We start from the raw sequence: 143,156 nt of genomic DNA, 5'->3' as shown, positions 1-143,156 counted from the left end.
GGCAAGAATAGCAAACTTCATGTCTCTGATAAAATCTAAAGACCAGACAGATAAAGTAAAGAGCCAATGGGCAAAATCGGACTCTGTCATTGAGAATTTGGAGTATAATCAACCTTGGCAGATCGTGATCGAGGCCAAAGTATATTTTACTCCCTCATCCTCAGTATTTTAACTTACTTTTTTAAGTATATAGAAAAGTACAGAATAATATAAAACATACTTAATGTATATATCAGACAGATTCAACACATCTAACTTGTGCCATATTTGCTTCAGATCTTTTTTTTTTTTTTAATTTAATAAAATATCACCGATGCCTCTCAAGTTTACTTTGGACTCGTCTCCAATCCTGTCTCTTTTTTCTATCCCTGGAAGTAACAACTACCCTGAAATAGCAACCACAGCCATGCATGTTTTTTGCTGTTTTTATTATATATGTGTGTATCCGTAAGCAATGCATGTGTATTAGTTACCCGTTTCTGTGTATGAAATCGCCCTAAAACAAAGTGGCTTGAAATGACAACAATCATTTATTTTCTCAAAATAAATGCCATGAGTTGAGACTTCAAGGTAGCTTGATTGGACCATTCTGGTTTGTACTCTCTTAAGGTTTTAATAAGATGTTGCCTGGGGCTGCAATCATTTGAAGGCTTGAATGAGGTGAGAGGATTCACTTCCCAGGTGGCTCCCTCACAGAATTACAACATTGTGAGCTATTGGCAGAAAGCCTCAGTTCCTCCTTATAGGATCTCTTCACAGGGCCACTTGAGTGTCCTTATGGCAGGGGAACTGGCTTCCCCAGAGCAAGTGGTGAGAGAGAGAAGGGGGAGGGGAGAGATTATACCCCTTTTTTACTTAGCCTTCAAGTCTCCTAACTTATTTCCATTATACTCCATTGGCCAGGGTATCTCCATGTCCCCATCCAGATTCAAGGGAGGGCACAGATCCCAGCTTTTGGCGGGATAAGTTCTGTTGCAATGTGGATAGATAGGAATATTGGACTGGATTTATCATGTGAAATTTGCATTCCCCCACTCACCACCAACTACTTTCTACAAGAAGGGCCAGGAGACCCTCTCAACTGAAACATTGAGAAATAAATGAGGGGAGAAGCTGGACCCTTAAAAAGTGTGTGGTTGCTCTCCTGTGGAAAAGGTATGGTATTACTGAGATGGGCTCCATGATTTAAAGGGGGAAACAGGAACCCTAGAAGAACAACAAACAAGTGACTGCATTTATTTTATTTTATTTTATTTTATTTTTTAAGATTTTATTTATTTATTCATGAGAGACATACAGAGAGAGGCAGAGATATAGGCAGAGGGAGAAGCAGGCTCCCTGTGCAGGAGAGATGCCGGACTCAATCCTGTGACTCTGGGATCACAACCTGAGCTAAAGGCAGATGTTCAATCACTGAGCCACCCAGGTGCCCCAAGTCGCTGCATTTAAATACCAAAGTCAATGTGGGCCCACCTACTGTAAAGGGCAGCACAGATGTACCAGTAATAAGAATGCCTTGAGCTTCAAAGATCTTTAATGGTGATGAATTGATTTTGGTGTCCCTAGGAAGACAAAAGATAGCCTACTAGAGTACTGCTCACTTATCGAACAAGAAAACTCTAGTCTGGTAGCCTAAAACCTAACATGAGTAACCACAGTCATGACCACTCATTGAATCTCCAGATAGAAATCAACTATGAGATCTAAAGTCCTTAATTGCAGGGAACCTGGGTCTTCTTGAGGAAATACACATGTATAAATGTGCATATGTAAAATGTACATAAAATTACATATTATAAACATAAAAATAATTGATGTACATGTTCTAAATCCTCCTCAAAACTTTCTCCAAAAGGACTTGAAACCATTTGTCAGAGAGACAGTGCATTGGGGAGATGGAAATATCTAGACCTTTGGGGACTTACTAGATGCTGGCTCTGAATTGATTTTAATTCCTAGAGACCTCAGTGTGACCGTTCTCACATGTCAAGTTGAGGGCTTATGGTGGTCAAGTGCCTGAGTCATGGTGGGATTGATTGGTCTACAGACCCAACCAGTTATGTCCCAGTTTTTAGATGTATATTAGGAATAGATGTACTTGGCCCCTTCAGAATCTCCAAATTCATTCTGACCTGTAGAGTAAGGGTCATTATGGCAGAAAGGACTAAATGGAGGCCTGTAACATGTCCCCTCCCTGCCAAGATAGGGGAAGTATAGAGATGGAGCTCATCATCAAAAGATTAAAAGATACAGGGGGTGGTGATATTCATCACCATTCAACTCACCTGTCTGGCCTATGCAGAAAATGGGTAGATCCTGGAGAATGTCTGTAGACTCTTCTAAGTTTAAGCAGGTGGTGATTCCAATTATAGCCACTATCCCAGATGTAGGATCTTTACTTGGACAAATCGACAGAGCCCCTGGCACTTGGTACACATCTGTTGACCTAGATAAAGCCTTTTTCTCCATACCAATGTACAAGGACCATCACAAGCAATTTGCTGCTACCTGGCAAAGCCAACAGCACACCCTGACATTCTTGCCTCAGGCCTTTGCCCATTCTCCTGCTCTCTGCCATAATATGGCCCAGACAGAGCTTGGTCACTTTGACAGTTCACACGACGTCAGCTGACATGCTGATTGAATCTGATGAGCAAGAAGGAGGAAGTTCCTCTAGATGCCCTTACTAAAGGCACGTGTACTTGAGAGGGGTGAGAATAAATCTCATATAATTCAGGTGTCCACCACTTAATTGATGATCCTGGGGGTTCAGTGGTCTGGGGCCCATCAAGCTTTTCCCCCTATGGTGAAAGATAAATCACTGCTCCTTGCACCATCTACTAGGAAAAAGGAAGCACCGTGTTTGATTGGCCTCTTTGGATTTCGGAGGCAACATATACCGCATGCGAGTGTGCCACTTTGACCAACCCACACAGTCTCCAAGTAGGTTGCTAGTTTTGAGTGGAGACCAGAGAAAACGAACATATTACAGCATATTTGACTGTAGTGCAAGCTCCCCTACCATATATATTATGTGTTGATCTATCATAATCAAAGAATTCTCAAACAGCCAATTGAAGCCTAATACAGTTTTACAAATTCCAAGGGACAAAGTTAACTGAGTTTCGAGCAGGCTTCAAATATGATTTCATAATCTGCAATTTATTGCTATACTTTGGCCTCCAATACTTTTTATTAATGTTCCATTTTTCTCCCGGTCCAGCAGTCTCAGTGTCATTCTTAATATTTCTGCTTTAGTTGGGGCTGTCAGTATTTATTTCCTTGTGATTAGAGATGCAAATCCCCTCAGCCTTCCTTGGCAGGTGACTGAGGCCCTGTCTAATTCTTCTTCTGGGGACAGACTTCCAGAAGAGACTGAGAACTCACAGCTAAGAAAGCCAGTGTTTGGGGAAAAAAAATGGCGTCAGAGAAACCCCCTTAGTGGTAGCTATCATGGAGATAGCTGTGCAACAGGGGGCCCCTGCTTAATATTTCCTGTTCAATGGCACCTCTGTGTCCTGATGCCAGTGCTGTGGAGATATGGAGGGGAAGATTCATGCAATTTACTTTATTCACATTCACTCAACAAATGTATTTATTGAGTACCCACTCTCAGCTCAAGACTTTTATGTACCTTGCTTCCTACCATCTCCCCTGGAGTGCAAAGAAAACAGTATAGGACCAGGCCCTTGGGGGGGAAGGACAGGTCATAATAAGTGATTGCGGTACTAGCAGGTCAATGTGAGCACAGGTGGTAGCCTTACCCGGGCAGCCAGAGAGGGCACAGACAGGGGAGGGACTATCCTCCCTTGCTGCTGTGAGCTCATGGTTGGTTTTCTGTGGGTAAGCCTCACGGCTCAGCTATCTGGCTACGAGAGGACACACCTTCTCACCAGGGCTCTAGTCTCAGTGTAGCATCAAGACTGTGGCCTTGGGACGCCTGGGTGGCTCAGCAGTTCAGCGTAATCCCAGGGTCCTGGGATCAAGTCCCGCTTCTACCCTCACCTAGGAAGCAACATAACACAAGGGATCCAAATTTAAACCCCAAACATTTCTAAGGAGGGAGTGGAAGGAAGTAGCATTCTATGGTCTTGCTCTTCCAAGTGGGCCCACTGACCGGCACCAGCAGTAGCACCTGGAAATGTGTTAGGAATGCAGAATCTCAGGCCCCACCCCAGGCCTCCAGAGTCAGAATCCACATTCTGACAAGACCTCCAGGCGATTTCTATGCACAATCAAGGTTTGAGAGCGCTGACTTGGGGCCACCTATGTGGGTAGGGAGCAAAGTGCCAACCGATGTCCCCTCCCTAATTTCTTCGTATACACCCCCTGCCCCCTTCTTAGATATTGTACTGCTGTGGGAGAGAGGGACTTGGTCATAGCACCTAAGCAGGAGGTGAGAGAAGCAGCAGCTCTCCAGGAAATGCATTTGGCCCATGGTAAAGGCCAGGTGGGTAGATCCGGTTCCAGAAATCCTGAGAGGGTTGGGGTGCAGGGCTCTGTTGCCCTGGAACTATCCTCTGGAAGAGGAATTTCTGACCTGCTTAGCAGACACCCTTGTCCCACACAGAGGTGAGAAAGCTGCTCTCAAGTCCATGAGCAGCAGCCCTGGCCGCCCATCACAGTCACCTGGGCGCATTACTGAATGCAACACTTGGTCCCACCTACAAAGACCCTCTTTCAAATGTGTGGGTGGGAGCCCAGAAACTCAGATTGTTCAAAGTGCCCAGGAAATTCTCAGGACTGGAAACCCCTGATGATGAGAAATTTAGAACGTGAAATATAGAAATTTAAGTTAGAAAACCCCTAGGCCTACCCCAGCTGCTCCCTTCCCACCACTGGGCTCTCCCCTCCCCCTCTCCCTAATGCCCTCCCCACTTGGCAAAAGCTAGAAATGGCAAGAGACAAGGGAGAAAAGTGCTCCCCAGCACAATGGAGGCCCCATGGACTTGGGTCCGGGAAGCATGAGGCCGTGCTGAAAGTTGCCCAGTGAGAGGCATTTCTAACAGGAAAACCCATCAGAGCCCTGGGGAAGGGAGGACAGGGTGGCTCTCCCTGCCATGTCCCCGGGGAGGCCCAGTCTGGAGCTGGGAAGAATTACAGGTGGCTGTCTGGAGCTCCACTCCTGCACAGTTTCTTATCTTTTTTTTTTTTTTATCTGAGACTGTTTGTTTTTCAAATTTCCGCTTAAATCCCTTAATCTCCATTTTACATCTTACCTGTCAGAGTCCCCACTGGGATTCTCATTTTGTGAGTTCCTAGCAGTTGCTGGAATGATACAAATTTGTTATTTCTTTCACCAATTTGGATCACAACTTTAAACTTGGCCAATCCATCAAAAACTACTTCAAGTGCATTCGTAGAGTGTGTGTGGAGGGGGTGGCTGCAGCCAGGGAGGCTACACCCACCGAAGGAGAAATTGTGGGTAGAAACTTGGTAAAGAGCACCGCATAGCAATCCCCGTTGTTGAATCCAAGCGAATGTGATTCGATAGGCCTAGGGAAGGCCCTCTTGTCTAAATTTTCCACCTCTGGGCTCTCATCTGGGAGGAAGTGTAGACATGTCTAAGAGAGACCGTCCTCACGAGAAGGATATGGTCAGACTGGTCATCTATGAAGCAATAGATTGAAGAGATTCTTTGAAAATAGAATCCAAAACCGCAGTTTATTCCACTTCATTTCTGAATAGCCAGGACTACTTACGATGACCTTTAAGGTAGCAGCCAACCTTACTCTTGATGGGCCAAAGGCAAGCCACAAGCAAATGCTTGGAAAACACCAACTTTCTACATACATGGAAGGAAGCTCTTTTACGGGTCTTTGCTTGGCTTTAAAATGCTTCACAGTTGTTCATTCACTTTCTATCAGTAGTTGGAAAGTAGGGGCCCTGGGTGGCTCAGTTGGTTGAGCCTCTGACTTTGACTCTGGTCGAGATCCCGGGGTTTTGGGATGCAGCCCCACGTTGGGTTCCCTGCTCAGCAGGGAATCTGCTTCTCCCTCTGCCTCTGCCTGCTGCTCTCCCTGCTTTTTCTCCCTCTGTCTCTCTTTATTTCCCTCTGACAAATAAATACATAAAATCTTTAAAAACAAAATTGCAAAGTAGAGGGGCGCCTTGGTGGCGCAGTCAGCTAAGCTCTTAGTTTTAGTTCAGGTCATGATCTCAAAGTTGTGAGATCGAGCCCTGCATCAGGCTCTGTGCTGAGGGTGGAGCCTACTTAGGATTCTCTCCCCCCCTCTCTTTCTGTCTTTGCCTCTCCCCGACTCAAAAAAAAAAAAAAAAAAAAAGGAAAGTAGAAAATATAACATTGCAAGCATAAAAACATGAAAAATGGTCTTTTAGTGCTATTTTCCATTTTTGGTTTCCATGTTGACTTGAAAAGGCATCTGACCTATGTACAATGCATGAAGTAGGACCATGAAGCTTAGCTTTGCACTCACAGGGATGAGATTATCCCATTTGAAGGATGATTTATTAACTTTGAGAGTGAATCACCAGGCTCCCTTTGGGTCTCTCATCCACTCTTGAGCTCCAGTCGAATGCTCCCAGTGCTACCAGGTAGGAGCTCCAAATGGCAGCCTGATTCTGTTATGATGCGTTTTTTCCTTAGTGAGAAGCCAGAGTCAATCTATCTGCCTTTAAATCCACTGATCTAATCAAGAGCTCTTGAAATTGATAACCAAAAGGGAGGGGGAATATATACATAGCCACAGCAGATAAACCAGATGCTGTGGAGGATATTAGACATGTCACAGCAAAGCAGAAAAATAACAAAGGAAGCTCCCAGTGACTCTCAGGGGAAGAAGAGGTTTGGATATTTCTACACCAATGCATGAATCAGGGATGGTAGATAAATATCAACTTGAGATCTTAAAGAGGACAGGAATTCTTCATAGTAGTGTCTGAGGAATGGAACTTACAAAGGAATACAGCATTGGAAGACTGTGTGAAGTTTTTCTTCCAAATAAAAATACCTAGGAGAAATCCTGCAGTATGGACATTGACAAATTGATTCTAAACTTTATAGGGAGAGGCAAAAAAAAGACCCAGAATGCCCACTCGGTATTGAAGAAGAACAAAGTTGGAGAATGGACACTGTCTGACTTCAAGACTTATTATAAAACTAGAGTAATTAGGACAGTGTGGCATTAGTGAAAGAATGGACAAAGGGATCAATGGAACAGGGTAGAGAGCCCAGAAATAGACCATCTAAATACAGTCAATTGATCCTTGACAAATGAGCAAAAACAATACGATGGAGCAAATGGAGTTTTTTCAAAACAAATGGTGCTGGAATGACTAGACGTCCACATGGAAACAGATGAATCTAGACACAGACCTCACATCCTCTATAAAAATTAATCAAAATGGCTCATAGACCTAAATGTAAAATATAAAACTGTTAGATACCTAGAGGATAACAGGAGAAAAATCTAACTGATTTGGGGTATGGCAATGTCTTTTTTAGATACAACACCAAAGCCATCATCTATGAAACACATACTTGACAAGCTGGAGTGCATTAAAATAAAAAAACTTCTGCTCAGCAAAAGACAATGTCAAGAGAAGACAAGCCACAGACTGGGTAAAAATGTTTGCAAAAGGCACACGTGATAAAGGACTGTTACCCAAAAGATACAGAGAACTCTTAAAATTCAACAAGGAAAAACCCAAACAACCTGATTTAAAAATGGACCAAAACCTTTACAGACTCCTCACTAGAGAAGATAGATGGGAAATAAGCATAGGAAAGGTGTCCCATGTCACATGTCATCAGGGGAATGCAAAGCAAAGCAACAATGAGATATGACTACACACTCATTAGAATGGCCCAAATCTGGAACACTGACAATATGAAATCTTAGTGAGGATGTGAACAATGGGAACGTTCATACATTGCTGGTGAGAATGCACCAGCTACTTTGCAAGACAGTTCAGCAGTTTCTTCCAAAATTCAACATACTTTTTTTAAAAGGATTTTTATTTATTTATTCATGAGAGACACACGGAGAAAGAGGCAGAGACACAGGCAGAGGGAGAAGCAGGCTCCATGCAGGGAGCCCGATGCGGGACTCGATCCCGGGTCTCCAGGATCACGTCCTGGGCTGAAGGAGGCGCTAAACTGCTGAGCCCCCCCAGGCTGCCCTCCACATACTCTTATTGTAAGATCCAGCAGTCATGCTCCTTGGTATTTACCCAGACCTGAAAACTTAGATCCACACAAAACCTCTATGTGGATGTTTATGACAACTTGACTCATTGCCACAACTTGGAGGCAACCAAGCTATCCTTTGGTAGGTGAAGGGATAAATACACTGTGTGGCACATCCATACAATGAAATAATATTATTCTGTGATAAAAATAAAAACAGACATAAAACGATATGAAGGACACTTAAAAGCAAATAATTAAGTGAAAGAAACCAATCCGGAAAGGCCACGTGTACTGTGTGAGTCCAACCACATGACATCCTGGAAATGGCAAAATTATGGAAGCAATAAAAAGGTTAGTGGTTGCCAGGGGTTGGAGGAGGGAAAGATGAAGATGCAGAGCGCAGGGGATTCATGGCAGTAAACTATTCTGTGTGACATCATAGCGATGGGTACCTGCCATCACACACTTGTCAAAGCTCGTGGAATGTACACGGCCAAGAGCAGACCCTGATGTGGATGGACCGTGACTTCAGGTGGTAATGACGTCTTAACAGGTTCACCCAACCTAAAAAAATACACTAACTACTACTGTGCTGCAGATGTGGATGGCGGGGAGGTTCTGTGTTTGGGTGAACGGGGAATATATGGGAACGCTCTGTACTTTCCACTCGATTTTGCTGTGAACCTAGAACTGCTCTAAAAAATAAAGTGCATTCAAAGAAATTCCTGCCATTTGGTGAAAGCTAAACACTGTTGGAAAAGCATGGAACCTGACAAGAGGCTTATGGTGGGTGGCCCTGGGTGATGACGGAGGGAAGCCCAGAGGAACCCCAAGCAAGGCTGCGCCCCAGAGAGCATGGGAGGAAGCGTCTCAGGCCCACACTGGTGCAGAACCACATGGAATGGGTGCAGAGGCAAGATCAAGCATACAGGGGCTTTCTGCTCCCCTCATATCATCCTGAAGCTTCATGTGGCTAAAAGCTGAGCCCCTGAGGGCTGATGTCCCTGTTGTAGGATATGTTTGCAACAACCTAGGGATGCAAATGGGAAATTCAGTGAAAATAGAGAATCCATGCCCAAAGATGACAGCAAAGAAGGTTCAAGATGATTGAGAGGCAATCGGTCAATTCTCAGTATTTAAACTCCAGTGATCTTGAGAAAGAAAGGGTAAAGTTCTATTTGATCGAAATGAGCATCTAATAAACTCTGGCCCCACCTTGGCATTAGTTCTGGAAATAAAGAAACTGAGGCTGAGTTAGTTTCAGACTACAGATCTCATAAGTGGCAGCAGGGCTTCAACCTCTGTGTGAACTGCAAATCCCTCCCGTCACTGTGCCCCGCCTCACCCCAACCCACACCTCTTACTGGAAACAGAGGGAATTTGCTGAACCTAGAGTGCGGTGGTTGGATCTCTGCCTAGAATTTCGGGATCAGACTCTCCTGACTGTCCACTGCCCCAGGGCCAGAGGTTGCTTCCTAAGAAGAGCTGCTGGAGTGGAAACCAAGGACCCCTGATGGGGGCGTTAGCATCACTGGAAAATGGTGGTGGGAAGGCAGCCCATGGATACGCTGTGCTTCTGGGCTTTTCCTATCCTGCCATCTGAAGATGTCTTCATGAAGGGAGATGTGAACGATCAAGCACCCTCATCGCATTTTCTCCCAACTAACTTGGGCAGATGTTTATCAGTGGTTCTCAGCCCCAAGGGTGGACCTGTCGCCTAGGGGGTTTTTAGAGTGTGGGTGCCCAGCTTGCTCCCCCTCACCTGGAGATCCTTGTACCTGGCTCACTTAAAATGGTCAGGCTTCCCCCATGTCACAGCAATGCCTTGCTGGGGACACTGGTGGGCCCGACACATCCACAGAGCAGTTTGAAGCCGACGAGCTGGTTGCTGCAGTGTGAGCGTGTGTGTGTGTGTGTGTGTAAGACATTCACTGTCAAAGGAGAAAGAGCTCAACTAGGGCCCATGTGCTGGGAAGCCAGTGATTCTACTGCTAACTTAAAAAAAATTGAAGTTTACTCCCATACTGGAAACTTCCCCATTTTTGATGGAAACTTGTATTGATTTAAACACAGTAGAGCAAACACCACTTAACTTTGTAAGTCCTCTTGGAACACCGTGAGGCCTCGGTGAGCTGAAACGTGGGCTGTCTGTCTCTACACCGGGGGGGCACCCTGACGTCCTTGCTTCTTATGCGTCGTCTTCTCGTTTGGCCAGCATCCACCAGCCACTTTCCAATGTTGAGGCTTCTAAGTTGTGGTTAAGTGGAAAAACAGTTGCCCAACTCCTCAGAAATGTGTGTCACGGAGCACCCAAAAGCTCCCAGCAAGAGGTGCTTCCTAAAGATGCCAGCATAAGCTGTTGGGATGTTGCCGGGCCCACGCGTCTACTTGGATGCGGGCCCGGTGCTTGTGGATGCGTTCCCGACAGTGAGGCTGCAGCCGAGACCCCCAGAAGAAGGAGCTTCCATCTAGCATCAACTCACATCGCTTCCACCGCATAAGCATCAACAGCATCGAACAGGCCCAAAGAGCTCGAGCTTGCTAAGTAGCCACCATCAGATGGCTGAGCCGTGCGAGGTTTATTTCAGGATGGCAGGCACGCAGAAAGAATTAAGCTCAGCCCCATTAAGACTTCTTTAAAGTTTCTATTAACCAACCACAGGACCCCAGGAAGATGATAAAATAATAAAGCTTTGACCCAACATTTTTATATTCCATTTTTAGTGAAGGGAATAAAAAGCTTCTTTTTCTTAAGAAAGGAGTTTATTAAAGGGCACAAGAGAATAATGTTTTTTAAAAGTGTCTAGATTTTTTTTCCCTTTCCCTTTGCTGATTTCGACCGGAGGAGGGCCATTGTTGCAGCCACAACCTATTTCGGCAGAGACAAAGGTTTACAGGGCAAGCTGCCCCCACCCGTGGATCACGCCTGCTGCTCCCTCCCCGACCAGGAGCTGTGCAGGTGTGCAGCGAGGCACAGATTCACACTGAAAAGGGAAACTTCCCTAACAATGGGTAATGGTGACTGAGCACGTACAGCACACACGTCAAGTACCCACGCTAAGAGCACTCAGAGAGTTCGCTACCTGTTCCTGGGGACGGCCAGGGAGGTATGTGCAGGTGTCATCCTCCATCTGATGTGAGAGAACTGAGCTTGCTCAAGGCCGAGAGGTGGGTAAGTGGCTTTTAGGGATCCTAAGCTCTTCCACCAGATTTGGACAGACTGCAAAGAATGATGGAGATTCATACATTCTCACCAAAAGGATGTCAACATCACATTGTTGGGTGAAAAGAGAACATTTCTATAAAACTGAAGAGTGCATTTGAAAACATCATCGGCCTCCTTTCTACTCCTCTAACGCTGCTACACAGCGTGGCCCAGGCTCCACCCAGCAGCATGGCCATTCCCGGGAGGTAGTTGGGAACACAGAGGCTCCGGCCCCAGCCCAGCCCTCCTGAGTCCGAATCTGTCCTTACTTAGCCAGGTGCTCTGCGTGCTCACTACAGCTTGAGAACATCATTCCCTTCTCTGGGCACTATCTCCCCCCTTTCACCCCCCACACTTGCCTGGAATGCTCTCCCCCACGATTTACCTGCCTTATTTCTTAACTCTGCTCAGCGTCCTCTGAGAGGTCTTCCCTGGCCTCTATGTGAAAAGCAGTAATTCTCTTCTGCCCTCTTATCAGCTTACCCTGTCTAATCTTACTTCAAGAGCAACTGTCACTCCTGAAAACAGTGTGTACCTCCCCGACACTGCAAACTCCATCCACGCTAGGGCTTCACAGCCTCAGCACCTAAGGCAGTGGCTGGCATAGAAGCACGTCCCATAGTTTCATGAGAACTACTTTCTGTGCAGGACTATACATCCTACATGTCACACACACACAGTGGGGGCCCCTGAAAAACTACAGAAAGCCCCTTTCACCCTTCCATACTTTTTGTAAGTTTTCAAAGGACGATGCACACTATTTTCCTAATTTACGAAGCATTTTTCAAATAATTTATCCAACCATCTCAAGGTAGATCCCACCCCTAACACAAAGCAGATTACATCTTCCCTTTTATTTTTTTATTTTTAAAGATTTTATTTATTTCTTCATAAGAGACACAGAGAGGCAGAGACACAGGCAGAGGGAGAAGGAGGCTCTCCGTAGGGAGCCTGATGCAGCATTCGATCCTAGGACCCCAGGATCATGCCCTGAGCCCCGAAAGCAGACACTCAAGATGCTGAGCTACCCAGGTGTCCCTACATCTTTCCTTTTAAAAGGGTTTTAGGCTTTATTAACTTATCAGATTATACTGTAATAAATAAGAAATCATTTCCTTTTAAGGGCCTGTTCATTTCCTCCCAGAAATGCTACTATGCTATGCAAAGAATTTTATTTTTGAAATTCAGACATTACAACTACATCGTGGGGGACCATGCATCTTCCCCACTGGCAGGTCCAGAAGTGACCTGCCTGATTCTGGAAGTGGCCCAGACCCCTGTGCTTGGTTTGGAATGACAACCATGAGCGGCACACAGATTGCGCAGGTTCTAATGGAGCCCACAAAAGAAAACAATCTTTCCTGATGAATCATTTATTTGGACAAGACAAAAATGTCTCCACATTGTTTCCTTTTATACAGAAAGTGGAACATTTCAAATATATTAGGTTTCTTCTTTTTCAACAGAATTCATTTCAATCTGGTCCCAGGAACTTCTTCTCTTTTTAGGATTCACGTTTTAGTAACACATATGCACCCATTACAGCCAAAAGAGCATACTGTAAAGAAAACACAGTGGGAAATTACTGTGAGCTCTACAAATAAGTTTGGTCTATAAATGTATTCAGATGAAGTCTGCTCAGTACTAGACTGAGGCAGAATCAAAAGATGCCCTCTTCCCCCATGCCTGCCTGGTTCTCCAAACTAGCTATTCAATGCCCCCCAGATATAATGACTAAGGATCAAGCACCCAACAAACACAGCTAATTCATTGCTCCTTCTTGCGTAGGTTTTCTATTGTTTTTCAAGTGGTTTTTCAAATATATAAATACCATTTTTATTAAGGTTCAGAGATCCTCATTACTGGGTTTATTGTACTATTTTTTTTTTTTGGATGTGTAAAGGTTTCCATGATAAAAAGTAATAAAGAGGTGCCATTTTAGAATACATTATGAACACAAAAGATGGAAGTAGCTCTTTTATATAACTAACTTAGTTGTCAATAATTTAGTTATGTTAATTTGTGGTTAAATACAAATACTCTCCAGAAAAAAAAAAAAACCCACATTTTAAACAGACTGCATCTTTACAATTGCATGTGCAAAAGCTCCAAGATATATCTATCTATCTATCTATCCACACATATGTATACACCACACACACACACACACACACATATATTTTTAATTCAGACATACACATATATTCCTACCTTGAATTTTGGATAGTCGTTCATTATTATGGTAACCATACCAACATATGGTAAAAACCTAAATTTTGGGATGAAAAGCCAGAAATATAAAAATTGTTTATAGTATGATGATAGTAACATTTAAAAATACTCTCTATCAGCCTGGTGACACAAATCTTCCTTGGGAGTAGCAATGATTGGGGCTATACAGCTGACATTCACCCCTGTCTCAAAAGGCTTTATTAATCAAAAGCATCACAACTAACAGCAGGACGATTTTTAAGCAGGCACATGATTTCAACTAGTGATGCTGCTCATCTTCCCTTGCTGTATTCACCATAACAGAATTAAAATAATTAGTTGAGCCACTTGTACAAATGGAATTGACAACTGTCATCAAGCTAGTTTTTAATTCTTTTAGTGGAGAAGTCCCATCCAGACAGCCTCTATAAAGACGGCTGTTAGAGCTTTCAAAGTACATGGAGAATTAGTTTGTAACTGGAAGAACCATCATCATTTACATTTCACAGGGCTTTTCAGATGTAACAAACACACTTTTGGGGCAGTGAAAACAGATGTGAATCCCACATTTATACCTGCACATGATTATGATCATAGACATTGGGGGCTAAGCGAGCCAATGATTCTGCTGACAAAATTCACGTCAAGGTGCAATCAGTGGACCCAAGTGTCACCTCGCTAACGGGAAACTGGGTAGGGCACCCCGTACCCTCCAGTCCTATGTAAATCAGCAGCTCCAACCTCTCCTTTATACAAAGCCTGTCCCCAGGACGTCTAAAAATAGACCAGCTGGAAGTCTCTCTCATCTCCCCACAGATAACCAAGTGGAGATGCGATAGTGTAGAGTCTGAAGGTGAGCAGATGGAGAAAAGGAGCAAAGAGAGGGCTCAAAACCACAATCTGATTGATGAAGTTAAGTCTTAGAAAGTGGTAACCAGGTTCCCCAGCCTTAAACAGCTCGTGGGATTTAGAGAAGATAAAGACACTTCTAACAAGGGTTAAACATAAGAAAGGGTCACCAAGAAAGGGGAAGAATTGCCCTTTTTGTTTTTTTAATAAGAGGATATACACTCTGCTGTGTCAATCAGAAGCAGAACTCATTGCTGGAACAATTATGCAAAGATGAATATTAAAAGATTTATCACAGGGACAGCTGGGTGGCTCAATGGTTGAGCATACACCTTTGGCTCAGGTGATGATCCCTGGGCCCTGGGATCGAGCCCCACATCGGGCTCCCTGCAGGGAGCCTGTTTCTCCCTCTGCCTGTGTCTCCGCCTCTAAAATCTTAAAAAAAAAAAAGATTTATCACATAACTGTTTCTGGTGGTAAAAAAAAAACAGGAAATAACACCAAAAGAGGACTGGCTAAGTTATAATTTTAAGGTCCTCAGTGCAACAGTACATAACTGTTTAAAAATATATGGATGTACATTTGACACAGGAATTGATTTCCAACTTCTTACTGGGTGAAAAAGTAAAATAAAACTCTACTATGTAAAGTTATATATGCACGTACATCTGTATAGGCACAGGGAATGTCTTGAATATTCACTTAAGTTTTAAACAGTGGTTATCTCTAGGAGGATTTCTTGCAACTGCTATTTAAAACCACAATGACTAATCTCTAGGTAATGATTTCTTTCAAATATAGAATTAAGCCAATGATATAGATAATATACTTGCATTCAGTTTTAGATTTTAGGTCTCAGAAGAGTGGTATTTACACAGTAAATGTAGTACACAGTACAAATGGGACTGTTTACAACTCTCCTGACACATGAAATTTGTAATCAATGACTCTATTATCTTATACATTGAGTTTCTTTCTTTCTTTCTTTTTTGAGGGAGGAAGAGAGAGATTGAGAGAGACAGAGAGGGAGGAAAGGGCAGAGAGAGAACCCCAGGCAGGCTCCACACTCAGCACAGGACCCCACACAGGGACCCACACAGGGCTAAATCTCGTGACCCTGAGGTCATGACCAGAGCTGAAACAAAGAGCCGGGCTCCTAACCAACTGAGCCACCCAGGTGCCCCTAGTTTCTTTGTTTCTATTTTTCTGGTTTCTGACTCTTTTATATAACTTCAGAGTTAATGCTCACCCTCTGGCTCTTCCCACCACATCCTTCTTCTCAAGCCAGTTCTGGCCTTCTTTGTACAAGCCTCTGTCGTCAACTTCATTATTGTCTCCTTTAGTCAGAAATTTGATGTCTCCATTATCTCTAGAAAGCAAAATAATGTCCTTTCAAAAATGATTTTCTGCACAGCATCATTAGAAAACAATTAGTTTACCCACCATGTCACAGTCAGATACGTGCATTTAGATGAGTATTCGACAAGGACTTGATCTTTCTTGGTAGATAACCATCCAAACTAACACTAGTCTAACCCACTGGTGATTTTGCAGACTCAAATTCTAAAATGCTCAAGTTACCCTGACAACCAAAAAGCATGGCAAAGCGTGAGGGCACCAGCAAGGCAATGATTAGCTTCCAGCAACTGTTTTCACTCTCTTAGTCCTCAAAGACCAACTTGTGAACACGGATTATATTCTCCTTCACTCTAGACATGAACTTGGTCCCAGATCACACAGATTTGAGCTCAAGCTAATTCAAATGCAGATGGGCCCTTTCCCCTCCTCAAACTTACTTTTCCTTGCCAAATGTAGAATGTTAATGCATTATTTCCTTCAGCACTGAGCAAAGTGGTATAAAATCTGGTTTGCAAAGAAACAGGAATCACAAATGGCATAAAACCAGTGTGTTAAAGAGACACATGGGATTAATTTTAAACATTCTAAGCCGGTGCTTGTATAGCCTTGACACTAGAAACACAACATTATAGCATTATGGAGCTATAAAGAGGGTCTTCTTTCAATAAGACAAATGAAAAAAATGCACTACTGTAATTAGATAAAATATTAAAAGCCCACAAAGATTTGAAAGTACGCCAATAGGAGCAGGCTGATTTGCAGCTGCGGTTATAAAGGAAATCACGAAGCTAAAACCCCAACCAGTCACTCCCACAACTCATGCAAATTACAGAAAATCACTATTTCTTTAACTTTGAATAATTTCTCATCTGTAGAATTTTTAAGTCAGCTGTCACATTATGATCATGCCTATTTCTTTATCAGTAAGTCAACAAGTGGACATCACATCCCATGGTGCAGTACCACAAGCTGGACACAAACTGAAACAGGGTCATTCCAATGTTTACGCCAAAACAAAGTGAAATGAGAATTGTTTTTATTTTTATTTTTTAAAGATTTTATTTATTCATGAGAGATACAGTGAGAGAGAGAGGCAGAGACACAGGCAGAGGGAAAAGCAGGCTCCATGCAGGGAGCCCAACATAGGACTCAATCCTGGGTCTCCAGGATCGTGCCCTGGGCTGAAGGCGGCACTAAACCGCTGCCCTATTTTAAAAATACAAATATACACACATCTCAGTTGAATTCCATAAGTCAAGCATGTTAAAAGCTGCAAGAGGTAAATGAATAACCGAGTATAGAGCATGTACCATTTTCATTAACCGTGTGACTATACTCTCTCCTGGGAACTTAATACACTTCAGACAGAAGTAATTGGTTCTAGTTCCCAAAAAGTGTCTTCAGAAGCCACCACTGGCATTTAAAGGAAAGGAAGACCATCTGTGGTGGGGGGTGGGAGGGTGGGGAACAAAAGCAGGACATGGCTAAACCATGGGATGGGCCAGGCAAAGGGACATGCTCAGGGATAAGGCTACTGCTGTGAGTGCCACTGGGTACAAAGTGACACAGAGAAACAGGAGCTGCTTCCTACATTTCAGAAAACAGTCCTCATATCATCATGACCCTCAGCTGCCACGGGACTGGATTTTCTCTGAGACGCCTTCAAATAACCATCACGCTCTCATATATTCCACCTTATGGTACACACAACTCAAGTTACCGAGTGCCTCACAAAACACCTGTCTGCTCAGTTCTCATAATCGCTCCGTGAGTCACAGTGGGAAATGATAATGTTATCATCCCTGTCTTGCAGACTGGGTAAAGTAGCAGGTCCAAAGTCACCTAGTTAGTAAATGGCAAGACTAGGAGCATAATCTGGAGTGTCTGCTACTTTCTAATTGACCATGAAAACTGGCCACTCAAATTGAATCACTACGTTCCACACCTGAAACTAATATTATGCTGTATGGTAAGTAGACGGAATTTAAATAAAAACTTGAGGGAAAAAAATGGAAAAAAAAAAAAAAGTTAGATAACAATCAGTGCTAATGAAATGAATGAATGAATGAATGAATGAATGAATAAAACTGGCTACCAAAATTTACAAAAAGAAGTAAAGCCACCTTACTTTTCATGAACTTTGATCACTCTGTGAACTATTGGAATGTCTCGTCCTTCGACTTTAAAGACCACGATTTCGCCAGCTCTAATAGGGTCTTCCCGGAAGTTTGTCAGGAACAAAAGGTCGCCTCTGTGAAAGGCGGGCTCCATACTGCCACTGGGAAGAAACACAAAATCACATCCAATTAGCCTGGGTTCACAGGGGAACTTCACAACTCATGAAGAATAATAAACATATCAGTGAAAATCTCAACTGCCATCAATCGTCAGGTAGGTCAGGCAGCTATCAGACAAGCCACAGTGGTTCCCTTCTGACTGCTCATGATGATGACATTAAGTGAGAAAGGAAATGATTTCTTTTTAGATTAAGTATGAAAAGGATAGTAGCAGGCTCCTCTGTACCTTCTATTAGGTAGAAAGAGAACTGAGTATAATGTGAACTCTTTGAAGTAAAAGCTGCCAATTTTTAGCCTCAAAAAAAGATCCTACATCTACAAATACATTACTGTCTTCATTCAGAAGTGCAGACTCTGAAGGCTGGTTGATACTCTAGGGCAATTCTTGCGTTTCATGGCTCGCCCTCAGCACCTAGGATGTGGGCATTCCCGCTTGAAGAGAAGCAAACAAATGAATGCTTTAAGAGAGTGATCTTTGGGACAAAATTTGAACCCAAATATTGGGATCCCTGGGTGGCGCAGCGGTTTGGCGCCTGCCTTTGGCCCAGGGCGCGATCCTGGAGACCCGGGATCGAATCCCACATCGGGCTCCTGGTGCATGGAGCCTGCTTCTCCCTCTGCCTGTGTCTCTGCCTCTCTCTCTCTCTCTCTCTGTGTGTGACTGTCATAAATTAAAAAAAAAAAAAATTTGAACCCAAATCTTTGGACTACCGCAGCATCATCCTTTAAACCATATTTTACAGAAAGCCCAATTTTAACAATTGTTGACTGCCTCTGATTTGGAGGTCAATAAATAATCCTACGTGGTACTGGTTTAAACCCAAGCCAAAAACCTTCAGTGGATTCAAAGTAAATTGCAATCTAGTAGAAGTTGAAATTATCAAATCAGAATGCATTTTCCATATGCTCATGCTTTGTCTTACTGCATGACAAAATGAATAAGACCGAAGAAGACTGCAATATAGGGGCCATACGATCAAAAAACGGGCGAGTTTGTTGAGGGCAGGATGTGGGGAGGAAGAACCAGACTGGTGAAATGCAGTGCTTCAAAGGAAAATGTGGGTTTCTCACAGGAGCAGCTCAAGAATTTGGCCTTCGTGTCCCTCTTGGCTGGGAACACCTTAAACTCATCGCACATGCAGACCAGCAAGGAGAATCACTGGCTGGTTGCTAAGTACCTGCTGATGCGTTTATTAAAAGTGAAACCAGTGACACTGGGTATTATAATAGATCTAGCATTCAAAATTAGTTAATTTGAATAAGAAACATAGAGAAGGCTAGAAATATAAATGACTACAAGGGAAAGGAAGAGCAAACAATTAAGAACTATGGCCAGAAAAACATCCTGGGCAAGTCTCAGAGGCAGAAGAGTAGTTTATCATCGAGTCACTATTGTGGGGTGCCTGGGAGGCTCAGTGGTTGAGCGTCTGCCTTTGGCTCAGGTCGTGATCCCGGGGTCCTGGGATCGAGTCCTGCATCGGGCTCCCCAAAGGGAGCCTGCTTCTCCCTCTGCCTATGTCTCTGTCTCTTTGTCTGTGTCTCTCACAAATAAATTTTTTTTTTTAAAAAGGGTCACTATTGTGTCCCATGAGGAGAGCACTTCTTTAAATTTTTCACTACTATCAACTCACTTGCTTTCCTCATGGGCCAGGGGTTCCCCAAAGGTCAGTGTTCCCCAAGGCCACGCATCTCTTATGATGTCAACAGTTTATGCTGACAAGCCAAACTGCTTTAGAACTATAAAGGATCTTTGAAAAAAAAAAAAAAAAAGTCCTACAGACTGGAATGTTACAACAATTTCTGTGTACAAGTGTGTTGGTGTGATTTAAGGAAAATCAGAATGTCTGGGATCTAGTTTTGGCTCTGCCAAAAGTAACTGTAAGACATGTAAGTGGCTTGGCCTTCGTGGGCCTCAGGTTCTTTATCTGTTAGTGAGAGGGCCCACCTAAATTACAGGTCTTAATCTTTTTTTTTTTTAAGATTTTATTTATTTATTTATTTATTTATTTATTTATTTATTTATCTATTTATCTATTTATTTATTTGAGAGAAAGAGAGAGCACAAGCAGTGTGAGGGACAGAGGGGGAGGAAGAAGCAAACTCCCCGCTGAGCAGGGAGCCCAGTGCAGGGCTCCATCCCAAGACCCTGAGATCATGACCTGAGCTGAAGGCAGATGCTTAACCAACTGAGCCACTCAGGTGCCCCAGAAATTTTTAAATTTCTAATGAAAAAAAAAAAAAAAAAAGCCTTAAAATCCTTCCTTCGAATGACATCTATCAGAATGCATATCCATATACAATACATAAAAATGGAGCTGTTATAACTGAAACAAGGCTGAGGTGTCTAGAATCCACACACTTGATCCCCTTCTCCCTCCTAACCTAGCCACTGGACCCCAGAGCATTCCTAAAGCATAGTGTGAATAGCAGTGAATCAGAAGCCCATATGCTATCCTAAGGCTCCTAAATTTATGAAAGCAGTGTCCCTCTAGAATAGGCCCCTTGGCCAGCCACACAAGGGCCACCTGGTGAAGTCAGGCCAAGGCTGAAGCCCTATGATGTGATAGCAGGGCCCAGTGGAGGGAAAGGGTGCTGGTTTGTGAGCCACCGACCCTGCGTGCTGGTCTTGGCCACAGTCAGTGCTATAGCCTACCGCTCCCCCCCTATAAAACACATGGGGTCCATTCCCACCCACCGTAAGGCTGGTGTAGGACATACTGGACAGAGATCAGCTTGAGGCACCAAAGGGCTCCCAGACATGGTGCTTGATTTTCAAATTGATTACATTTCCTGCCTTGTATGACTTGACGGCTATGTGAAGTCAAAGTATTAACTTTTCAAGAATTAACAGCCTGTGCTTTATAAGAATAATAGCCTCAAGAAGAGAATAGCCACCAACAGCAGTGTTGCAGAAGCAGCTTGAAAAACTACAGCACACTCTGCAAAGCATAAGGGAGAAACACTCTCCTGTGTCTGGTACAAAGAAAACCAAGTAACAGTTTTGTTTTTGTTTTGTTTTGTTTTTTAAAAGATTTTATTGGGCAGCCCACATGGCTCAGTGGTTTAGCACTGCCTTCAGGCCAGGGCCTGATCCTGGAGTCCTGGGATCAAGTCCCACATCAGTCTCCCTGCATGGAGCCTGCTTCTCCCTCTGCCTGTGCCTGCCTCTCTCTCTCTCTCTCTCTCTCTCTCTCTCTCTCTCTCTCTCATGAATGGATAAATAAAATCTTTTTTTTCTAATTTATTTATTCATGAGAACATAGAGAGAAAGGCAGAGACACAGGCAGAGGGAGAAGCAGGCTCCATGCAGGGAGTCCAAGGAGGGACTCGATTCCGGGACTCCAGGATCACGCCCTGTGCTGAAGGCGGATCTAAACCACTGAGTCACCCGGGCTGCCCCCAAGTAACAGTTTTAAAATTACTTATGTTTAAAAATCAACTTATACACAAGTAATCACATAGGACTGTTATTTTAGGTGGATTAAAGCATTAAAATACAAAAGCAAATATATTACCCTGGAGCATTAACATCAACGTGATAAAAGCTCTAAAATGTGTGTTGAAAAAGATAAGATTTTTCAACAAAGCCCAGAAAGAAAGGAAAAATGGTATACAAAGACAATTCTAACGCTCTATCCAATGAAAATACTGAGTCTTGGTTGTTACGCAGGCTTTCAATGAGGCCAACACTGCTCCTCTGTGTTGGAGCAGCAGCGTGACAGCCTGTGGACCTACCTGAGTACCACCACGATCGGGCTCTCGCTGCCAGTGAGGACGATCAAGCCTTTCCAGATCATAAGCGCAGAAGACACGATCATGGCAAAGTTTAAAACTTGGTAATAGAGCTGGAACGAAAAAGGCCAGAACCAAAGTGAAAACCAGTAGAAGAATATTCACTAACCCTAAGCTGGAGATAAGCTTGTTTAAAAAAAGAAAAAAGTAAAGTTGTGATTTTAGAACATTAAACTAATTCACACAGACTACAAACTCAGGTAGTATTTCAACTTTTGCCGATGGAATGCGCCTTCCATATACTGTCTCTCTTTCGGTGAGCAATGAGAGAAAAACCCCAGAGCAATCCATGGGACCTACCCGATGAGACTGTACTTACCTCTCTGGGATTTCCCAGAACCCTCAACCCTGAAGAGCCCTGTTATTCAAGTTCTACCCTGAGGACCTCCCGCTCTAGTGTAGGGAGCACACATCTGACCTGAGAGCCTAGGGTGGGCAGTATGGTTTAGAACTGCTCCTTAGCCCCCTGGCCAAAGAGGCCCCAAATGAGGCTTCCGAGCCCTACAGTTCTTAGCAATGAGGCTGTTGTACATCTGAAATTACATTTCAGAGTGAACAAAAACTGTAAACACCTGGATGTTTAAATTTTCAATAAATGTCTTTAAAAAGTAAACAACGTCTGATTAAGAACATAGGCAGAGGGCAGCCCGGGTGGCTCAGCCTTCAGCTCAGGGCCTGATCCTGGAGACCCAGGATCGAGTCCCACGTCAGGCTCCCTGCATGGAGCCTGATTCTCCCTCTGCCTCTCTCTCCCTCTCTCTCTGTGTCTCTCATGAATAAATAAGTAAAATCTTAAAAAAAAAAACAAAAACAAAAACGAACAAACGAACGAACATAGGCAGAAAGCCACACAAGACAGTACCTAGTGCTAAGCTGACCTCACCCCACCTCACACCAGAGTTAAGATTCCCAGAGCTTGTCCTGCTGACACACCCAACCCCTGGTGACTACATGGGAGAGAGCAACACCTGCCCACCCTGTCGGGCTTCACTGGATTGTCGGGCCAGACATCTACCGTTTTCCAAGGGGCTTTAGGGATGAAAGTCACTGTGCCTACTACTTGGAATGTAAGTTCCTTGGCCTCCGCCCTTAGTGTCTTCCAGGAGAGCTCTTCACTCTAGTACCTGCCTCAACCTTCCTCCTCACAACTTCTGTCCTAGGTGATCCGAAGAGCCACGTGGAAATCCTGTCCAGCGCTCTGGTGTCTTAATTCCCAGACATCCTCCTCTCCAAAGTCCTTCTCCCTCCACCCGAACCAACCACTCTCAAACATACCTGGAATTGAAACTGCCCAACCCCCACGTCTCTAATTCAATGATTCCCCTCTACCTGCCTGTTCTTCGCCATATGTGCTCACCTAATGCCAGGGCTCTTGTCCTACCCACTCCCCCCATTCATTATATACATTATACCTTCTAAACATTTCTGGAATGTTTCTCTCCCCACTGGCACCATTCTCACCCAAGTCACCAACAGAACCCATTGGGCAACTGCAAGAGCCTGCTAACCAGTCTCCTGATGACCGTATACATCTCTTCCAATGCATCTCTCCGCGTTACACTCTTACACTCGTTTGCAAATGCACCTCTAGCCACCTGATCATCTCTATGCCCTGCTTCCACTGCCCTTCGACTGCATCCCTTCAGTTGCATCCCACTACTCCGAGGGTGAATATGGTCTCTAAGGCTCTGTCTGGTCCACCCCCTACTCCCTAGCTTCAGCAGGTGAAGCTCACTGCACTCCAGGTCCACTCGTATCTGTCAATGCTTCAGAGAGTACATGCTCCTATCCCCTCCAGGAGCTGCGCTTGGCTCGTTCCTCTGCCCTGAGCCTCTCTCCCTAGACTCCTTAACATACTAACACTCATCTTAAATCCTGCTTTTAACATGAGTTCCCCAGGGAAGCCCTCCCTGACCCACTAGACTAGGCATCAGCAAACTTCTTCTGTAAAGGGCCAGATAATAACTATTTTACAAGCCATATATAGTCTCTGTTGAAATCACTCAACATTGCTAGTGTAACAAGAAAGCAACTAAAGATAACATAGAAAGGAATGAATATGGCTGTTTCGCTAAAACTTTATGAAAATAGATGGTGGGGGGGCACCAGAGTGGCTTGGTCAGTTAAGCACCTGACTCTTGATTTCGGCTCAGGTCACGATCTCGGATGAGAATGAGTCCCACATTGGGTTCAAAGCTGGGCATGGAACTTGCTTAAGACTCTCCCTCCCTTCTCCTCCACTTAACCCCACTCCACCAGCCCCCTCTGTCTCTAAACACAGATAGAGGGCTGGAGTTTGCTACTTTCTGCTGTAGACCAGCCCACAGCCTCTTGTTACACATTCTCACAGCACCCTGTACTTCTTTATACCACCCATCACTATCATAATTATACATATCATTTTTAATGTATCTTTTACCTTAGACTGTAAGTTCCACAAAGGCAAAGGCCATTTTGGCCTTGTTCACAGCTGTACCTCCAATGTCCAACACAAGTCTGACAAAAAGTAAGTTCTCAATTTGTTGAATAAATCATGAGAAAATAAACATCTTTAATACATGGTGAGCACAAATAAACTAATAGTAAGAAAAGCACTAAAATCCCAACAACGACGACAACAACAAAAGAGGTAAAAGCTTAAAACTATTAATTTTCCAAAGAAGAAATACAAGCAGTGAATAAACAGAGTGTTCAAACCAAATCCTGCCTCCCTCTCTCCCCTCTCCTTTTTTATGCCTAGCAAATTTCAAGTTTGGGTTTGTTTTTTTTTTTAATGCTAATACTCAGCGCTGGTCCAGGGTACATTGTGGTGAGAAGGCAAGCAGACACAGTCATTCTGAGAGCAATCTGGCACTAGTATCACGAGGTTACTTTCTGCCCAGTAATCCTACTTTAGCAATTCAGTCTACAATAAAGGCAGATAGGGAATTAGGGCCCAAAGATATGCCTCATGGTCCTATTTCTAGTAATGGAGAAAAGGAAATAAGGGAGCAACAACAGAGAAATTATTGAGTAAAATAATGGCAAGTCATTGCACTATTTAAAACAAAAGTGTAGGCTGCAGCAGAATCTCTGCAAACTGCAAAACAGTCTGTAAAACAAACACAAGGAATTGCCCTCAAAGGCAAACAGAGGCCATCTCGGGAGGGTGGAAATACGAATAACTGGATCTTCTATAAACTATTCCCTACTCTTTAAAATTTCTGTCATGAGCATGGAATAATTCCAAAGTCTGGGGAAAGTAAATGTTTAAAGGAATTTGACAGAATATTATATGGCCATTAAGATAATTACTTTGAAGAGGGTGACAAAACTGGAACACATGGTCTGACGTGGCAGTAAGGTAGAAAAAGCAGAGCTCAGATTGCTCCTACTACATGTCTGTGAAATTATGTAATTCCAATTCCTGGTAGTTTTGGAGGAAACAACTGAAAATACAGACGTAAAAATGAATTAAAACAACCGTGAAGATACTCTGATGTAATAATTGAGAAGGAAAAGTTAAATATAATTCAAAATTAAGTTATACACCATTTTTTTTAAAAAAACTCTTTGCTGTGTCAATAGCAAATTATGAAACTATCACTAAATCCCTAAATCCCCGGAAGAGCAAAGAAGGAAACTGGAATGCCAGGCAGATCACTGTTAAAAGTGCTGGACTGTAACAAGTTAAACTTTTGCTTCCAAATTAAAATCCGCCTTGCAAGGCGCATCAGCATAAAGCAGAAGTTGTTCACCGTAGCTCACTTCCGAAAACTTCTCCAGCTGCTGCTCTGCCCGACTTGAAGGCCTTGATAGGCAAATGTTGTTTCATCATGAATTACAGATCTGACTGGGAAAGCCCCAAACCACATTTTTAAACAGAAAGTGTCATTTTTAGACAGGTTTTCAAACCATCGGACTCCACCCTGATAAAAGCAGAGTATAAAACCTTGCCATTTATGCAACAAAGACCTAGTATGGACAATATCTTTTCCAGCATGACTTTCTATGCTCGAAAAATTCATCAAGGGGAAGTAAGATCAATTCCTAAAAAAAAAGAAAAAAAAAAGTTCCTCTGAGCAAGACATCTATTTGCTAAAGAAATGACCTATTATACAAAAACCTAACAGTTGAGCTAACTGCAAAACCGCAGATCAACTGCAACGCCCTACCTTTACAGAACCTACTAATCCAAGTCTAGTATTAAACACCTAGAATCTAGAAACACAATTTTGGTTGAACAATTGACAAACTGACTGGAATGTTAAAAAAAAAAAAAATACACCGCCACATTTCACTGGTGCCTTTTGTTTGTTCATCTTCACCTACCAACTATCTACACTCCGCCATTCATAGCCCCAGCAAAGTTCAAAAGGAAACCCACACTCGGGTCTTTGTCAACCAAAGCTGAAACAGCCAATGTCTGAGAGTTTCAAGCAAACATTTCAGACCAGATATTCTGGCCGACAAAGCAGCAGAAACGCCAGTAGCTGCATTTCTTCCTTCCTCTCTTCCTCGCTGCAGAAACAAAGAGTCCTTGTTTTGCGTGTGCTCTCGTGCCTTACTTCATAGCAAGCTGGGACAGCAGAGAAAGGAGGTCCCACTCCCAAGATTGGTGGAGCATGCATGCCTGACAAGGTGTCAGAGGATGCTATTTTGGAGGGAAAAAGAAAAAGAAACAACAGGACAACACTTAGAAGAAAAAAAAAAAAAGGACCAGGAGGCAGCAGAATCGAGCTTTTGCATTTTAATTAGAATACTAGCAAAACATAGACAATGCAACAGCTACTGAAGGCCTTATCACTGAGAGTGGGAATACACAGATCTTCCAAACTAGTTTAGGAATTGATATATTCACCAGAAGGCCTTCCCTGATAGTCTGCAATTACAACCACCAATAATCAGTACCCATTTTAGAGACATTTAAAACACCCGGCCAATTAAGCCTAGGGTTTTAAATAAAAGCTCTAATTTCTGGAGGATTTTCTTGGGAGCAGTATCAGTGCTCAGGGAATTCGCTGTCGGTTCTTCAAGCTGGTAATAATCACTGCCACAACTCCTCTTAATCACAGAAGCTCCTGAGAGTTTCTCATCCGCTACGTGTACCTGGAAACCACCAGATCCTAAACCACAGCTTAGACGTGGGGGCCTGAAATCCAAGTCACCAGACTCTCCCACACGACAGCACGAAGATGAAATCCCATTTGGAAAACTGAACCCAACCAAACCCCTATGTCTACAGGAATAAGTAGCGCTATGCCATGGGCATCATCCCACCCCACGGTGTCGTGGCAACCATGACGGTATGTGTCAAAATCATGAGAATCTATACCACTTCCTTTTTAAGTGCTTTTCTTTGTTTTGGAGGGAGAAGCAGAGGAAGAGGGAGAGCGAGAATCTCAGGCAGGCTCCACGTCCAGCGGGGATCCCCGTGCAGGGCTCCATCTGGGGGCTCCACCCTGAGCCGACACTCAACCCACTGAACCATCCGGAGCCCCCACAGCATTTTCAAAGACAATCAAAATCACTAATAGGATGCTTCCATTCTTCTTAGCGTGTTTTACTCTTTGCATCAATAAAAGAAAAGTATTAGGACCCATTAGGATCTACTGTGCCCTCCAGGCCCCCTAAATTCTCTTTCTAGAAGCTTAAGCAACCGCTCTTTTCCTGGCTGAGAGGCCTTTCTTTCCAGTCCCTACTCGCTCCTCCCTTGCACCGAAGAAAGTCCGCGAGGCTGGCCAAGGAGCCCACCCAGGGCAGCGCGGGCGGAGTCTTCCTCTGAGGTCACAGAAGCGCAAGAAATCAACCCCAGGTGCGCACACCTGCGCGCTCGCCGCTTCCTAGGGTCAAGGTGCAGCCCGAAGCCAGAACCCAAGGGGTCCCCTCTGGAACGCCAAACCGGTCTACACCGTCCAGGGCACGGAGTCCGTTCTGCTCGCCGGCGCTCCGGCCGCGCATCCGCGGGGGGGCAGGCCTCGGGAGCCCCGGGAGCTCGCCTGCCTCCTGCGGGGCCGGCCCGCAGCCTCGCGTGCACGGACAGCGGCCACTCACGGCCGAGGGCTCCCCCCGGCCTCGCTCCCTCCAGCACACCTGTCGTCGGGGCCTGGATCCCGGTCCCCGCCCCTCCCGCGCTCCAGCCAGCGCACACACCTGCCCACAGGTGGGCGTGCGTGCATTGGAGCCCCGGGCCTCGGACAGCGCGGCGGGGAGCCTGCGGGCGCCGGTGTCCAGGCGCTGTCCTTGCGGGAGCCCCGACTCCCCGCGGGCACGCCGGGGTCGCGCCCCCCACCCCCCCCGCCCCGGGGCGCGCGGGCCTCCCTCACCTGCCGCTTGTTCATCTTCCTCAGGTCCCCGAAGATGTCCAAGCCGGACGCCGGGAGGTGCGTCCCCACGGCGCCCGCGCGCACCATGGCGGGCTCTCCAGGGGCCCAGGCGGCCCGCCCGCTCCCGGGTGTCACAGGCAGCTGCGGAGCCCCGGCCCGGCCCCCGGCTTCCAGCCCCGTGTCCTTGCTGGTCACGTGGCCGGCACCTCGCGCGGGCGTCTGGGAATGGTAGTCCTCCGCGGCCGCGGCCACGCCGGTCGACCTGGAAGGAACCGAGCGGAAGAAAACTACCACTCCCAGAATGCCGCGGGGCGAGAGGCTCGTCCAGTGAAGACCCAGGGCTCCTAGGACGGGCAGCGACGGGACTCGGGAGTCTCGGCCGACCCTTCCGAGCGAACCTGGGGGAGAGCGTCACCGCGCATATCGCAGGGGCAACTCGGGGAAGTGACTGTTCAAGAGGAACCGAATTCCTCAGGACTCTGGTCAGGCGCCAAGAGGGCACCTAAAGCTCCGCGGCTTTCACCCCGTGTATCGCGGCCATTGGACGACTGCGGCGAGAGGGGGCGGGGCCTCTGCCCGGGCCGCCGGCGGCGCCGAATCGGGGAGGAGCCGAGCGAGCGGGTGGGCGGGGCTTGCGAGAGGAGGGAGATTTGAACCCCGCAGCTCCAGGCCCTGCAACAAGTCACAGGGTTTGGATGCAAGAGAGCATCTTTGCATACTCTTGACCAGAGTTGTGTCGCAATAAACATTACTTGAGTGAATAAGTCACCACCTCATTTTATACCCGAGAAAACAGAGGCCCAGAAAATCCAAAGGACCTGGCCAAGGTTAAGGGTCAGAGTCTGAAATAGAACACAGATTTCACAATTGCCAAATCCCGGATTACTGCAGTCTTGATCCTAGATTAGCTAGACCATTCATTCCATTCATTTATTCACAAATATCCACTAAGCACCTGGCCCTTTTCTAGGCACTTGAGAAGCATCAGTGAACAAAACAAGATCCCTGCCCTCGTGAGGCTTACATTCTAACAGGAATAGATATAATAAAGGAGTAAATGTTACAGCACCTAGAGGGTAGTGGTGCTATGGAAAAAAGTGGTGCTATGGAAAGGGGTAAGAGGAATGAGGTGCTCTGGGGGAAAGGAGCAGGTTGCAATTTTTTTTTTTTTTTTTGAGAGGTTGCAATTATAACAATCCCAGGGGCACCTGGGTGGCTCAGACAGTTGAGCGTTAGACTCTTGATTTTGGCTCAGGTCATAATCTTATAATCTCATAATCTCAGGGTTCTGAGATCCAGCCTCGGAGTAGGGCTCTGCACTCAGTCAGTGTGGAGCTACTTGAGATTCTCACTCTCCCTCTTCCTCTGCCCCTCCCTCTGCCTGTGTCTCTGCCCCTCTGTGTGTCTCTCATGAATAAATAAAATATTTAAAAAAAAAAAAAAAAAAAAAAAAGGGATCCCTGGGTGGCGCAGCGGTTTGGCGCCTGCCTTTGGCCCGGGGCGCGATCCTGGAGACCCGGTATCGAGTCCCACGTCAGGCTCCCGGTGCATGGAGCCCGCTTCTCCCTCTGTCTGTGTCTCTGCCTCTCTCTCTCTCTCTCTGCAACTATCATGAATAAATAAAAATTAAAAAAATAATAAATAAAATAAAATAAAATAGGTATAAAATGGGTACACAGGGCGCCTGGGGGCCTCAGTGATTGAGCGTCTGCCTTCCAGTCGGTAGTTATTTATAAATAAATAAAATTATTAATAAAAAATAAATAATAAATTAAAATCAACAAATAAAATATCCCAGAAACTAATTCACTATAAAGCTGATGGAAGGTAAACATTGGGACCCTTCACGTACAAAGGCCCCTTCCAGGGACCTGGAGAAAAACATGGCCATACAGTTTTCTAAAATTTTCAAGAGCAAGATATTAGAATTGCTATTGGTTGAGTCTTGTTTCTTTGCATTCCGGCCTCCCCTCCATCATACTTCATGTTGGAGGAACAAGTTGGATTTTGAAGATCCACCTGAGAAGAAATTGAGTTGAAGATACATTTAGTTTGGGTTTAATGGATATATTTATGTGGTTCATGGTCGTTCCCTGACAGCCTGGTGTAGGAATCGTCTTAACACTAGGCTCTTAAAAACAGGGAAAGAAAGAAAGAAAAAAAAAAAAAACAGGGAAAGAGACTCTTTGAAGAAGGAGACAACACAGAAGCTGTGACACCCACCTAGCCATCCTTCTAACCTACCCCTGGCTAAGGGCAAGGTCCACACTCAACATCTACATGTTCCCTCCATGCAATGTGGTTGTGACAGGTATGATCTTGGAGAATCAACTCTTGATGCTACTGGGGCCCCAGTCTTGTCTGCTTATCTTATTCTTACAAAGGAAGTCATTAAAGTCAACTGAGGTCTCAAAATACCACCAAGCAACCCGAAAGTTTCCAACCCCACCCTTTGACTGGGGCTCAGCCTCAGTCTTTTTCTGTCTGTTCTCTCTCCTCTTTCACCACCTCCAACAGTGCTGAGATACCAAATATAGAATCTTAGCTCCTGGTGGCTGATTTCCTCCAAAGACCTAGGAAAAGGAGCAAAATATAATTACTGTAAATCCTGCTGCCAGTATCTGGGGGGATCTAGTTTAGTGCCAGAAATCAACCATTCCTCTGCCTAGGTGCTGAATCTGGAGTTGTCTTTGATAAATTACATATCTTAAACCAAAACATAGCATTGCTTTATTTATCCTTTCCCACGGAGAAATAATCATGCTAATTTTCTGATTGAAGTCCCTCGAACACAGGCTGATGCCACAGACCCTCTTCACATGCTAGAATCAGAAATGAAACTTTAAGAAATGCTCTGCATCACTTGCCATCAGGGAAATACAAATCAAAATCACAATGAGATACCACCTCACACCAGTGAGAATGGGGAAAATTAACAAGGCAGGAAACAACAAATGTTGGAGAGGATGTGGAGAAAAGGGAACCCTCTTACACTGTTGGTGGGAATGTGAACTGGTGCAGCCACTCTGGAAAACTGTGTGGAGGTTCCTCAAAGAGTTAAAAATAGACCTGCCCTACGACCCAGCAATTGCACTGTTGGGGATTTACCCCAAAGATTCAGATGCATTGAAACGCCGGGACACCTGCACCCCGATGTTTCTAGCATCAATGTCCACAATAGCCAAACTGTGGAAGGAGCCTCGGTGTCCATCGAAAGATGATGGATAAAGAAGATGTGGTTTATGTATACAATGGAATATTACTCAGCCATTAGAAATGACAAATACCCACCATTTGCTTCAACGTGGATGGAACTGGAGGGTATTATGCTGAGTGAAGTAAGTCAATCGGAGAAGGACAAACAGTGTATGTTCTCATTCATCTGGGGAATATAAATAATAGTGAAAGGGAATATAAAGGAAGGGAGAAGAAATGTTGGGAAATATCAGGAAGGGACACAGAACATAAAGACTCCTAACTCTGGGAAACGAACTAAGGGTGGTGGAAGGGGAGGAGGGCAGGGGGTGGGGGGGAATGGGTGACGGGCACTGAGGGGGACACTTGATGGGATGAGCACCGGGTGTTTTTCTGTATGTTGGTAAATTGAACACCAATAAAAATTAATTTATAAATTAAAAAAATTAAAAAAAAATTAAAAAATAAAAAAATAAATCTCTTATACCGCAGTCGGTTCACTCTCTTATTGATTTGTCTGCTCCACTGAGCACTAGGAATCCAGAGGTGGGAATAAGACATAGTTCTTAAATCCAGTTAAAGCTGTAAATGTGCAGGCATGATTATCATATGGTGTAACAGGTGAACGGGGCAGGGCATAACGAAAAGCGTGCACTTTAGTTTAGACCCCTCTTAGCACATCTGGGTATGCCTTGTGAGTGGAGTGAGGAATTGCTACAGAGGCAGCACCAGCTAACATTCTTTTCCATAGTTACTTTGCATCACATAAATACTTCTTTATCCTTACTCTCAGTTGCAGAAACTGTATTTTACAGAAACTGGAAGGGAAGTCTCAGAGATGATAAGCAGCTTGCCCAATGTCACAGGGCTAAGAAAAGACAGAGCCAGAACTTGAATCCAGGTCTGCCAAATCCAAACTTACTTTCTCGTTCCCTACACCACACCGTCTCTCCTCTGTTCTCTTCTGCCCATGGAAGCTCCTGGGACTGCATGAGCAGACACAGTTCCAGAGGGGGAACTTCAACTTCCAGTTTCTGAGTTCAAGCTACTGCCTACAGACTGATGGTACTAGAAACCATCATCATGAACACAGCAGAATCTCGGGGACCCTGGTCTACTGAGCTGGATGGAGAGAGCTAGGACTCGTTCTTAAATGGAGCACAAATGGGAAGACATCTGATGGATGACTTGGAATTCGGTCAGTCCCAGCGGGAGCACCAGAGCTCCTCTGGCTGGGCACGAATGAGTGTCCTCGTGTCAGATGTGAATCAGCAGCCCCTGGGTAATGGTGCCAGACACCGACATTCTGAGTCGCTCTGTGCCTTTGCCATCTTCTGCATCCGTGGAAGGATACGCCTCAGAAGAGCTGCGCTGTTCCTCAGGGATGTCATCATCAGAGCGTGGAAATCTGGCTGCCTCTCCCTCCTCCTCAATCCCTCTCCCACCTGCTGCCTAAGTGCTCTTGTCAAAATAAGCCATTTCTCCAGCTGCCACTTCTATGGCACCCAGCTCTTCGGATCACTTCCCTGTGCCTTACAGTTGTTACAAGCACCCAGGAGGGATTTGATAAGTGTCAGGAATGGGAAGGGGAGGGGGGAGGGAGATGACATTCACTAACCAAAGATGCTCATCTCGATTTGTGTCCCATGCTACTTGGCTGTCATGTGAGAGTCCAGGCTTTTATTATTATTTTTATTTATTTATGATAGTCACAGAGAGAGAGAGAGAGAGGCAGAGACATAGGCAGAGGGAGAAGCAGGCTCCATGCACCGGGAGCCCGATGTGGGATTCGATTCCGGGTCTCCAGGATCGCGCCCTGGGCCAAAGGCAGGCGCCAAACCGCTGCGCCACCCAGGGATCCCGAGTCCAGGCTTTTAAAACTTGGCTTATCAGTTTAACTCTAGTTAAAAAAAAAAAAGTTAGGGAGACATTTTCTTACATTTGTTCCATCCATGAGACTCCGGACTTTCTGCAAGACTCAGATAGATCCAGGAAGGTAGTGCCCCGTGGTGCTGGGCACCCCGGAACAAGATTCAGGAGATCTCTGCTGTTCTTGCTGTGCCCAGGCACAGCAGTATCACCTCGAACCACCCATCTCTCTCCCTGGGCCTCAGTTTCCTCGTCTGTAGAAATGAAAGTGTGAGGGGCACCTGGGTGGCTCAGTTGATTAAGTACTTGCCTTCAGCTCAGGCCATGATCAGGGTCCTAGGATCGAGTCCCCACATCGTGGCTGGGGGTGAGGTCTGCTTCTCCCTCTGTCTCTGCCTGCCACTCTTCCCACCTGTATGCTCTCTCTCTGTGTCAAATAAATGAATAAAATATATTAAAAAAAGAAAGAAAGAAACAAAATTGTGACTTCTAATGTTCTGTGGCAGGTATAAATTTCACAGTCATGGCCTCAGGGGAGCAAAACGTAACTATCTTTTCCTATAGAAAAGTCATATTAGGGACTCCTGGGTGGCTCAGCAGTTGAGTGTCTGCCTTCGGCTCAGGGCTTGATCCCGGGGTCCCAGGATCAAATCCCGCATGGGCTCCCTTCATAGGGCCTGCTTCTCCCTCTGCCTGTGTCTCTGCCTTTCTCTCTCTCTCTGTGTCTCTCAGGAATGGATAAATAAAATCTTTAAAAAAGAAAAGTGATATCAAACGGGCACCTGGGTGGCTCAGTCGGTTGAGCATCTGCCTCTTGGTTTGGGCTCAGGTCGTGATCTCATGGGTCAAGGGATTGAGCCCCACAACAGACTCTGTGTTCACTGTTTAAAGATTCTCTCCCTCCATCCCCCCCCCACCCGTCTCTCTCAAATAAATGAATAAATCTGAAAGAAAAGTTATACTAAAGCCCCGTCTGTCTGATTTGCAGCAACTTAATATAGTCACTTTCAGTTTTAAAACTGGGTCAATTTAAGTGTAGCTAAATACTCTCTCCTACCCTTCCCTTTACACCCCAGATGGCAACTGAGTTAGGGGAGGCAAATCCTGATGTTCAGGGGCTGTTGTTTGCATCTGCTTCTCCCTCTTGATCTGTCTCACTTTCGTTCTAGCACCGTTGAGAAGGTAGTTTGTTGTATTTGGTCCTTGGAGGTGAGCCCTCCCACCGCTGGGTCACTGGCTTCTGTCCTCAGTGTCCCTTCAATGAAGTGCCTGGAGGTCCTATCATGGCCATAGTCTTCAGATGCACACACATCACCTCAAGGCTCAGAGTTTGGGGGTCTAACAGCCCTGCTCTTTGGGTCTTTTCTTGGCCAACTTCCTGAGTCTTTCTGACTCCCAAGTGAGTTTTGATACATCACGAAGCATCATTTGGCCTTGAAATCCTCCATCCAGTTTTGTTCTCTTGCACCCTTGTGGCTCAGGGGACACTGGCAAGGTGCTCAGAGGTCCAGATGATGCATTCTGAGATTATCGATCTTGGGGGGAAAAGCGTGTATCTTTATACCCTGCTTCACCTTCAGGACTCAGCTGGAAGGGGGAAGAGCTAAGTGAGCTCTTGTAATCTGTACCAGGTCCCCTCCATGCCCAGGCTTAGAGTTTTCAAAGGGATTCTAAACTAAAAATAGATAATGTCCCCATTCATATCTTTTTGTTTTTACATCTGAATGGTACCTTTGATCTTAGAAGTCAAGAATTCACCATCTTAGTCTCCAATTCGAAAGTGACCCCTTATGCCCCAATGGGGCTAACTCATCTTTGGCTGTCTATGTTATGTTGGGGCAAAGACAGAACCCTGGGGTACAAAAGAAGAGATCGAGAAGTAAGACATCAATAGAATGGCTATCCATTCTACAACTCGGGAAGCCACAGAGGTTGGCAAGGATGCGAAGAAAGGGGAACCCTCTTACACTGGTGGTGGGAATGCAAGTTGGTACAGTCACTCTGGAAATCAGTGTGGAGGGTCCTCAAGAAGTTAAAAATAGAGCTCCCCTACGTCCCAGTGATTGCACTACTGGGGATTTACCCTAAGGATACAAAAATACAGATTTGAAGGGGCACATGACAGAGATCTTGCTTCATGGCATTTCACTGTAGTAGGGAGACAGAGACAATAAACAAGTAAAATAAATATAAATAATTAGGATGATTTTAGACATCTATAATGCTCTGAATGATGAGGAGGCAGCCATGCCATCTAAATCTCAGGAAGACTGAGAATCTGTTTTTATGTCTACCCTCTGGGGCAGGACAGCTTCAGGGCATAGCAGCTCCTGGGCGATAGTTCAGGGCAGCATAGGCACAGACCAGTGTCCACGCAAGCACTCAGCTTCTAGAACAGGGTATGGAGACAGGCAGAGGGCCAGGAGCAGCCCCTATGTTCCAACAGGATCCTGATGTGGCCACAGGTCCTGGCACAGATCCCTGGCCACCAGGGGCTGACTTTAGTGCATGTCCCGCTGGGGTTTAGTGGTCCTGTCCACATGTGGGCACTATATGCATTTGCACAGAAAGTCTTTCCCTCAGTATCTAGGTCTACATGCAGTCATGTTTCCTCAGGAACCACACAAGATGAGACAACGTGCTTACAGAGAGGAGAGGAGGACCCAGTAGAAGGCACAGGGCAGAACAGGATGAGAGACGGAAAGCACCGGCCACGTTTGCGGTCCACGTTCCAGAAATCCCCTCACCCCCTCCTGGGCTCCGTGATACCACTGGCATTTTTATAATAGAGTCCCCTTTTGGTTTAACCAGGGTGAAACTAGGTTTCTGTCACTGGTTACCAACAGAGTCTTAACCAATGCAGAACATTCTTACAATTGCATGGGGGGTAGACTCGCTTGGAAATGGGGAGAATGGGAAGGAAGTGCTGGCCTCAATAACAGAAGGAAATGATGGGCTGTAAACACTCCTCCCTGACTCCTCCCCACGGAGGCTGTCTGCAGCCAGAACTAAGAAGCATCCTAGGCTGTGCCTGAGGATAGGCTCAAGTGCCAATTCACTCAGAAGCCGGTAAATTGGTCACAGAACAGATGCTGCGTGGAATGTTAGTTAATTTCATTAGCAATTTTGCATTTGCCAAAATATGTTTTTGCCAGGAGGGCCAGCACATCAGGGCTGTGAGTTTGTTAAAACTGAACATGATTCCAGGGAGCCCTGGAGAGGGTCACAGGCCACCTGGCAGATTGTCACCCCACTGCCCACAGCAGGGAGGGAACATAGTGGGCCCCACCGGGTGGAGGCTTCCTGGGAGGCTGCAAACCCCTCCCTGTCTCACACTGAGCTGGGTCTGCCACAGTGATGGCTTGTCACGGATGGATGACAGCCCAGCAGGCTCAGTAATGCTCTACGGGGTCCCAATCTAGCAGCCAGCAGCTGGGGGAAGAGGGAAAGCATTACTTGCCCAGCTTCATGGGTAGAAAGAATGGGAATCACTTAATCCCCAGGGGCGGGGCGGGGGGGGGGGCAGGAGCAGAATTATAGAGGATGCTAACTGGTTGGAGATATATGCCACCCCTCCCCCGAGGCCAGGAGTAAGGGGAACTACAGCTGTAGCGCCCTGTGGAACCCCATGATTGGGAGGCGGAGTGGGAGAGGGGCTGTTCTCCAAATGGGCATATTGTCCCCATTAGGCAGGGGAGGCTCCAGAGAGAACCAGAGGACACACAGTTACCCTGTAGGCATCTCTGTGCAGAAGGGGAAGCAGAGGCTGAGAGACTAGGTGACTTGTCGGTGCTTATTTAACCCGTAAATAGCAGATTTCAGGCTAGAAAGAGCCCACATCATCTGGATGCATCACAGTCTCCAGTCCAGACAGGGAGACAAAGTTCTGACAACGAGTTTGACATGAAGGCAGAGTATTTGAAAGCAGGGCCATTGTGGAAATCTAGACCTTTCCCTTTGGAGCCGATTACTCTCAAAACAGTGCTTCCCGTAGGGTGGATGCTCAGGCGCAGTGCACCTCACAAGCTGGCAATGTTTCATTACCTTCCCTTCCTTCTTAATCCCTCTTCGCCTCCTTGCTAGAGTTGGCAGTGCCGTGCATGGGGCCAGCTCGGGCCTCCTGGCCTCCGAGGAGTGCAAGCAGGAAGGCAAGCCCGCTCCTACGGCTCCTAGGGCTCTCGGTGTCCTGGCACATTCGGCTCCCCTCGTTCCGAGGATCGAGCAGGACGCGCCCGTGCAAACCCCGCTTCGGTGGTTAGACCCCTGGGGACAGGGTCTGCAGCCAGTGACAGGTGCAGTCTCCATCTCCCAGGAGGTGTTTGCTGCAGCTGCTGCTGTTGGGCAGGAGGCTCCTCCCTCACCTTGGGTCGCTCCAGTCCCTGCGCAGTGCCCAGTCTCCCTGCGGGGAAGCCACGGCCCAGGGACGATGACCTTGCCTGCCAATGGTCTGCCCTCCTTCCTTTGTCTCTTCCCTCATTCCTGTGCCTTAGATGCACGCAGCCTCCAGGCCGCCCTGGGTGGTTTGGGTGGCTACCCAAACCCTCCCTCTGTACCAGGCCCAGGCTCTGAACGAACCCACCCTGACCTTTCCAACCTGGGCCTTTCTCCCATCGCTCCAGGGGCCTGAGTAAACTGGAAGTACAGATGATGGAAAACCCAGGAAGCAGAGAGGCATTCTCCTTGTCCAGGAAGGCCTCGGTTAGCAAAGTATAATGAACATCAAACTGCTAAAATACCAGTTGGAGAGGTGCCTGGGTGGCTCAGTCAGTTAAGCATCTGACTCTTGGTTTTGGCTCAGATCCTGATCTTGAGGTTGTGGGATCGAGCCCCATGTCAGGCTCCACTCTCAGTGCAGAGTCTGCTTCAGATTCTCTCTCTCTCTCTCTCTCTCTCTCTCTCAAACAAATAAATAAATAAAATCTTTTAAAAAATCAGTTGGAAGCAATTCCATTTTGATCAATATGGCAGATTAGATATTCATCACACAGATCCCTCTCAATACAGCACACTGGATTTGTTGTGTTTTGGTTTTTTTTTTTTTAAGATTTTATTTATTTATGTGAGAACGAGAGCACAAGCAGGAGGGGCAGAGGAAGAGGGAGAGAGAGAATCTCAAGCAGACTTTACACTGAGTGTGGACCTCGATTCAGGGCTCAATCCCAGGACCTCAGACCATGACCTGAGTGATAGCAGATGCTCAACTGACTGTGCCAACCAGGTGCACCTGAATGTGTTTTTAAATTTAATGCACATTAAACTGTCAAGAAAGTAAAGAAATTCTTCAAGGGGCGCCTGGGTGGCTCAGTGGTTGAGCATCTGCCTTTGGCCCAGGGCATGATCCTGGGGTCCTAGGATCAAGTCCCACAACAGGCTACCCGTGGGGAGCCTGCTTCTCCCTCTGCCTGTATGTCTGCCTCTGTCTCTGTATCTCTCATGAATAAATGAATAATAAAATCTTTTAAAAAAGAAGAAATTCTTCAGAGAGCAGAAATGACAATAAAGCTTAAACTCAGAGGACAAGCAATACTAGTGCTGTTATGTTTTGATCCCTGGTGGCCTAGAGCTTGATTCATAGGCACATGCACAGAGGATGAAATATCCAAGTATACTTTTCAAAATCTTTTTTGAAAACACATATTCTAATACATGATGAGCACATGTCAAAGTTTCATTAAACTCATTAAGAAGAGAACCAGCAGAACGACAAAGCCAGTTCAAGGGAAGATACAAGAAATTCATGTCTGTGTGGATACATAGATGATAGTAGCTAGAGACAGATAGATAAAAGGTTGGATTGTGATTTTTGAATTACGCTTTTTAAGTGGCTTAATATCCTACAGGGCAAAAAGAGTCATAACTTTATTTTTTTTAAGATTTGTTTATTTGACAAAGAACACACAGGTGAAGGGGAAGGATAGAAGGAGAGTCTTCAGCAGACTCCCCGCTGAGCGTGAAGCCTGAAGTGGGACTTGATCCCACAACCGGGAGATCATGACCTGAGGCAAAACTAAAAGTCTGACACTGAAGTGACTATACCATCCTGGTGCCCCAAGTCATAACTTCTAGAATTATCTCCTTTACCAGATAAAAATCTGCATTTTGCCAGCAAGTATTTTAATAAACATCTACTTTATAGAGCTGTAAGGTTTCCAGGTGGGTCCTAATCAGTAGAAAATAGTAAAAGGAACAAAGTTGCGTTTCCCTATCCAGAAACACAGATGTCCTTGAGGAAGCTTGTCAGGCGATGCCCTAAAATGACAGCGACATGAGGCACTTTCACCGGTGGTGAAAAGTCATACCAGATGCAGTGACATTGGATTCTCAGCTAAAACAGGCTTGAGCTAGGTTACACAATTCATCCAGCTATATTCTGGTTTAAAAGTAAAAAAGGAGGGCATACTTTTGTTCAACCTGTATACGAACTATGAAATGTAAGAAGACTCCATAAGACTAAAATAATTGACTAAAAGGCATTTTTTAAAAGTGGCATTCAGAGAAGTATCACAGATAGCTAATCAACATATGAAACATTTCCTAACCTCCTCAGCTGTCAAGGAAATGCAGTCAAAAGTGGTAGCGCAGGGGCACCTGGGTGGCTCAGTGGGTAAAGCGTCTGCCTTTGGCTCAGGTCACGATCCTGGGCCCCGGGATCTAGCCCCACATCGGGCTCCCTGTTCAGCAGAGAGTCTGCTTCTGCCTCTGCCCCTCCCCCAGCTTGTGCTGTGTCTTTCTTTCTCTCTCTGCCAAATAAAAACATAAATAACATCTTTAAAAACAACTTGGTAATGGAATTTCACATGGCCCAGACTGAAACAAATTTAAAAGCCTTGCAAGACAAGGATGCTTGAATATGCAGGGCAACAGAAGCTCTCAGGCACTGCGGGTCAGAGACTAAATTGGTGCAATTATTTTGAAAGAAAATTGGCCTGAGTTAGTACAGTTGAAGATGCACACACTTTGTGAAGCAGCAATGCCAGTTGTTGGCATGCGTCCTAGAGAAACTCTTGCATGTGTACATCAGAGACGTATGTAAGCAAGTTCATAGCAGCATTATTCAGAAGAACAGAAATTCTTTTTTTTAATATTTTATTTATTTATTCATGAGAGACACGGGGGTGGGGGGCGGCAGGCAGAAACACAGGCAGAGGGAGAAGCAGGCTCCATGCAGGGAGCCCGATGTGGGACTCGATCCTGGGTCTTCAGGATCAGGCCCTGGGATGAAGGCGGCGCTAAACCGCTGAGCCACCAGGGCTGCCCAGAAGAACAGAAATTCAAACAACCCAAACATCCATCCACAGTAAAAGGGGCAAATCAATTATGCTATATTCAAACAACAAAATATTAAATATAAACAAATATTGAATTATGCCTAAGTGTATTGCATCGGGATACATATGTTTGTGGTAAAACTCTACAGTGAAGCAAGAGAGTGGTAATTAGAAGAATGGTTACCTCTGAGCAAAGTGTGGGGTTGCTGTGAGATCCAGGGGGTAGCAATGTTTTATTTCTTCAAGTGGGTTGATGGGCACATGTTATTTCATTTTATTTTTTTAACTCAAAAGGGACATTATATGGGCGCCTGGGTTGTTCAGTCAGGTAAGCATCCTACTCTTGATCTCAGCTCAGGTTTGGATCTCAAGGATATGAATTCAAGCCCCTAGTTGGGCTCCACGCTAGGTGTGCAGCCTACTTAAAAAAATAAAAATAAGGGTACATTATACATGCTTTTGAGGACATGTTGTATTTCATACACATATTCATTTAAGGTCAATCAGTGTGAAAATAAGCAAAGAGAGGCAGAGTGAGGAGGCAAAACAGCTTCCTAGAGCCCTTTAAATATTGGGGAGAGGGACGCCTGGGTAGCTCAGCAGTTGAACAACTGCTTTCAGCTAAGGGAAGGACAGCCACCTAATTCTGCCCCCTGGAGACCTGCCCCTGGACCTCAGATGTGGGAAGAGGGAAACACGATTTCCTTTCAGCCCCCTACTGGAGTGTGATCAAGAGCTAATGATCGGTTCCTATGTGCCCTGCTCGGGTTCACCACTACAGATTCAGAACTCTAACTTGAGCTGTGAACAGGGAAAGTGGGGTTACTAAAGCCCAAATCTTTTTAAAGATTTACTTATTTATTTCAGGGAGACAGAAAGCCAGAGCGAGTGGGGGGGTGGGATAGGGAGAGGGAGACAAGCAGACTCCCTGCTGAGTGGGGATTGATCCCAGGACCCTGAGATCATGACCTGAGCTGAAATCAAGAGCTGGATACTTAACCGACTGAGCCACCCAGGCGCCCCTAGATGGATTATTTTACTTGACCCAGCCCCAAGGCACTACTATCAATCCCGTAATATAGTTAAGTAAAGTGAGACTCAGAGGGGTTAAGGACTTGCCCAAGGTCATACAGCTGGTCACTGACAGATGAGCGGTTGAACCAAGGCCAGCTGATTCTTGGGCTGTCACTCAGTCAGGACTCAAACAAACACTAGAAGGCAGCCTTTAGGGCAGTGGACTCCAGGCCCTGAGAACAAAGATGCTCAGGGAAGCTTTGCGAGGACACGAGAGAGGCGGCAGCCCTTTGAGGAGCCCCGTTCCACTTGAGACTTGCCCCTTGGCTAAGGGAGCACCGCCCTCACTTGCCCCCTCCCGCAGTGAGTTCCCAGGGCTCCCTGAGCCCTCCTGTGGCCCTGATGCTCTACTTGCTGCTCCATGGAGAGGGCTCAGGGCCAGTGACCAGACCCCTGGGGCACCTCAACCAGCGATTACGCTAAATCCACTTGACTCTCCCTTCTCTGCAAATATCTCCAAGGAGAGAGGGCAAGAGGGGAGCCTTCCACGAGGCTCGGGGGCTCTCCAGGACCTCAGAACGCAGCACCTGGGACACTTGCCTACTGGTTTGGGGGCCAGGGGATTAAGTCCAGGTGGGGAAAAGAACTAGGAACCAAAACTGCAACACCAGACATCATCACATTAATGGTACTTTAAAAAAAAAAAAAAAAAAAAAAGGACATGAGAGCTGAAATTGGTCAAGGTCCTGAGCCTTGAGTCCTAAGCGCATGTCTTATTCCTCCAGAGAGAGAACACGCTCCTGGAAGGTGAGCCACTTCCTGTCTTTCAATAACATGCTCTTACCGCCCTGCAACACCCAGAATCTCTCCAGTTCATTAGATGCCACCGGGCAGCTCCACTGCACTTGTTCTTTCTCTTTCCCCTCCATGCCAGGGCCCTTTGTGTGAGCTTCACGGGGCTGCCGTAAGCAAGCGCCACAACAAGGGGCCGAAACACCACATACTGAGTCTCTCGCAGTTCTGGGGCCAGAAGTCCAAGATCAACGCGTCCACAAGGTTGGGTCCTCCTGAGGGCTGTGAGCGAGAATCTGTTCCATGCCGGCCTCTTTGCTTCTGGAAGTTCGTGGGCAGTCTTCGGGGCTCTTGGCTTCGGCCCTATCACCCCGATCTCTGCTTTCACTTTCACAAGGCACGTTCTCCCCGTGTGCACGTCTGTGCCAAACTTCCCCAAATTTATAAGGATGCCAGTCCAATTGGATTAGGGACCCACCCAACTCCAGTGGAACATCATCTTAGCTAATTACTTTTGGAATGACCCCATTTCCTTAGAAGGCCACGTGCTCAGGTACCAGGGTCAGGATTTCAACACAGGAGTTTGCAGGGAGCAAGGGTCACGATTCAGTGTAGGACATCTTTCCAAAGTATGTTTCTAATAAGGCATTTCCAGAGGCTCTTGGGGACAGCATTTTCCCTGATGAAAATGGGGGAAGAAGACCCTAAAGGTGTCTGGGTGGCTCAGTCCATGAAGCGTCCGCCTTTGGCTCAGGTCCTGTTCTCAGGGTCCTGGGATCGAGTCCCACATCGGGCTCCCTGCTTGGTGGAGGGGAGTCTACTTCTCCCTCTCCCTCTGCTGCTCCCCCTGCTTGTGAGCTCTCTCTCCCAAATAAATAAAGTCTCAAAAAAAAAAAAAAGATGTGTTTTTAAACAATCAGAAAGTAACAGAAACCTTTAACACAAGTAGTGAGACTGCCATCGAAAAGGTAGCTGCCACTCGAGACGGCCAAGGGCAAAATTGCCCAACAAGCACACCTTGCCCAGCTCGCCGCGAGCCCCACAGCCGGCACGGCCAGGGACCCGGTGACCCCTGCCCTCCAAGCCTACCAGTCTGGCAGCACATTTTGAAACAGGTGGTAGAGAATTAGCTGCTGTGCTGAGAATTTGCCCCCCGCCCCAACCAACCCCCCCCCCCCCCCCCCACTGCCTGCTCCAAGCCAGTAGCAGGAAGGCTCCTGGCTCCTCTCCCTGCAGAGAAGTGCCTCGTCTCAGCACGGGCACTGCAGAGCTGCTCAGGGTGCAGCAGGCCACAGCCGAGGGGCCTCATTCCTGTTTGGGGCCACAGCCCCTCCAGGATGTCTGGCACAGGATTTCTGACACACTCGGTTGTTTGCATGGTCCCCTGAAAGGTAGCACGGCTGCAGCAGGACAGGCCTAAAGGATGGGATGTTGCTGATGTTCCCTGGCAATGCCTCTCTCTCAAAATCCCATTAATGGAGCTGTTGGGGCCCAGAGAGAGATGATCTCAAAGTGGCTGGGACCCCATGGGTAGCCGACAGGCCCCGTGCACAATAAGCCTGGAGGCTCACTTGTGCCCACGAGGCTGCTTCCAACTGCACCCAGGTGGCCTGGCTGAGTGCTGAGGGGTGGAGGGGACCAAGGCTGGGGACCAGCCTCCGTCGTCGTTGCCTGTGCCCTGTCTTCACGTCCAGGCGGGTGCACCTACCTACCTCCTACCTCCATCGTCTTGACCATCCCCTGACAAAGAGTTCTAGGAAAGTTCCTCTGCTGGGCTCCATGCTTGCCCCAGGGTCCAGGCTTTCTCGGTTCTCCCTTCCAGGGTCATTTGTCTTCAACAACAGTGCGTGCAATACTGCATTCGGGCTGTGGCCAGGCTTCTCCCCGGTTGCTGACCTGCTTCTCCTGAACCTCAGGGAGGGCGGGCTGGCCCACTCATCCAGGAATCCTAGTCTTTCTCAATCCCTATGGGCCTGCCTTCTGCCCCAGTGTCCATGTTCTTATCTGCCTTCTGTCTCAACGTTTTGTCTGGTTCGCCTCAGATCCCGTCATCCCGTGGAGCCCTGCTTGCTCATCTGATTTTGATCATCCCAGTGCTCAGGGAAGAATCTTTCCAGAATCTGTATCCTGACCAGAAACATTGCAGCTAGGGATAGACACCAGAGCCGAGTCAGACATGAGTGGACAGATCGAGGCGTCAAGCATGGGTGGGGAAGGGCATTGGTCAGGAAGGAAATGTCAATAATCCGTGGGGACACCTGAGCCAAAGAAATGGGAAAATCCCAAGTCTGAGAAAAAACCCAAGCTAAGAGACGGCTGGGGCTGGTGTGGGTGTAAGCCAGAAATCACACGTGTTGAATCTGGATGAAATAGGTAGAGAGCCATCTGCCGAGGTGGGGTGGTTTCTGAAGGCTTCAGGTGGTATTTGAAGCCTGGCTTCTGATCAGTATGTGCCTCTAATTCTCGATCATTCAGTGGGCTCCTGAGGACTTGGTTCCCTCTTTCCAAGGCTCTTATAGACCTGGCTTATGTGGGTCATAGTTGAAAAGGCATCTGAGGGACTCCTGGGTGGCTCAGTGGTTGAGCATCTGCCTTTGCCTCAGGGGGTGATCCTGGGGTCCTGGTTTCGAGGTCCTCATTGGGCTCCCTGCAGGGATCCTGCTTCTCCCTCTGCCTGTGTCTCTGCCGCCGCCCCCCCCCCCCCCGTGTGTCTGTCATGAATAAATAAATAAAATCTTTAAACACTGAGCACCTGCCCAATGCTAGGAGTGATGGGATGGAACAAACTTTTTACCTCTCCCCCCTTCCTAACACCCTCTGGAGGATGGGAGAAAAACCACTCATTTCCCGAGTCCCCGTCTGCTGTTGCTCTCTGTACAACTCAGGCTGGAGACTTTTGCCCCCTGGGCTTGCTCTGTCTTTTAAATATTTCAGCTGTCTTTCTTTTCTCTCCCTAGACTAGACTGTAACAGCTTTGGAGGCTTCGGTCTATGTCTATGATTTCTTCAGTGACTAGAATGCATATATAAATATTTAACTCAGTAAATACGTTAAAACTTTTTTCCCCTGAATCTGTACAAGAATGTGATTTTCGGAAAGAGGGGGGATCAGGCATGGAGTTTTGTGGACTATTAATTTTTTTGGATTATTGATTATTAATTAGCATTATTGATACTAATAGAAATCCATTGCCGACCATTCTCCTGAACACGGACGGAGAACCTTTAGGCCACTCCAGGGAGCCCCGATGGGGGAGTGTGGCCACCCTAGCCCTTAGCCCGGGGCAGGCCATGGGCATTACCTCCAGCTCTGCCTGCGAGGAGCATCCATCACCATCATTAGGAGAACTCCTTCATTGCTTTTCCTTTCTAATAGATTTTTTTTTAAGTATGCATCTTCCCCATGCAGCAAATAATACATGAGGGGAAGTCTCCTGAGACCTCCTTGAAAAATCCCTCAGTTCTTAGAGGAACCCCTGGAACAGAGGGTGTCTCACTTCCCAAGTGCCACCTGCTCCAGATGTTGTCCTGCCAGGAGTGGTGCCCAGAATCCTGGAGCATGTTATGACCAATCTGAGAAGGAAGACAACATACCAAGGACGGCAGATGTCGCACGAGGGAACAGTAACTCTTAGGGAACAGCCAATAGGATGGAGGAATAGGAATAATAGTAGGATGGAAAGAACCTAAGAAAACTGGGTGCTTATTGATGTCACTGGGTTGCACCCCAGAACCTGTGAGTTTGCTTTATCTCTGGACTTACCTGATATGTGAGATCTTTTGTTTTTTTAAATCGCCATCCTCATTGATTGTTTCAGCCCCATGTGTGGACCGGAGAAGTCGGGAAGGCCCCTGCAGAGCACAATGGCTATTTGCCCACTTTTGTCCTTTGGCCAAGAAAGCTCAAAGTCTCAGATACTTTGATCCAACAAATAGCACACAGTGGACCAGAGGTTTATAAGTAACCTCGTAGAAGTCGGGGGGATTTCTGGGGAGCAAGGCCAGTTAGCAGCACTGCCAGTCTCCCTGTTTGACAAACTGGCTGCACCTGTCCCTGAAAAATGGTAGAGGCCTGGGGAGGTTTCTCTTTAGGCAGCAGACAATTCTTTCTGGAACATTCTCACCCCCACTGTCTTCCTTTGTCTCTGCCTTGTGCTTCGGGCTGACTTACTCCCAGCTTTGAGGGGTCATCTCCATCTTGATGTCCAAAATATTTGGTTGCAAATGGCAGAAAACCAAACTTCACCATATACAAGAAACAGAGAGCTTAGATAATACCCAGAACTGAAGAAACTGTTTCTCCTGGAACCTTGCTGAGGGAGGGACGGGGCTGGGGCTTTCTCTCCTCTGTCTCTCTGGTCTCTGCTTCTCTCAGGACAAGTTTTCATCTCTTCCTTCTCAGTGCAGATTGGATTCCTCCACGTGCCACAGATATACCTGCTAAGAGGTCCCGAGCCTTGGCTCCCAGCTCCAGCAGCAGAGAGACTCACCCTTCTCCTAGGTGCGAATTCTGACCTCCTGGCTACAGTCAGAAGCCCAAAGACAGGAACACCTGCTCATTCAGCATCCACCCACCCCCTACCCACCAAAAAAAAAAAAAAAAAAAAAATTGTTCTCCTCCATTCAAGAATGATTCAGGAGAATGTTACTATTTTGGGTTGGGTTGAGTTGAGTTTTCACCAAAGGAGCTTTATATAAAAATAACCATGTGCATCACCACCATTGCCAAAGAGCGGGGTAGAAGTCATTAGAAAATTCTTTCCTTCTATTCCATCATAGTAATCTTGCTTTTACACTCTTCCCTACGTCTCTTGACTGTGTCCCTCCAAATGATGAAAGATGATCTGCACTCGGAGCGAGGATCTGGCTCCACACATGCTCTCAGTAGTTGGTGAGCAGGTCTTCCCCGGGGCCTCTCATTAGTTGGACTTTATTTTAATTCACAAAATAGTATATTTCCCATCACTTTAGCTGCCTTCCTTGCTGCCTACAGGTCTTTGCACTTGGACAGCCTTCCAGCTCTTTATCTGGCGAATAATGCCAACATAGCATCCTAGGTCTGTTTGTCTCCACGAAGCCTGAAGTGCTATTAGCAGAAGTGTTTTCCTGAATTGAAGCATGGAGGTTAATAGGGACCAACTTTTGCAAACAGTAAACAAAGTCCAGTGGGTGACAAGCGGGGATGAAATCATGTTCCATAATTACCTGTTTATCCAGAAATCGCATGGGCATCTGGGGAGGCTTCGTTTAGAGGGCCCTCCCCCCTGTCTGCTGCCCTTCTTGGCATCTGTCATGAAACTTGGAGCAACTGTGCATCTTCTCACTGCCTGTGCCAGGAAAACAGAGTCATGGGAAACACAGACTGAGGGTCAATTCACCCAGCACTGCGTCTCGTCATCCCTTGTGGTTCTTCTAAAACACTCGGAAGTATGCTTTTACTGTGTTGCTTAAGACTCTGTCTTTCCAGCAGGCTGATGGCATGCCTTGTCCTCACATTCTGAAGTGGGGACATTGAAGCCCCAGCCTGGATTTGCCACCTGGATCCCCTCCGTACCAGGTGCATTTGTTGGCCAGAGCTACCATCCCAAAGAGTGATGACAGGGGCCTCAAATGACAGAACTTTACGCGCTGCAAACAAAACTCTTCTGGAGGGACACCTGGGTGGCTCAGTCGGTTAAGTGGCCAACTCTTGATTTCAGCTCAGGTCATGATCTCAGGGCCGTGAGATCAAGCCCTGCGTCAGGCTCTACACTCAGTGGGGAGTCTGCTTGAGATTCTCTCTCCCTCTCCCCCTCCTCCTGCTCGCTCACTATATTTAAAATAAATAAATAAGTCTTATATAAATAAAATGTTCAGGAGGATCAAAAGTGCCCGGCCTCTGCCCCACGCCCATAAAGTCAGCAAAGTTCTGGAGCCTGTCATTCAATTCAGTTGTAGGTATCAGGAGACATGAAACTAGGAGGCTGAGCAGAAGGCAGAGAACAAAGTCAGGAGAAGTCAGGATCCCAAACATAAGGCTTTGGGACTCAGTTGCTCAGGAGTGGATTCTGGAGCTTGGTGGACTATTGGATTCATGACCCCCAATGATTCAAAGTCTTTTCCACCCAAAGCATCCATGTAATCCCCCAAGAAACTGCAAAGGAAGAATCCCAGTTCTAACACAAATCAACACACATGTATCAAGGAGAAGGCCAACTCAGCTATGTAGATGAGACACCTTTTCCTTTTCTTTTTCTTTTTTTAAGATTTTATTTATTTATTCATGACAGACACACGGGGGGGGGGGGGGGCGGCGGCAGAGACACAGGCAGAGGGAGAAGCAGGATCCCTGCAGGGAGCCCAATGAGGACCTCGAAACCAGGACCCCAGGATCACCCCCTGAGGCAAAGGCAGATGCTCAACCACTGAGCCACCCAGGAGTCCCTCAGATGCCTTTTCAACTATGACCCACATAAGCCAGGTCTATAAGAGCCTTGGAAAGAGGGAACCAAGTCCTCAGGAGCCCACTGAATGATCGAGAATTAGAGGCACATACTGATCAGAAGCCAGGCTTCAAATACCACCTGAAGCCTTCAGAAACCACCCCACCTCGGCAGATGGCTCTCTACCTATTTCATCCAGATTCAACACGTGTGATTTCTGGCTTACACCCACACCAGCCCCAGCCGTCTCTTAGCTTGGGTTTTTTCTCAGACTTGGGATTTTCCCATTTCTTTGGCTCAGGTGTCCCCACGGATTATTGACATTTCCTTCCTGACCAATGCCCTTCCCCACCCATGCTTGACGCCTCGATCTGTCCACTCATGTCTGACTCGGCTCTGGTGTCTATCCCTAGCTGCAATGTTTCTGGTCAGGATACAGATTCTGGAAAGATTCTTCCCTGAGCACTGGGATGATCAAAATCAGATGAGCAAGCAGGGCTCCACGGGATGACGGGATCTGAGGCGAACCAGACAAAACGTTGAGACAGAAGGCAGATAAGAACATGGACACTGGGGCAGAAGGCAGGCCCATAGGGATTGAGAAAGACTAGGATTCCTGGATGAGTGGGCCAGCCCGCCCTCCCTGAGGTTCAGGAGAAGCAGGTCAGCAACCGGGGAGAAGCCTGGCCACAGCCCGAATGCAGTATTGCACGCACTGTTGTTGAAGACAAATGACCCTGGAAGGGAGAACCGAGAAAGCCTGGACCCTGGGGCAAGCATGGAGCCCAGCAGAGGAACTTTCCTAGAACTCTTTGTCAGGGGATGGTCAAGACGATGGAGGTAGGAGGTAGGTAGGTGCACCCGCCTGGACGTGAAGACAGGGCACAGGCAACGACGACGGAGGCTGGTCCCCAGCCTTGGTCCCCTCCACCCCTCAGCACTCAGCCAGGCCACCTGGGTGCAGTTGGAAGCAGCCTCGTGGGCACAAGTGAGCCTCCAGGCTTATTGTGCACGGGGCCTGTCGGCTACCCATGGGGTCCCAGCCACTTTGAGATCATCTCTCTCTGGGCCCCAACAGCTCCATTAATGGGATTTTGAGAGAGAGGCATTGCCAGGGAACATCAGCAACATCCCATCCTTTAGGCCTGTCCTGCTGCAGCCGTGCTACCTTTCAGGGGACCATGCAAACAACCGAGTGTGTCAGAAATCCTGTGCCAGACATCCTGGAGGGGCTGTGGCCCCAAACAGGAATGAGGCCCCTCGGCTGTGGCCTGCTGCACCCTGAGCAGCTCTGCAGTGCCCGTGCTGAGACGAGGCACTTCTCTGCAGGGAGAGGAGCCAGGAGCCTTCCTGCTACTGGCTTGGAGCAGGCAGTGGGGGGGGGGGGGGGGGGGGGGGTGGTTGGGGCGGGGGGCAAATTCTCAGCACAGCAGCTAATTCTCTACCACCTGTTTCAAAATGTGCTGCCAGACTGGTAGGCTTGGAGGGCAGGGGTCACCGGGTCCCTGGCCGTGCCGGCTGTGGGGCTCGCGGCGAGCTGGGCAAGGTGTGCTTGTTGGGCAATTTTGCCCTTGGCCGTCTCGAGTGGCAGCTACCTTTTCGATGGCAGTCTCACTACTTGTGTTAAAGGTTTCTGTTACTTTCTGATTGTTTAAAAACACATCTTTTTTTTTTTTTTGAGACTTTATTTATTTGGGAGAGAGAGCTCACAAGCAGGGGGAGCAGCAGAGGGAGAGGGAGAAGTAGACTCCCCTCCACCAAGCAGGGAGCCCGATGTGGGACTCGATCCCAGGACCCTGAGAACAGGACCTGAGCCAAAGGCGGACGCTTCATGGACTGAGCCACCCAGACACCTTTAGGGTCTTCTTCCCCCATTTTCATCAGGGAAAATGCTGTCCCCAAGAGCCTCTGGAAATGCCTTATTAGAAACATACTTTGGAAAGATGTCCTACACTGAATCGTGACCCTTGCTCCCTGCAAACTCCTGTGTTGAAATCCTGACCCTGGTACCTGAGCACGTGGCCTTCTAAGGAAATGGGGTCATTCCAAAAGTAATTAGCTAAGATGATGTTCCACTGGAGTTGGGTGGGTCCCTAATCCAATTGGACTGGCATCCTTATAAATTTGGGGAAGTTTGGCACAGACGTGCACACGGGGAGAACGTGCCTTGTGAAAGTGAAAGCAGAGATCGGGGTGATAGGGCCGAAGCCAAGAGCCCCGAAGACTGCCCACGAACTTCCAGAAGCAAAGAGGCCGGCATGGAACAGATTCTCGCTCACAGCCCTCAGGAGGACCCAACCTTGTGGACGCGTTGATCTTGGACTTCTGGCCCCAGAACTGCGAGAGACTCAGTATGTGGTGTTTCGGCCCCTTGTTGTGGCGCTTGCTTACGGCAGCCCCGTGAAGCTCACACAAAGGGCCCTGGCATGGAGGGGAAAGAGAAAGAACAAGTGCAGTGGAGCTGCCCGGTGGCATCTAATGAACTGGAGAGATTCTGGGTGTTGCAGGGCGGTAAGAGCATGTTATTGAAAGACAGGAAGTGGCTCACCTTCCAGGAGCGTGTTCTCTCTCTGGAGGAATAAGACATGCGCTTAGGACTCAAGGCTCAGGACCTTGACCAATTTCAGCTCTCATGTCCTTTTTTGTTTTTTTTTTTTTTTTAAAGTACCATTAATGTGATGATGTCTGGTGTTGCAGTTTTGGTTCCTAGTTCTTTTCCCCACCTGGACTTAATCCCCTGGCCCCCAAACCAGTAGGCAAGTGTCCCAGGTGCTGCGTTCTGAGGTCCTGGAGAGCCCCTGAGCCTCGTGGAAGGCTCCCCTCTTGCCCTCTCTCCTTGGAGATATTTGCAGAGAAGGGAGAGTCAAGTGGATTTAGCGTAATCGCTGGTTGAGGTGCCCCAGGGGTCTGGTCACTGGCCCTGAGCCCTCTCCATGGAGCAGCAAGTAGAGCATCAGGGCCACAGGAGGGCTCAGGGAGCCCTGGGAACTCACTGCGGGAGGGGGCAAGTGAGGGCGGTGCTCCCTTAGCCAAGGGGCAAGTCTCAAGTGGAACGGGGCTCCTCAAAGGGCTGCCGCCTCTCTCGTGTCCTCGCAAAGCTTCCCTGAGCATCTTTGTTCTCAGGGCCTGGAGTCCACTGCCCTAAAGGCTGCCTTCTAGTGTTTGTTTGAGTCCTGACTGAGTGACAGCCCAAGAATCAGCTGGCCTTGGTTCAACCGCTCATCTGTCAGTGACCAGCTGTATGACCTTGGGCAAGTCCTTAACCCCTCTGAGTCTCACTTTACTTAACTATATTACGGGATTGATAGTAGTGCCTTGGGGCTGGGTCAAGTAAAATAATCCATCTAGGGGCGCCTGGGTGGCTCAGTCGGTTAAGTATCCAGCTCTTGATTTCAGCTCAGGTCATGATCTCAGGGTCCTGGGATCAATCCCCACTCAGCAGGGAGTCTGCTTGTCTCCCTCTCTCTATGCCACCCCCCACCTACTCGCTCTCTCTCTTTCTCTCTCTCTCTGTCTCACTCTCGCTCTTGCTCTTGCTCTCCCTGAAATAAATAAGTAAGTCTTAAAAAAAAAAAATCCCTCTAAAGCGATTAGCCCATCTTCAGGTACATGGTAGGTCCTCAAGCCATGTTAACTCCTTAATAGGCTCACTTCCACACCTGATGAAAATACCACGTCGTCCTGTCCCCTCTGGAAAACATCCCCCCTGTGGCATTAGTAACCCCACTTTCCCTGTTCACAGCTCGAGTTAGAGTTCTGAATCTGTAGTGGTGAACCCGAGCAGGCCACATAGGAACCGATCATTAGCTCTTGATCACACTCCAGTAGGGGGCTGAAAGGAAATCGTGTTTCCCTCTTCCCACATCTGAGGTCCCTGGGTGCAGGTCTCCAGGGTGCAGAATTAGGTGACTTGTGTCCTGTGTATGCAGAGAGAGCATTTGTCCGCTTTAAGAGGACATGGTATAGAAGTAATGTGAGCAAGCCCGACAGCCGGGGAAGCACTGGGAATTTGCCTTCTCTCAGAGCTGGTTTGCATCTGAATTCAGTCCAGTAACTGAGAGGAGAGGAGATCAATATTGCTGAATTCATAAGCATCCAGCTCGTCTCTGCCTACAGGGCCAGCCATCAGGGAGCATCTGCCTGGATTTTTAGGGCAAACATGTCTGTCTCTAATTGTTGAGTCAGGAATACAAAATAGGGATATTGGCACGTATATTAAATAAACAGACATGAATTTCCAGTAAACTATATTAAAGGGCTTTTTTTAGATAGCAACTTTTTCTTATATGCATGCCATTAAGTGAGGGAGTTTTTCTTTTTTAGGTGAACTCATAGGCATTTTTTTCCAATGCCAAAGCAAAAATTTTTATCATGTGCTTTCAGAGTTATCATCGGTAACATAAAAATCAACAATGACAACATGGATATATTGAGACACAAAATGATAAAGCTACTTTGGAAGCCAATTTAAATAGATATTTAATATTGTGTAGAGGGAAAAGTGAATGTGTACTTAGGGGAAAAAAATTCTGGAAGTTTATACCCTATAATGTGAACATTTTCTTCCCTGGGTGGGGAAGTAGAATCTGGAATGTTTTTCCTTCTTTGTTTCATTTCTTTTTCTTTCCCCTTGTTGGTCTAGGTTTTCTGAGTTGAGAATGTGTGTTGCTTCTTTTAGAGAACTTTATGAGGGCAGTTTCGGATTCACAGCAATGTTGAGTGAAGCTACAGAGACTTCCCATGTGCTTCTTCCCCTACACATGTATAGCCTCCGCCATCAGGAATGTCCCCCACCAGGGGGGAGCACTGGTTAGTTGATGAACCTGCAGCAACACATCATTAGCACCCAAAGTCCACGGTTTGGATGATGGTTCACTCTTGGTGTTGTGCATTCTCTGGGTTTAACAAAAGTGTAATGACATTTTTCTACCATTAAGGCATCATATAGGGTAGATTCACCTCTCAAAAAAAAAAAAAACCTCTGTGATCCACCTATGCATCCCTCCCTGCCCAATAACTCCTGGAAACTACTGATCTTTTTGCTGTCTCCATAGCCTTGCCTTTTCCAGAATGTCATATAGTTGGAATCATACAGTCTGTAGCCTTTTCAGATTGGTTTCTTTGACTTAGCAACATGCATTTAAGATTTCTCCATGTCGCTTCATAGCTTGATAGCTCATTTCTTTTTGGCACTGAGTAATTTCCATTGTCTGGATGGGCCACAATTTATCCATTCATCCACTGAAAGACATCTTGCATGCTTACAAATTTTGGCAATTATGAATAAAGTGGCTATAAACGCCCATGTGCAGGTTTTGTGTGGGCATAAGTTTTCAGCTCCTTTGGGTAAATACCAAGGAGCTCAATTGCTGGAATGTATGATAAGAGTGTGTTTAGTTTTATAAGAAACTATCAAACCATTGTAGTTATACTGTTAGGCCATTTTGCTTTCCCACCTGCAATGAATGAGAGTTCCTATTGCTCCAAATTCTCCCCAGCAGTTGGCGTTGTCAGCGTTCCAGATTTCAGCCCTTCTGATAGGCGTGTAGTGGTATCTCACTGTTGTTTTAATTTGCATTTCCCTGGTGACATAAGCTGTGGGGCATCTCTTCCTCTGCTTATTTGCTCTCTGCATATCTTCTTTGGTAAGGTGTCTCGTTAAAGTCCTTGGCCTATTTTTTAATCAGATTGTTTTCTTCTTATTGAGTTTTTAAAAAGATTTTGTTTGTTTATTTATTTATTTATTTGGGGCAGGGGGGAGGGGCAGAGGGAGAGGCAGAGAATCTCGAGCAGACTTTGTGTGGACCCTGCTGTGGGGCCCCATCATACAAGCCTGAGATTATGACCTGAGCTGAAACCAAGAGTTGGACATTTAACTGACTGAACCACTCAGGCACCCCTCTTCTTATTGAGTTTTAAGACTTCTTTGTATAGTTTAGATAATAGTCCTTTATCAGATGTGTGTTTTGCAAATATTGAGTCTCCTTCTGTGGCTTGACTTCTCATTCTCTTGACAGTATCTTTCATAGAGCAGGAATTTTTCATTGCAATGAAGTCCAGTTTATCAACTATTTCTTTCATGGGTTGTGCCTTTGGTGTTGTATCTAAAAAGTCATCACTAGGAGCACCTGGGTGGCTCAGTTGGTTAAGCCTCTGACTCTTGGTTTCGGCTCAGGTCATGATCTTGTGGGATCAAGCCCTGTATTGGGCTCCATGCTCAGCTCAGAGTCTGCTTGAGGATTCTCTCTCCTTCTGCCCCTTCTTGTGAGCATGCCAGTGCTCGCTCTCTCTCTTTCTCTAATATAAATAAGTAAATCTTAAAAGTCATCACTGAACTTAAAGTCAGTTAGATTTTTTACTATGTTATCTTCTGGGAGGTTTATAGTTTTGTACTTTACATTTAGGTCTGTGATTCACCTTGAGATAATTTTTATAAAGGGTATAAGGTTTATCTAGATTCACTTTTTTACCAGGGGAAATCCAGGTGTTCCAGCACCATTTGCTGAAGAGACCATCTTTGCTCCATTGTAGTGCCTTTGCTCCTTTGTCAAACATCAGTTGACTATATTTATGTGGATCTATTTCTGGGCTCTCTGTTCTGTTCCAATGACCTATTTATCTAATCTTTCACCAATATCATGGTCTTGATTACTGCAGATTTATAGAAAGTCTCAGAGAGCATCATGCTCCAACTTTGTTCTCCTTCAAAACTGTGCTGGTTAGGGGCGCCTGGGTGGCTCAGCAGTTGAGCATCTGCCTTTGGCTCAGGGCATGACCCTGGGGACCTGGGAATGAGTCCCACAAGGAGTTGCCTGCAGGGAGCCTGCTTCTCCCTCTGCCTATGTCTCTGCCTCTTTCTCTATGTCTCTCATGAATAAATAAATAAAATCTTTAAATATAAAACTGCTGGCTCTTCTGGATCTTTTACCTCTCCATGTGAACTTTAGAATCTGTCAGTTATGTCTGTGAGGAGCTGTGAACGGTAGTGATTTCTCAGGCCCCAGCCCCCAAACTGCAGGCCTGGACTCCCCAGCCCAAGAGGAGTAGAAAAGGCAGGAGAGAAAGAGGTGATTTGGGCTCAGGGCATGGAGAGACCTAAAGTAAGTGATCAGTAAATACTAGCAATCATTAATAGTCCTCTTCTAGCACGGTGAAATCAATAAGTAAATAATAGTGCAAACAACACACACACACATATGTCAGTGTGTTCCTACCCACAAAATAACTTACTGGGATTCGGGGAGTTGTGTTGAAGCTATAGATCAAGTTGGGAAGAACTGACACCTCAAAAATACCAGAATCTTCCTATGCACAGACATGGAATACCTCTCCATTTATTTACTTCTTTGATTTCCTTCACCAGAGTTTTATAGTTTTCCTCATATAGATCTTGCACATACTTGGTTAGATTTACACCTAAGTATTTCATTTTTCTGGATGCTAACATAAGTGGTTTGGTGTTTTTAATTTTAAATTTCACTTGCCCATTGTCGCTACATTGGAAAATAATTTAATTTTGTAAATTAACCTTATATCCCGCAACCCCATTAGAATTGCTTATTAAAAAAAAAAGAATTGCTTATTAATTCCAGTGTTTCTATTATAATTAGAAAAAAATTATTTTTAACAGTTCTTTGAGAATGATCTTCTGAGAGGGAAACAACAAGGCTCACAGTCTCTGACCTTTCTGTTAATTAAGGGAAAGAGAATCCCTGTGTGTATGTGATTGTCAAGAAGTCCCAAGTAGAGTTGGTTATAGAACCTTGCAGGGGGATGGAAGGTGAAAATGGAAAGGAGAGAAGAGTGTGAAGAGGTAAGAGGACACCATGAGGGGAACAGCTGTACTCACTAGGACTATGCAAGGCTACTGTAGCAGAGACTCAGCAATAGAATATTTTATTTTATTTTATTTTATTTTTTTTAATTTTTATTTATTTATGATAGTCACAGAGAGAGAGAGAGAGAGGCAGAGACACAGGCGGGGGGGAGAAGCAGGCTCCATGCACCGGGAGCCTGACGTGGGATTCGATCCCGGGTCTCCAGGATCGCGCCCTGGGCCAAAGGCAAGCGCCAAACCACTGCGCCACCCAGGGATCCCCTTTATTTTATTTTTTAAGAGATTTTATTTATTCACGAGAGACACAGAGGTAGAGGGAGAAGCAGCTCCCTGCGGGGAGCCCGTTGCAGGACTAAATCCCAGGACCCTGGGGTCACAACCTGAGCCAAAGGCAGACGCTGCTCAACCACTGAGTCACCCGGGTGCCCAGTGATGGAATGTTCTAAAGGACAGAAAAGTTTCTCTTGCTTTCATGTGAATGGCTGCAGGAAGGCTCCCCTCTGTATCTCTGACGGTCCTGTCATTCCATGGATAGTCAAGGGTGGGTCTTTGCCAAGTCCAGGTTCCAGGCTACAGGAAGAAGGAAGAGCCCAGGAAACAAGCACACCAGATGTCACACACACCTCGTGGCGGCACTTGGCACCTCTACTCATCTACTGGTGGGAGCGTGGTCACCTGGCTCTACCTGCAAGGGAGGCTGGGAAATGGCCTCCACATGGGCAGCCACGTGCCTAGCTATTAAGTGTCTGCTATTACGAGCACAGGAGAAAGTGGATGTGGACAAATAGCAGGCTATCTTATAAAGAGGAGGGAAAAAGTGTGTAGATAGGGGCACCTGGGTGGCTCAGTCGGTTGGGCGTCTGCCTCTTGATTTCGGCTCAGGCCATGATCTCAGGGTCATGACCTTGAGGCCCGTGTGGGGTTCTGTTCAGTTGCCACTGCGTGGCATCGGGCTCTGGTTGTTGCTCTGATATTGGGGTCTTGGGGTCTGTGACTCAGTGGGGAAGGGGCAGCCCGTCCGATTGCTCTGTCTCACCAGCCTGCACTTGCAGCTCATCCTGTGGCTGCTGTCTGTGAGCTGGTGTGTCAGACTTTTAAAAATCAATTTCCTCTTGTTCCCTCCTATTAGACCACTTTGGTGCAGTCATCTGATGAGACAACTTGAACGGTACGAGTGGCTGGACAGGGAGGATGGGATGTGAGGTTTCCTACCAGCTTTGAAAAAAACACAGCACGCTTCATTCCCTTTTCAGAAGGTTTAACTTTTTCAAAAGTTTCTCACAGATGCTGTCTCATGTCCTTCTTATAACGAAACTGCAAGGTGGGAAGAGCCAGTGTTAATGACACTCGCTGAGGGCACAGCCTCAGGGGTCAGATGCCTGAGAGAAACCCCAGCTCGGTCATTTGCTAGCTGTGTGATCTTGGGGAACTCACTCAACTCCTCTGAACCTCACTTCCACCAACTAGGATGGATATTAGTAGTGTCTACTTCAAAGGGATGTCTACTACCTAGGTCAAAGGGTTGTTGTGAGGATTAAGGAGATAATCCTGTCCAGCAGGTGGTAAACACTTTACAGATGGGGAAACTGAGGCTCAACTCAGGTGGCTTGCTTAGAGATTGAAACCGGGGTCTTCTGACTTCCAAATCCGTACCTCAAGGCATAGATTTCATGGGGTTCAAACAAGCTGGGCAAGTAGCTCGCTGGATTGAAAATTAAGGTCGTGAAACACAACACATGTGGATTAGAGCAGGAAGTTCAAGGATTGGAGGTGACCGTGACACAGGACAGAGAAAGGGGGGCGATGAGAGAAGAGAGAAGGAACAAAGACGAGCAGAATGGCAGAGGCAACTGAGGCCCTGAGTTTCTCATTATTCAGAAAGGGAAACTAAGGCCCGATGAAGTCACGTGTACCTCCTGCAGCTGGAACTGCAGAAGTCTGGAAGGGATCACTCCGTGCGGGAGACCTTTCTCATTCTGGGGAGAACTGCTGAGCAACCATCTGCATCAGCTTCAGCCTCCTGGGCTCATGGTGATATTTTCTGGAATGATCTGATTCTTCACCCTGGCTGCCCACGCCGTGGTCGGATGGACGCGGCGCACTGAGGGACGACAGCACACAACACACATCACGATGTGTTCTTCTCTCTTTTGTCTTAGTCTAATCCCTCTAGGAACAGGACCCAGATAACCTTTCAATAATCCGAAAAACCAATAAAAAGAGACTCTCTCTGAAAAGCACACAGTGTTTGGGAGGCTTTAATACTGAGTAGACTTTAAGGATTTTCATCTTTTCTGCAATTTCTCTGTGTGCTTTGCAGGCAGCAAGGGGAGTAATATTAGCCGAATAAAAGGTCACTCCCACAAAAGTTGTTCTTAGCCACATCAGTTTGACATAGTAGAGTGGAAAGCTCTACACAGACACCTGACAATACCCTGCGGCAGGTGAGACTAGCGTTCCTCACCCACCCCGGAGGGTAGGAGAAGCCCTGCCATTCCACGCGTGCTTGGAACTGTTTTTCTTCTTCTTCTTCTTTTTTTTTTTTTGTAAGATTTTATTTATTTATTCATGAGAAACACAGAGACAGAAGCAGAGACACAGGCGGAGGGAGAAGCAAGCCCCATGCAGGGAGCCCTACATGGGACTTGATCCCAGGACCCCAGGATTACGCCCTGGGCCGAAGGCAGAAGCTCAACAGCTGAGCCACCCAGGGATCCCCTCTTCTGTTTTTCTTCTTGTTCTATGTTTTCTCTCGGTTTCCTCCATAATTTACTTCAAGCGTCACCTGGCTTTGCAACCACGAACATCGCCACTGAAATACTGCTCTGCTGGCTCTCAAAGTTGAGTGTGCATCAGAACTCTCTGGAAGCCCTGCTAAAGCCCTGCAGGCTGAGGCCCATCCCCCAAGTCTCTGATGCTGCTGGTCTGGGTGGACACTGAGAATTTGCATTTCTAGTAAGTTCCCAGGTGCCGTTGCTGCTGCTGGTCTGGGCTCAGCCTCCCCTGGGGTCTGCACTCAGACCTTCCCTCACTCCCAAGGGGGCTCCAGGTGTGTCCTTAGGTTCCTGCTATCTCTGGGCTGGCCTCATAGTCAGATGAGATCACAGGTCCTAAAACCCTCAGAGCAGCTTGGGGCTGAGCAGTCCTCCCAGCTGCCCTTTCCATCACCAAGGAGCCAGCGTGGGTGCAGGAGAGGAGAGGGCACCTCTGAGCGTTTGATGCACTGCGTGTCAGAGATCCAGGAACTCCAGTGGCGCCTGGGTGGCTCAGCGGTTGAGCATCTGCCTTCAGCCCAGGGTGTGATCCTGGGGTCCTGGGATGGAGTCCCGCATCAGGCTCCTTGCAGGGAGCCTGCTTCTCCCTCTACCTGTGTCTCTGCCTCTCTCCGTGTGTGTCTCACACGAATAAATAAATAAAATCTTAAAAAAAAAAAAAAAGATCCAGGAACTCTGAGGTCAGGCATGACAGGCCGTCCTCATCTTAACAACTGAAAAAAAAAATACATGAAACATCAGCTTCATTTCAACTTCTTCAGAAAAAAAGGCAGTGGAAATCACTGAGAAGATTAGAAGTTGTTTTCAGTTGAAAAATAACAGATTAGATTAGAAATGACAGATGCATTTCCAAAAGGATTCAGTGGGAACCTTACTCTGGCCCTTGCGATGATGGTCTAAGTTTCCCAGTAAACTGGCCGTTTGAGAGGCGACCATGGATCCTCTGACCCCCCTAAGGAGCGGTCGGCAAGGCTACAGTTTTCCTAGGAAGCTACTGGTTCATTCCCCCAAGGCAGAGGGACCCGCACAGCTGTTCAGGCGCTGCCCTCTGGTGGCCGCCAGGACACACGAAGACGGAGGCTTGAGGCCCGGCCCCTCCAAGTGGGGGAGCCCAGACCAGGCCTGACTTCTCTCCCCAAGGGGAGAGGGTGGAGGAAGCCTGCCACGCACAGCGGTTTCCAGAAGTCTGAAACTGTTGCCATGGCTGTGGCTTCCTGAGGTTTTGTGCACCAAGGAGGTACCAGAGCATCCTCCAGGCAGCGCCCACCGATTTCCCTGGACTTTGTTAACAGGACATTTGCAAGGTAGGGGGGGACGTGAAGGTGTGCTGCTGTGCATCCGTGGGGGAGCAGGTGCAGGGAGACAGGGAGACACGGAGGGGTTTGTCTGGCCCTCGGGGTCCCTCCTACGGGGAGCAGGATGACTGCTGTGTGAACCGGGCGGTTCCCAACCTCTCTGGGCCTCAGCCGCCTCGCTGTCAGCTGCCATCGGAGAGTGGCCAAAGCCCCTTCCTCTTCCAGATTCCGAAACGACTTAAAAGAAAATGGAAGAGAAACCCCTGGTCTTCGCTCAAGTTCAGACGCCCCAGCTGTTACGCGTTGTGTCCCTTTTGCCTTGCTTCCTTGCCACCTCTCCCCACGTCCCCCAGCCACACGCTTCTCCTGCTGTCATTCTGGCTTAGTTAAGTGCCGTCCTTTTTCTGAGATTTTCAGTATTATATAGGAAAGTTCCATTTTTTCTTGTTTGAATCTCACTTAAGGGTATTCCGATGGTCTTGTCTCTGCTTTTCTCTTCCCTCTTTTCACACTCCCCTAAAACTTCCATGTGGGCCTCAGGGCGCCCTGCCCTTCCTTAGAAATTCCTGCAGGAACTGCTGGGGTCAGGCCTCACCTCGGAGCTCCCCCTTAGGCAGGTGATACTCCAGGCCTTTGCTTTAATTTACATACTACCTTAGGGCAGTGATCCTCAAAGTGTAATTTGGGTACCCCCCTTCCCAATACCCCAAAGTCCCCAAGAGCCTCCCAGGGAGCCCACAAGGTCAAAACTATTTTCATAATACTGAGACATTATCCCTCCCCCTTTTTTTACCTTCTCATTCCCTCATGGGTGATACGCTGGAGATTTCCAGAATCCATGTGATGTATAATATTGCAGCAGGCTGAAAGCAGCAGCAGATATAAGAAACAGATATAGCAAGCTGGACATTAAAAAGATTTCAAAACTGTAACACAATGACATCCCTCTTACTATGATTTTTTGGTTTTGGAAATATATTTTCTATTAAAATATGCTACACTAGCATGTAATAGATTTAGTTATGTTCAAATACATTAATATGTGTTTATGGGCAGCCCTGGTGGCGCAGCGGTTTAGCACCGCCTGCAGCCCGGCATGTGATCCTGGACACCTGGAATCGAGTCCCACATCTGGCTCCCTGCATGGAGCCTGCTTCTCCCTCTGCCTGTGTCTTGGCCTGTCTCTCTCTGTGTCTCTCATGAATAAATAAATAATTTTTTAAAATTAAAAAAAGAACATTAATACGTGTTTAAAATTTCCTTCAGTTTTATCTCACACTGTGAATGCACACGAAGGCTCTGTGGGGGTCCCAAATAGTTCGGAAGATGTAAAGGGGTCCTGAGACCAAAAACCAGGAGAGTAATAGTATCAACTTCGAAGAGAAGAGAAGTTTGAGAGACCTTGGGACGGGGGATGGGCCTGGAGCTTGGTCAGTGAGATCTCACATGTGAGGGGAGGCTAACAGTGGTTACCAAGCCACCGACCTAGTTCCAAAGGGTGGAGAAGGAAGGTTGACTTCAACACCTCTAAGCCAGAAGGATTTTCTTAGGTCGCATTAAACTTTCCCTGAGCCCAGGAAGAATGAGGCTGCTTTGCATTACATCTGTGCTGATCCTGAAAAAGCTGAGGCTCCGGGGAAGATGCACCATGTGCGAGGCTGCACAAGGTGTCCTGGTGCGACTGCAGGGCTCTCTGGCTGAGGGCCCCCAACAGAGCACCTCCTGCCAGCAGCTGCAGGTGGGATGCGGGGGATTGGCCCAGAATTATCCCTCTCCTCCTCCAACCACTGCTCTGTAGAGTCTAGGAAGCCAAACGTTACCTTCCTCAGATTCATTTGCAGCTAGTGTCCTTGTAGGGGCTGAATTATGCTCCCAAGAATTCACAGGTTGAAGCTCTAACCCCCTAGTGTGACTGTATTGGGGGACAGGGCTTTAAGGAGGTAATTAAGCTTGCATGGGGTCCTCAGGGCGGGGCCCCCATCCAATAGAATTAGTGTCCTTATCAGAAGAGGGAGACAGGCCAGAGGCCCAGAGGGGAGCACACACAGAGAAAGGCCAGGTGGGCGCGGCAAGGTGGCCACTGACAAGCCACGGGGCGAGAGAGGCCCTGGGAGAAAGCAAACCTGCTGACCCTTCCATCTTCAATTTCCAGCTTCCAGAACTGTGAGAAAATACATGCCTGTTACTGTATTGAATAGTTGAGAACTGTTAAGCGAGGAGATCCTTAAAATAAAAAGTTCTCACCACCAGGGGAGCGCCCAGGTGGCTCAGTCAGTTAAGCATCCAACTCTTGGTTTCGGCTCAGGTCCCAATCTCGAAGGTCATGAGATCGAGCCTTGCATCCGGCTTTGTGCTCGGCATGGAGTCTGCTTGAAATTCTCTCTCTCCCTCTTCCCACCCACCTCCCATTCTCTAAATCAATCAATCAATCAATCAATCAATCAATCTTTAAAAACAAGTTCTCACCACAAGAAAAAATATGTAACTATGTGAAGAGATAGTTGTTAACTAGGTTCATCGCGGTGATCATTTCACAATATAGACAAATATCGAATCTCTATGTGGTACACCTGAAACTAATATTCCTCAATTAAAAAAAATAAGTAAAAAATAAACGTCTGTTGTTAACCCTACCCCCAACCCCTGCCCCAGTCTTTGGTATTTAGTTATGGCAGCCCTTGCAGACTAGCACAGGTAGTGACTGAGATTTAGATTCGGTCAAATAGGCATTCCTGTGAGGTTTGGAAGGCAGAGGGAGGTAGACACAAAACCTCTGCTGAGTCTGTAGTATCTGCTGGAAACCCTCTTGGACGTGTCTGGTTCTTCTGCAAAGCTTCCTGGCCATGGCTGTTTCTGATGTCTTGGTTTCCTGATCACAGCAGGTTCCTAGCTACGCTGGCTTCCAAAACATGGCGACAGAAGCATGGCTTTGGGATTAGCAGCTGCTAGGCTGAGTACCCATAGTGACAGGTGACTTTCTGGTCACAGAGAGGAAGCAGCTCTCGTGGTGCCAAGATGTGTCTTTGAGAACTATTCCTGAATGTTCTGAGCAAGAGAAGGCTCTCCAGGGATCTGGCTTGCCAATTGGCGCCGGTCACCCAGCTGACATGATGGTATTCCAAGGGCCTGGGGCAGCTCAAGGTGCTCTGTGGAGCCCATGACAAGCCCTCATGGGACCCAGAGGTCAGGGATCAAAGCCAAGCTCTCTCTGGCTCTGCATCTTCTCCTCTTGAGAAACAGCTCCTAACTTACTACCGGTGAAGATAAGAGTCCCTGGCCATGGGACGTCGGTGGCCACGTGCTTTAAGCCATCCATCATGAATTGCCTGTGCCTGACCCAGCACGTCATAAGGTTGGGTGCCTGCAGAGGCACCCCATCATTGAGCGGAAATGGAATAAATGAGCAGGTCCTGGGGCAGAGTTAAGTTGCTGGCACACCTTCTGCCGCATTGCAACCTGCCTTCTACCCTTGGCTACGACCTCGTGGGCCAATGGTGGGATCCCCTGGACCAGCTGACTAAGAGGTTGAGTCTGGTTTTCAGAAGGTTCTGCACAATAGTCTGTGAGGCAGAAGACTATACCCACTGAGGAGCAGCCCATAGGGCAGAGGAATCCTTGCAATGAGCAGGACTTTGGGTTCCTGAAGGGAGATGTGGCCAGACACCTGGCTCTTCACTAGGTCCTGGGCGGAGCTAATGATCGGGCTGGGTGGCTAGAAGCTTGGAAGGAGTGAGACTAGGGGAGCTATTGACACTTCTGGGGAAAAGTTCTACGGAAGGTCCTCCCAGAATGAGTCCCAAGGGTGACAATAATTGCATCCCATGTGACTGTCCCCAAACAGCGCATATGAAGCTCTTAATAGTCAGGGGAGCAAGATGGCACATTCTGTGGATGGCAGCCAGCCTCTCGCTGGGCAGCCAGCACGCCACCTTGCTGTTGACTTTGTTGCTGAGCCAGCACCGAGCGGCTAGAGAAAGAGGTGGAAGCAAGGCAACCTCGAGCTTTTGGTCCTGCTGTGGCTCGGGTAGCAGGTGCCATTGGTGGAGGTACCTGGCTGTGACCTCTGCTTTGGGCCGGTAGCCCCACCACCCGCAAGGAGAGCCATATGCCAGGTGAGCGTGGCCTCAGGCTTCCTATGGGAAAGAGTCCCAAGAACAGACTGGGCTGTGCCCTCAGAGCATCCTCTCTATCATCCCAAAAGTTATCACGCTGATGAAGAAGGCAGGCACCTGGGGAACAGAAGGCTGGAGGAGATCACCTATTAGCAGGCGCTCCTCCCCGGGGAGACAGAGGGGCCGCGGCTCCTAGACTCCCAGCCGGGAAGGCGCAGTGGGGGGGGGGGGGGGGAGAAGGCCTCCACTGCAAACCCTCTTCCAAAGTGGAGAAAGCGTCCACCTGTTCCCTCCAGTCTCAGCCAACTGCACGGCTTCCTGCAGCCACGCAGGCAGACGCTGCTGCCGCCCTTCCCATCTGGTCCCTCTGTCGCCACCTTCCACCTTCCCCCACCCCCCGCCCCGAGGAAACTGCTGATACCTGCCTGTACCTAGATATGCTCCACCTCTTTATCCTCCTCCATTAGATCACTACACCTGCTTACCTGCCTTGCACCAAATAGTAACTCGTGAATCACATTTCAGGAACTGGGGATAGTTAACTTCACCAACCAAGTGTCTCTCCATCAGGCCTGTGATGGAGCACAATATTTGGGATTTTTTAAAAAGAGATTTTATTTATTTATTTATTCCTGAGAGACAGAGAGAGAGAGAGGCAGAGACATAGGCAGAGGGAGAGAGAAGCAGGCTCCATGCAGGGAGCCCGATATGGGACCCGATCCCAGGTCTCCAGGATCATACCCTGGGCCTGAGCCACTCAGGCATCCCAATATTTGGGATTTTTAAAATTTAGCTAATGACTGATGTATTTCTCCCACATTCCCAAGAGCAAGCACCAAAGGGTAAAATATCGAGACACTTCACAGGCTCCTTGTAACATCTCTCCTAGAGGTTTTAAGAAGTGAAATCGTGGAGTGTGATTTCCTTTCCAATGCAAAGATGGTAGTAGGCATCCATTCAGAATAAAGATGCTCCCTCATAAGACTTGATTGGATCACTCATGTGGGACACTGATTTGCTGTGTGACCTGAAGCACGTTTGTCTCGGGTCATTCTCTGGAAATTAAGACATTTCCCAAAAAGGGGCATCTCCATTTTTCAGAAGGCTTCATGAGGCCAAGAGCTTCGTTTGATGCCACGGGAAGAATTAGCGGCTCTCCTTGTACAGGTCCATCCCATTCCCAGCACGTATCTGGAAATCACAGGCCACCAACCTCTGGAAGGGTCTTCATGGCTTCTGGCCCAGATCTGTGAAGCCCCTGAGCATGTCTGCAGAATGCAGAGGGAGCAAGGGAGCCTTCCAGGGAGACGTAGGGAGCCTGAGGCTGTGGAGAAGCAGCACATTAGAAGGAGGAACTTCCCCTCCTCATCCTGAAAGCCCCAGAAAGTTGTAGCTGAGAGTGTGGGCTCTGGACTCCAATCTTTCGGGCTTATATCTTGGTGGCCCCACCTGGCTGTGGCCTTGGGCAAATGACTTATTCTGTGCCTCAGTGTCTTTGTATGTAAGTGAGGATGAGAACAGTACTCCCCTCAGAGTGCTGAGGTTTCTACAAAGTGCCCAGAACAGTCTGTGGCATGTTATAGCCCTTGAGAAACACAGTTGTTATTGTCTTTCAAATCCTAGCTTACAGCTAGTTTCCCAGAAATGCCTTCCGTGGCCTCCCAGTTAGAGTCAGGCTTTCATAGGTCTCACCTAAGTTGTAATTAGGGAATTGTGGTGGTGTTTATTATTACCCTCACCTGGGATACCATAAGATCAAAGAGTAGAAGTTGCTTCTGTGTTTGTCAACACTGTATTCCCACTGTTTAGCACAGTGCCTGACACATGACAGGAGCAAATAAACATTTGTTGAACATATAATTCCCAAAGGAATGGGTGAGTGAATGAGTGAGTGCCCACTTGCATCTGAGCATGAATGGAGGCTGCCTCAGGGAGCCAGTGCCCCAGATCCCTTGCTAAACTCACTATAGAAGACATCTTTTGGCCAAAGGATACCTGATAGCTTGATGGATTGACTATGACTCCCATGGGTGCCTTGTAGAGTGTCCCCTTGGGCACGAGAAAGCTAACTTTGAGCCAAAGATTGTGCATGTCTTGGAGCAGTTGCTATTTGCACATGAGTGTCCTTAATTCAGACTCTGTGGCATAGAACAAATCCCATCACTCATTGAGTCTGATGGTTCAGAAACACAGTTGGCTACTTACTAGAATCCTTTAGGAATTTTCGAGAGTATAGATTTCTGAGTCCGACCCCCCACCCCCACCCCGGCAAATCCCCCAGAGTTTGTCCTGGGGGCCTGTATTTGTTCAAAGCTCCTCAGGTGTTTCTGCAGCCTGCACAGACCAGCATTTGAGAACCTCTCATCTTGCCAAATTCCATCATTGTACAGAGAAAGAAACAGAGACACACTGACACCATGCCAAGATCGATAGCATGATTTTTTTTAATGAACTACAAAGGAAACATAATTTAGTTGGGACCAGAAAATATGGGGTGCCTTTTGAAACAGAGCATGATGCAAATAATGCTCGTTGGAGTTCATCAGCATGGCAATAAGGCCCTGAGGAGAAAGCCTGGGCAACACCCCTTCCCCCTCCTATTGTGATCTGAGCAAGGATATCAGGTTGTCTGGCAGACTCGGTCAAGTTTCCTCCAGTAGACTTGGTACACTTGGCTGGGGTATATTTGCCAAGTTCAACACAGAATGACCCAGTGTTACCTGGCTAAGTGTTGGTGGCCCTGGACACCATGCCAAGTCCCTCCATGTAGGGGCTCTGCACCTGAGAGTTGCTGGTTTTGAGAACACAGCAATCAAAGCGATCATTCCAAACTCAGAGTTTTGCAACCTGTGCACTATTGACTTTTATCAGATAATTCTTTAATGAGGGAAGAGGTAGCTATCCCATGCATTGTAGTACGTTTGGTTTTTCTGGAGTTTGTTTTTTTGTGGGGTTTTTTGTTTGTTTTTTTTTTTTAATTCAATTTGTCAACATATAGTACATCATTAGTTTCAGATGTAGTTTTCAATAATTCATCAGTTGTGTATAACACTCAGTGCTCATCACATCACATGCCCTCCTTAATGCTGGTCAACTAGTTACCCCATCCCCCCCCCCCCCCCCCCCCCCGACCTCCATGTCTGTTTGGTTTTTTTTTTAAGTAGGCTCCACACCCATTGTAAAGCCCATTGTGGGGCTTGAACTCACAACCCAGAGATAGAGACCTGAGCTGACATCAAGAATTGGACACTTAACTGACTGAGCCAACCAGCTGCTTCTGCATTATAGTATATCGAACAACATCCATGGCTTCTGCCCACTAAATAACAAGAACGTCTGCAGACATTGCCATATCTCCCCTGGAAAGACAAAATCATCCCCTCTGCCCCCCTAAGCACTATTTATTTATTTAACCTTACAAATGTATTACATTATATACCTAACCTTACAATGAATCAAAGGATTTGTAGCATGAGATCAGGAATTTTTACTGGAGCCTTTTTCCCCATGGAGAAAATATTTTTAAAAACATTTCTATGGATTTCATGAACAAAACCCAAAAATGTACAAGCCAAAAGGAAAAGAAGAGGCAGCCCAGGTAGCTCAGCAGTTTAGCGCCTGCCTTTTAGTCCAGGGCATGATCCTGGAGATCCGGGATCGAGTCCAAAGTCAGGCTCCCTGCATGGAGCCTGCTTCTCTCCTCTGCCTGTGTCTGTCCCCCCACCCCTCATGAATAAATAAGTAAAATCTTTAAAAAACAAAACAAAAAACAAAAGGAAAAGAGGGGTAATTTTGCCTACATTAAGAGGCACAGAATAAGTCATTTGCCCAAGGCCACAGCCAGGTGGGGCCACCAAGATATAAGCCCGAAAGATTGGAGTCCAGAGCCCACACTCTCAGCTACAACTTTCTGGGGCTTTCAGGATGAGGAGGGGAAGTTCCTCCTTCTAATGTGCTGCTTCTCCACAGCCTCAGGCTCCCTACGTCTCCCTGGAAGGCTCCCTTGCTCCCTCTGCATTCTGCAGACATGCTCAGGGGCTTCACAGATCTGGGCCAGAAGCCATGAAGACCCTTCCAGAGGTTGGTGGCCTGTGATTTCCAGATACGTGCTGGGAATGGGATGGACCTGTACAAGGAGAGCCGCTAATTCTTCCCGTGGCATCAAACGAAGCTCTTGGCCTCATGAAGCCTTCTGAAACATGGAGATGCCCCTTTTTGGGAAATGTCTTAATTTCCAGAGAATGACCCGAGACAAACGTGCTTCAGGTCACACAGCAAATCAGTGTCCCACATGAGTGATCCAATCAAGTCTTATGAGGGAGCATCTTTATTCTGAATGGATGCCTACTACCATCTTTGCATTGGAAAGGAAATCACACTCCACGATTTCACTTCTTAAAACCTCTAGGAGAGATGTTACAAGGAGCCTGTGAAGTGTCTCGATATTTTACCCTTTGGTGCTTGCTCTTGGGAATGTGGGAGAAATACATCAGTCATTAGCTAAATTTTAAAAATCCCAAATATTGGGACGCCTGAGTGGCTCAGGCCCAGGGCATGATCCTGGAGACCTGGGATCGGGTCCCATATCGGGCTCCCTGCATGGAGCCTGCTTCTCTCTCCCTCTGCCTATGTCTCTGCCTCTTTCTCTCTCTGTCTCTCAGGAATAAATAAATAAATAAAATCTTAAAAATAAATAAATCAGGGCAGCCCCCGTGGCTCAGTGGTTTAGTGCCTGCCTTCAGCCAGGGTGTGTCCCTGGAGTCCCAGAATCGAGTCCCACATCGGGCTCCCTGCAGGGAGCCTGCTTCTCCCTCTCCCTATGTCTCTGCCTGTCTCTCTCTCTCTCTCTCTCTCTCTGTGTGTCTCTCATAAATTAAAAAAACAAACAAACACTGACTGCATCCAAGACCTGGTGGAGAGGTGCCTGCCTGTATGCATGAGAAGCCTCCTGTGCAAGAATTCACTCCCCAAAAAAGAAGTAGTTGATTCCATCACTGTGCCAGCTGCCATTTATCAAACACCTACTGGGTGCCGGCCATGGTGGTCAGGGCTAGTGGTGAACAGGATGCAAATGTAAAGAGGATGCAATTGTCACCCTGAGCGCCCATAGACTCGCAGTGCACCCAAGGGAGAATGACCTCTATTAGAATAAGGCAAATCTGCAAGAGCAGTTTCTATAAAAATGTGCTGAGCAGCTGAGCATTTAGCAGCACTGCATCAAAGCCTGAATGAGAAAGCACAGGTGGCATAAGGGGGGACAGAGGGGACTTAACAGCTTGTGGTATTTGTGGAGATCATTTGTGCTCTGCATGGACACAGTGGCCTGAGCACCAAACTAGCCCAGCCCACAAGCTGCCCAGAGAAGTCAGAGGGGGAGGTGGCATGCTTTGGAGAGTGGAGTGGGACAGCAGGTGTAGGGGGCACTGACCCCACTGGCAGGTCTCAGCAATCCAAGGGCAGGACTGGGGGAGGGGACAGCTCTGAGGAGACCCAGCCCCATTAAAAAAGGAACTAGGAGGGTCCAGGTGTTTATAAGACAAGCAAGATATCTCTAGATGCTCCCAAGACCAGCCGGAAGGAACTGAAGGAGGACTGGAGTTCCTTTAGATCTGCTGGGAACGACTATACTGTCAATGTGACCTGTTTTATCCATGGGTTGGTACCTGGGGATGAACTTGGATTTCAAAATTTAGGAAGAATTAGAGGAGGCACCTATCAATTGAGGCTTACTCTATGTTGATGTTGCTGCCTTTATAAATTTGCTTGAGTTTATTATTTGCTTGAGTTTATTATATACAAAAATAGAAAAAAAAAACAGTATAATAAGGTCCCACGTACCCATCACCCAACTTCAAAAATTATCACGACATGCCCAGTCTTGTTTCATCTATCCCACTTCCTCCCGATATTATTTTGAGGTAAATACGAAATTTTTATCATTTTGTCCATAAATATTTCACTATGCATCTAAAACATAAGAGCTGTTAAACATGACCGCAATACCAATATCAGATTACAAAATTAATAAGTCCTTAATATGATCAAATATACAGGCAGTGTTCAAATTTCCAGCTGTCTCATAAATGTCATGTGCTTTTTTACAGCTTGTTTTGGAATCCAAAGAAGGTCCCCCTATTCTATAAATCTTAAACTCCTAGGGATTTCCTGATCAAAACAAAAGCCAGAGCAAAATTGGATTTCTCTGTCCCTACTTTATATTTTATGAAATTGCAGTAGTGGAGAGGGTATTTTTTTTTTCCTTATTAAGAAAACTTACAGAGGCGATGTTGCTAGCAGTTATGAAAGCTATTTCCACGGGCCCCAGGTTTCTAGCCTCATAACTAGAAGCACTTGGCAATTTGACTGCCCAGCAGTGTTGGTAGGCCAGGCATTTCCCACGGGGTCCGTCCAGACTGCAGTGTTCCTCCTGTAAAGCCACTGGCCCTCCTCTGAGGGCTAATGAAGTCGGAGGGGTCAGATGCCACATCAGCCACCAGGGGGCTCCCAAGGAACTCCACGAACCTTGGGGTTCCCCAAAGAGCCCACGCGGAGTGTTCTATCTAACACAGATACTGAACCTGGCAGCAGGGACCTGCCTCCTTGCTTACCTCAGGTTCTTTCAGCAGAATAGACCAGACCTCTGGGAGATATGGCTCCCCAAGGCGAGCTAGAAAAGGACAAGATTAGCTGTCAAGTGCTCTTTCAAAGGATTGGAGGTTAGCAGCACCCCACCCCCCACCCCCAGTGGTCCTCTTAGCAGATCCACTTGGAGAGAAGTAGTGCCTAAGAGATGGGGAGCATTCCGTGCTAATTAGCTCCTTGTAGCCTCCTGATTGTTAATAAATCCTTTGATTCTTAAGTACACAAAGAGAGTGTTGTTCTAAGTGATGTTAAGCATATGTGAGTAGAGATTTTTTTTTTTTTTTTAGATTTTATTTATTTATTCATGAGAGACACAGAGAGACAGAGAGAGAGGCAGAGACACAGGCAGAGGGAGAAGCAGGCTCCATGCAGGGAGCCTGATGCGGGACTCGATCCCAGGACCCCGGGGTCCTGCCCTGGGCTGAAGGCAGCCACTCAGCCGTGGAGCCACCCAGGCGTCCCATGAGTAGGGATGGTTAACGTGAAATCACACACCCAGGAAGGAATACAAGCCTGACAGCCTGGACAGCCTGGCTTTATAAATCTCTCTGTTTCTAGGCCTCGCTGCTGGAAATCAAGGGGCAGGATGGAAGCCACTCACTAGGGTCTCATCCTTCTCCACTGGGAGTTTTGTTGACTAACTGTATTCCTTTGCCAGGGGTGCTGTAACAAAGCAACACAAACTAGTTGATTTACAACCACAGATATGCACCATCTCACCGTTCTGGAAGGCTGGAAGTCCTAACTCAAGGTGTCGGCAGGCCTGTGCTCCCTCAGAGGGCTCCGGGGGAGGGTCCTTCCTCACCTCATCTAGCTCTGTGTCTGCTGGCAATCCTTGGTGTTCCTTGGCTGGCAGGTGGCTTCCTTATTCCTGTACATTTTCACATCTTCCATCTGTGCAAATCTGTCTCTATGTTCAGATTTTCCCTTTTTATGAGGATACCAGTCATATTGGATTAGGGCCACCTCCCCCCATGAACTCACATTAACTTGATTACCTCTGGGGCACCTGGGTGGCTCAGTGGGTTAAGTGTCTGCCTTCAGCTCAGGTCATGATCAGAGTCCTGGGATCAAGCCCTGCATTGGGCTCCTTGCTCAGTGTGGGGTCTGCTTCTCCTCCCTTTGCTCCTCCCCCTGCTCATGCTCTCTTTCTCAAATAAATAAATACAGTCTTTAAAAATAATAATAACTTGATTGCCTCTGTAAAACCCTGACCCCCAAAGAGGTCACATTCTAAGGTACTATAGGATTAGGACTTTATATCTTTTTCAGTGACACATTCAACCCCTACCAGGGATCACACCGTAAAACAGATAATGTTTGGAAGGCCTGTAACAATGCACCCGTGAATTGTACACGCCAATGGGTCATACGATCTTAGGCTCCAGGATAAAGTTACAGGTCTACAAATAATAACACAAAGACAATTATGATGTGAAAATCTGCATGCTGTGATTTTTACCAAGAAAAGTGAACACTGTAACCTAAATTTCATTCAGTTCGCTAAGTTTGATGTTTTCCAATGAGCATTGGTATAGAAAATACATGTAGGATGAGACCCCAGAAATCCAGGTTGGTTTTTCTTTTTCCTGAAAAGGTTCATCAGAGGTGATTATTGTGCTACTACAATAGGCTGTCACAGAATTCTTTTATATAGTAAACACTCAACACTCTTATATATTGAGCACAGAAGTTGTGTATCTTAAACATTCACAAAATCGGATTCACACCCCTTGTCAGGGGAGCAAACATTCACTACAGAAATGAAGCCATGCTGGCTTTTACTTATCACCGACAGAACGAACCCATCCATTCTTGCGGGTTTTACCAGAACCTTCATGGCCCCGCAGGCAACGGTCCCAGCAGGTACCGCTTCAGTTCCTGACATGGTTTCTCAATGCACAGCGTCAGGGCCAGCCCAGTGACGAAGGTCAGCAAACAGTGTCCAAAGAAAAGATAGAACTGGAGAGAAACAGGGGCAGAGTGGACATGATCTTGCTACCAGATTCCTGGCTATAGGATATCGATCTGCAAGACCAACAGCCCCAAACATTAAATATAAGATAAATAAAGTCAAAGAAAGCTACTATCCCGAAGCCTTCCCTCAAATAAGGCAAAGGACAGTAGGCCCCTAGCCACACCAATGCAACAAGCTTCTCGCCAGGCCGGTGGGTGGCTTGGTGGCTCCAGCAGAGAAGGGACAGTAGAGGCACAGCAGAGCCAAGAGCGGGGACTCACTTACCATGTTGGTGTCGGTGTAGTGAATGGGCGTTTCCTGCAGCCCGTTGTAGAGCAGGATGAGGATGGGGTGTACCAAGTAGCAGGCATAACTGATGCTGGCCGGGAAGGTCCAGATGCGGCAAGATAGCAGCCGGTTCACCGGGCCTGGAGGGAACAGGCAGTGTGGTTCCTGGGGGCGCGGGGTCCTCCCTGGCTCCCCGGGCCCATCGCTGCGGCCTCTGGGCCCCGCTGCCTAAGTGTCTGAACTTCCCCTAGGAAGATATTTATTCTTCTAATTTTTAAGAGAATGTGCCAAAAAAAAAAAAAAAAAAAAAACAGAAAGCGCTTCCCTTTGCAGGAGTAGGGAAAAAGTAAGAGAAGCTAATAGGAGTTTACGGTCGGTTTACTCAGCACATGGCAAGCCCAGAGCACGAAACATGCCACAGGTAAAACCAGGTGCACAGGCCTGGCACCAGCTGCGGTTCCGGCTCTGGGTGCAGCACAGGGGCCACTCACTGGGCCTCGGGATGAGGCGGTGGCATGGCCAGGCTGCTGACTTGTCATCTGCTAGGGACTAGCTTGCACTGGGGCTTCTAGGTACCTTTCAGGACAAAAATTCTGTAACTTGGTGTAACTTCTAGAACTGTGCTGTCCCACATGATAGCCACAGCCCACTTCAGGCTGTTTAATGTAAATGAATGAAAAGAGGGGTGCCTGGGTGGCTCAGCGGTTGGGCATCTGCCTTTAGCTCAGAACGTGATCCCGGGGTCCTGGGATCGAGTCCCACATTGGGATCCCCGCAGGGAGCCTGCTTCTCCCTCTGTCTGTGTCTTTGCCTTTCTCTCTGTCTCTGTCTCTCACAAATAGGTAAATAAAATCTTTAAAAAAAATTTAAAGAGAAAAAATTCATTTAATAAATGTAAGAACAAAAGGTGCAGAATTCGACATTTTATGAGCTGATCTAAAAAACACAAAATACTACATAAAAAATTCCATTGTTACTTGAAAGCCTATATTAATACATTCCTAATCATAATCAATAAATTTTTAAAATTCAATTGACATTTTTAGTAATAAAAACATACAGATCTACCCACACTGCCCTGCACATATGCTAAAATATCCAGCACTTTGTCCTTTCCTTAATCCAAAGCAAAATGCAGCCCCAGGCCATTCTTCCCTGCTCTGCCCGGCCTCAGAGATGAAAGTTCCTTCAAAACAGGATTTCTGATATTCACATGAATAGTCTTAAAGTCCTTATAAAGACATGGTTATTAGAAATATTTGTTTTTGGGGGCACCTGGGTGGCTTGGTGGTTGAGTGTGTTCAGCTCAGGGCATGATCCTGGAGTCCTGGGATCGAGTCCCACATCAGACTCCCTGCATGGAGCTTGCTTCTGCATCTGCCTATGTCTCTGCCTCTCTCTCTGTGCGTGTCTCTCATGAATAAATAAATAAAATCTTTTAAAAATAAACTAAAAATTAATTAAAATAAAGCACGGTGAGAAATCCCTCTCTGCACAGGACTTACTGCTGATCTCTGTAGTGGGTGGAATAGGGGCCTCCCAAAAGCTGTGTCCGCCTAGAACCCTGCTCTATTTGGAATGAGGGTCTTTGCAGATGGAATGAAGGTAAGGAACTCGAGATGATATTATCCAGGGTTAGAGTGGGCCTCAAATCCAAAAATGAGTGTCCTTATAAGAGACAGAAAAAGAGACACAGACACACAGAGGAGACACACGGGACGAAGGCCATGTGGAGACGGAGACAGAAATTGGAGAGATGCACCCACAGGCCAGGAAAGTCGGGTCTTGCTGGCAGTCACGGGGTGGGGGTGGGAAGGTGGGCAGGAGAGAGCTCGGAACAGATCCCCCCCAGGGCTTCTAGAAGGACCTTGCCAACACTTTGATTTTGGGTTTCTTCAGAATGATGAGAGAATCAATTTCTGTTGTCTTAAGCCACAAAAGAAAGAAAGAAGAGAAAGAGAGAGGGAAAAAAAAAAAAAGTAAAAAACTTCCGTCTCTCCTTTCCAAGAGTCCCAGCTCAGGTATCATGTTGTTTCAGTTGCTCAGGACAAAAATCTTTGGCGCCATCCCTGATTCTGTTCTTCCTCCCGTATCCCACAGAGTGCTGCCAATCTATCCTTAAAAAAGTCTATCTCAAATCAGACCATTTATCCCCATCTCCTCCACTAACCCCCCACCCCATTGTTTCCACCATGGGTTCCTCCTCCATGGGCCTGTACCATAGCTTCCTCGCAGATCTGTTGGACTCTCTGCTTCGTCCTTGTCGCCCTACAGACCCCATGCAAAATCCAGAGCAATCTTTTTTAACCACAGGTCAAATTATGTTATGTGACATTTAAAATAAGATTGTATTTTTAACTAATCTCCACACCCAACCTGGGACTCGAACTTCAAAACCCCAAGAACAAGAGTCACATGCTTTACTGACTGAGCCAGCCAGGTGCCCCATTTTTATGGTTACTTTATGAATTTGTTTTGGCTTTATAAATTCATGTGTTATAAACATAAAAATTTGTGTCTAGGCTTATGCTTTCTCATGCTTAGGTAAAATTAGAATTAAAATTTAACTTAAGCCAATAATACTAAAGATCTAAAACACTTCTTATTCCTTTGGAATGGGTCCATATGGTATTAAAGCTTGAGGATTGCTGTAGGACAGTGGGCCCAGCACTGAAAGGTTTTAACTGGAGGAGTAACATGTCCGAAGATGCCTCTGGCAACTCAACGGAACACGACTTTGCACAGACCCAGACCCACATGGTCTACACTGGTCCCGACTGAGATGACAACAGATGATTCGAGCCATGGGGATCCCTTCTCTCCCTGAGAGCCTCCATGAAACACTTCTTCTTCAAGTGTCCCTTTATAGATGTACTTTTCTAAAGGTCACCAGGTAGACATATATTTTCTAGAATTGTATCTTGTACTTTCATTCACTTACTACCCAATCTTGATACCTGAAAATAGTGTTGGAGATGCAAACCTAGAACATCAGTCACACCTAGATAATTGTGATTGGCTAATGACAACACATTTTGAAAAGTTGTATCACTCAAGAACAACCAAAGGGCTGGTCTGTCGCCTGGATTAATAGAGGTCTCATCCATACTCAGCCTGAGGATTGATAGCACTGACTAGCTCCACTGTAACAATAATGCCGCAAATTCGATTAGTCTTCTAACTTGACCGAAGTCACTCCCTCTAGCAGGTTAGTTCTTCATTTAGCATGACTCTCCACATCAGATGGGAGTACTGTGGTGTTTGCCACCCCATCGAGGGCCAGGGGGAGTAGCTGCTTATATTCTGAGGCTCTAGGGACAGTTTAGGGTCATTGTCACCGTGTGGAAGCAGTGTTGGGGTGTGATCATGTGATTCAACAGCTGCCCAGAAACGCAAATACCTCAGTCAGAGAGAATGCAGCCCATTTCTTCCTTAATGTCATTTCTCCATATAAGGAAAAGCTTACAAATTTGAAATATTAAAGAACAAATCGTTCATCACCAAATTCAAAAACAACTTTACCAATCAAATGTCTGAGAAGTGTACTGTTGCACAGAAATGAAGATCATGGGCTTTGGGCATCGCTTTGCGCTTGGTCTGGGATTCATTTTCTAGCTCAGTGACTACTGCACTGCGTGACCTTCACACGTTACCTCATCTCCAGGCACCATCTTTCTCACGGAGAAACAGCTCCTGATAGTTCTACCCATGGGGGCTGTGGCCAGTGTCACCCGGGATCCTATGGGTGAAGTTCTCCATGGGGCCTGGCATAAGCCTGTGCTCAGTCAGCAGGAATTGTGATCATTTTTATCATTTTTCTCTTTAAACCATGATTTCCAAACACCTTCGCTGAGGCTACCTGGGTGGCGTTCACAGGCCCAGGTGTAAACTCACCCTGATTATCTCCCTAGAGTCGCAAGGTGTCATGGCTGCACCTGGCTGTACAGCCATCGCTTCGGAGCTTCTGGGCACTGTGGGGCCAGAACTTTTTCTAGATGATTCTTGCCAGGCTTTCTCCTGTAATTTTTTGACACCTCAAGTACCCAGTTCTTACCTCATGCCAAGTGGGAAAGAAAAGGAGAGTGTCAGGTGACTTGAATAGACATTTCTAATCTGGAGAAAATTCCTTCCTTTCCATTTCAGCTCTTTTCTTGACCTTTCCACACACTGAAAACCAGCTCAATAGAAACGGGTTTTCCCAATCAAAGGGCCAAAGGGGATCTTGGGAACTACTCGGTCTATACCCTCAGATAAGGAAACCGAGGCCCAGGCTGAGTGTGACCAGAACTTCTGTCCCTGGCACTGGTATTTTGTTTTTACCTTAAGCCCCTGCCTGTTCTCCTCCAGCTTCTGAACTAGCTTCACTGGAGAGACTGCAGATTTTTCTTTCAGAACCTGCATTTGTACGTAAACCAGGGTAAAAATCTTAAACAGAATATGTGGCCAGTTCCCACCCACCCCCAAGATAGAAGCAAATTGATGTCATTCACCAAACACTCCAGCAAACAAAAAAGCCCCTCTGTGTACACCGTGTTCTCACATTCGTTGCCCTTAAAGGGACACAGTGTGAGCCCATGAGCAGCACCCCGTGCTGTGCCATACCTCCGTAGCCCTCCTGACACGCTAGCATGATCCAGCCCACACCTGCCGCCCACAGGGTCCGGTGGAGAGCCTGGTACAGAGCCACAGCAGGTGAAGAGGCGGCAAAGATGTCATCCACCACGTACGCCAGAGCGACCACTGTGAACAGGGTAGACAGGCAGCAAATCCACCCCAGCACAGCCTGCACCTACAGGGAGAGGAGAGACCTGGGGTCAAGCCCATTTTGGACATCTACTTTCTTTTACAGTAATTCACTTTTCTGTGTTACTATTGTCACTTTAGGTATCGATTTGTAAACCCCAATTGGCGCCCAAGTTTGACTAAAATAGAAGGTTCAGACTAATGGTTATGAGAGGTTAGGGTTAGGGCGGGGTAGGGGAGGGGGGGAGTGTGGCCAACAAGAAGTAGCACAAGGGAGCTCTTTGCTGTGACAGCAGAGCTCTGTGCCTCACTTGTGGTGGTGGTTATGCAAATCTCCACGTGCTAAAATTACACAAAACTATATACACGCACGAATGAGTGCACATAAAACTAGTGGACCTGAGGCCTGTGCATTGTGCCAGAGTCAATCTCTTGTGACTGTGACTGTTGTGATCATTTGCCATAGTTCTGTAGCATGTTGCCAGCGAAAGAACCTGGGTCATGGGCACACAAGACCTTCTGTGCTGTTTTTGCAACTTGCCATGAACCTTGAATACTTATGAAATGAAAGTTAAAAGGGAAGAAAGAAAGATAATGTTCTAATCCACTCTTGACCTCCCATTCTGTTCCTTGACCTAATAAAGTTCCTTGACTGGTTCTGTGTCTCCCAACAACGCACATGGTCTCTACCTGGGCTGGACCCTTGTCCTTGGGGGTCATAAAATAGTGGAAGAGCGAGAGAATGGAGAACTCTTCAGCTCAGAGAACAGCCCCGTGGGTTGAATTCTATTATGGGCTCAGTTCAAGATCTTAGATCTTATGTCACCTAATTTGACTGTTTAGACCCAGACCTGTCTTCCAAGAATCTTTCTAGCTTCCTTGTTCCAATTTCAAAGTTGCTATGATGACCTCTCCATTGAACCGAACTAGCGTCTTATCAGTCCACCATCTAGTCTCCAGAGAGAAGCTCTCTCCTCCTTGGCCTCAGATTCCTGCGCTAAGCTCTGGCTGCATGAGAAGAAAGGTCTGTTCTCGGGAGCTCTCCACAAGCCCTCTCTTTTAGGCTAGGGTCCCCTTCACTCTTTCACTGAGCATGCCCCATCTCATCTCATTCCTAGCATATGGCATAGGCCCCAGCTGCCTCCAGCGTGGTCTCTGTGTCCATCTTTCCTGGCTTCTAGAGGTTTGACTTTGGTCTACCCATCCCTTCTACCTTGTTTCTCCAGCTCAGCCTGACTTGTGTTCTGGCTCCATACTCCCTGATCCTGACTCAACCCCTGGAAGATTCACAAATGCTCTGTCCACGTCTTAGGTCCCCCCACTGCTCCCTGGGTACCATGGAGCCCGGGTGACACTGAAGCATGTCTTTAATGGCATTCTGTTTTAATCTACTACTGGCTTATGCGTTTTCAGGGGATCAGCATAACTCCAGCCTACAGGAAATTCACGCAGCCTTTGTGTATCCATTCTGTCTTGTGAAGCTCTATCTCCTGTTCCTGCCATGAGCAACACAAGATTTTCCAAGGACAGAGGCCTCTTCTCTGGAGCATCTAGGTGAGGTACCCACAAGACCTAGGTAAACAAAGGTAGGGCCTAGCAGAGGAGATTTGGGGCTATCACTGTACTCTAATAGTGCAAAGAAATTTTTGGCCTATTGCCCATTGAAAAGCAAATTAACCTTCATTCATTCATTTATTAAGTGCCTTCAGTGATTTCAAGATCAGATGTTGGTAATTCAGTGGTAAGTCAGACCTCAAGGTCTTAAGGGTCAATGAAAGCCACATGAAGAGCTTTTGTACAGTTCAAGAGCAACACCAAAGTAGAGTTTTAAATAGGTTGGCCCAAGGGTGGATTATGAGATGGACAAGACGAGAAGTCAAGGCAAGATATGAGAAGAGCTTCAGCGAGGTTAGACAGGCCAAGAGAGGACAGCAGAAGAAACAATAACGGGGGGCCTGGTGGACATTTGCATGGGAGGAGTGGTCAATGAGGAGGGCACGTCCAAGATAAACCCAGGCTTCTGGCTTGAGTAATAAGCCTGAGTGGCAAACCAGAACAATTACCCATTTTTTACCTGGGAAGCAATTTTACCTGGAAGACAAAGCAACAGCTTGTTTCCCCTTAGACGTTTTGATTCCCAGATGGAACCATTGAATTTGACCAAGATCTATAGAAACCAAGGAGTTTGTGCTATTAAAAAGTAACCATGCCCTTCCAGGGATGCCTGGGTGGCTCAGCAGTTAAGCATCTGACTTGGGCTCAGGTCCTGATCCTGGAGTCCCCGGATCGAGTCCCACTTCGGGCTCCCTGCATGGAGCCTGCTTCTTTCTCCCTCTGCCTATGTCTGTGCCTCTGTGTGTGTGTGTCTCTCATGAATAAATAAATAAAATCTTAAAAAAAAATAACTAGGGATGCCTGGGTGGCTCAGTGGTTGAGAGCCTGCCTTGGGCCCAGGGCATGATCCTGGAGACCTGGGATCGAGTCCCACGTCGGGCTCCCTGCATGGAGCCTGCTTCTCCCTCTGCCTGTGTCTCTGCCCCTCTCTCTCTTTCTGTCTCTTATGATTAAATAAATAAAAATCTAAAAAAATAAAAAATAATAAAATAAAATAACTATGCCCATCCAGAAGAGAGCCTTGCCATTGCAAATTCACTAGGTGTGTTTTTCCTATAGCAGTGAGTTCTCCAGGTCTGTACTAAGGCTCCAATGGGTGGAACACCACAGGGGGTCAATTCTGGAGCTTTCTTAAAGGAACTCAGTGAGGAAAGCAGAGAATCAGGATCCGGCAGGAAGATAAGGTCTCTCTTATTCTCTAGAGCCAAGAAACATTGCTAACATACCACAGCACAATAAAGTACTGAGCAGTCTGATTCCTGCCCATGGCTTGTGACGAGCCTGGCCAAATGGGCCACTCGGGTCCCAAGCAGACCCGGCCTTACAGCGAGGTAGGGGGCAGGCTTACCTTGGTTTTAAGAATGTTTGCCTGGTGGTTTTGGTGCATGAAAATGCTCAGAAAGAGGCCCACGAGGAATGGCCCATATCTGCAGTAGGGCTTAGTGTAGTACTCCGAGAAATACAACATGGTCGCATTTTCACTGAAAAAAAACACAAAAACGGAAGGCAAAGGTTTCTTTTTGATCTGGACCTGAGAAAGGGAATCTCTCAGATGTCCATTGGTACAGTCAGCAAATCCAAAGGAAAATTTGGGGTACATTTGTTCATTTCCTCAGTAATGATCCCCAAACAATAATCTCATGATCTTGCCTTAGAGACACAGCTGACTTGCTAAAATTCCAGATTTCCCTGGGCAACCCCACCTTGGCTCCCAAGGAAATATGAAGACTGCATCCATATTTTAGGGAGTTGTTTCTGGTAGGTGGTATGCCAGGCTAGCTCTAGAAACGTGGTTCTCAGGACTGCACCTCTTCATGGAAGCTCTTACAAAATTGGGTTGCTTGGGCCACACCCCTGGAGATTGCGATTCAGGTGGTCTGAGGCTGCGCTGGCTGGAAGCAGCGGTGGATTTAAAATCTCCCCAGGTGACTCTCGTGTGCTTCCAGAGTTGAGAACCCCTGGGCCAGGTGGGAATGAGCCTCTTCCTCAGTCACCTGGCAATGCCCACAGAGGCTGGTGACGTGATGAGAAGGGCATGGTGCTCCCCGGTCACAAAACCTGGGATGTCTTCCTTCCTTCCTTCCCTCCTTCCCTCCTTCCCTCCTTCCTTCCCTCCTTCCCTCCTTCCTTCCCTCCTTCCTCCTTCCTTTCTTTCTTTCTTTCTTTCTTTCTTTCTTTCTTTCTTTCTTTCTTTCTTTCTTCTTCTTCCTTCCTTCCTTCCTTCCTTCCTCTTTCTTTCTTTTCTTTCTTTCTTTCTTTCTTTTCTTTCTTTCTTTCTTTTTCTTCCTTCCCTCACTCCCTCCTTCTTCCTTCCTTCTCCTTCTTTCCTTCCTCCTTCCTTCCTTCCTTCCCTCCTTCCTTCCCTCCTTCCTCCTTCCTTTTTCTTTCTTTCTTTCTTTCTTTCTTCCTTCCTTCCTTCCTTCCTTTCTTCCTTCCTTCCTCTTTCTTTCTTTTCTTTCTTTCTTCCTTCCTTCCTTCCCTCACTCCCTCCTTCTTCCTTCCTTCTCCTTCTTTCCTTCCTCCTTCTTTCTTTTTTTTTCCTCCTTCTTTCCTTCCTCCTTCCTTCCTTCCTCTTTCTTTCTTCCTTCCTTTCCTTCCTTCGTTCCTTCCTCTTCTTTCTTTCTTTCTTTCTTTCTTTCTTTCTTTCTTTCTTTTTCTTCCTTCCCTCACTCCCTCCTTCTTCCTTCTCCTTCCTTCCTTCCTCTTCCTTTCTTTCTTCCTTTCCGTCCTTCCTTCCTTCCTTCCTTCCTTCCCTCCCTCCTCCTCCTCCTTCTTCTTCTTCCCCTTCCTTCCTTCCTTCCTTCCTTCCTTCCTTCCTTCCTTCCTTCCTTCCTTCCTTCCCCTCACAAACAGAGTGCACACTGTGCACAAAGTGCCAGATAAGGTTCAGGGCTATTTTACATCTGGAGGTCAGTGAAGGCCATCTGAGAACCGCTGTTTACACCGACACCTACAGGAAATGAAGGCGCAAGCCCTGCCAGGATCTGGATTCTAAAGGAAAAGCATTCTCGTGTGGGGGAACAGCAGGTGCAAAGGCCTGACGAGGAAGGAACATGCTTGGCGTGTGGAGGTTAAAAGGCTAGTCTGACTGGTCCAGAGCCAGCAGGTGGGGGAGTGACAGGTGAGGTCAGGCAGGAATTCCACTTCGAGAGCAACCGGCGCGCCGTGGGAGGAATTGGAGCAGGTGACTGAGAAGATGGGGGCTCCATCTGCCCCACTCGGCTGCTCGGAGAGCAGATCCGTGAGGAATGGTCCCACGTTCCCCATGTGACAGGCAGGCTGGTTATAAGGGAGAAGGGCTGCACGTCCCCGCCCCCCCCACCCCGGAGGTGGGGAGCACAATGGCACAGCGGGTAGGGCCACGGGTTCCTCTCCCTCGTCCTTGCGTGGCAGCCGCTCCATCCCCAGCGGGCCGCGGAGGAGAACCCCCGGCAGCCACGTGGGGGCGCTCCCTTCCTCCGAGAAGCACTCGCACGCGGAGGCCGCTTTCAGGCGGGACAACCCCCCATCCCCACCCCCCATCCCCATCTCCATCCTCCATCCCCATCTCCCCACCCTCATCTCCATCCCCCCTCCCCGTCCCCATCCCCATCTCCCCCACCCCCATCCGCCATCCCCGTCCCCCATCCCCATCCCTCATCCCCATCTCCATCCTCCATCCCCATCTCCCCACCCCCATCCCCATCCCCCCTAATGCACGTGGGAGGGCTCTCGAGTTTGGCCGCAAGGCCATCTGCGGGCTGGGCCGCTCCGGGGCTGCCCGGTGCCGCCTCCGCCCGGCCGCCGCCCGCCGCCCCCTGCGAGCCCCGCCCCTCGGCGGCCCGGCCCCCGCCCGCGCTCACCTGCCCGCGCTCACCTGGCTTCGCTGACCGCCGCGACCGGGAGGCTGTGCGCGCGAGTGAGCAGGGCCGCGGCGGCGGCAGGTGCCAGGAGGAGCGCGGCCCCGAGGAGCGCGAGGACCCGCCTGCTTCTGCGGAGACAGGGACGGGAAGGTGCGCGCCCGCCAGGCACCTGCCGCCCGTGAGCCGCGGGCCGCCGCACCTGGCCCTTTGCAGGCCCTGGGACCCGAGGCTGCATCTCCTGGCTCCCCCCGGAAATTCCCGCTGCAGCCCCAAGGGACGCCAGGCGTGGAGGTCCCCTGCCGCCCACCAGGCACTACAGGGACGTCGTGGGGGGTGACCTCGGGGAGAGGTGACTGCCAGGCACAGGGGGACAAGGGGCAGCGCAAGAGGGGGATCCCGGGGTTCTTCCCCCACCCGGATGCAATCTGAGACAAATATCCGGGTGCTGGCAGTCGATGCGGGGTTGGGAATGAGGGATGGGGTGTGAAGCGGGAGGCAGGGCAAGCTAATACAAGGATGCTGCGCCGTCCAGGTGGCTGATGCTCCGCTCTTCCAGAATGCTCTATGGAGCCTCAGGCAATGCGCCCGAAAACTGTTCTTGAGAGATGAAAGAAAGAAGCCTTTTCTAGTGTCTTCTATCCATCCCGCGTGACAAGGGTGGCCCCACAAAAACTCATTCTGCCTCACTTGTGACTAAGGCCAAAAGGAGTCCTGAAGGAGTCTCGGCTGTAGGAGGTTCTGGGACAGGAAATTGAGACTTAGAGACACAGGCTCAGAGCGATGCAATGCCTGGTTGTACCTGCTCAGAATCATGAGGGCCCGAACCCAAATAATCTGCAGTGGCACAGGTGCAATGTCAAGCACAGGTGCAATGTGAAGCACAGGTGCGAGGCTGTCCAGGCACAGCCTGGCTGGGAGGATGCCTCTGACAATCCCATGCTGCTGCTTGAAGCTGCCTTGGTTATTCACGCAGAGGGGATAAGGTACCATCCCTATATGGTGAGGGAGGCAGGGAGCAAACCATCTTCCTCCAGAGTGCCAATCCTGCTTGGAATGGAGGAGTGGTCGCTCGGTGGTGCTGTGATGGATTAGTCATGTCTGCTGTGAGCGTAGGCTGGGAAGTTATGACAACTATGCTGTCCACTCACTGTGCCTTTTGCCAGACCATCTAGTGCTGCCCTCCTTGAATTACTGGCATTCCATACGAGTGGGTTCTCCAAAGAAAGAAGCCCTACCTTTCATACCTCCCACCATTTATTTTTTTAAGATTTTATTTATTTATTCATGAGAGACACAGAGGTGAGAGAAAGAGAGGCAGAGACACAGGCAGAGGGAGAAGCAGGCTCCATGCACGGAGCCCCATATGGGACTCAATCCCAGGTCTCCAGGATCATGCCCTGGGCTGAAGGCAGTACTAAACTGCTGAGCCACCCGGGCTGCCCACCTCCCACCATTTAGAAGCTAAATGTAGTTGTACGGCCACAAGCTTGGAGAGTGCTGTTTTTTTTTTTTTTTTTTTAAGATTTTATTTATTCATGAAAGACACAGAGAGAGAGAGAGAGAAGCAGAGACACAGGCAGAGGGAGAAACAGGCTCTACACAGGGAGCCCAACATGGGACTCGATCCCGAGTCTCCAGGATCACACCCTGGGCCCAAGGCAGTGCTAAACCACTGAGCCACCGGGGCTGCCCAAGAGTGCTGGTTTTTAGCCGAGGGATTGAAATCTGCCTTCCAGGACAGCCTCCAGGGAAGATGCTGATATTGGGGCCAGGGCTCCTGAGTCACAAGGCCACTCAAGTAGGTCCCCACCAGGTCTAGAGTTGGGAGGTACTAAGACCTCATTGTCTCAGGTGGGTGGTAAGCCATCCAGTCAGGCCATCCAATAAAAACCCACATTCACCCAAGTAAATATTTGTCTAACTCCCCAGGGGACTTGAGCCCAATGCACAGCACCTCCTCTCAGGAGTCCGACGGGTCTCCACTGGCCAGCCACTGCTATAATAAAACTAATAAAGCCTCCTAAACAGACTATTAAGGCTGGATGGTGTACCCCCCAAATTCTAACATCCAGAACCTCCAAATGTGAGTCTATCCAGAAACAGCATCTTTAAAGAGATAATTAAGGTGAAATGAGCTCATTGGGATGGGCCCTCATCCAATCTAAATTATACCATCCTGAGAAGAGGAGATTAAGCTCGGACAGCCGGGCACCTGGGTGGCTCAGTGGTTGAGGATCTGCCTTTGGCTCAGGGCATGATCTTGGGGGCCTGGGATCAAGTCCCGCATCAGGCTCCCCGTGAGGAACCTGTTTCTCTCTCTGCCTTTCTCTCTGTGTCTCTCTCATGAATAAAAATAAAAAAAAAAAAAAGACTTGGAGGACCACATGGGGAAGACCATGTGAAGGCATGGGGAGAACCTCAGAAGAAACCAAACCTACTGACACCTTGATCTTAGACATTTACTCTCCAGAACCATGAGGAAATGAATTTCTGTTGTGTCAGCCCCTTCATGTATGGCACCTTGTCACGCAGCCCGAGCCAGCGAATGCACGTAGGTACCAGGACAGACAGACAGGGAGACGGTGCCCTGTGCCCCACCTTACGTCCTGTGAGTCCCATCCTACTGGGACCTTGAGCCCACAGCACAAATGGCCCAGTGCCAAAGGGCTCCCCTGCCACCTCAGGTCAGCAGTTATATTTTCTGTCTTTTTGAGGGGACTAGTCCTGTGACCATGGGTTGGAGAAAACCCCAGAGCTTCAGGCGCCGACCACCATCCTCATTCTCTCCAGAGGTTGGTCCCTCAACAAGGTCCATTGAGGGGCCATAGCCCAAGAGGAAGGAATAGCATAGTGTCTCCTGAAAAGTAGTTGTGTCTGAGAAGATCCCAGTCTTCCTTGCAAGCTGTCAGCCCAGCGTCCTGGCCAGGATCCCCTACAGGATTCCTCTCGCTCTTTCTTCACAAATACCTGGAGCAGCAATCAGCACGTCCTGCTGCAAACGCCACCTGCCACCTCCGAGGAAGCCTGCAGAGGCTTGCCCTTCCTCCCCTGCCAGGGCTGCCGGGCCTGCTGAGGCCTTGCGCCTGACGCACCTGTTCCTGCAGGCACTTGCCAAGGTCTCCAGAGCCCTTGGAGCAGCCGTACCCCTCAGGGAGCCGAGGCCTGTGACAGTGCCCCAGAACTGGTCCGCCTGGCTCTGCTGGGCTCAGCGGCTCCCCCTCCCCTAGGGAGCTCTCAGGGTTCACTGTTTTGTAGGAGGGAGAATCCACCCCTGTGGGCCTGAGGCCTCTCCACTCCTGTTCAGCAGCAGGAGAGATCAGCGACTCAGGAGCACCCCAGGAATCAGCCTGCCCTCTCAAAGGGGCCTGGGGGTGGGGGTTGGTCAGCATCCCAGAGCTGTCTCTACTACCTATCTTGACTTTCCTTGTCCATCCATGTGAGGGTGAGGGTAGGAGGTCACACTAATCCGTAATTCCCAGCACTCTTGGGGATTTCATCCTGGGAAGTGTGAGTATAATTTAAGCAGGCATCCAGTGGTAGGTCTTTCTTCTACCAAAGGATGTTCAGAGCTATTTTTTTTAAATCTCTGTTTCCAAAATAAATAGCAGTGTAATTATTAGATCTCATTTCCATCTTATTACCAGATTTTCTTTCTCTCCTCTTTCCTTTCTTTCTTTCTTCTTTCTTTCTTCCTTCCTTCCTTCCTTTCTTTCTTTCTTTCTTCCTTTCTTTTTCTTTTTCTTTCTTTCTTTCTTTCTTTCTTTGTTTCTTTCTTTCTTTTTCTTTCTTTCTTCTTTCCTTCCTTTTCTTTTTCTTTTCTTTCTTTCTTTTTTAAAGATTTTATTTATTTGAGAGAGAGAGAGCACAAGCAGTGGGGGAGGCAGAGGGAAAGGGAGAAGCAGAGTCTCCACCGAGCAGGGAGCCATAAGACTCGATCCCAGGACCCTGAGATCATGACCTGTGCCCAAGGCAGATGCTCAACCAACTGAGCCACTCAAGTGCCTCTCTTTTATTTTAAGATTTTATTTATTTATTCATGAGAGACACAGAGAAAAAGGCAGAGACACAGGCAGAGGGAGAAGCAGGCTCCCCACAGGGAGCCTGATGTGGGACTCGATTCCAGGATCCCAGGATCACACCCTGAGTCAAAGGCAGATGCTCAACCACTGAGCCACCCAGGGCTCCCTACCAGGTTTTATTTCAGTCTCATATGATTTTCTCAGTTCTGTTATGCTATCAAAAATTATACTTCCTGCCCCTGAACCCCCACTCTGAGAAAATAAACCATTTGAATTCAGATGCTTTTGTTTCAGGAGACTGGGTAAGGGAGAACTTGGACCTCCTCGCTCTCCCCACAGCAATCACACAGAGGCAGACACCCCCCAGCACCGGGCACTGGTTCGGGTCTCCACACAGGCTCACCTACCTCAGAGGAGTGGAATGAAGAAGGGGTGAAGGGGGAAGTGTATGGGAAGGGGTGAGGCTGAGAAGAAGAAAGCAGACCTTTCAATCTGGGAAGCCTTCATTAAGAACTGCTCCACACCAGCACCTTCTGGAAAGGGTGTTTTGAGAAAAAGCCAAGGAAGGGGACCAATTGCCCAGATAAGGGGACCCTTTGTGAAATAGGGATGGTGCAGAGAAAATAGGGAGATGGCCACTCCTGAATGGGTTTAGTGAAGCAGATGCTCACAGTGGCTTATCCAGCCACCCTTCCCCCACCTCCCTGTGCGACTGGGAGGGGCAAAGGGCTGCCCCAGCTTGGGGACAGCAGCTGGGGACAATGGTGATCACATGGAATCTCAAATAATAGGTAGCTGAGTGACATGTGGTTGCACATTACTGACAGGCAAGCCCTGTGCTGGTTCCCATGTGTATGATTTGCTTTGTCCTCCAACCCCGACCTGAAGCACCACCATCTCCGTTTTATGGACATGAAAGCTGAAGATGAGAGTCTCACAACTTACCCCGGGGTCCCCTCGCCAGTGACTTACCAGTCATGATTGGAACCCATGTCTTCTGACTTGAACTCACTATACCAGCAAACTGCCTTTGTGCTTAGTGGGAGCCATGGAACTTTTTTTAATGACTTAGTAAACAAACAAACAAAACACCTCTTTACATTGAAAGTTAGAAAGCATTGTGTGTCTAAGATATGTGAAGAAGCAGATTTTCCTTTTTTTTTTTAGGTGCTTAATTCTTAGATTAAATGAAAATTAGGATGCTCTAAAATAAATAAAATCTTTTTTAAAAAAAGATTTTATTTATTTATTTATGAGAGACACAGAGAGAGAGGCAGAGACACAGGCAGAGGGAGAAGCAGGCTCCATGCAGGGAGCCTGATGTGGGACTCAATCCCAGGACTCCAGGATCATGCCCTGGGCCAAAGGCAGCTGCTCAACCACTGAGCCCCCGAGGCATCCCATAAATAAATAAATCTTTAAAAAAAATTAGGATGCATTTCCCTTGCCCAGGATGCTTGAATGTTTGCATGTGGCTGGAATGGGCAACATCGTGGGTCAGCCTGTGATTTAAAAATCTGTCCTGCAGGGGCAGCCCCGTGGCTCAGCGGTTTAGCACTGCCTTGGGCCCAGGGCCTGATCTGGGAGACCTGGGATCGAGTCCCACTCAGGCTCCTTGCATGGCGCCTGCTTCTCCCTCTGCCTGTGTCTCTGCTTCTCTCTCTCCTCTCTGTGTATTCTCAGAAATAAATAAATAAAATCTTAAAAAAAAAAAAAAAGTCTGTCCTGCAAAGAGCATTAACAGGTAACCGTGATGCAGAGCTGGTCAACACATATTTGGAACTTAGCTGCACCCCTACTAAGTGAAGACTTGGAAGTCAGATGTGAAAAATGACTGTTTCTTACATATCAAAATAGCAAGGTTTGTATTTTGTTTTGTATTAGTATTCACATTCCACACTGGCAACTAATTAGATGGCCAGAGGACTGAATATTGATAGACCCTTAAGGGAAGTGATTTGTCTTTATGCTTCAAGAGCCTAGAAGCCATTCATGCTCCTTTGACCCAGTAATTCCCCTTAAAGATATGCATTCTAAAGAAATACCAGAATTGGAGACAAACGGTTACCATGAAAATATTTATCAGACTATTATTGATAAAAGCATGAAATTGGAAATAATCCAAGTATTTAATGATAAGGGAAGGTTTGACTAAATTAGAGTTCATTCATGGAATGGAGTGTTACACAGACATTAAAATTATGTTTACTTAGAAGTAAAATAATCTAGGAAATTGCTTATGTCATAAAACTATTAAAAGAAAGATATTAGTGTAGAGATACAGATTCCTTTCACGTATAAGAAGTTGTGCAGGGGGTGGGGGTGACTGGGTGGCGGGCACTGAGGTGGGCACTTGACGGGATGAGCACTGGGTGTTATTCTGTATGTTGACAAATTGAACATCAATAAAAAATAAATTTATTAAAAAAAAGAAGTTACTATATCCTAATTGCAACCAATAATAGTGTTATTGAAGTTTACCCCAGTGTCTTGGGACTTCTGAGGTGACCTGCCACAGTGAGGCCAGTGCATATCTCCAAGTTCACATAGAGCTTGTTCTTTAAAATTAATTTTTTATATACTACTAGTGGTATTTCCCTTGGAATACTGATCTTGGTTTTCTATATCCTAAAAATACTGGGGACCACTACTTACTAACCATGATTTTCATATTGTTAAGTCCGTTTTTACCCCTCCATTTCAATTATTTAAAAACAGTTCTTTTGGGGTTTTGTTTTTTAAACCATGAAATAAAGGCGCTTTTTCCCTAAAAAAAAAAGGTTGTGCAGGAAAAGATCAGAAAGATAAACACAAAAATATTTACAGAGAGTCCTTTCCTTGCATGAGGACCAGATCAAGGGTGATAGGGTTTTCCCCTCTCTTCATCCCATTATCTTCCCGTGTTTCTTAAATTGAACAAGTATTTGAACAACAAAAAAAAGAGATATCTTTTAAAATATGGCATGGATAACTCATAAGCTAGAAGTCTCCTTGTGTATTATTGAGGCCTTAGAGCTTTTCTAGAACTAACAAAAATTAAGCTAATAAATATCGGATATGGGGAATAGGTACACTGATGCATTGCTTGGGGCGCTGTAAATGACCTCATTCTTTCTGGAGAATAGCCACACAATTTGTAACAAGCACCACAAAATCATTCCTACCCTTTGACCTAGTAATTCCCCTTGGAAATAGGACCCCAAGGAAACGAATAAGAGGGAAAAGTAGCACATTCAAAGACAGTATTGGGTTGTCGTTTGGAGTCACGAAATATTGGAACTAATCTCGATGGCCAACGACAAAAATGGCACAGAACTCCTAAAATTGAGAAGTAGGCAGATGGCTATGTGGAAATGTTTACAAGGACCATTAAGTGGGAAAAGCAGAGGCTGTTAGTGCCCGCTGGTGATAACTCTGCAAGAACACAGAGGCAGTTGTGTAGGACAAAGATCAGAGGAGGACGCAGAGAAAGGTAAACAGGAGGATTCGGTGTCTGAACTGTTCTAAAAGGTTCGTCTCCTACATCATAAAAGCTGCTCTTTTACTGCAGCGCTCGCTGAGAGGTCAATGGGAGACATCCCACGGGGCGACACACCTGTCGCAGGGACACTCACTTTCTGTGGATGAGGACGATCGCCGGCGTGGTGAGATGGAACTGAAAGTCATTGGCGAGGTACCAAGTCCAACCATTACACTGAAATGAGAGGAGCCGAGGTTACTCCTGCCCCTGGCGCCCAGGGCCGCCCCACATCGTCTAACCTGTCGGGAGCTGGATGGAGGAGGAATCCACAGGGCACCTGTGGGTGGAGGATGGGGTGCTTCCATGGAAAGACAAAGGAATTTGGGGTTACAGGTATTTCACGTACCTCACTCATTTACTCATTTAACAAGCCTGCGTGGTGGGGATGATCATTGCCAGCTTACAGGATGGAAATGCAGACAAGTTTTCCCTCTTGTTGGAAAAGGCAGTAATAGCTAAGCTCCCAGGATGGTTGTGGGAGCTCAGTGCTATCCCATGACACGAATGTTAGGAGCAGTCATTGTTTTGGTGCCATCGGGTGGGAAGGGTCCATGCTGCTCCCTCTTCCCGGCCTTGCCAGCCCTCCCCAACTCCAGGGGAGGGGCATGCTCATTTCGGATGCAGGCCTGGCTCGGGAAGCCCCAGGGTGCCCACGCATGCCTGACAGGTGATCGGCTGGCTGAAGCCCCATCGGTCCACTGGCTGCCTGTGTTTGTGTGAAGCGAGGCAGTTACCTGTATTTCTTCAATCTCTCCAGGGCTTCAGAGATAAAAGGCTCCTTTTGCATCCAATCCACGCCCACCCCCCCACTCCAAGGGAGACCAGACTCATCTGGTGGAAGGGACAGCTTTCCTTGTCCCAGTTAGGAAGTAGTTCCCTTGATGGGGAAATTTGTGAATACTCAAGGCCTGATGGCCCTCACATCCGCTCTCAGGGGCCCACAGTGGGCTGGCTCACATCCTTGCCACCGATTCCCACCTATGGGCCAAGCCAGTGTGCATCTGGGCAAACAGCCAGCCTGTCCTCCCAGGGCCCTGTCACAGACCCACCCGAAGGCAGTTAGACTGTGATGTGCGCCCTGCCCGAGCTGCTGGGCACCTGCTCACAGAAGGCAGCCACCCGCTTGGTAAGTCATCACGTGCAGGGATTAGCCACACTTTAGTGGTTCTCTCTGCAGCCTTGCTCTCAAGGCATATGCAAAAGTCAGTGACGTGATCTAATCAGAATTATTTCCCTTCCGTTTACTCCAGCGTCATCATGAGGATGGGAGGGCCCTGGGGAGGCCACAACCAACGTGCGCAGATGTGGTGGCCCTGCCACATCTGGCTGGAAGTGGAAAAGAACTCATCAGCGAAGGTGCAGTGCAACGTTCTGTCCCAGTGACAGGCCGTCTGCGTAGAGGTGGAGAAAGTGTCCTATCTCCACGGGGTGACACAGACTGGAACCCAGGGGAGCCAGGCCACTGCATCCGGGACGTGCACCCAGAGGCCTGGGCCCTAGATGCCCACTGCTCTGCTCCGTCCCTCCCTCCCGCTGCTTTTCACAGCGGCTGCACCTGCCCAGACGGTTTGGTTACACTCACCCATCCTGGGAGGCTAGTCTCCCTGCCCACAGCCCACCCTCCCGTGGCTTCACTGTTACTCCAGAGAATGTGCCAGAAGAAAGGGCATCAGACTAGGGCTGGCCCTGGGAAAGCTCACCAAACCGGGTGAAGTGAGGCCCCGCGCTTGCTCACGGCCCCCGGCCTGGCCCCAGCCAAGAACCTGGGACTCACCGCATTCCCGACGGACAGGAAATCGTTGAGCAGCAGCAGATTTGTCCACCATGCGTGCCGGCAGTTATCCAGGTGGGACTTGGGCACCTCCCAGACGGGCCCCCAGGGGGCCAGAGAGAACAATCCAACCAACAAGCACACGGAATACATGTGCAGAGGCTGTAACCTGGCAGGGGAGAGCCGGGATGGGACCCGGGGAGGGTGACTCTCTGCGCTGGTCCCACTCGGTCCCCTGGGTGAGCCACAGAGAGGCTCCAAAGCACATTGTGCGGGTAGGAGGCCAGCAACCCACCCACGCCTCGAGGCTCCTCTGTTCGTGGGTAAAGCATCGTGGGCTCCCACATGAGCCGGCTCTGGGGCCGCGATGCAAAAATACTCTCAATCATTGAGCAAGTGGTGCATGTTGGCCACCACGCTAGGGCTTCTCAGATGCCTCTACGCCTCGGAAGGCTCCTGGCAGAGACATAGTACCTCTGCTCTACTGATGGGGACACTAGAGCTCTGAGAACTGTGGCCACTTGGCCAAGGTGGCCCGGCCATACAGCAGAGCTGAGATGGGACATGCAGTCCTCTCTGCCCCAGCACCAGGACAATACCTTTCCTCCCTCCCTCTGTCTTTTCCTCTCTCCCTTCATTGCTTTATTTCTCCCTCCCTTCCTTCATACCCTACCCCCTTCCAAGCAGGACTTGAAGCAGCTACAAAGATGATGGGGGGGAAAAAAAAGCACAGGTGTCCTTTAGAAACAGAAGAGCCACACCTGCCACCTGGTTTATACTTTATAGCAGCCGCATTTGTCAGTGGAAAGAAATAGCTACAACGAATTTTAATAATATACTTTATGTGGCCCAATTAATCCAAAATATTGTCATTTCAATAAGTAATCAATCTAAAAAATTACTGAGCTGCTTTACAACCTTTCTTCTTTGACTAAGAATCCGGTGTGTAAACTGCATTCTCGCTGCACGTCACCGTGGGCCACGTGTCTGGTGGGTACCTACTGGACAACACTGGTGTCCAGTTTAGAAGTGAGGTTGGGACACAGTCCTGGCATTCTGGGTGAGCTATGATCCCAGCCATCTTTTAAAAGAACACATGTCAAAATTCAGAGTACAGCATGTGGCCCAGCAGCATCTCCGAACATCTCAGGGGGCGCGTCAGGGCCTAGGGTGAGCAGTGACAGATGGGAAGGACAGCACTGCTGCAGGCGCACCCCCCAGCAGAGTCATAGGGCAGCACCCAGCCTCCGCTTGGTCCCGGGCCCCAGACCTGGTGGCCTCCTGTCCTCCCCACAATGATAACATCCTGGCATGTGTCTGGTAGGCCAGAGGGCTGGGGGCATGCAGGGAGCAGGCTGGAGTTGCAGATCACAGTCAGACAGAAAGGGCCACCGACTGTGCCAAGACGCGTCTCCCCAGATCGGCTCAGACAGCAGCCTCAGAGCCCTCCCTGGGCCTGGGCCCTGCCACATTAGCCATCTGACCGTGCTGCCCCGCAGCTGCTCCTACAGGCCTGGGCTCTGCTTCCCAAGCCTCTCTCCCCACCATCTGTCACCTCCCTCGGGGAGAGTAAGTCAACCCCCTGCTCCCCTCAGAGCCAGAGTTCAGGTCAGATGCCCTCGGGAAGGAACAGGGTAGGGGCACCGGCCTCCCCGACGGGCAGCCTCTGGGGTGGGGCCTGTGCGGGCAGGAGAGCTGCTGGGGTGGGCCCCATCTTGAGGAGCAAGGCTCCAGAGATGTGTGTTCTAGATTTGTCTAAATTTTCACACTGAGAAAATTACAGGACTTCTCTCTTTCACCTGGAGAGGAAATGGGGGAATGATAATCCTTCAGATCGTTGTTTTTTTTTAAGACTTTATTTATTTATTCATGAGAGACACAGAGAGAGGGAAAGAGAGGGAGAGACCCAGGCAAAGGGAGAAGCAGGCTCCCTGCAGGGAGCCCGACATGGGACTCGATCCTGGGTCTCCAGGATCACGCCCTCGGCCAAAGGCAGGCGCTAAACCGCGGAGCCACCCAGGGATCCCCCCTTTCAGGTCGTTTTAAGGAGAATCATGATTCCCACATCCTGAGATTTTTTTGAGAACCAAAGGAGATGGGTGAGACAACAGTTGGAGGGCAGCTCAATGGTTGAGCCTCAGCCTTCGGCCCAGGGTGTGATCGAGTCCAACATCGGGCTCCCCACAGGGAGCCTGCTTCTCTCTCTCTGTCTCTGCCTCTCTCTCTGTGTCTCTCATGAACAAATAAATAAAATTTTTTTTAAAAAAGAAAACAGTTGGAAACTTCAAAAGCATAATATAAGTGTAAGTGCTCTTCATTTTTGTCCAAGCTTCTGGAAGATTTAAAGTCAAAGTTTTCAAAGTTTAAAAAGTACATCAGCTGTTGTAAGGAGCACGAGAAGCAGGCATTCTCACACCTGACAGGTGGGAAGGTAAATTGGAAAATATCCATCGAAATGTTAGATGCACCAGACTAGCAATTCTACTTGTAGGCATTTACCCATAAACACTTTCAGAGGGGCAGCCCTGGTGGCTCCACGGTTTAGTGCCGCCTTCGGCCCAGGGCGTGACCCTGGAGACCCAGGATCAAGTCCCATGTCGGGCTCCCTGCATGGAGCCTGCTTCTCCCTCTGCTTGTGTCTCTGCTTCTCTTTCTCTCTGTGTCTCTCATGAATAAATAAATAAAATCTTAAAAAAAGAAACACTTTCAGAAAAGTGCACAAAAATGTATAGACATTGTATTATTGTCTAAGATAGCAAAAAACTTGGAAGTACCGCCATGTCCATTAATAGTGATAGGTGGAGCTCCCAATGGCCCACCCACACTGCACCTTCCCAGGCAACCTTTCAAGTCAGTAAGGTGGGTCCTTTCTTTCTTCCTCTTCTTCTTCTTTTTTTTTTTTTTGGTGGGTCCTCTCATGCAGAGACATACCAACTACCAACATTCAATCATTAAGTGAAAAAAAAAGCTACGTGCAAAATAACACAGCACATAATGAGAAAAAAACCCAATGTATATAAATACATGGAAAGCATCTGCAAGAATTCACAAGAAGCTGTTAACAGAGGTGGCCTGCGGGGAGTGAGATGGGATTGGGTGTCCTTACTTTTAGTGCATAACCTTCTGTTACAGACATTTTTATCAGAAATTTTTTACTTACATAAAAAAAAAGAACCTCCTGACTTTTATTTATTTTTATTTATTTTTTATTTTTTTACCTCCTGACTTTTTTTTTTTTTTATGATAGTCACAGAGAGAGAGAGAGAGAGAGAGAGAGAGAGAGAGAGAGAGGCAGAGACACAGGCAGAGGGAGAAGCAGGCTCCATGCACCGGGAACCTGATGTGGGATTCGATCCGGGGTCTCCAGGATCACGCCCTGGGCCAAAGACCGGCGCCAAACCGCTGCGCCACCCAGGGATCCCATTTTTTTTTATTTTTATTTTTATTTTTATTTTTATTTTTATTTTTATTTTTATTTTTTATTTTTTTTATTTATGATAGTCACAGAGAGAGAGAGAGAGAGAGAGAGAGAGTACCTCCTGACTTTTAAAATGTGGCTCCTGGTTGGAATAATCACACAGTTTTAAGGGTCAAGAACATCTACTCCCCTCATTTCCAGTTACATAATCTTTGTTCTCATTTGCCCCTGGAAGCTGGGTTTTTGCATTTTCTTATAGCTGCGAAAGCTCCCAGCTGCCTCCCCTCCCTGCCTCTGTCCTCTCACTGTCTATTCTCAGAATGATTCTTGGAAAATGTAAATCTGACCGTGCCACTCCCCTCCTGGAACCCTCCAAAGCCTTGTTGTCTCCAAATAAAATAGAAAGTCCTTAAGGCAGCTAAGAGGCCCAGAACGACCCAACCCGGGCCCTGGAGCCCACGCCCCACCTTCCTGACCCCACTTCCTTCTGTTCTCCAAGTGCTGCTCGCTCCACTCTGGTAGGCTCTCTGGGGTTGTTTTTTTTTTTTTTTTTTTTTAAGATTATGTATTTATTTATTCATGAGAGACACACAGAGAGAGGCAGAGACACAGGCAGAGGGAGAAGCAGGCTCCCTGCAGGGAGCCCGACAGGGGACTAGATCCCGGGACTCCAGGATCACGCCCTGGGTCGAAAGCAGATGCTCAACCCCTGAGCCACCCAGGTGTCCCCTCTCAAAGACACCAACCGTGTTCCCTTCTCTGTACCCACTCCTCACATAGGCCCTTCTTCCATCACAGCCTTCTCTTTGCATAGAACCTTCTTTTATTTCCTTTGACAAATGTCACCTTCCCTGACTACCCTTCCAGAGGAAGACCGCATAGTGCCTCCCTCTCCACATTAGCACTTTGTGACACTTCTCATCACTGACCTGTAATAAATGTATTTGCACATTGCAACTTAATGTTGCCTGTTTATTTGTTGACTGCCTGTCTCTATTCACTAGAATGTAACCCTCAGGCCAGAAGGCACCAGTATGGTCATCGAGTGCTGAGTCCCCAGGGCTTACAACAGCGCCTGGCACACGGGGCGCCCTCACATACAGAGGAGAGAGTGAACAAATGATCTTATTTCCAGTCCTCTTGGAGGTAAGTAGGCAAGCAATCCATCGTAACTGAATAATAACAAGAATGAGAATATCAAACAGGCTAGGAGCGTGGCTGCTTTCTCACTGGGTTTATCTCAGAGAGTGAGTTCAAACTCAGTTGGTGATGCTTCTTCTAATTTTTCTTTTTTCTTTTTTTGGTTTTTAAAGATTTTACTTATTTATTCATGAGAGACACAGAGAGAGGCAGAGACACAGGCAGAGGCAGAGAAACAGGCAGAGGGAGAAACAGGGCCCAATCAGGGAGCCCGATTAGGACCAATCCCGGGACTCCAGGATCACACCCTGAGCCAAAGGCAGACGCTCAACCCCTGAGACACCCAGGCATCCCTACTTCCTCTAATTTTTCAACAAAATTTTGTCCTAGGTTGGACTCTTTCTTCCTGGCTCCCGTCTGCCACCTTCCCAGAGCTCCCTATCTCAAGAGCATCACCACCATCCACCATGTTGTTCAGGCTAGAAAATTTGAGTGTCCCTGACTTGCCCTCTCTCCATTCCCAATGCCAACACCAGTCCAGATCTGCTGTCCTGCCCAGATATGGCAACAATTTAATCATGGGATCCTCACGGGCATCTTGCCCCATGAGGCCTCACACACACACTCTCTCTCTCTCTCTCTCTCTCTGCCCCTACTACTGCTGTATCTGCTGGCTAAAACACTTCCCACTCTTCAGTCCCCCGCTCTAGGACTTTCCTTCTGAAGCAGTGTTCCCAGCCAGAACCCAGTGTGCCATTGGATCCCACACCCCACCCCTAACAACCCATCAACATCCCCCACTAAGAAACTCCAGTCTGAATGCCAGTCCCTCTACAGAAGCCCCGAGGGTAGAATAAGCTAAACCCAGTGCCAAGGACCCAAAAGATATCGAAAGACTAAGCACTCTGCCAAGTGTCCAGGTCAAGGGGCTGGATTTAGTAGCATTTGGAAGAAACCACAAAGGTCATAGTGAAAAGAAATCAGTAGAGGTCTATTCTTAGCTCAGACTCATTCTTACCCCATTTACCAGAAAAGTTACAAGGTGCAAGTAGCAACCACAGTAATGATGGCAGCTCGTACTTATGGAAGGCTTACTGGGTGTCACACATTTTTTCTAAGTTCTTAGCACACGTTCTCTCATTTAATCCTCATGAGAGTCCAATGGCGTGAGTGCCATTATTCTTCTCATTTTTTGAGATGAGAAAACTCCAACACAGAAAGGTGGAACCACTTTCTTGAGGTCACACAGCTGGTGGGGGATTGAGCAGAGTCAGATCTTACCTACTGCATTTTACTAGGTCAGAAGACTGTCCCCCCTTCCTGTTTCGTGACAATGAAGCGTAGCAGGAGAGGCATAGACCATAAGTAACAAGAGCTGGCTCCAGCTCAGCCAGCAACATCCCAAGACTTAGAGAAAATACAAAAGGGTTGAGTTGACGTCTCCTCTTCTCCCTATACTCCGTGGGTCTGATTGCATCACTACCTGCCTGCCACCCCACGGACTCCATACTCTGTCCTGATACTGTATCCCCTCCCGCCCCAACCACCCACACATTGGTGAAGAGGACCACATCCTCCCTGCCTCCCTCTGAGCAGAAGGACCACCGTCTCAAGCTTCACCTGCCCCTCTCCTTGTTCGATCTTACTTTATTTTTTATCATTACCATTAGTACTCTGACTTACAGGACCCATTACTACCAATTTAGAGGAGCCATGCACATTCCCCTGTTGAATGTGCATTCCAGGGAAAACTGACAGTACATTTATTGAAATCTGCTGCCGATCAGCTGAGGAAGAAGGCTGTTTTAATCTAGCTCAAATTCTCTTAGGATTAATACCAGGAAAATTGGAATCTTCCACTGACAAAAGCCATTAAGCCAGCAAAAATCAATTTTATGAAGAAAACTATGTCTCTCAGTTTCTCTTTGAAAATTATTTCAAAAGAGGGCTAAAGACCAAAAAGTAATAAATTGTTACACAGTAATATTGAATTAAAAAATTATACAGGGTGCCTGGGTGGCTCAGTCAGTTGAGCATCTGCCTTCGGCTCAGGTCATGACCCCTGACCTGAGGGATCAAGTGGAATTGAGTCTTGCATCGGGGTCCCTGCTCTTCGGGGGCCTACTTCTCCCTCTCCCTCTGCCTGCAGCTCCCCCTGCTTATGCTCTCTCTTTCTCTCTCTCTCTCAAATAAATAAATAAATAAATAAATAAATAAATAAATAATCTTTTTTTAAAAAAGAGATTATACAAAGAGACCTACCTTGTAAGGCGGCTGAGGACATATCTGAGTATGACGCTGAGGGTTCTTCCTTGGTCTGAATCCTGGTGTATCTTTAAAAATGACCTTGCACTTAACCAGCCACTGAGAGAGAGAGAGAAGACCAGTCACAGGAGGAACTTACCAGTGATGCAGTTCACCGGATGGTTAACTTGGCCCTCTATCAGGTTACGTAAGTTATGCTGTAGTAACAAGATACCTCCAATACTAAAACCATAGGTTTTTATTGTGCTTAGGCCGCATGCCCATGGCCAGTTACCTTGAGGTCAGCATCTTCCTCACCAGGAGACCCAGGCTGAGGGAGCAGTCACTATCCAAAAGGTCACCAGCAACCAGGGCAGAGAACAAGAGCGTGCAGGAGGGCTTCAAACCAGCAGTGGAAGGTTCTAGCCCAGGGACACCTGGGTGGCTCAGCTCTTGAGCATCTGCCTTCAGCTCAAGTCATGATCCTATGGTCCTGGGATCAAGTCCCATGTCAGACACCCTACATGGAGCTTGCTTCTCCTTCTGCCTATGTCTCTGCTTCTCTGTGTGCCTCTCATGAATAAATAAATAAATCTTTAAAAAATAAAAACAAGGGATCCCTGGGTGGCGCAGCGGTTTGGCGCCTGCCTTTGGCCCAGGGCGCGATCCTGGAGACCCAGGATCGAATCCCACATCGGGCTCCCGGTGCATGGAGCCTGCTTCTCCCTCTGCCTGTGTCTCTGCCTCTCTCTCTCTCTGTGACTATCATAAATAAATAAAAAATTAAAAAAATATATTAAAAAAAAATAAAAATAAAAAAATAAATGTTCTAGCCCAGAAGTGACATGTTTAAAGCTCTTTAGCATACTGGCAACACCAGGTACCCATCATCGGCCAGACCTCATTCCCACCCAACTGCAGTGGGGCCGGGAGCAGTAGACTGTTATCAAGGGCCTAGAAGAAAGAGAACCAGAAATATTTGGTGAACCACTCTAAGAGCTACCACATTAGCCTTTTGAAGTAATAACATCCAAAGCCCTCTACTTCTATAGTGCCACACTGTTTTCTTTTTGTTTTTTTAAAGATTTTATTTATTTATTCATGAGAGACACAGAGAGAGGGGAGGCAGAGACACAGGCAGAGGGAGAAGCAGCCTCCCTGCAGGGAGCCCAATGCTGGATTCCATCCCAGGACCCCGGGATCATGCCCTGAGCTGAAGGCAGACGCTCACCCACTGAGCCACCCAGGCGTCCCAGTGCCACATCATTTTCAAAGTACTTTCACTAATGGTGTTGCTTTTGCTTCTAGGGCAATACCAAACTACTTGGCAATAAATGTTTGTTGAGTGAGTGATTGGTAAAAGGGAAGATATTACCATCCCTGCTTACCTTGTAGGGCAATAAATGCTCAAAGACTCAGTGAGGTTGCCCAAGATTCTCAACCAACACATCCTGATGACAAATGTGTTCCCCAGAATGTTCAGCTAAAGAAACAGGCTATGTCTCTTGAGTGCCAACTTGATGACAAGCAAGTTTGTGAGTGAGTTTTCTGACCTTTTGACATTCATGCCAATGATCCTTGTGGGTGTTTCCCTAAGGAACGAATGCATTTCCTATTGCAAAAGAAGTCTGTGTGTGTGTGTTGGAAGGGATCAGGGAGGGTGAGAGAATGTTTTTGTTCTCTGCCAGCACGATTTTCTTTTGAAACGCAGCAAGTTGGGTTCACTATAATAGGAACACAATTGATAGAGACATGTTGAAGGGAGCACTGGGATGTGGAAGTAGGACAGCCAATTCCAATTCCGGCCTCCTCTTCATTTCAGGAAAGAATGAATCGGGGTCCCTCTCTGTGGGCATGCACCATCCAGCCGTTCAGTTCATCCGGAGGATAAAGAGAAAGGCTGGCAGGAAACAGGCTGTGAGCAGAAGTCGCTATAGGATGCCAGGAAGACCCAGAGACCTGACCCCACTGGGGAAGAGTACAATCCCACAGTAGAGATGCGCGAAGTCAGCTCAAGGGCTAGAAAGGGACCCCCCAACTGTCACCAGGGAGAGTCAGAAGTCTTTAGTTGTACTATGTAAACATATGAGTGACATGGTGGGTAAGACACGCTTCGGACACAAAACAGACATTATGCTTCCGTTCTGACTTTCCTAGCTAGGGGGACTGGGGCAAGTTATTTCATCTCTGCACATCAACTTTCCCAGCTGTAAAAACGGGCATGATATTCATTCCAACCTCCTGGGTTTAGTAAATGGAATAAAAAAAAAAAATCGTAGGCTCTTAGCGTGATAGCAATACGAGGAATCACTCAGTAATATGTCCATTGTCCAAATGAAAATTTTATTTAAGAGAATATGTGCACTTTCTTTTTTACTTTCTATTTGTTGAAGTTTATTTATTTAAGTCATCTCTACCCGCCGTACCTCCCAATGTGGGCCTTGAACTCACAACCCTGAGATCAAGAGTCACCTGCTCTTCCGATTGAGCCACACTGGTACCTCCAATGTGCACTTTCTAAGTAAAAAAAAAAAAAAAAAAAAGAATACTGGAGGGGGAAAAAAACAGTTCCTGAGCCAGGCGATGAGAAAGATAAAAGGGAAAAGAGATGGATGCCTTGATCTCTTAGGCTGGGTCAGGAGCTGCTGTTTTCCACTCTGCCTTCCTCAGCTCCTCCCACCGTGGTTCGCAGACTTTAGCAGATGGCAGCAGCCAGAAGCACCCCGAGGGCTTCTTACAGCCCAGACTGTATGATTCAGTGGGTCTGGGACGGGGCCCGAGAATCTGCATTTCTAACAGCCTTCCAGATGATGCTGGAACAACTGCACTGGGGCTATATTCTGAGAACCGATAAAAGGCCCAGCACTTCCCAGGCCCCAGAGCAAGCCAGGAGTCAGATATGTAGTCTTTACAATAAAGGGGCGCATATTTGTCATTTTCTTGAACATCTGAAATTTCAGGGTCCTGGCCTGTGTTTTGGGATTCTCAGGGCTGACCCAGTGGCATCCCTGTCGTCTCAGAGATTCGCACCGATAGTCCAGGCACGACCAGTGGCTTCTCAGGCCTTCATTCTTCCCTCCTGGTGGCAGTCCTCCAGCTTGAGTTTTGGCTTTGCTTCTAGCCATCCCGATCCGTCCTTGCCAGCCTCCCTCCCACGGCTTGGAGCTGTGCCACTCAGTCCCATCCAGCATTTGGTGTCTTGTTTTGCCTTGTTCTTACAGTCCTCTTGCAGGGAACAGAGGTCCAGACTTTGAAAGCTGTCTCCGGGGCAGACCGCCCCACCCACCAGGTCCCTGCAGTTGGGCTTTGCCTGCCCGGTTAGACTCAGCTGTGCCCCCTTGGAAAGTCTGGTGCCTAGTGGTTCCCATATCACTGCAGACAGTGGCCTCTGACCCTTGCCTGTGTGGGCCATTCTACTGTCACCCTGGCCACCTCCTAGCATGAGCTGCTGCCCTGGTGGCCCAGTCTCAGCTCGTTCTGTACCCTACTTTTTCTCCATTAACCCCAAGAAACTATCACACCAGAATCTAGGGCTAAAACAATTAAGAAATCATTTCCAAAACAAAAAAGGAAAGAAAGAAAATAATTTTAACAGCTACTTATTGAGCAATACACTTGACACTGATTTAAGGCACCAATGTCAACAGAACACAAAGTGGAAAAAGTCCTACCTTATGTTCCAGTGGGGAGACACAGATGATTAATACGAAGTAATAAGTAAGTGGCATCCCTGAGCATGTATGATAAAGAGAAAAAATAAATCAGGCAAAATGAAGCTAAGAGTCCTGGTGGGTCCATTTCTGACAAGGAGGACAATCAAGGCCTCGTTGGGAAGGGAACGTTTGGGCGAACGTCTGGAGGAGGACAGGGAGCAAGCCACCCGGTAGGTAAGTGCTGCAGAAACTAGTGGTCAGTAGGTCCCCTCCTGACACTCCGCCCTGTTTGTGGGCTAGCTCCCTCCTAGTCTGGTGGCTCGTACACTTTGGAATTTCATAGACCTTTTTTTTTTTCCAAGATTTTATTTATTTATTCATGAGACACACACACAGAGGTAAAGACACAGGCAGAGGGAGAAGCAGGCTCCATGCAAGGAGCACGACATGGGACTCGATCCTGGGACTCCAGGATCATGCCCTGGGCCAAAGGCAGAGACTCAACCGCTGAGCTACCCAGGCGTCCCAAGAATATCATAGACTTTTAAAATTTTAAAAAATTTTTTTAATTAAAAAAAAAAAAGCCAACTACGAGGCCCTTATCAGAAGCTGGCTGCGGGGCCCTCTGGCCAGCAGCACTGTGCAGCTGCACGGTGCTTCCCTTGGGTCCTTCCCAGCATGTGATGCAGGTGTGCGGTGGGGTCCCCTGTCTTTCCTGGGACCCTCCCCACACACAGCATAGCACCCCCGCCACGGTCAGCACCTCCACGCCACGCCGTCCTTGCTGCACCTGCCGGGCGGCCACCCCCGGGCCCCAGACGGGGACCCCAGCAGCCTCCACCCCAGAGCCATACACAGAGGTCGCCTCTGTGCACAGTCAATGCCCGTCCCGCGGGCCTGTTGATGACGCCCATCCTTCGTGAACCACTTTCCTATCTTGGCTCCCTGGTGCCTGCGGCGTCGCACTTGTCCTCACATTTCACCGGTCACTCCTTCTCAGACTCCCTAGGGAGCCTGCAGGCCGGGTGGCCGAGGCCTTGGCACGTGCCGCTCTCCATCCGGCACAATCTGCCCAGCTCTGTGGCCTCCACGCTGCCCGTAACCCAAGGGCTCCAAGGTCACCCTCTCCGGCCTCAACATTCCCACTGAGCTCCAGATTGCAGAGCCCTGACGACACCTCGACGTGGGCATCTACGGGCTCCCTTTATCTTCACTTGGTCGGGATCGTTCGATTCCAGCAGAAAGCCTGAGTCTCCCTCCAGACCCGGCTTCTCCTCCAGGCTCTCCACTCAGTGAGTGTCACCTTTGTGACCTTGGTCACCCAGCCACACCAGAAATCCCTCTCCGGTCCCCTCTAGACAGAGGACATCGGACACATCTCGTCCGATGAGCAACAGGCCTGCTTCTGCCTCTAAAGCCTATCTTGACCGTGACCTTCTTCTGTCCCTCACCCCTCCTCCGTCCCCTCACTGTTTCTCATCCAAACACAGCCAAGGTCACCTGATTGACCTCTCTACTTCCATCCTGGCCTTTATCCTTAGGCCTGTGACTAACACAGGAGCCAGAGTGATCGCTTTTCAAATGTCAGATAATACGGCTTCTCAGAGGATACTGTCCAACCACTTCTTGTCCCACCAAGTCGAAGCCCAAACTCCTGAGTCTCGCTACATGGTCCCCTGGGGTCTGGCCCTGCCTGGCTCGCTCTTCCCTCTCCTCCCTCTCTCCCCACCTTCGCTATGCTTCAGCCTTCTTTCTGCTCCTTTAACAAGACACACATGTTCTCTCTCTCTCTCCCTCCTTAGCCCTTCTGCACTAGTGGCTCCCTTTGCCTGAAACCTTCTCATCCTGGATTTTCCCGTGGCCAGCTCCCCTTGCCACTTAGATCCAGTAGCCCCTTCTCTGATGAGTCGAAATAGTTACCCACTTGCTCTCTACAACCACTGTTCTATTCTTTCCTAGTATTTATTACTAAAACATTTTTTCTTGTTTATTTGCTTGCTTATTGCTGGACACACACACACACACACACACACACACACACACACATTACTGGAAACCCCATAAGAAGTCCCTGTTTGTTTTATCCATGGTTGTCTCCCTCAGCGGCTAGAACGATGCCCCGCAAACAGGGACTCAGTAGATCATGGTTGGATGGATGAATGCTTAGCATTTGATAAAAACAGCTGCCACCTACTATCACCATCTCCCTGTGAAGGAAGAGGCATTTATCCCCAAAGAGATCAAGGCAGGTCAGCGTGGGGTCTAAGAATATGGACTCTAGAGTCAGATTGCCTGGGTTTGGATAGCGGGTCCACACCAGGACCATCTCCCTCAGTCTCAGAGGTCTTACCTTGGAGGTAGAGATTTTGTAGTCTATCCATACAATGGAATATTATTTGGTCATGAAAAGGAATGAAGTGTTGATATGTGCCACGATGTACCTGAGTGTCCAGAACATCATGCTAAATAAAGGAAGCCAGGCACAGAAAGGCCAAGCATTATGTGGCTCATTGGTATAAAATATCTAGAAGAGGTAAATGCACGGATTCAGAGAGCAGATTTCTAGGAACTGGGGTGGGGAGTGCGTTAGGAAATAACTGCTGAATGGGTATGAGGTTTCCTTTAGGGATGTTGAAAGTGTGTTGGAACTAGTTAGAAGGGGTGGTTGTGCAATCCTGGAGATGTACTAGATGCCACTGAATTGTTCACTTGAGGAGCTTAATTTTGTTATGTGAATTTCACCTTAGCAACAAAAAGAGAAGAAAATGGGGATTTTAACAGTGGTCCCCACTGCATGGGGACATCATTAGGATTAAGCGAGGTAATGCTGCAGCCCTCAACACGGTGCCTGACATTTATCACACAATTAAGAAGATGTACCTCCTAGTAGTTAAATTAAATAAAGATAGCTTCATGAAATGTCACATCATATTTGTTCACACTTCACTCTAGTGAGAACTGTCAACTATATCACAGATTTTCATCAGTCCATGGGCCGGAATTTGAGAACCACTGAAATAATCAATTTTGATTCAAATAAAACCACCTTTTGGAAAAAAAAATTCAGAGAGCCATTCTAACTCATTTAATAAACTGAAGATACAAAAGAGAGGAGCTTATGACAGCAGTACTATCCACAGTTGGACAGAAGCAAAGGCCAGGTGAGGAAATAAATAGGAGTCATTCCGTTTTTCTCACTAAAGTGATAATAGCATCCCAGGCATGCACCCGTCCCCCGACAAACAGCGACATGTACAGTAGCAGAGAAAACACCCTAGTACCTGATCAGGAAAAACGTGTCAACCCCAAGATAGAACGGGCCACTCCGAGAATAAAGGTACAGTGGGTTTTTAAGCACTCTGGTCTTCCACTCGAGCACATTATCTGCAACAAACATAAAAACAGTGTCTTGGTTTCACGGAAGAAAGTCATGTGATTTATGTTTTCAAAAAACCAAGAGGAATGCCTTCAGCTTTCACAGCATCAAGGGGATTTTGGGCAACCCCACAACTTAAGAGGAGAAGGTAGGGGCACCTGAGTGGCCAGTTGGTTAGACAGTTGCCTTCGGCTTGGGTTGTGATCCCGGGGTCCTGAGATCGAGGCCCGAGTCGGGCTCCCTGCTCAGTGGGGAGTCGCCTGCTTCTCCCTCTCCCTCTGCCTGCAGCTCCCCCCACTAGTGCTCCCTCTTGTCAAATAAGTAAATAAAATCTTATTAAAAAAAAAAAGAGGAGAAGGTAGATTGGCATTGGAGGTGGTGACAGGGGCACCGTGGAACCGTGACCAAGGCTTCAAGCTGCTTCCTGCTCTCATGGTGCCCACGGCCACTCGGGGGCCCCAGCTGCATCGCCTGCCCACGGACTGGGTGCCGATCCCCCAGGGGGTCCTTCGAGCCCCCCCAGGCTGGCCTTCCCCTCAATGCTGACCACGCTTACGCAGGGTTGCTGCTGCTGGCGGCCTTCCACCAGGGAGGCAACTGGCGGAGGGCCGAGAAACGCTCGTGTAACACCAGCGCACAATCCTTATTTATGCCTATTTTTCCAGGAGAAGGAGGCGTTCATTTCTGGCCTCGTTAATCATCACTAGAAGGAACCCAGCTCTCTGGACAACGAATGTAAAATCCTCAGGCATCACTGCTCACCTGGTAATCAGGTGCCTGGTTTACACTCGGGAGGAGGTAAAGCAACCACGGGCACCGGCCTGTTGGCCTGGAAAACTCACTCGTGGGCGGTCACGGCTCTGTCTCTAAAACTGGGGAAGGCTGCAGCCTCGTGTCCCGAGGCCCAACGTGCTCCCCTCACTTGAAAGCGTCTCTCTTCCTCGACTGCTCACAAAGACCCATCAGTCCTCCTCACCCAAAGACAGCCACGCAGTCATCTGACTGGTGTGCCCCGACATGATCCAGAGGAGGCTCAGAACTCGGATGCCATTCAGCGCAGAGCACGTGCTTCCTGGCGTCCTTGCGGTCCAGATGGCCAGCGTGTTCTTCTGCCAAGAAAAGCATGTCAGCGCACGCCCCGTGGCTCCTAAAAACCCTGGACAAGAGCACAGGTGTTACAGGCCACGCTGAGAGCCAGACCAGCCCACATGCTGGCCCGCAAACAGGAGTCAAAACACACACACCAGTGATCCTGGCTGTCACGCAGACACCCCTTTGCTGTGACCCTGGACTGCTCCACCCCGTTCTCCATGGCCCCCTCTTGATCTATCTGTGCACCTTTGGGTGTGGTCTCCCTCCTTTTCCCTAATGTGCCCGATTTGACGTTGGTGTCCACACTGCCACACACAGAATATGCTAACCGAGCTCAGGCCCCCGAGATGCCAACACCTGACCCCAGTCCTGTTGGACAAAAGTGGGGGGTTGGAGGAGGGTGGGGAAGAGAACTTAGGCATCCTTCAGAAACCACATGCTCCATAAAGCCAGCATTTCACTTGACAATGGCATTTCTTCCGTCCTCCCAAGAACGAACTACTTGCAAACAGCATCTCTACCTGTCAAGTACAGGTGTGAGAACAGGGGCAGGTGGTACAGCAGCTAAGGATGCTGGCTTTATAGTTGGCTGCTCATGGCTCTGACTCTGGCTGTCTTTTGTTGGATGCTCTGTAACCTCTGGCAAGTGAGTTAAATTCTCCAGCCTATGTTTCCACATCTACAAAACGGGAATCGACGTAGATCTTGCAACCGTAGGAATATCATGAAGAACAAACGAGATGCTAGCACACCTGCTCGGCTCACTACATTAAGCCCAGCTGCTCTAATCCTTTCTCCTTAACTCATGTCTTCTCATTTAAAAAAAATTAATTAGGGATCCCTGGGTGGCGCAGCGGTTTGGCGCCTGCCTTTGGCCCAGGGCACGATCCTGGAGACCCGGGATCGAATCCCACATCGGGCTCCCGGTGCATGGAGCCTGCTTCTCCCTCTGCCTGTGTCTCTGCTTCTCTCTCTCTCTGTGTGTGACTATCATAAATAAATAAAAAAAAAAAATTAATTGGATGCATTTAGATCAATTCCAAATAGCTGGAATCGTGAGCCAGCACCTCCGAAGGAAGGCTTGAGCGAGCTGCTCCGAGAGACTCCTATTTTCCTCTTGGATGTAGCTTTGGTGCTTAAACATTGCAGGTGCAAGGGTGTAGCATTAAGACTTTTTTACAAATGAGATCTGGCTTGTCACGGGGCGCCAATTTCTTAAATGGGAGAATGAAATTGCCCATTTCTGCCCATTTCTGAGGTTCTAGCTGTCCGTAGGAGTCTCTCCACTGGGGTCACTCCCACCATGGGCCTGCCCGGAGGCTCGAAGCTCGCCATGTCGGCTGGAGGCATTTGCGCTCACCGGCACCTGGCCCGGCCCTGAGAAGCCACCTGCCACAGCGGAGAGACGTGGCCGGGCTCTCTCTGCCTGGCCCCACCTCACTCTTCACCTCTCAGGACCCCTTCCCTCACTTTTAAGCCGAGCGTGCTCTTTGGCGGTGCTGCTGTGAGCCTTTGAGCACGTCTGTCAAACATCTGGCCTGATGCCCACCTTGGCAAGCGAGCACTGAATACGTTTTGCTACCATTTGACTTTTTTCTATCTAAATTCTACTTGTGGGTGAACTTGACTAGTAGCAGCTTCTAACGTCTGAAAAGAACTGGTCCTGTGGGGAGGACGGCCTCTGGGCCCCGTGTACCCATTCGTAGATGGAAAGGATGAGCCAAAGGGGCATGGGGAGGATGTGGTCCGTGGTTCTCAAAGTGAGGGCTCACCAGTCCAGCAGCTTCAGCATCACCTGGGGACCTGTTAGAAAGGCACAGTCCCAGGTCTCATCCCAGACCTACTGTCTCAGAATCTTTGAGGGCCAGGCCCAGCAATCTGTGCTGTGATGTGCTGAAGCCCTCCAGGTGTTTCCGATGCTCCCCAAAGTTTGAGAACCGTGGGCTGTGACGGTGCTTTGGGAAGCCTGGTGGCCCCTTTGGATTTTCTCAGTGATTATTATTTGAGGTGAGCCCACCTCAAGCAACAGACCACAGACCTGTTCCAAGGGCTGAAATCCACAGCTATTTACTTCATGGAAACTTCCTCAAACACGAACTCATATTTTTGTCATCTAAGTAGGAAAGGACAGGCTCATGTAACAGGAAACCGCCCTAAGCGAATGCAATGATTATTTGGAGGATAAAGAACCAGGAATCTGAAATACCCAATTTGGCTCTGAACTTTGAGAAGACATGGTAGTCTTACGTTGATTTGACTCGCTGGTGAGTGTAAACGTGGAGAGGGAAAATGATGCCGACCCTAGGGCTCTCTCCGCCTTGATTTTTATTTCCAACCGTTCAAGATGTGATATTTTACTCTGATGGTATTAAATACAAAAAAAAAAAAAATTGCTACAGCAACAGAACACAGAAGACACCACCCCCCAATATGCCTTTTTGAAGCCACACTTAAATGTGGCTGCTGAAAAAGCTAACATGACCCTCCTGCCCCGATCATAGACAGTCCTATTTTGGGCTAAAACCCTAACGTCTCAGGGGCTCATTCCTGACACCATACCAGGTGTGCCTGCCTGAAATCCTGCGATCTGGCCTTAGAACATCAGGTTCTGAGGCTCAGCCTTCCCCCGAATGCTAGCCGAGGGTGAATCTTGGTGACTGTAGGCTCACCCCCAGTTTGACAACCAGAAGCATGTGGCACGTGCCCGGGACCCAGCTGACCTCAGCAAGGTCAGTGTTAGTGAGAGGTCTTGGCCAATTAAAGCTGCTACCCTTTCCTCCTTCTGGCTTAAGGGAAGAGAATGAAGAAATGAGCAATGAATCAGGAGGAGGACAGCTCACATTATCTCATTTAATTCTTTCAACAAATCCCAGCGTATGCCCCTGTTTTATGCACATGGAGACTGAGCTCCTAGAGGTCAAACAACCTGACCAAGGGCAGAGTTAGAAACCAAGGCAGGTTTGACCAAGGGGGGGGTGGTCACTCAGCATGTGCTGTTTGTGCCATGCCCATGGAACCTTCTAGGTGGCAGCCAGGGAGCCGAGTTCTTGAGCCATGTCACATGAGGAATGAGCAGGGGACTCTGAGGCGTGGGGGGAGCCCATCATATCCGTCCCCGGTATCTGATGTGATGGAGTAGAAATAGGGCAGAACGAGGGCCGGTGGGTAGAAATTACGAAACAGCCCAGGGACTGACCCCCATCCAGGAGCCGAACAATTAGCACTTCCCTTGAGGACGATGGGTGCCGGGGACCCGCCAGGCCCCTGGGCACCCTCGGACACGGGAAGGACGGTGAGCATTCTCAGCTCTTCTATTATGTCATCCTGACACAAAGCGTGCTTTGTGTTGCTTTCCTTGTTGGGCGTTTGTGGTGGTGTTAACATTCGCTTTTGTCTTTGCCTGAAGATCCAGAGGATCTGATCAAATCATCACTGTGCCCTCCATTGTGCAGGTGGACATGCTGCCTGAAGCTACTCGATCACATAGTCATAATCTATTGGCCTGGTCACTGAAGTTGTGTCTTTTTTATCCTCTTAGTTGGAGTAAGGGAAGGTCAGCTACGTGCCCCTCCAGGGGCTCTGCTGGACGTGATTCCCCATATTCTAAAGATGTTCACACGGGGACGCTATTCTTATTTCAGAGGGGGTGTGTGGTCTTTGCCTCGCCATATGGGCAGGCGGAAATGAAGGAAATGCACTTGACTTTTAACCGCAACCCAACGCAAGGCGGCCACCTGCTCACTGGGGTCCAGCTCGCCCTTCCTTAAGTGGGTTGGTTATCTGGTCCTGGCTCAGCTGCCCCTGCCAGGCTCTAACCGGTTGCACAATGACTCCCCTGGCTTCGTTTGACATGTAAATCCTTTACCTTAGTGATGCCAGGAAGGTTCTGTGAGTCATCTGCATAGCTGTGACACTGCAAATAGGCACTGGGATCATGGGATTGTCCTTTAAAGGATTACTCCAGTGAAACCCAAGCTCTGTTCCGACCTAGTCGTTGGGGAGCACAAAGGACACTGGATAATTGTACCCGAGAAAGAAAGCAGCATTTTTAGTGACCTCGCCTCAACACTTTGACAGCAAACAAAGATGGGATTGTAAAGAGCAGAGACCCAACCTCCACACTGGCATTTGGAAGCTGCTGGGCTTTCACTAGATTCCAGCACCGAAGGATTTATTTTCTGACTGCAACTCGTCTGAGTCACCTCTCGTGAGTGGCCTTAGGTTCTTAGAATGCCTACCTTTTCCTCTGCTTGGGGTTCCTGATAGTGAGGGCTGGGCCAGGCACCCCACTCCGTGTCTCGGTTCAGTCCTCTGCATCTCTCTCAAAGGCAGACTCTGGTCGGTGGCTGGAGGCAGGGGGGAGGCCTGGCCGTCAGACCCCCTCCACCTGGCTGCCTCGTAGACAGTCCCGGCCAGGGGCAGGGCCAGGCCCAGCGCGGTGAGGCATCTGCAGGGAGAAGACTCGTGTGAGCAAAGCCTCATCACGCCAGCACCAAGGAACATGCAGAGAAAACAGCCCAGTGAGACCTAAACCGCTACACCCTCACTAAAATACAGATAAATACCTAACAGTTTTAAGGGGGGGGGGGTGGCGTTCGAGAATAAATAATGAAAAATGATAAAGTCAAAGATTAATGGTTTTAACTAAATTCCGTATTATAATTGTAAAGAAAGATCATAAGCCAAAGCACCCTAAACACTGGGGAAGATACTTGCAGCTGAGAGGACTAAGGATTCCTATCTTTCATCTACATTATATGGGTTCAGAATCAGTAGGAACCCAACTCATACACACGGGGAAACAGGAATGAAAGGTAGGAATCAGATAAACTTGGGGGAGAAAACTCTTTGTTATCATTTTTTTAAATGTTAGTTAAACCAATTTATTTAACCTACCTAATTGGTAACCAGTTTTAATAAAGGTGGCTTTTTTTTTTTTAATTTTACTTATTTATTCATGAGGGACACACAGAGAGAGGTAGAGACATATGCAGAGGGAGAAGCAGGCTCCCCATCGGGACTTGATCCCAGGACCCCGGGATCACACCCTGAGCCTAAGGCAGATGCTTAGCCACTGAGCCCTCCAGCGGCCCCTAAAGGTAACTTTTGATGCGGGTGACGGGGTGGTGGTATAGACGTGGATGTCTCGGAGGGAGCAGTCACATAAGTGAGGTTTTCTTACCAACAATTCCAGCTACGGGCCAATTCTATCCATGTATCCTGAGGACCAAGGTGTGATGCAAACAAAAAGCAACAGGCGGGACGGGGGTGGGGGGGGGTGCTTGTGGGAGAAGCCCTGCCTCAGACAAAAGAAATTAATCTTCAGAGGTCACATGACAGGAACAGGAATATTTTGGGACGAGAGACATTTCTCAGTGACTCTGAAATTCAATCACACATGGGTGTGGCCAGCCTTCCCCTCCCACACTTCCGAATTTTCTGGGTTAAGGTACAAGGTGACCTGCCATGGAGCACGTGGCCAGACATCAATCAGGAATAAAAAGTAAATGACTCCATGTAGTTGGCGAGTGGCAGTTGATGACATGGCCTGGACACAAACCTCCCAACCAGGTACCTCGGATGCACGTAACTATACTCACAGACACACGGCAACAAAGGTGTCGAGGGGGAACATTCCAGCAGCACATCTAGCCACACTGGTGCCAGATGAGGAGGAAGGCTTTCTTGTGAAGAGGGAGAGAGAAGGGGCCGAAAATGAAGTGTTTCTGAATCTTAAAATATCTACGAAGGGAGGAGAAAAAGAGAGATCGTGTTAATAATAAGATAAATAGACTTTTCCAAGAGCCTTGAGTCTATTATTTCAAAACAAAACTTTGATATTAAAAGGGCAGTTGGCTTTTCATAAATCTAATGTACAGATGGGGAAAATAAGGCACGAAAATGCTGAGATTCACAGAAGGAGGAACCCAGCCCAGCACGTGGTGTGGCCCGAGCTCCCCAGAACTCTTAGCCCAGACTCCCGCATCCTCCCCCGGCACAGCGCTGGGAAGGATGATCCAAAAGGCACCATTGCCAGCTCAAATCTGTTTGTAAACAGGTTCCGACAAAAGGGAGAGAAATGCAATATGAGATGAAAAAAATGCAATGGGAGCCCCCAGGCCGGTGAAAGGTGCTCCCTAAAACTGAAGCTTAGAAGCACCAACCCAGGGCACGTCTAATTGTCATTGCAAGTAGTTCGGAGGGACATTAGTGGTAAAAGGAGGGCATTGGTCCCAAACTTTCGAGTGCTCCAGAATTATCTGGAGGGCCGCGCCATCGAGGGCTCCCTGTCTCCCCTCCCCTGTAGGCTGATGCAGTAGGTCTGGGGTGGGGCCTGAGAATTTTCTAAGCAGACTCCCAGGTGCTCATGTTGCTGACCAGGGCGCACACACTGAGAACTGCACGACCAGCAAACTTGCGAAGCTTCAGCAAAGGTTGGGGGGACACAGTGTGGCTGTGCTCATCAAACAGCAAATCTGATTATAAATAACAACAACAAAAAAAGAATAAAATATTAAGCGCCCACTGGGTATGAGACGTGTTTTGGTCATTACCTTTAATCCATCAAAAACCTGCAAGGATCTATTATTTACCTTATTTTACAGACAGGGAAAGTTCTCCTCGGGTTCAGTTCATGCACTTAAGCATAGTAGCTGAGAATACAGGTTCTGCAGTTTTGCGAGCCTGTGTCTACCCTTTATAATATGACCATGGACAAGTTACTTCGCTGCTCTGCGCCTCAGTTTCCCCCTTTGCAAAACAGAGATAACGGTTCCTTACAGGGTCGTTGCGAAAACCAAATGTAGCAATAACTGTAAAGCACTTAGCAAATGCCTGGTACAGTCAGAGCTCAATAAACGTCAGCTGTCTCTTATTGCTGCTACGTGGCCGGGACAAAACTCACCCAGGTCTGTATGAACCTGAAGAGCGCGGTCCTCAGGCTACCTCGTTTCACCACAACGCATTGCCTAGACTGGCACTCAGGAGGCTCGGGTTTGAGCCAGCTTGCTGTGTGACCCTGGGTAAGTTACTTCACCTCTCTGGGTCTCGTGTCCCCCTCTGGGTAATGAGGAAGGGTGGGTGGGACACACTGTCTTCTAATGTCCCTTCTACCTCCAACACCCATCGTTGCCATGAGTGTGACCAGAGGGTTTCTGAACTGTGCCAATAGGTCACTACAAGATTAATAATATGTATTAACCGTGATTCTTAATTGTAACCTGCTAAGGGTGGAGGTAGGAAGGAAGGTGGAGCTGTCCAGGTGTCCCCAGCACTGGCCAAGGGGGGGTGCTCCATCACGCAGGTCCCCAGAGGGGACACAGCAGCAGACTCCTCGGTATCTGATTCCATTTGCTCGGAATCCACGCCCCCGCCCAGCTGCTGCCTGGCTGTACTTGAATTTACCAGACTCTTCCACTGACACACAAGCGTGCGCACCAGCCGCCCTGTCTGTCCCCGTTGGAAGCTTTATGTCTAATTTTAAAAGGAATCAACTGGCAATCTGTTCGATCCATGAAGCACTCAGGAGCCTCTGGGGAGGCCGTAGCAGGCCCTCCGGCCTGACTCCGGACGCACTGGGAGCCTCCTGGACCTACAAAGCAAAGCCCTGCTCCATCCCTGTGGTGACCAGTGAGCATCCTCGGAGGCCACAGCAGCCAGGACCTTCCTTTGTCAGCTCGAACTGCGCAGCACGTGCTGGAGGCCACAGAGAAATCCAAAACCGAGATGTTACAAAGCCTTGTAGCTCATACTCTTAAAAATCTTTAAAAAAAAATTTTTTTTTAATCCAGGAGGCCCTGGACATAATGAGAACCACAAGACCATGGAATTAGGAACTAAATGATAAAGTGTACGTCTGTCTGGGCTGCCAGACTAAACTTCCTTCCTTCGTCTTCCATAATTTTTAAAAGTCTGCTTCTCGGGGATCCCTGGGTGGCTCAGCAGTTTAGCGCCTGCCTTTGGCCCAGGGCATGATCCTGGAGTCCCGGGATCGAGTCCCGCGTTGGGTTCCCGGCATGGAGCCTGCTTCTCCCTCCTCCTGTGTCTCTGCCTCTCTCTCTCTCTCTCTCTCTCTCTCTCTCTCTATGTCTATCATAAATAAATAAATAAATAAATAAATAAATAAATAAATAAATAAATCTTTAAAAAAAATGAAAGTCTGCTTCTTCTGAGACCTGCAGCTTCCCGTCTCCAGGGGCACAGGCTGCAGGGCGGCTGGAACACGCTTGCGTCATCTCAGATGATGGTCTTCCTTTTTTTTTTTTTTTTTACAAATTTATTTTTTATTGGTGTTCAACTTACCAACATATAGAATAACACCCAGTGCTCATCGCATCAAGTGCCCCCCTCAGTGCCCATTACCCAGTCACCCTGTCACCCCATCCCCCCGCCCACCTCCCCTTCCACCCCCCCCCCCCAGTTCATTTCCCAGAGTTAGGAGTCTCTCATGGTCTGTCTCCCTCACTGATATTTCCCACTCATTTTTTCTCCTTTCCCCTTTATTCCCTTTCACTATTTTTTATATTCCCCAAATGAATGAGACCATATAATGTTTGTCCTTCTCCAATCGACTTACTTCACTCAGCATAATACCCTCCAGGTCCATCCACGTCGAAGCAAATGGTATTTGTCATTTCTAATGGCTGAGGAATATTCCATTGTATACATAGACCACAGCTTCTTTATCCATTAGATGATGGTCTCCCTGCATCCCCGTCACGGGGAGTCCGCACAGGCCCCGAGGCCCACGAAAGCCGCTTACAACCCACGTTGCCTCAGTCTCCCCGGGGGAATCTCTCCCGGAGGTCAGCGGTGGCCCCTGGATGAAATCTAAAGCGCTGAGCAACAGTGTCCAGACCCGGACAGCCAGAAGCGGGATAACCCTGCCCCCTCTCCCCGTGACCCCAAACATACTCCAGGCTGTTGGACACCAACCATTAGAGCACTCGGCAGCCCTGGGCCAGCCCAAGAAGCCAGAACAATGTGGCAAGTGTGTGTGTGTTGGGGGACGTAGCAGAAAGGGTTGACCTCGGTCGCACTGAAATGGTCATCAGCTTTGGCCTCCAGACACTCGGGCCCCTCCTCATTCCCACGGGGCAAGAACACAAGTGGGGGGCTCTGCAGGACGCCCCCACCAGCTCCCACCCCACCACTTTTCTCTTCCCACCTTCTCCCTATTCCAAACCACTAAGTTCCTTACCTGTGGAGTGTGGACAACCTAAGCCCCATCTCCCTAGCCACCCCCCATTGTCCCCCCCACTTAAGGGGGGGCTGGAAACCAGCTGGGCAGGGAATTCTGGGGTTCCAGATGCCCAGAGTGTGACTAGAAGAGGAGAGAAGGTGGGCATGGCCCCGCAGACACCTCATCCCATGGGGAGGACACAGCGAGAGGAAGGCTGGAGGGGTGGCCCTTAAAGTGTGGGGCCGAGGGCCGAGGTCTGCACTGCAGACAGCACCCCCGCCCCCAGCCTCCAAGGCACCCACCCTCCTCTCGGGCCAATCCCAGGGCATCAGGGAGCCCAAGGGTCAGGAGAGGAAGAGAGTGAGTAGAACAGAATTGAAAGGACCCTAAAATCAAAGGGACTCCCAGAAGAGACTGCTACAGACTGAATCGTGTCCCCCGCTGTGCCCCCAAATTCCTGCTGCAGCCCTAACCACCAGGACCTCAGATTGCGGCTGGAGGTAGGGCCTCTGGAGAGGGGACTGGATGAAAGGGATCTGGTCCAGCTGGGGTCCTTATATGAGACGAAGCTTGGACACACGCACACACACACACACACGTGGGCACACGTGCAGCCAGCGAGCCCAGCAGAGAGGCCTCAGGAGAAGCCAACCCTGCCGACACCCAGGCCCTGGACCCCAGATCCCCAGGACCCGAGAGGTACATTTCTGTTGCTGAGTGCCCCGGCCTGTGGTATTTTGTCAGGGCAGCTCTGGCCAACAATCTGGAGACTCGCCCCATGTCTACACTCGATGAGTGGACACTCGGGCCGGGGTGGGTGGACAGTTGGGTTTCCTGGGCTCGCCCACCCTCCCCAAGGGTCCGGAGTCAACGTCCTCAGTCCTAGCAGCATTGAGAAGAAGCGCCAAGTCCCGTGCTAAATCCTGCCGCCAGAATAAACCTAACCGGTGGCCTGTGCACGTCCAGTGGAAGTGTCTACACTGCCAGATTCTAGGTCTCTACAGGGGGAACAGGAGAGCTCTGTTTGCTCTGTTTCTCCACGCACCATCTGCAGCCCCTTCAGGAACACAGGGCAGCTCTGGCCCACACGCCCCTTCACCCTAACCACCCTGGTTCTCTCCCGGCGGCCCCACGGCACCCCAGAGCCCCTCTGCTCGGCTGCCCGACCCGAGCCCTCAGTGGGAGCTCCAGCACCGACTGCCCCGCAGCCTTCCGCTCCAGGCACACACCTCCCCTACTACCTAGATTGTAGGGTCCCCCAAATGAGTGCCTCCCAAGTCCTTTGATTCTCCCTCTCCCGGTGCACATAGGTGACAGCACACAAAGGCCAGACGAGAAGAGGCCAAGGTATATTTTCTGGATTAAACTGAGAAACTGGTATTCCGAGAAACGTTTCGGATGCCTTTTGAGTCCTACTGAGGCACTCGTGTGTGTGATGCCGGAGATGCTATTAAAATAGCTCCATTTTCTCAATCAGAGCTCAGGGACTCCCTGAGAGACAGTGGGGGGCAGGGGGAGAAGTCACCCCTCAACATGCCAGCACCGTGGTCTATAGAGGCTCCTAGTCTTGATTACACAAGGCAGGGAGGGATAAACTAGCCTAAGGGAGCACGGGAGAGAGGATGCGTGTCAGGGACGGTCACACATTGAGGGTCGGCAGCCCGGTTCTCATTGCTTTGGGCCACTGACAACAGAGACGCAGTGGCCACCATAAAATGTCATAAAGTTTCCGTGAAGGGGGCACCTGGGTGGCTCTGCGGGTCAGGCCTCTGCCTTGGGCTCAGGCCAGGATCCCAGGGTCCCGGGATCAGGCCCCGCATCGGGCTCCTTGCTCAGTGGGGAGCCTGCTTCTCCCTCTGCCTGCCTCTCCCCCTGCTTGTGCTCCCTAGCAAATAAATAAAATCTTTTAAAAAATAATAATAAAATAGGGGCATCTGGGCGGCTCAGTGGTTAAGCATCTGCCTTCAGCTCAGGGCATGATCTTGGAGACCCGGGATCAAGTCCTGCATGGGGCTCCCTGCATGGAGCCTGCTTCTCCCTCTCCCTGTGTCTCTGCCTCTCTCTCTGGGTCTCATGAATAAATAAACAAAACCTTTAAAAATAAAGTAAAATAAAATAAAAATTTCCATGAGGACAGGGGACTGAGAGTGAGTCCCCAAGAATGGAAATATGTAGCCCTTCAAAGTGGAGTCTGGATGAAATTTGCTAACTGGAGCTTACAGACCCTTCCCCAAGGCCCCTGCTTCTCCAGCTCTGTGCTCCCCGTTAAACTCCAGGCCGATTTGCCCGCCTTCTATCAAGCACATTCTAAGTGCAGGGCCCCAGGATTTGTGGCTGTGAGTCACTGTGTTCCCAACTCCCTGTGGCATTTAAGGGACCTCAGGGATGGAGGCAAACTAGGAACTAGGCATTGGGTAGCCTTCTGGGTTGAAAACAGTCCTGCTTGAAGTGTGTTTCTCCCCGCCCCCCCACCCTCTAGCTCCCTAACCCCTTGGGGCTATGACTGTGGCCTTGGGAGAAATAGGGTCTTTGTGGATACCATCAACTTAAGATGTGGTCCTCCCTGGTTAGGATATGAGTGATCCCTAAATCCTGGGCCCTCAGACACAGAGGGGAATTTGGTAGCAGAGAAACAGGGAGGAAAGCCATATAACCAGGGAGGTAAAGACAGGAGGGATGCACCACCCGGCCTGTGGCACTTTGTTCCAGGAGCCAAGCGGGCCAGGCCGGGGGCACTCAGGGGGCTGGGCCATCACCGGGTTTGAGCTCCTCACCCTTGGGGAGGACCCTCGTGCTGGAGGTGACTGTCAGCCTCCTCGACCCTCTCCAGCGACTTCTAGGAGATGCCAGAACCGGAAAGCCAGTTTAGCAGAGGCATCCAGGCTCTATTTTGGAACAATCAGATATGATAGAAATAGAATGTATTTTTTTTTAAGATTTTATTTATTTGAGAGAGAGAGCAGGTGAGTGAGAGAGCAGGTGAGCGAGCATGAGCAGGAGGGAGCAGCAGAGGGAGAGAGAGAAGCCGGCTCCCCACTGAGCAGGGGGCCCACCCTGGGACTCGATCCCAGTGAGTTAGGGACAAGTGGGGTGAGGCAGGGCTAGGCAGGGGGGCCACGGAAGCAGGCTCACAAAAACCCCAAAAATGCTGAGGTATAAGGAAACTGGAGATAGAGGAACAAGCCAGGCCACCCTGCCCAAAGGGGTGGGTGGGGAGGGTGCCCTGCTAGAACAGCTACTTGCGACCAACAAGGAGTAACCCAGATCCCAAAGAAGAAGTGAGCCATTAAAGATGGTGTCACTAGTCCTTACTCAGTGGTGATGCCAACAGATAACGTTAAAGGGATTTAGGTTCCCCGATTAGGCTCTCATAAAAGGCCAACCCTACAAGCCCTCAGGGGCAGCCCTGCGGGGACCCCCCCCCCCTCACTTCTGAGAGCTTTCCCTGTGCCTTGACTTAATAAACCTCTAACCCTTCACTCACTCCCCCATGTCCGCAAGATTCATTCCTCGACTCGTGAGACCAGAGCCAAGCTCTCCCGGGTCACCAGGACCCGGAGATCATGACCGGAGCCGAAGGCAGACACCCAGCCGACTGAGCCACCCAGGTGCCCCAGGAATCGAGTAAGACGACTTAAGGGTCTTTCACGTGTCTGCGTGGAAATGAGAAAACCTTTATTTTTACGACCAAACAAATCATGCCTTGTGACTCACACATATTTGGGGAACCGCTTGCGGGCATGGGTCCCCCTTTTACTGCCTGTATAGACTCCCCTGCAGCTACAGGCTTCGGACTGCTCTTCAGGACAACCTGGGCCACAGTCCTCAGGGAGACCACGAACAAAGGGTTTGCTAACCTACTTGGCTTGGCCTTCTGTGGGTCCACATGCTCAGCACCCTGGTGTGACATACTTTCCTTCTCCAGAGCTCACACAAAGTCAGGTAGCTGAAATGTTAGAATATCCTACGCCAACCACGCTGTGCAGTTTTTTGTTTTTTGTTTTGTTTTGGTTTTTTTTGTTTGTTTGTTTGTTTTGTTTTTGCCTGGAAGCAATACACTGTGCCCTGTCCAGAACCTTCTTCCCTCTCTCTGCAGTCTCGGGCTCATTTCTTCTTGACTTGTCCATATGGTCCCCACACGTGAACTCCCTGCTCTCCTGCTCTGGGTGAGCGAGGCCTGCGTAGACAGCTACCTACGGGCGCCACTGCTCAGCTGGCTGCCCCCACATCTGTAAAAGGAATATTGGCTACTCCAGCAAAAAGCTTTGAGGGACAGCCAACGAATCCTTTCCGGACAGAGACCTTTTTTTCCTGGGCAGAAAAAGCTCCCATTTCTACCTGTTGCCTCTGTGCAGAAGCTGGCGACCCCCTCAGTGGTAAGAGGAAGCTCCCCATTATATCCACCACCCTCCCCTCAACCACCCCAGGGCAGGGCCCTTCCTCTGCCCAGTTTCTCAAAAGGTAATCATCAAGGTATCTTTGTATTGATAATAGCGGCTCACCTTCCACTTGATTCTAATGTCAACTCCGGCTAATCAGCTAAGCATTTGCCAGAAAAACTAGGCTAATTGATAAATCTCTTAAATAATAATGAACATTAACTCAGACTTAGTGAGCCATTTATTCACTTGAAATGCTAATCTAATAACAACCCCCTGTGCATTCATCTTCGTTGCTAGGATATTGATGGCCTCGCCAACCAGAACTGAAATTGAAATTTAATTCTTCACAATTGGTTTTCTTTTTAACAGCACATAAAATATTGGCCTAGATAGACAGATACTCGACCTGAATCTGCAGGGATGATCATAAATTCAGAGGACGGTGTCAGGTCATTGAAAACTAACTGCGGGATGAACACTTAAAAGAAGATGTTTAATAAGCGTGCGATATTGTGATATAATAAGAAATCTATATTCGGTCTTCGTGCCGGGTCTACATGCTCTGGCCCAGAGCTCGTAAAGCCCTTGGAATTTCCTGAGCGGCAGGGGTGGGAGGAGTGCGTGCTCTTATGTATTATAAGGCCCTTTCAACCAGACTTGAGTTGATGCTAACAAGATGACTCCAGGAGGAAGGGGCTGTGATTACAGGATTGGAACCTTCCAGCCCATCTCCCACTTCCGGGAGAGACGGAGGCTGAGTTCATCACTAATGGCCTGTGACTTAATCAAGTGTGCCTACATAATGGGACTTCCAAGAAAACCCCACACAAAGGGGCTCGCAGAGCTTCAAGGTTGGTGAACACATGGGTACCGGGTTGAGGGGTACCCTTTGAGGGTGGGGAAGCTCCGCACCCCTTTCCCAATGCCTTGCCTTGGGCATCTCTTCCATCTGGTTATTCCTTTATAATAAGCCAGTTGTAGTAAAGCGTCTGAGCCATGAGAGCAAATGATCAAACCTGAGGAGGACACCATGGGAACCCCGGATTTGTAGGCACATCAGACAGGAGTGTGGGTAACCCCAGAACCCCCTCCTTGGCACTGGTGACTGAAGCTGGGGGGATAGTCTTGTGGGAGAGAACGAGCCCTTCACCTGTGGGGTCAGCACTGTCTCCAGGTAGGTAGCGTCATCAGGGTTGTGCAAGGTGACGGGGGGAACACACGCATTTGGGGTCAGAAGTGTTCAGTGAATAGAGAAAGAGGGTCTTCCTTTGAATGTGTTGTGTGAGCTCCTATTTGTAAAACCAGAATACATACAGAAGACCCTAGCAATAAAAGCCCTGGGCTTTAAAACTCTCCATTTGAAAATTCTAGAAGAGTTGGAACTGAAATATGTTCATCCCGAGAGGCTAAGGCCAGAAGAGCCTGCGAGGCTGCAGCGAGATGGAGCCTCACTGAGCTTCGTTGGCTCCCTTCTCCCTGCAGAGAAAGTGGCTGGAACCCCGGGAGATTAAGTGATTTGCCCCGGATCGCACAGCTGGGGAGGCCACCCCGGGACCAGACTGGGGCCTCCTAGTGCTAATCCATTAGCGGCTCCCCAGCGTCCGGGTCCGGAATGGCCTGGATCTGCCAGGGGACAGATTCCCACCCCTGGGCCTCGGCACAGAAGGCTCACCACAGAGAACCAGGCCCAACCGGGTGCTGTGGGGGACGGGGGATCGTTTACATTAAAAATTTCATTGTGTTGGGGCACCTGGGGGGCTCAGTGGTTGAGCACCTGGCTTCGGCCCAGGTCGTGATCCTGGAGACCTGGGATCAAGTCCCACGTCGGGCTCCCTGCATGGACCTTGCTTCTCCCTCGGCCTGTGTCTCTGCCTCTCTCTCTCTGTCTCTCATGAATAAATAAAGAAAATCTTTTTAAAAATCAAATAAAATTTGATTGTGTCAAATTTTAGCCTTTGCCTTCTCATTATTCTTTCTCCCCCTTCCTACCTACTCCCTTCCCCTCCCACCACCTCCATTCCCAAATCCCCCAAAAGCCATTATTCTCCATTTCTTGGACTGAACAGGATAAGAGGTTGGCACATTCCTGAAGGAATGGCCTTCTTTGGCTCCAAGGAGTTGGGGGGCGGGGGGTGCCTTTCAAACTTTAATACTGCGACCATAGTTTCCCCGGGTATCTTTCAGACCTACCCAACTGGGACATCACGGTCACATCCTCTTCAGTGCAAGAATCAGGGACACACAAGCCCACGCTGTATTCGGTTCCATCCTGGAAAACGCAATGTCACAACGTGCTCAGCCTACGTGCACCGTCATCTCTAAGGCCGCTATCGAGCGCTGCCCGAGAATTAAGATTGGGGTGAGGAGAGAAGGGACTGAAAGAAGTTTGCTGACATCTGGGAGATGGCTTTCCCATCACAGAGTGGTTTGAGTAAATTCACAGAGGATCAGATGCTGCGCTCATATTTAAATCAAAGTACGCAGCTGATTACCTAAAAAGCCACCCCCTGCTTCATAGGACAATCTGCCCGGGAGAACCTGTCCCCCATGGGACAGGTCACAGTAAGGTCCGACAGTCCTACAGTTTTCAACAGAATCGCCAAATTGCGGTTTCTTTGTGACAGGACACAACATACCAAGTAAAGATTTTGTTTATCAATCAAGCCCATGACTTCAAGGCCCGTCCCAATCAAGAAAAGATAAATCACAACTAAAACATTTCCAGAATGCTTCTTCTAAACGGGTAATTTACATGACTGCCTACGCCTGACCTTTTGGCCTGACATCAAAACCATTAATCTGCTTCAAAAATAAGATATGACATTTGTACCCTCAAGTCATCACCCTCAGTGGGACAAGGGGAGCTGGGTGCTAATTTCTTTCTCTCTAATGAGTAACCAGCGCAAGACCGTTCTACAGCATTAGTGTTAGAGAGCTTGGATTTCTTTTTTTTTTTTTTTTTTTTTTTTTTTGAGAGCTTGGATTTCTTATAGCTCTTTTATATGGCTGTTTTTAGCCAGCCTGTTATTTTTTTGTTTGTGTCGTGTGACATCATAAAATCTATTTTTGTATTTGACAGGAGGCCATGTTGTTCCCGGTTTTATTTTCCAGCAGCAGAAGAATTAACGTGCTTTGGAGCTGGTGAGCCCTGTGACCTCAGTCACAGACCTCAGTCAGATGTAGGGATGTTTTCATAGAAGTCCTGGCCCATTGCTAAAATAACCTCAAATTCCTAGCTCGGAGCTCTGTTTCTGGGACAAGATTATAGGTAATGGGAAGGCCGGTCTCCTTTTGGTATTTCCAAAAACAGATGGTGAGTCAGGAGTTAATGTCCAGAGACATGGGCTGGGACTTGCCCTTGGATTCCGCATGAAGGTTGTCCAGAAGTCTTGCCCCATACAGTGTGGCGGGAAGAATGTCTGAAGGCCTATGCGGTTTGTGGACAACTGCCCCTTAAAACGTTCCACACTCAGAACATGCAAGTGCAGCTGTTTGCAATTTAGTTTTAACTTTCTGCAAAACATCTTAATAGTTTTGGGGGTTTTTTTATTAAGAAAAGCAACTGAAGGTGTTGTATGGGGCTCCCTATCATGAAGTTCAGTTGTCCTCCGAGAGCATGTGTGCAGACCCCCAAGCTCACCTGCAGGATACGAAGCTTGCAGTACTGCCCTTGGAAACTCCCCGAGGGAGCCCTGCTGGAGAGGCATTCGCTGTAGGATCCCAGCCTGTCCACATTTCCGTTAAGAACATTGCTCCCAAGCTTCCCAGCGGAGTCATACACTGAATTTCAAAGCAAAAGAAGTAGGCGAGGTTAGCTTTGTGGTGTTACTTTCAGATGAATTTATAGGCCCTCGGTTCCACCCTCGTAAGCAATCGGTCTGAGCTGACCGCAGAGAGGCAGATGCATTCAGAGGCCATCCTTCGAGGCTGCGTCTTGGATCCGCAGCCCCTGTTGTCACTGAGGGAGAACGATGATGTATGTTCTCGATTCGGTTGCATGGTCTGTTGCTGGGGGGAAAACTTAGGAATTTGAATTCTTTTAAATAATAAATGTGGGCACCTGGGTGGCTCAGGGGGTCTAAGTGTCAGCCTTCGGCTCAGGTCATGATCCCAGGGCCCTGGGGTCAAGTCCCACATCGGGCTCCCTGCTCCATGGGGGAGTCTGCTTCTCCCTCTCCCTCTGCTGCTCCCCCTCCTGATGCTGTCTCTCTCTCTTTCTGACAAGAAAATAAATAAAACCTTTTTAAAAAAGAAAAAATGAATTTATAAAAAAAAAATAAATGCTTTGAGGGAGTAAAAAAAAGATGCAGGAATAAAAATTGGTAGATTTTCTTTTTCCTCCATATAGCCAGGAGAAAATACACAGTCTTTAACATTTTTTTAATCCAGTTTTATGGGAACTTATTTTAGACTATTTATTTATTTATTTATTTATTTATTTGAGAGAGAGAGAGAGAGAAAGAAAGCACAAGCAGGGGGAGCAGGAGAGGAAGAGGGAGAAGCAGACTCCCCCCTGAGCTGGGAGCCCAATGTAGGGCTCGATCCCAGGACCCCGGGGTCGTGACCTGAGCCGAAGGCAGACACTTAACCAACTGAGCCACCCAGGCACCCCTATTTTTTTTTAAACCCTCAGGAGCAGAGCAGTCATCAGGCTCTACTGCTAATGGCACTTTTCACTCTGGTCCAGCAAATCCCTTCTTGTTTGTTGGTGCTCATTTATGTCCTTGTGCCCTTCGATTTAAATAATTCATTTCCTTTCATTTTTCTTCATCTCTCCCTTCCTCTCTCCCTTCATCACTACCCCCACCCCATACATTTGATATCCATCCTCTCACTCATAGGTGTTCTTGTTTTGTGTAAGTGAATTTATAATTCATATAAAGGATTTTGTGCTTCAAATCTGTTTCTATACAAATCACTCAGTGCTACGTTTGTGGTATTATTCATGTTATATTTATGGTGTTACTGTGCTCACCTAGTCCAGACCTTCTAACTACCTATACTAATTCATCAGAATCTTAGACTTAGCTATTCCCTGGGTGACAGACACAGAGATGACCTCTAACCCACAGAAACACCCAGAGTGTCCCCATACAGACCTATGAGAGGCTTTAGCCCTTGAGCATATAATTGTTGATCTCAGGGTCATGAGTTCAAGATCCATGTTGGGGGGGGGTATATTTGGGTGGGGAAAAAAAAGATCCAGTGTATTTCCACTGTATTTCCGTGTATTTGGCGGGGGGGGGGGGGGGGGGGGGGGAGGAAGATAGCTAAAATGTTGTCCGGGGGTACCTGGGTGGCTCAGGCAGTTAAGCATCTGATTTCATCTCAGGTCATGATCTCAGGGTCCTGGGATCAATTCCTGCATCACATTGGGCTCCCTGCTCAGCAGGGAATCTGCTTCTCCTTCTCCCTCTGCCTCTGCCCCTCCCTCCACTCATGCTCCCTCTAATAAATAAATAAAATCTTTCTAAAAATTAAAATTAAATGCTATCCAGTTGTTGTTTTGATTTTCATGTCTCTAATATAAAGAAATTGGGATATTTTTGTTTGTCAGCCACCCATTTAAGTCTTCTCTTCTGTGAAGTACTATTTGTATCCTTGGCCCATTTTTAATAGATTTGCTCTTTGATGTGTAAGAGCTCCTTCCTACTCTATCTACTTGTCCTTGTCTACACGAGTCACTGAAACGTTCAGACTCATCTGCGGGTTCCTTACCCATGGCGTCCTCTGTTGGACAGAAATCCATTCTTCCGAGTCTGCACTCTCTGTTCCAGGCTTTCAACAATCTTTGTTCTGCTCAGTCTGGCTACATAATCGTTAGGGCTAATGCAAAATGAAAATCAGGGCCTCCTGATTAAAAATTATTAAGAATGTCGAGATGGTGACAACAAATTACACCTAAAGCAAGCATGGGACTCTTTTACGCGTGGGGCCTTGTGTGACTGCAAAGGTCACCTGTCTCGGACGCCAGTCCTGGTTCCAACACCAGAACCATATGGTTTTTGTTAATATGGATTTGTAGTATGTTACATATCTGCCTTTAGTCTTCTTTTCAAAGTTGAGCTAATTTGTAGGCCATTAAGCATTCATACAAATTTCAGAAACTTTGTATTCAGAAAATATCAGAAAAAGTGTATTGAGCTCCTTGAAACATCTAACTAGAATACTGATTGAAATTGCTTCAAATTTATAGATGATGTGGGGGTAAGTTGACATCATTTTTGTATTAAGGCATCATTGGGTGTCATGCAATTTACTCCAGTCCTCTTCTGTGTTCTAACACGAAATTTTACATCTTTCCTTGGTAATCTTAAAACAGATTGTATAAACAATTCCTAGATAGTGTATAGTTGGTTATTTTCCTTGATGTTCTATTTTCAATTATATTTTCCAATCGATTGTTGCTGGTGTGGAAAAATGCCATTGATTTTTGTAATGGGTTCTGGCATCTGGCACATTTGCTGAACATTCTTATTAGTTTCACAACCTTATTTCTTCCTCGTCAATTCTTATACCACTTTTTCCCCCCCTTTGCTAGTTTTGGAATTGAAATTATAATCAAATTTATAAAGTGCATTGGGCAGTTTTCATACTTTGTAGTTTCTGGAACAACCGTAATTAATACTGGTCGCTAAGAGTTGGTAATAGTAGAAGGAGGGGTTACACACATCAGCAACATGAAGGAGATCTTCGTGGTGATAGATAGTTTGGTGCCCTGACTGTGGTGTGGGTCACACAACCTGCACATGTGCTCAAATGACAGAGCTGTCCACACACATGGTTCCCGTGGCAATTTTTTTTTTTTATATTGTACTATAATTACGTTCGAAGCAACCATTGGGAAGAACTGGAGGAAAGACACAGGGCCCCTCTTATTCCATGTTTTCCTAGATTCTGTATTTTTTCCCTTGGCATCCTTTTATCACGGGGCCAGTTTTTGAATTAACCACATTTTCTTATTTTTTGTATTTGTGATGCTCTGACATCTGTTGCCTCCCTGGCTGGGGAGAGACTGCCCCTCCTAGGGTTACCCAATTCTTAGAGCAAATGCTTCCCCACATGGTCCCTTGACACGGCATGGCATGCCCCCACCTTGGGAAATATAAGTAATAAAAATCTTCCAATGGCATTGACCTCTTCATGTTGTCACTCAGTCACCTCCATAAATTAAAGCCTAAAATAAATCAAGGCACAACTGATATTCTTCTATACAATTTTTGCAAATTCCTGTAAATCTATCATTCTTTTTTTTTTTTTAATCTATCATTCTTTAAAAATAAAAAGGTATTTTAAAAAGTAAGTGTTGAGCGGCTTTTACCTTTTCAGAATTTTTAATTTTGAAACCTGGGGTTTTCATGGTCATTCAGTGTTCTAAGTGTTTTGTGAACATGTTTGTTTTTAATCTTCCACTATGGTGTCTTTTTGTGACCCAAGGGCTCTCTAGTAACATGTTACTCGGTTTCCATACATGTAGGGTTTCTCTTTTAGCTCTGCTTTTGTCATTTCAAAGTCAGATACCTGATTATCTTTCTTTCTGGAAATTTTCACAATTTCCTCATTGTTTCTCATGTTCTTAATTCTAGGTCTGTCCTGATGTGTACGCTGATGTGAATTTTCCTTATCAGCCTGGTTTGGCGATCTGTAAACCATTACAATCTGACATTTTTTATCTTCTTCTAATTCTGGAGAAAAGATTGCTATTATTTGTTAAACATTTCCTTCCTTCTGCTTGTTTTGTTACATTTCTCCTTCTGATGGCATTTCTGGTCTCAAAACCTCTTAGTGTTTTGTTTCCCAACTCATTATCCCTTCTGGCTACATTTTGAGAGTCGTCTTAAATGGATCATCCAGCTCCTCGTGTTCCTTGGCCTCAATGTACCTTACTATTTATCCCATCTATTGTGCTATTTATCTATTTCAACTATTGTTACTCTAATAGTCCCTCTTGATTTTATGATCCTTTTTTTAAAAAAAGATTTATTTATTTATTTATTTATTTGTTTATTTATGAGAGAGAATTTGCCCGTGAGTGGGGGAAGAAGCAGAGGGCCAGGGAGAGAATCTTTAAGGAGCCCCACGCAGGGCTCGATCCCAGCACCCTGAGATCATGACCTGCACTGAAATCAAGAGTCAGATACTTAACCAACTGAGCCACCCAGGCAGCCCTTGACTTTATGATTTCTTATTCATATTTTGTATTACCAATATTCTTTATTAGCTCTGATTATATGTATTGTGTTCGTTTTTTTTAAAGATTTATTTATTTATTTGAGAAAGAAAGAAGAGGGAGGCAGAGGGAGAAGGAGATGAAGAGAATCCCAAGCAGACTCCCCTCTGGGCACAGAACTCAATGCGGGGCTCAATCTCTTGATCATGAGATCATGACCAGAGTGGAAATCAAGAGTAAGATGCTCAACTGACTGAGCTATCCAGGTGCCCCTACTGTGTTTATTTTAAATCTTTGATCTGTTCCAGTAATTCAGCTTCATATTTTTTCAATTCATAGTCATTAGCTTCAAGAATATAGTAAATATGATATAGTTGGATTTTCTTTTAAGCTTGATTAATAGGATTCAGTTAATCACTTTCCCTTAAAATTACTTAGTATTTTATAATCCTCACATTTTGCCAGCAACAATCAACATATGGAGCCTATTATGTGCCAGGCACTGTTTTGAATGCCTTCTGTCCGTTTTCTCATTTACCCTGCACACAATCCAATGAGATTATGAGTAATCATTTTACTCTCCATTTTACAGATTCATAAACTGAGGCAAAAGATGTAAACAACAACATGAATCTGCCCCTTCTTAACTGCTCACAAGAATTAGAGCTGGGTGTTTAAACTAGCTAGTAAGGATCAGAGCCGTGTATTCAAATCCATCTTGACCTGAACCCATAGCCTCTTGCCCTCTGAAATACCCCCAAATACTCTGTTTTTGTCAGTTATATAAGTTCTTATATATAACTAAAGATAATTATATTCCTTAGGATGAGTGGGGAATAAAACCCCACCTACAGCTTGGCAAATAATGCACGTCTTCTTGCATTTCTGCCTTTGTCTTTACTAATAATTGGGTTTCTGAGAGTTAACCTAAAAATCAAATTGAAGGAACTCTATCTTGCTTACCATGCTGTGCTTAAAAACAAACAAACAAACAAAAAACTATACATTATTTAAAAAATCTCCTAGCCAGAACTGGGCAAACAGTCCTTGATGAGTAATCCGGGATAACCTGACTTTCGCCAGGAGCTCCCGACTCTTCTGGCCAGCTCTGCTGCTCAAGCCACTTGGGGCTGAGCCAGCAGGTGTCTGTTATCACTGGCCTCTTTAAATGATTCTAACTATTCCAGGTTGTTGCTATAATGACAATAGCTGACCCTCCCTTATTCCCCCCTCTCTAATCTCTTACCACTCCGAATTTTAGAGCTGGCATCCATCTGGTCATCTGTAGCCAGCAATCATCTTTCAAGCTAAACTGTCTGAATTACAAGACTGACCATGTCCCTCCCCTCCTCACAATTGTTTCCAGACACTATGAATAAAGTTAAAAGATAACTTTCAGAAAAGAGGACATATTTACCGTATCAATAACTTGGACAAAGTGTTGTATTCAGATTATATAAAGAACCCTTACAAATCAATTATTTTTTAAAAGTCAAAGAAGCTAACTTAAAATCTGCAAAGGATATGAACAGGCAACTCTTGGAGAAGGAAATCCCAGTGACCAAAACACATGAGCAAGTTGTTCAGTCTCACCAGCAAACCACAATTAGACACCATTCTTTTCTACCCATCTGATGGCTTAAAAAATTATAAGGTTGATGGAATTAAATGTTAGTAATAATATGAAGAATTAGTTCTATCAGTTTGGCCTCCTGAAGCTATCCTCCCCGCTAACAGCAACTAGGTGCTTGGACAATTACCACTCCCCTACTGTGTACAGTCTTGACAATCAAAGTGTTCCTGTCACTAGTAGCCAGTGGGGTCCCTGGTAGCTGCTGTCACTCTACCCTCCCATTCCCTGTGACATGAGGTCAACCAGTGCTAGTGTGGAGTAAAGTCAAGGCCCAAGGCAAAACTTGGGCTTTGTTCATCTACCAGTGGTCAGCTGGGAGGCTGCAGACTGGGCACGGCCATGGTAAGTATTGGGACAGTTCTGAGCTCAGCAGGTCATTGGGCTTCCTCATCATCCTGTGAGCTGCCTCGTGGTCTGCCAATAAACTCCCCTTTTTGCTGACACTTCTCAGAGTTGGCATCTGTGGTTGAACCAAAGATTCCTTCCTGATAGCCCCAGTGATCCAGCAAGCTGATACAGCAAATGATTCAGCAGCTCAGAATCTGCCCCAGGGAAACACATACGAGCATGCAACTGCAAGATGGTTGTGGCAGTAATGCCCATAAAGGCAAAGAAAAGGTAGACACAAACTATTAGGTTGGACCATATGAAAAGTCCATTTTGTGGGACAAGAACTGTTTAATGTCAGAAATTTCAAATAGTTTGGGCTCTGTCAAGCAAAGGTGCTTTCATATTTTATAATGCTCTGCAACAACTAAAATGAGATAGATCTCTATTTGTTGCTATAGGAAATGCACCAAGAGATACTATTCTGAGGGGAAAAAGTTCAGGAACAATAAATGTAGGGGCACCTGGGTGGCTTAGTTGGTTAAGTGGTCAACTCCTGATTTCACCTCTCTCTGGTCATGATCTTAGGGTCATGAGATGGAGTCCCATGTTGGGCTCTATGCTCAGTGGAGAGTCTGCTTGAGGATTCTCTCTCTACCCTTCTTCCTTTGCCCCACTCCCTGCTCACATGCTCTCTCTCTCAAATAATCTCATCTTTTAAAAAATACTTTTTAATTTTACAAAACAATATGATATCTTTCTAGTAGATATATAGACCCAAAAATGCAAGGAGAAGGTTCTAGAAAGTTCTAGAAGGATAGATACCTATTGATAACAGCTGGGGACTGAGAATTAAATAAGGGAACAAGAAACTGCTTGAACTTGGTCTGTACTAGGGTTACCTGGGTGGCTCAGTCAGTTAAGTATCTGCCTTCGGCTCAGGCCATTTTCTTAGAGTCCTGGGATTGAGCCCCACCTCAGGCTCCCTACTGAGGGGGGAGTCTGCTTCTCCCCCTCCTTCTCCCTCTGCCTTTCCCCCTGCTCATGCTTTCTATCTCAAATAAATAAATAAAAACCTTTAAAAAAAAAACGTGGTCTGTATTTTTTTGATTCCTTTACAGCGAGAATAGATTCATATACTATTTAGTAAATATGATATATAAACAATAAAATATGTTTTAAATTTTTTAATCTATATATATATATATATTTAATTCTTCAGTGGTATTTCATTATGTAGAGTTAGGAGCTGGCACACTGTGGCCCTGTTTTTGTAAGTAAACTTTTATAGGAATACAGCATCTCGCATGTTTACACATTGTTAACACTGCTTTCTAGAGATACAGGCAGGGTTCGGTAGCTGCAACAAAGGCTTCCCACAAAAGGGAAATATTTACTATCTGGTCATTCAGGGGGGATACTGCAGACCTCTTCTCCAGAGCTGGGATTCTGAAGCCTGCGTAGACACTGAAATCTCCTGCGGTATCTTTAAAAAATACTAAGACCCAAGCTTCACCCTCACAAAGAATGAGCTTAGAGTGTGGCTTGGGCATTAACTGGGCATTAATTTTTAAATTTTCCCAGGTGATACTCTGTGAAGCCAGGCTGGATGGCTCTGATCCTTAGGATTAATTCCAGACTCCTCAGGGTGGTTTAAAAGGCCCTTCATGACCTGACCTGCCTCTCCAGGCTCATCCTCCCACACCCACACCCATTTCCTCTGCTCCATTATACAGAACTCACCAGGCCTGCACTTGTCTGTTTTTCTGCCTGGAATGCCCTTCCTTCCTGTCTGCCTGGCAAATGCTGAATCATCCTTTGGGTCTCGGCAGAAAGGTGGTCTCCCCTGGGATGGAGTCTAGACCCTTGCTTGGTGTATCACACTAAAAGGCATGTAATGGTTCACCTGTCTGTCTCCTATGCGAGGGAAGGGTTGTGTTTCCACTAATGGATATCTCAGAGGAGGAGTTCAAAAAAACATTTGCTGAGATGAATTAAACTTTCAAAAAATAAAATTTAAATGCCAAACATCCAGCTCCGTGAATATATTTTGAAGTCCTCCATGTGTCAAGAAAACCAGCAATAATTTTTTAATATTGGATGTATTTATTAGAGATAAGCTAAATGATTCCCTGATTTCATTCTCTATCACTGAGTATCTCAAACTCTGTAGCTGTAAGTTTAAGGAACTGAAACTAATAAGAGTCCAAGGAGATTAAAACAAGAGAGATGCCGATACCAAGATCAAATTCTGCCTTTTTTTTCTTGTTGGGGTTCTGTTTTGTAAACTCATTGGATTTATGGCTTTCTGGCTGAGGTTATTTTGGATGCTATGCAAATTTCCAATTGCATTTGCTTCCTTTCTGATTATGAACTCAAACGGACAAGTTGCCCTTTCCCTGCCTCCTGCTTAATTGGTTTTTGTCAGGAAGCTGAGATGCTGGGCCATAGGCACCATCCAAATAAAAATACAAAGTGATTGTCTTGGGAGGGAGGCAAAGGATAAACTAATGATTAATCCCACCTGCTACTTCAAATCACATGGCAGTTGTTTCAAATTTTCATTTCCAAAAGATGAAAAACAACTCGTTTCCATTCTGCCAGAATGGAAATGCTAATTGGCAGACAGATTTGCTTTCTCACATGGTGGTGATGATATGCAGATATTAAAATATAGAGCTGATTAATTTCTGAGTTTGAAAGGAGGAAAGAAAGACCCTGGTCCAGTGGTCTTATATTTTAAAATATGAATGCACTTATACCATGAAGCTGAAGGCAGCAGAAGCTTCTAGAATGCCAAACCACAAATAAAATCTGAAATTATCATCTTCAGCATTAACAGCAAATATTTATTAAGCACCCACCAGATCACTGTGTTACAATGGAGAATTTTAAAAACTAGAATTGAATAGTCCTTGCGCTATAGAGGATGATACAAGGCATATACATAAAATACTAGCCCTCTGTTGCCAGAGACCTCCTTGGTAGTAAGAAAGAGATCTGAAGGTGTTAATCAATTTGATATCCAAAGTTCCTAAAGCAGCTTTTTACAAACACCCTCTGGTAGTCCCCCTTGTGTCTGGTCAACTATTAATCTTGAACTTGGAGAATACAAATAGCAGGTATATTCATTCTGTGACTATTACAAATTCCTACAAAATTGGTGGCTTAAAACCACAGGTATTTGTTCTCTCACAATTTTGGAGGCCAGAAGTCCAAAATCAGTATCACTGGGCAGAAATCGAGATGTCAGCAGAGTCACACTCCTTCTGGAGGATCCCTGAGAAAATCCATTTTTTGCCCTTTCCAGCTTTTTTTTTTTTTTTAAGATTTTATCCATTTATTCATGAAGAGACACACAGAGAGGGAGGAAGAGACACAGGCAGAGGGAGAAGCAGGCTCCATGCAGGGAGTCTGATGTGGGACTCGATTCCGGGACTCCAGGATAACGCCCTGAGGTGAAGGCAGATGCTCAACCACTGAGCCACCCAGGCGTCCCTGTCCCTTCCAGCTTCTAGTGGCTGCTGGCACCCCTTTGGCTTGTGGCCACATCACTCTAATGTCTGCCTCTGTGGTTTATCACCTACTCCTCTGTGTGTCAAATCTCCCTGTGCCTCCCACTTCTAAGGGTACATGTGATTGCATTTAGGGCCCATCTGGATAATCCAGGATAATCTCCCCCATATCAAGATCTTTGACTTAATCTCACGGGCAAAATCTTGTTTCCATATGAGGTAACATTCACCGGTCTCAGGAATGAGAATGTCGAAATCAGTTGCGTGGCTGTGTTTCAACCTACCACAGCATGGATGTGTCTGAAATTCAGCTAATCCAGAGATCTCAGTGGATGCCACTGTGTCACCCTTTCTCTATTAAAAGATTTTATTTGTTTAAGCATTTTTTCTATTCCTAGGTCCAGCATGAGTGGAGGGGCTGGCCTTGAGTAAAACAGCCTCCAGACTGACAGTCAGGTGGGAAAGAGGCAACGTCTGAGAATCCAAACCAAGTTGATGGTCAGTCCTCCAATGATAACAAGAGAACAAAGGCTCAGCTGGGATCAGTGACCAGCTAGCCCAGTGAGCACCTACCTACAGCTTGCCTCCTGGAACAGGGTATAAACCATGGGCCTTCCCTTCCTGGAAAGAAGATGAGACACACAGAGAGGAGACAGGAAATAATCATTCCAAGAGATGAAAGATAAAGGAAGGAAGGAAGGAAAGAAAGAAAGAGACAGATGAAGCCTAAGGGAGTAAGTTATCAAAGAAGGAAGCTCAGTAACCCTCCCCCCACCCCTACCCCCCGGGTCAGGGAGGGCTGAGAAACTTGACACAGGGACCAGGGATTTAAAGGGTTAAAGATTTTTAAAGCACAAATAGCTTCTTGGGGAAGATTTCAAGGATGTTATGAGATTAGAGAAAACAGGAAATGAAAAGCCCTGCAGACTACTTGGGAACCAGAGGCCCCCCCGCCCCCATTCCATCCCTGAGGAATAAAGCACAGGAACATGCAGACATCATGTGAACCCAGGGGGCCTCGCTATGCTCAGCACAGTTCTAATTCCACATAAACAGCATCCCCTGAAAGGCCTCTACTGCAGATGGGGGTATAAATGGTCCGAGTGGATTTTATGAAATGGGCGTGGGTGAGCCCAGTACATCCCAAAGAAAATGAGTTCCAGGACCTACCTGAGACTGCATATTTTGTTTGTTTTGTTTTTCATCTCAGAAATAGATGCAAATGTTTTTTACTCTGGAGGGTGTGTTTGGGAGCCCATAGTTTTCTAGGTTTTTCATAGTGCTCTCCTGATTTCCACAAACTGGGTGGCTTATAACAAGAGAAATGTATTGTGCCACAGTTCTGGAGATCGAAGTCTGAAATCAAGAGGTCAGCAGGGTTGGTTCCTTTTGGAGACTCTGAGGGAGAATCTGTTTATGCCTCTCCCCTAAATTCTGGTGGTTGCTGGCAATCGTTGGCGTTCCTTAGCTTGTAGATGCATCACTCTGATCTCTGTCTCTATCCTTATATGGCAATTCTCCCTGTGGGTCTCTGTGTATAAATTTCCCTCTTACAAAAACACCAGCCATTGTCTTAGGGCACCCCGTGACCCAGCATGATCTCATCCTCACTTGAGCCCATCCGTGAAGATCCTATTTCCAAATAGGATCACCTTCACGGGTACCAGGATTAGGGGATCAGCATATCTTTTTGGAGGACACAATTCAACCCACAGCACTCCCCAGTTGGGTATTCTAATCCAAACCAAAGATGTTTGTGTGACTTGGTTGGGGATGCTGAGGGCCTGGAGGCAAGAAGCAGCCATGTGCTCAGGGTAGTTGTGATAAGTTTATAAAGAGATACGATCCCAGGATAATGGATGTTGGAGAACATGGTGGGCCATGGGAAAAGATCTGCAGAAACAGCCAATCAGGTGTCTCCTAGGACCAAAGAAACATAACACAACTTCAACGTCTCCTTTTAGTAGAGTTTCTATCATGCATTCTGGTCATCTGCTCATTAAATTATGAACATATGGGGATCCCTGGGTAGCTCAGAAGTTTAGCACCTGCCTTCTGATCCTGGAGTCCGGGGGATCGAGTCCCATGTTGGGTTCCCTGCATGGAGCCTGCTTCTCCCTCTGCCTGTGTCTCTGACTATCTCTCTCTCTCTCTCACTCTCTCTCTCTCTCTCATGAATAAATAAATAAATAAAATTTTTAAAACTATGTACATATATACCAAGTGCCTATGGAGATATAGCTCAGGGGTAGAACATATAACTGCATTTATGCCAAATGCCTATATATAAGGGCATAAACTACAGGCCTTTGCTTCCAGGAGCCCTTCCTCCAGAGAAAAGACAAGACAGAACAAAACCCATGAAATCACTATTTTAGAACATATACAAAGCCCAAAGGAGTAAGTCCCCAAATAGAACAACCCAATGGGATATATGGATGTATGGATATATCTCCATCCTTATATATAAATTAATAAGGATTTATTCACTAAATGCTACAGTTAGGACATAGTCACTAAATCCTATAAATTTATCATTCCACATTATGGCCAATATTTAAAACACAGCAAGAAAAACAAGGTATGGGAGCATAGAATGGAAGGTGGTCATAGAGCAAAAGGATAGGCATGTGGTCACTGAGCTGTGTGGCCAAAATCATAAAAGTGAGCTTCCTGGGTAGATCTGTAGGAGTTTCCTACAGCTGCTATAACAAATTATCAGAACTCTGTGGCTTAGAACAACATAAATTTATTATCTTATAGTTCTGGAGTTTAGAAGTCTAACATGGGCTTTATAGGGTGTTATGGGCTGAACTGAATATTTCCTCCAATATTTATTTGGTATTCTAACCTTCAGTATCTCAGCCTGTGACTCTCCTTGGAGTTAGGATTTTTAAAAAAGGTGAAGGCCACCTCGGTGACTCAGTCAGTTAAGGTTTGACTCTTGATTTTGGTTCAGGTCATGATCCCAGGTCATGGGATCGAGCCCCATGTCAAGGTCTGAGCTGAACATGGAGCCTGCTTCAGATTCTCTCTTTGAGTCCCTCTGCACCTCCAATCTCTCTCTCTCTCTCTCTCTCAAAATCATAATAAAATTAAAAAGGTGATTAAGTGAAAACAAGTCTGTTAGGATGGGGCCTAATCCCCTCTGACTGGTGTCCATAGACAAGGATATTTGCACACACAGAGTGACACCAAGGACAAGGTGTCATCAACCATCTGCAAGCAAGGACAGAAGTCTCAGAGGAAACCGGCCTTTCCAGCACCTTGGTCCTCAACTTCAGCCTCCAGAACTGTGAGAAAATTAATTTCTCTTGCTTAAGTCCCCCAACTATGACAGCAGCCCCAACAAGCTAATATGAAGGGGTTGGGTTTTGTGTCTACTTTTGGTAACTTGTCTGACTTATATTTTTACCAGTAATTACCAGAAAATGTCCCTATTTTCATCTAACCATCACAATTATCAAAATTCACAAGACGCTGAAATTGAAATTCAGATTCTTAAGTCCAGCTCCTAAGGGCTCAGCTAGCAGCTGGATGGGGCTTTGGCAGTGGTGGTCAATGTCTCATAAGCTGCTCTCTACCCAAATTGAGAAAAAAATATATATATAACATATATAAAATAGGAAGATTATCATTAGTTACTGATGTAAAAGATGTATAGCACACTATATTAATGTGCTCAGGCTGCCATGACAAAACACCACAGATAAGGTGGCTTAAAACAACGGAGATTGATTTTTCTCCCAGTCCTGGAGTTGAAGTCCAAGATTCAGGTGTCAACAGGGTTGATTTCTTCTGTGTCCTCTCTCCTTGGTTATAGATGGCCATCATCTCCCTGTGTCTTCACCTGGTCCTTCTTGTGAGTATCTATGTCCTCATCTCCTCTTCCCATAAGGGCACCAGTCAGATGGTATTAGAACCCAGTCTCATCACCTCATTTTACCTCATTTAGGATCTCCTGAAAGACCTACCTCCAAATAGAGTCACATTCTAAAATAAAGTACTAGGGTTAGAACCTCAACATATGAATTTTGGGGAACACAATTCAGCCCATAACCCACACAAATTACAAATAATAATGAAATCAACAAAACTTATTATAAATTCCACATATAACCAACTGATTCTCACAGAAGGAGTCCCGGGACCGAGTCCCACATCGGGCTCCATACTTGGAACCTGCTTCTCCCTTGGCCTATGTCTCTGCCTCTCTCTCTCTGTGTCTCTCATGAATAAAAAAAATAAAATCTTTAAAAAGAAAAGAGAAAAATAGATGCACTTAAGGAGGAAGGCAGATAATGCCATAATGGTCATGGAAAAAGGTAATTGAGAGGCAGAAAAATGATTATCCAGGAGGGAGGAGGCCAGAAGTCTTTGAGGGGGCCATGTTTGTATGTGATGTGAAACTGAATGTAGATTGCAGTGGATCATGGAGTTTAAAAGCAAAACAAGAAACAAAAAAACAAGAACTTTAGCAACAAAGGAAGCATAAAAACCAGATGGTGACCCGAGAGGGTGGCAAAATTAAGGCACACAAATAGTGTTTGATTGCTTTTGTTCCCTTTGAGATGATGGATGTGTGTTGGAAAGCAACTGGAAAGAGATGGTGCAAAGAAAGAAATGGAACTCCAGTTTGGAGTCCCAGCACCATACTCGTCCCTCTAGTCATGTCTATACTCCTTAATGCATTCTCCACCCCACCCCCCACCCTCTGCTCCCCCTAACCCCCCCTCACCCTCCACACCTTGACCTACCCCCCCCCCCACAGCTGGGTGGTATCTGGCTCTAATGTCAGTCTCTCCCCGCCCCAACCAGCCACGACTCCAGCTCCCTCCTGCAAGACCAAACATTCCTGCCTGGGTTTCCCCTAACTCTCAGGAACCCTCTCTCCTCACTGTGTTCCTCAGACCCTCGCCCATTATCAGAGATCCTGCTGCTGTCATCTCAGTGCTTTGGCTTGGGGATGGAGCTTTAACACATGATTATGTGACATTTAATATGTTAAAAGGCATAAAGACGAAAATAAGAAACACCTATGTTCCTACCGCCCAAGTTAAGAAATGAAACGTGACTCATCATTTGACATCTGAGGGGACCTCAGTCACACCCTCGGCCTGAGCAGCTCTCACTCCGAGGCCACGTCTAACTCAGTTTGGAGATCATCATCCTCATGCGTCTCTTCCACTGTCCGTCTGACACATACATGTCTCCCTGAGCCACACAGCCCCTTATTTTGCATGTTTGGCACCTTTACATCCCCTCATTCTTCTACAACTTTCTTTCTTGCTGTTCCTTCTGCATATTCCCCTCACATGTGGTTCTGCTGTATTCCTTTTTGCCATGTTTTTTTCTTGTCTCTCTCATTGCTTATTTTAGGCAGAGATTGAAAGTGCAAGCTTGGAGGGCTCAGTCAGTTGAGGATCTGCCTTCGGCTCAGGTCACGATCCCAGGGTATTGGGATCAAGCCCCACATTGGGCTCCCTGCTCCACAGGGAGCCTGCTTCTCCCTCTCTCTCTCCCTCTGCCTCTCCCCTCTGCTCTTGTTCTCTCTCTCAAATGAATAAATAAAATCTTAAAAAATATATAAAAAAAAAAGTGGAAGCTTGGGAATCTGATGACCTGGGCTCAAATCCTATCTCTACCACTTATTTCGGGCAAGATACTTTACATCTCTGCAGCTACATTTTCTCATTTATAAAACAGAGAAAACTCCCTGCTCATGATGGGGCAGCTAGGACTCTGTAGGACAACCCTCTCACAGGCTGGGAACTGTCCTTCATGTAAAAGTGCTCTCTACATACTGAACACATCATTTTTCCATCCACATGACTGTCAGGAAAACCATATCGAGAAGGAAGGTCAGAACCATGCTCTGTGCTCAAAACTCTCAGGCAAAATGTCAAAGCAACAATGTCAAGTATTCTCTGGTACGGTAGACAGCAAATCAATTAAAACAACTACAGATGGTATTCCTCTAGTAAATTAAGTAATGGTTATTTATCTATCATCATGTATACAAATCATCCAATTCTTTCTTGGACCATTCACCTTGGGAAACTTTTTTTTAGTGAAAGAATTTCCAGGCCCCTACAGATGGAATATTGTTGGAACGTGACCAGAAGTAACTTGTAAGACAAAGAAAGTGTCAACACAGCTGGGTGACTAACAATGACAACATGTGCCACCACCTCATCACCAGCGGTCTCAGCCAGTCCCTGTACCTTCCGGGATTTTCTTGGCGAGCGTGTTTGGCCCAGGTTTGTCAGAACGTTCCCTGTTGGTTTCAGTAAGTGTTGTAACAATTCTAAAATGGGATGTGAAAATGGTCCTTGAATTAGTTAGATTTATTTATTTTCCAATGTTTTATTAAATATCAGGACATATAATCCAGTGTAGAATGGCAACTGCTTCCAATCGTGTGCTACTCTGAATTCCCCAATATTAGAGAAAAACTTTTGTTTATCTGTGTATTTGCTACTGTTTTCCAATACAAAATAAATCAGTCATGTGTTTAAATGCAAGTGGAAATTGCTATGATAGTTCTGGAGAGAATGGAGTTTCTATGTTTCTCCTTGTTAGTGGTTTCCTTTAGCATCAACAATGAATCATTCTCCAGGAGGTGACCCCACTGAAAAAGAATCGGATTTCCTGCCCCTTTCTGGCAGGAAGGTATGTGTCCCTTTACTTGTGAGAATAATTTTGAGAAACTAACAAAAAATAAATGACGGTGGCCTGAGTCTGCCCCTACCACATGCAAAGAGCTTTGGCTACAGTCAATCTTCTCCCAGCATGGGTCAGTCCAGCCTTCACCAACAAGCTCCTCAGAATTAATTGTCACATACATAATGGGCAAAACTGGTTCCCTAAGCAATGAGGTAATTCATGATCAAAAACAGACTAAATGTCTAGAAAAACAAAGTTTCTCATATGACAGTAAAACGCTACCAACTTCAATATTAGTAAACAGCACCTTACAGTTCATAAACAATTCTCATCTTATTAAGAGGCTGGTCCTCATGAGATTCCTTCTGGCTAGAATAAAATACCACTTCCTCTATTGCCCTTATGCAATAAAAAAAATTCCGCCTCCCTCCTCGGTTCCTGGAGCAATTCGTAAATGGAGGCTCATCTTGCCTTCCACCTATGGTTCTGTGTTTTTAATTATCAAGAGTTTTTCCAGAATCCTCCCAGCACAAACCTCAGATTGCCCTGTGTTCACCTACCCAACAGGACAGAAAAAAACCCTACTTACTTCTTAGAGCGTATTCTTTGGGCTCCACTGAATTCAAATCAGAAAGGAATTCATCAGTGTCTTGCCTGCATTTGAGAGAGATGTTTCCTGCAGGAAACACAAAAGGTAATTGAAACAGAAAAGAGAAAAGACAAAATAATAAAGTCGGGACCATCGTTGTCCCTTAACTGGTCAGGATAAAACTCCCCTCTTGGACAAAGAGCCTTATATGTATGAAACCCCAGTCTCTAATATGGTGGGGGGGAATGTGACATTGTCATATTGCTCACTCCTTAACATGCAGAGACAAGCTGTGTGTCCTCAGCCACCTGCAAAGCAGCTGAGATGAACAAACCATGGAAACTGATTTATACACAACTTGTTATTGTTCACTAAACTCAGCGCTGTGGATGTGGGGGCCGCTGACCACCTGGCTCCCTTCAGCGACGCAGATTAACGCTGCCAGCTAACATGGATAGGCCAGATTTCCCCCAGCCAGATGCTCTTGTAAATGTCTCTGGGTTTAAAAAAAAAATCTATGGCGGATGTTAAATGGCAATATTTGTGTTTTTTTTTTCCCCAGGAATGATTATGAATCCGACCTCTAAGACACTGAGATTAAGTCATAAGCGAAGAAGGGCTTCTTCG

At 47.3% G+C, this 143,156-nt stretch overlaps 2 protein-coding genes across 8 annotated transcripts; both read right to left on the bottom strand.

Moving 5' to 3' along the window:
• Positions 1 to 12,714: 12,714 nt before the first annotated feature.
• On the bottom strand, positions 12,715 to 28,522 carry SEC11C (SEC11 homolog C, signal peptidase complex subunit). Of its 2 annotated transcripts, XM_025997690.2 has the most exons (6): positions 28,171 to 28,522; positions 21,809 to 21,918; positions 17,905 to 18,054; positions 15,667 to 15,786; positions 13,569 to 13,626; positions 12,715 to 12,915 (listed from the first exon to the last, which is right to left on the bottom strand). In XM_025997690.2, exons 1-6 carry the CDS (start codon positions 28,255 to 28,257, stop codon positions 12,862 to 12,864), a joined length of 579 nt encoding a protein of 192 aa, XP_025853475.1. In that variant the 5' UTR covers positions 28,258 to 28,522; the 3' UTR covers positions 12,715 to 12,861. The 2 variants fall into 2 exon arrangements, with proteins under 2 accessions (XP_025853475.1, XP_072614109.1); XM_072758008.1 differs by lacking the exon at positions 17,905 to 18,054 and having other exon boundaries at positions 28,171 to 28,366.
• Positions 28,523 to 72,819: 44,297 nt separating this feature from the next.
• LOC112919294 (O-acyltransferase like protein) lies at positions 72,820 to 142,850 on the bottom strand. Of its 6 annotated transcripts, XR_012001565.1 has the most exons (16): positions 142,530 to 142,774; positions 125,270 to 125,409; positions 123,820 to 123,898; positions 113,667 to 113,808; positions 112,305 to 112,513; positions 107,951 to 108,130; positions 106,880 to 106,982; positions 99,964 to 100,065; positions 93,147 to 93,312; positions 91,467 to 91,546; positions 83,848 to 83,961; positions 81,340 to 81,472; positions 78,237 to 78,423; positions 77,955 to 78,029; positions 73,632 to 73,774; positions 72,820 to 73,351 (listed from the first exon to the last, which is right to left on the bottom strand). XR_012001565.1 is itself a non-coding variant. In XM_072758005.1 (15 exons), the coding sequence occupies exons 1-15, from the start codon at positions 142,681 to 142,683 to the stop codon at positions 73,226 to 73,228; spliced, it is 2,058 nt and encodes a 685-aa protein (XP_072614106.1). In that variant the 5' UTR covers positions 142,684 to 142,774; the 3' UTR covers positions 72,820 to 73,225. The 6 variants fall into 6 exon arrangements, 5 of the variants coding, with proteins under 5 accessions (XP_072614106.1, XP_025853470.2, XP_072614108.1 ...); XM_072758005.1 differs by lacking the exon at positions 77,955 to 78,029; XM_025997685.2 differs by lacking the exons at positions 77,955 to 78,029; positions 83,848 to 83,961 and having other exon boundaries at positions 142,530 to 142,816.
• Positions 142,851 to 143,156: the final 306 nt, after the last annotated feature.

The sequence above is a fragment of the Vulpes vulpes genome, chromosome 5 (assembly GCF_048418805.1).
Source record: "Vulpes vulpes isolate BD-2025 chromosome 5, VulVul3, whole genome shotgun sequence".
Lineage (NCBI taxonomy): Eukaryota > Metazoa > Chordata > Mammalia > Carnivora > Canidae > Vulpes > Vulpes vulpes.
Note: the sequence above shows the minus strand (reverse complement) of the source record. Positions and strands in the feature narration are given on the sequence as shown.

Bases quoted from the DNA above. Each gene is read 5' to 3' on its own strand.
- SEC11C (XM_025997690.2), bottom strand. From the start codon at position 28,257: ATGGTGCGCGCGGGCGCCGTGGGGACGCACCTCCCGGCGTCCGGCTTG. The intron at 18,055-21,808 runs GTAGGTCCACAG...GTTTCTTCCCAG, and splicing joins CCGATCGTGGTGGTACTCAG to TGGCAGTATGGAGCCCGCCT. The intron at 15,787-17,904 runs GTAAGGTGGCTT...TTTGCTTTCTAG, and splicing joins GTGATCAAAGTTCATGAAAA to AGATAATGGAGACATCAAAT.
- LOC112919294 (XM_072758005.1), bottom strand. From the start codon at position 142,683: ATGGTCCCGACTTTATTATTTTGTCTTTTCTCTTTTCTGTTTCAATTA. The intron at 123,899-125,269 runs GTGAGCTTGGGG...TGCGTTTTCCAG, and splicing joins GCAAGCTTCGTATCCTGCAG to GATGGAACCGAATACAGCGT. The intron at 83,962-91,466 runs GTGAGTGTCCCT...CTGTCTCCGCAG, and splicing joins ATCGTCCTCATCCACAGAAA to AAGCAGGCGGGTCCTCGCGC.